This window comes from Trachurus japonicus, chromosome 21, assembly GCF_045865225.1.
Source record: "Trachurus japonicus isolate A0001 chromosome 21, Traja_1.0".
NCBI classification, from domain to species: Eukaryota; Metazoa; Chordata; class Actinopteri; order Carangiformes; family Carangidae; genus Trachurus; species Trachurus japonicus.
This window is the reverse complement of record NC_140927.1, coordinates 19,927,957-20,037,888: the sequence shown is the minus strand read 5'-3', so window position 1 is coordinate 20,037,888 and position 109,932 is coordinate 19,927,957. Positions and strand designations below refer to the sequence as shown.

At 41.2% G+C, this 109,932-nt stretch overlaps 1 protein-coding gene across 1 annotated transcript; it reads left to right on the top strand.

Annotated features, from left to right (window-relative positions):
- The first annotated feature begins 6,563 nt into the window (after positions 1 to 6,563).
- nalf1b (NALCN channel auxiliary factor 1b) lies at positions 6,564 to 88,321 on the top strand. The gene is made up of 3 exons (XM_085764965.1): positions 6,564 to 7,987; positions 79,788 to 79,959; positions 82,847 to 88,321. The coding sequence occupies exons 1-3, from the start codon at positions 7,256 to 7,258 to the stop codon at positions 83,146 to 83,148; spliced, it is 1,206 nt and encodes a 401-aa protein (XP_085621091.1). The 5' UTR covers positions 6,564 to 7,255; the 3' UTR covers positions 83,149 to 88,321.
- The last annotated feature ends 21,611 nt before the right edge of the window (positions 88,322 to 109,932 follow it).

Below are 109,932 nucleotides of genomic sequence, written 5' to 3'. Positions count from 1 at the left end.
TTGAAATACAGTAGTAGGGTCAAAAAAGTCTCCCAAATAATGTTTTGAATTAATGAATACAAATATCTTCTATATTTTAGTAAACCTGCAAATTACATTTATATTGTGAAAATATATTCTTGCAACATTGTAATCGTACTATATAAAATACAACGTTTACTATATTACATACATAATAACATGTGACCTATATGGCATATCATGACTTTGATAATGTATGGGTTGGCTAAATCAGAAATTTGAATGGCAGAGGATCACCAAAGATGGTGGAATTAATTCTCTGAGGATAATAAATATCTGCATGATTTACTGTAATGGCAGAGCAGCAAATAGCTGGTAAGATATTTCACTCAGGACTATAATGGTGGACCACTGAGTCATGCTGCTAGCATGGTGAAATATTTGTTTAATATCTAAGAGAACTTCTAAATATAGATTTGTGCAAGAGAGCATCGCACTGCTTAAAGATGCAAAGTCTTTTGAAACTGTTATGCTCTTAGAACTAAAGTCAGAGGAGTTAAACCCGCTGTGTGATTATCTTTTCTACAGCCTTCTGGTCCTTTCCCAGTGAGAGCCATGATTCCCCATGCAAGAGATTGTGCAGAGACTGTGAGAGCACCAGGCCATCACTGATGCAACATCAGGGTAAGAGAGGATGAAGACAAACACTCACCTTAGCAGACACAAATATATTTATGTTATGCACATATTCAACAGTGTTTTTGATGCATATAACTGTTGTGGTTGTGATAGCAGTGGAATATGTTCTTCACAAGAATATTTTCAATAATTCAGTTTGCACAATGTGCCACTAGAGTAAGGAGGTATAAATAAGCTAATGTAAGGGCCCCGACAGTAGCAGATTTGATCCCAGCACAAACAAATCCCCTCTATCATGTATTTGTATTCTGTATGTTTCCTTGACAGGGTAAAAGCTGCCTTTCCTGGCAGGCATATTTCCTTTGAAGTTGGGTTGAGGCTGGGTGAACACAGAGATCCAGATTACACAATGGGAATATAGGCCAGGAATCCAGGATCATGGATATGGGAATAGGCAGTGTCCTTGGGAAAGTGAGCTGTGTTGATAAGCCGCTGAGGGATTCCTGGAATGGAAATGGGGGTGAGCCAATCGATCAGGAGAGTAAAACCCTGAGGCGGAGTGGGAGGTACAACTGAATGATGGTATCTCCATCACCGCTTTAACCCCCTCCGATTCCACACACCAATTGAACACTCTGGAAAATTAACATTTGTTTCACCAATGACCCCTCGGACACGCGTGAGGCCTAGCAATTCTGCAATTCCAGTCCAGTTAATCACAGATAGCAACTTAGCACCACTGTTGACTATTTTGCAAACCACTGTGGTTTGATTATTTTTTTCCAGGCCGCCATTAGTTTCCATTCCTTTCCGCAAGGTTGAAAATCAATTGGCCGACTCCTGAGACCACGTCTGGCTGCTCCATCCATCACACTGAGCATCAACTATGCATTTATTTTTGTCAAAGTTAAAGATGTCAGCCAGTGCAAGTCTAAACTAAATAAACGAGTCAACAGTGACAATGGAAAATAGTAAAGCAGAATGATGGCTTAATATTTTAAATATTCTGAAATAAGCAATCACCAACCAATCCTGTCATCTGCGATGCGGTCAAAACAACATAAACAAATAACTACGATTTCTGTTTTAATACATATTGTTGCCACAGATTTTACAGCACAAGCAGCAGTGCTGATGGGTTGGGCAAAATTTCTCATCAAAGTCAGCATAGATGTACTTCCAACTCCAGTTACACATTTTTTAAAACATTTCTATGAGGGAAAACCACGTCAGACTAAATATTAATCATAGCAGAATATTTTTACACATAAATATCTCGAGGGGAACTTTAAGTCAAGGATGGTGAGGGAGTCACTGACTTTATATGTGTTTCATTTCATTTGATTTTCAGGCAGTACAGAGATAAATGGAGATTTAGCGGCTGCTGAAAAGTAAAGAGGATGCATTAAAAAGTCTAAAACTAGACACTCAGCAGCGAATAACGATTTAATACTTGCAAAAGCAGCAGTCTCCTTCAATACAGGGACTCACATTAAATATATGATGTGTGTTGATTCGCTGGTGAAGACTCTGCAATGTTGTTGAGAGCTGGTTACTGCAGCTGACAGTCGATTTATACTATTTCATCAAACTACTATTGATTCTTCATGATAAATGGTTCCATTAACTCAAAAATACATATTGAAACAAATGCAAGTGTGTATGCCCACCTGCATGCACACAAGTATGATATCAAAAACATCTCTGCAGGTGCACACACTACACTTGTGCTCGAGTGGAACTCAAGTCACCCCTCTCCTGTCGATTCATTAACATCCACTCAGGACAGTAAACCCAGGCTGAGGGTGTTGTCTTCTCCGACCAATCAGAGAGGCTGAGCCTGTCTCTTTTTCCTCTCTGACGTCAGGCAGATAAAAGCAGGGAAGGAGAGAGAGGGAGAGAGAGAGAGACTGAGCTAAAGAGGAATACAAGCTGATGGTGAGAGAGAGCTTAAGGAAGAGTCATATCAGAGGAGTTGCACAGGGTCAGCTGAGTGGGAAAGGAAGAGAGAGACAGAAAGAGAGAGAGAGATAGGAGGGAGATGTGGAAACAAGGGTGCAGACAGATCACTGAAAAAAGAGGCTAGTGAAGGGGCGGCGAATGAGAATGAGGAGTGTGCATCTTAAAAAGTGAACAGGAGATGAAAGTGAGATAGTGACAGGATCACCCTTTTCCACGCTGACACGGTGCGTAGGAGGTGTGAAGGTTGTGGATTTGACACGAGTTGGCAAATGACCATGCGCACAGTTGGATGATGTCACCTGTCTCCTCTCTCTCTCTCGCTCCATTCGCCTCCACCTCTGGCTGTGAGATGGTTCACGTCCACCTCCCTCCCTCCCTCCTCGTCCCTCGTCTCCGTCCATCAGGGATACTGACAAGTGCGGAGAGAGATTAATGATGAGACAGTGCACATCAGGGGGCAAAGAGGTCTTGACAAAAACTTAAAGCGCTCGTTAGAAATAAACCAACATTGTCAGCACCAGTTTAAGCTTCTTGCGTAACAACGCAGAACGAGTGCTGTTTATAGTGCAAAGTCAGTCAGAATCAGAACGACTTAAAAAGCATCAGTGATGATCATAGTAAGACCCTCAACCTTCCACTTGGTTATTTTTAACTTCTTCATGAAATACTTTTATTAAACATGTTTTAGCTTTGTCTGACACAGAATTGCTCCCGAGTGCCTTTGACAGGCCAACAAAAAGGTTTTGATACTTAAAGGGATACTTCACCCCAAATCAATAATTCACCAATTTTCTACTCACCTTCATGCCAAGGAAGGGTTCGGAGAACTTTCGGAGTTATCAAAACGCTTTTGGAGTTCCAGGGGGGGTCCGGCTGGCAACGGATTTTCATATAATGGTGGTGGATAGTGCTCATTTTTTAATCGTCCAAAACACACACTATGAAATATTCAAATACCTCCATACTGCTCGTCCGTACTGACCCAAGTGTCCTGAAGCCACAACATGAAATGATTGTTTGGAAAAATTAATTTGATCTCTGTTTTTACCCTTGTTGTAGCAGTAGCTCCCTGTGGCTGCACGAGATTTGCTGCGAGATGTTCTTTTGTGTTTACATCATACATCCAATGGTTTACAACGACTAATGAACATCTCGCAGCAAATATCGCGCATGTGCACAAACATCAACAGAGCCACTGGGAGCTACTACTACAACCAGGCTAAAAACAGAGATCAAATTAATTTTTTCCGAACAACTTTTTCATGTGGCGGCTTCAGGACACTTGGGTCAGTACGGAAGAGCAGTATGGAGGTATTTGGATGTTTCAGAGTGTGTGTTTTGGACGATTCAAAAGTGAACTCTATCCGCCGCCATTATATGAAAATCCGTTGCCAGCTGGACCCCCCCTGGAACTCCAGAAGTGTTTTGATAACTCCGAAAGTTCTCTGAACCCTTCCTTGGCATGACGGTGAGTAGAAAATTGGTGAATTATTGATTTTGGGTGAAGTATCCCTTTGATTACTCACTGATTACTTGCTGCTAAATTCCTTGAAACTTGATGAGAAAAAAAACAGACGCCTCAGCTGTGCAAATTACCCTTAATTTAGCCGATGCTATAAAGTACGACGAGATGATACAATCAATTCTACGCATGTATGGGCAATTGTTTTGGAGAGGGCACATACGTTCCCCCAGCGCGGATAGTGGATGAGTCATATCTGCCAGCCCTTACTGTTACTGTGATGGCTCCAGATTTAAGGGCCAGTAATCTGCATTCGTCTCACAGACGTTCTCTCTCTGCCCCCCTCCTGTCTCTGTCTCTCTGTTGCCCTCACGTTACTTCTGTCTCCACACACACACACACACACACAGGTTGGAAAGTGTTGGGAGCGGTGTCAAACTGACAACTCTCTGTTGTGCCAAACACACACTCCGTATGTTGTTGACTGGCCACCGCTCAGGTGCTGAACTAAGTCAGGCGATCACTACCAACCAATCAAATTGCAGGGAATGGTATTATGAATCTCCTGGCCAGATTCCTATATCCTGTACCATATGTCTACTAACAGAGCATAGGGAAGCAGACACACACACACACGCGCCACAGTTACAGGGTCACAGACAGTATGAAACAGAGAAACTACTGTTAAAGTTAAACTAGACAATCTCCAGTGAAGCGGGACATCTATCCCACGGCATGATCGCTACATCCTGCAGTGACATAATATGTGAGAGCGATGAGTGATGAATGATAAGCGCTCAAGCACCCCTAGCAACTGCACAACAGATGTTTGCCATTAGACCATCCGCAGTTTCAATTCCAGTTAATGTTCCTACAGAAAACCCAGGGCTCCGCGCGGTGAACAGTAACCATTATGATCAGAGGTGAATCACAGAACAAGGGGTTCAGAAACATCAAGCAAATTGAATCTCTTTGTCGAGAGCGCCTGCTGACACTTTGGCGATAAATCAGCAAATTCTGTAAGGGACAAGACTTATTCCCTCGCATCAGGAAAACATGACAGTAGTGGCCTACATTACTGGCTCTGTCCTTGAAAAGCAGTTTAATACAGAAAAAGGAAAGATATCTGAATGCAGTTTGGTTTCTTTTTGAATTTTGTTAGTGGTGTCTGTGTTTGGCAGCTGTAAGCTGCAGCTTTCATTCAAGCCTCAGTGATGTGGAGCTGTCCGTGGTGCTGAAAGTTTCCTGACGATATGCAGGCTAACATTTGGTTTAATTTCCCTCAACTATTCAATACATTATTGTGTTGTGTGACTCTTTGGCAGAAGGACAGTGGCTCCACTAAAACTAATTGGATCGGTGTGAGATGAGCACTCTTCCCTCTCAACAACAAATTGTAGAATAAGCTGCCTCCCACCTAGCCCTAAGCACAAATTAATCAGTTAATCATTTCTGGTCTTATCCCCACTATATTAAAATTAAGCAGGACTCTTCTGTGGCGATCCATGCCATGAACGCTGACAATGATTAGTAGCTTTAAGGATGAGGATAAATACTTTAATTTACTTTTAGAACCCTGAGAGCAACTACAACCACTTCCTCACTCTCTGCTTTTTCGCACACACACACACACACACACACACGGGAACGCTGCATGCATATAGGACCATACTGTAAGTCGTGTGTTTGTTTTAGACCCACTGACCAAACACAACACAACTGATAAGATGGGACCCACGTACAGGAAACAGGTTCATGATATTGTTAAACCTACAAGCACAAACCTCGTGCTTGTTCAGCTGCTTTCCACTTGTCCACCGGCTCAACCCCATGGCTATAGATTTCACTGGGGTTTGTGAAAGCCTTTAATTTACATCTCAATTCACTTCATCTTGAAGGATCTCTGGTATGGAGCCTATTCAGATCCTTTACTCACAGTCACGTCAAAATACGCCATTACAGGGAAAAGTGCTTCATGAGAAATACTATTTAAATAAGATGTCGTTAAAGTAGGAGAATAGCTTTGGTCCTCTTAAATGATAAATTATAGAAGAAGCAGAACCAGTGAAGGGACATGTTGAGAGGTGGGGCTAGTTTGCACTACTTTATATACAGTTTTATTTACAGGGACACCAGATAATAAGAGTTATGAGGTGGTGAGATGCATGATGGGAGAGGAAAGGAGTAATAACTCATTTTGTGATGCACAAAGGTGTTTGAAGTAATTGGACATTTATGTGAGGTACAACTACCTCATAAATTGAAAGTGTATTTAGTTACTTTGCATCTCTGCAGCGACATCATGCATAAGAAATGGACCAGCTCAACGGATGTTAGTGAAGCAGTCAATGTGATGACTTAACTGCATTGTTGTTCTTGTGAATGGACTCACATCTATCTCTCCTGCACCAAAAAACAAAACAAAACAAGATGGCCAAAAGTGTGTGTGTGTGTGTCCTGCCAATGACAATATCTGGAGACTATTCTCTCCAGTAGAGCAGAGAGGATAGCCAAAACACCCTTCAGGACCTTCATGTGTGCTCTCTCTCTCTCTCCCTCCTCTCTCTCCCTGTGTATGTGTGTGTGTGCATATAGGCAATAAGCTGCTCCGCCACTGCGCAATGATGGAGCTATCGCAACGATGGAGATGACGCAAACAGACCCAGCTCTCCAAAAAAGTGTTTCAAGACGAACATGGCGGCAACTTAACCGCGGTCCGAGATGACAATGGCCAACGGGAGTAAGGATTCTAGGCTTTCCGCCCAGGTACGGGACAGAGAAACCAGCCTGCGTGCATCGGAAGGGCTCGTTGCTCTCCTTTAAGTGAATCTGCAAAGCGAACGGCGGCAGACGCGCAGCGTCAGTACCGAGAGGCTCGCAACAGCTGGTCTCCCTGCACCCCCCGACGAGAGAACAAACCCGGGGAGGGACGGTAAAGGAGAGGGGGGCATGCGGTCAAAGAGGACGCCGTTTCCCCCCGGAGAGCCATGGAGAACCGGGATGCGGCAGCGCGAAGCTTAGTGTGTGCGGGCGCGCTAATTGGATCGGAATAGCACCAATTGCTGCGGGCGCGATAGAGGAGCGCCCTGGACCGGCGGAGGCACGGCACCCCACCGCTACAGAGGAGAACCAACCGGACTCCATCCCCCCCGCCCCCCCTCCCAAGTCAATGAGTATTGTGGCAGAGCAGCCCCCGCGGTGGAGTCGGCCAGGGCAGCACTTTTCTAAAATATGACCAGGGGTGCTTGGATGCGTCGGCAGCATGATGAAGGCTTAAAATACTGGTTTGCACCCCGAGAGAACGAGAAGCCATTTACCGAGTCGGAGCGGGCCCAGAGATGGCGACTGTCGCTGGCCTCTCTGCTGTTCATCACCGTCCTGCTCTCTGATCACTTGTGGTTCTGCGCCGAGGCGAAACTGACGCGAACCCGAGACAAGCGGTCGGACGAGGGGCTTGCAATCACGGACATGGGCGAGTACCCAAACTCCCTCCACCGACACCATATCCCAACATCACCTGACCCCCACCGTCTCGCCAGAGAGCAAGATGTTATTTTTCTAGGGAATTCTACCAAATCTCTGTGGCGAATGGACGCCTGTCACCCTGACAGCCTGTCCAAAGACTGCTTTACTTTCACGGACGCGGAGACCGTGTGCCTGGGCCTCTCCGGTGGAGGGGAGAAGGGGACACAGTTGGCGTACGTGAATCTGAGCGATTTGTACCTTTCTTTTTGTAATACCTACTCACTTTTGGATTTGTTTTACGGGTTTACGAGTCCGGACGTTTCCAATTGCACCCTGGATATGGCCAAGGGGGTGGATCTGCTGGGATGCAGCGAGTGTGTCCGGGCTTATCAGCGTCTTGACCTGAAGGCGGAAGAGAACTACCGGGAGTTTGAACTGCTGGTTCAGAAATACGAGACGGATGCATACTCGGTTAGGACGTGCATGGAGGAATGCAAGGTAGGACTAACGAGGCCACGTCGCGCACGCGCATACACGCTTGTGCATTTAAGGGGGTGGGTTCACAGTCGTCATGGCAACCGCTGGGCATATCTGTCAGTATATTGGCTTTTTTTTCCTCCTTTCTTTTTTTTATTTGGATGCCAGGGTGCCATTGAGGAGGCTTATACCTGTGCTTGTCCTGCAGCATGTGGCCCGTCAGGTGCACAGCTGCACAGATCCAAGAGGAGAGAGGTCACCACATAATCCTGCAGCCATTCATCATTTCCCCCCCCCCGTCTCTCCAGTTTCCTTGGCTTCACCTTCTCAGGCTTTTTAAGTCTTTTGTGAGCTGCGACTGTGGGAAGTGACATTTGACATTTGGAGGAAGGTCCAGGCTTGCTGTAGTAGGAGATGAAGGGAGAAAGAGTGAGAGAGAGGGGTGCTGTTGAGTGGTGCTCATTTCAATATCGTTAATAGCAGCGATTTCTGCACCTAATCCAGGCTTTGTATTGTCCCCGGTTTGCTTGTTGCTCCAATGACATACCTCAGACTGGTGCACAAGCCTGCATGTTGTGCTCATCTACAGCCTCCATACACACAGACAGACACACCTGGTCTTCAGCTACTTCATGCAACAACAAGGCCCTGTTCGACTGTGCCAGTGAATGAAAAAACCTACCTGTAAACACAGACAGTTGCTGATATATAGGCTTAAATTACACTGCTCTGCTTCATTTGTTGTGTGCTGCTGGATGGCTGCAGAGGGCTCTGTCCCCTCCACCCGATTAGCTACATCAGGTGTGTTCATGAGCTCTTCTTTGGCTGAACACTCCTGAGAGATGAACAGGATTTAGAATCGGTGCTATTGAAAGCATGGGATATTGTTAATGACAGTAGGGAGTTTGCTTTACAAGGGTAGCAGAGATTTATGTTGAGCCTGGCTTATACTGTATCTGTTTTAGATGCAGTGCGTGCACTGTGATGCTGCACTTCGGCTTCCACATCCAAAGCTTTGTTTTGAGGCTGATCAACTTTTCACCTTCTGCTGCACCGTGTTTTCGACTGATGCACTTGTACCTTGACCGATTTTCTCATCTCCTAACATTAAGGCTTTTGGAAATTTCAATGACAGTTGTTTTCGAATAGGTTGCTGTATCATCACCATGACAACATGATGACACAGGGTCAGGGGATGAACTTTCAAAAGCAGAAAATCTTCCCCCAAAAGTTCCCAAAATAAGGATCCTGCAACCCAAAGTAATTTATCTCGTTGTGCAAGGGCAGCTGGTCCTGAAGCTGTTAATCCATGTGTTTGTGAAGAGGGAGTTATTGGGAGGATATACTGTGGGTAAAGCTACACATTGAAATCATACGCCGTTCATAGGATTGTTAACCGTGAGTCATACCTTATTGTTATTCTTGTTTGTCAGAGAGTGTGTACATGCGTATGTGCACAGTATGCGCTGTATGTTTGTATGTGAATCCATTTCTATAACGTCTTAGGGCTGCTTCCCTCTTACGCAATCTAATCAGTAGTGTGCATTTGCACTCCTACTCTTTGCTAATGTAATAAGACTCAGGCAGGGCTACAGCAGCTTTTAGCCCCTTTAGCCCAATCTGAATTGCTAATCTGCTTCAGTGTTCGTGTGACCTTTGTGAAAGCACAGCACCCCAGGCCTGCATCACAAACCACTGCTCTTTGAAGAACCACTCTGTTGGACAGTAAAGATACTAGACAGCTTGAAACAATAATTATTCACTAGTAAGTCTTAGCTCTTTTATTTCTCTAATCTCGGGCCTCTCCACTGCTCAAGGTTTCTTTTCACACTGTCTAAGTGAATTCCAATAGAAACTGCAACATCAGATGGTGTTCATGGAGGATGCGGATAAGGTTTTGTCAGTTCTGTACAAGTGGAGGTGATGGAAGAACAGGTAGGCAATGAGATGAAAAGAAAGGAAGAGAGATAATGGAATAAGTGAGGAAGGATTAAGAGGTGAACTGAAAGGAAGTGATAGAAAAAGTAACTCTGTGTTGAAAGTGGAAATGTCACATCAAGACAACAATATCAACACACACACACACACACGCACATACTGCACGCATCAAAAGACGCTGTGTGAACAGATATAAACTGTGGGATGTTCTTTGAACACCTGGATGGTGTGTGGCACAGACTCTGCCTCCTTTACTGTCTGAGAGTGATGTGTTGTTAGAGTTTGTCAGTCAGCCGAACTAGAAAAATAAAACCAAAATTCATTACAAAACATGTGGAATATCTGGTTGGTGCAATGAAGCATACTTTTAGATATTAAAACAAACCACTTTTTGCAGGATTATTTTAGCTGGGCACCATGACTTACTAATGCGAAGTTTCTGTTTCATTAGAGATCGAGACATTTAGAAAGGCCTTCATGTGATGCAAATTGATGCACAGAGTATTAATTATTTAAAGTATTTATGTTTGTTTTTTCAGGGCAGGATCTTCTTCAGTGAACAGATTTCTTCATGTGTGGTATAAACACAAATAGAGGCTTGGCATTGTTTGTAGGCAAAATGATTGGAAGTGCTTTAGTTATTCAACAAACCTCATGAAAGGAGAAGCACTGCGTTTTCCTGATTTCACTGTACTAGTAAGAGTAGCTCAAGTCTGATATATTTTATGTGCCCTAACCCTTAAATTAAAATGCATGCACAATTATAACATTGTTGCATTAAGTGACATGTTTCTTCAAATCTACGTCCACAGAAGAAACAAGAGAACTTGGGTGTTTCAGAGCCACAGACAGAGGAGGGAAGTTTCAGTATCAGTATGAGATTCAGCTGTGGCTGTGGCTGCCTCTTGTTTTGAGTCCGACTTGTGACCTGTGGGCTCCACTTCCTGATTGTGTGTGTATACAAATCCCACGTCCTTCACTAAATTAACCGTCCCAGACCATAGCCACCACTTCTCCTATTAAATTACTCTACACTCAAACAAGATCATTCGATAGCACTCTTTCACTCTGACGTGTCGCAGCAGGAACAAAAAACAAAAAAACACATTTGAATGATAAAAGGGAAGATTTCCATATAGCTCCTTCAGTTTCAGGGTCTTGGCATTGTGTGCACTGTATCACTGTCTTGTCCTCCCATAACTGTTTACAACTGACAGTCAGTGTTTTAAAAAGCTATTTTTGAGGCAATATTTTTGCTCTTATTCTGACAGACACAGTGAGAGAGAGACAGGGAAGTAAGAGTGAGAGGGGAAGACTGCTGTGGTGTGGTTAGGACTTAACTTTTATGGTTTGTTCTTCACCAGGTGAACCATGGCTAGAGTCACTCTATATTTTAGATAATGTTCATTATTGTATCAGTGATAACAATTGGTCCTTTAACCTCCATGAAATCCATCCATCGACCACCCACCACTGGCTACACTGCTTATCCATGCAGGGTCACAGAGCTGGAGTCAGTCCCAGGCTGACGCAGGGCCTGATAGATTACCAGTCTACGGACATACTGTATAACGACAAACAACATTCACACCTACAGTACAGTATAGGCAAATTAGAGTCACCACCATTAAAGGGATAGTTCACCCAAAATTGAAATTTCACCCTCATGTCGACTAAGGGCTGGGAGAAGTTTCAGAGTTATCCGTGGCTTCTCTGAGTTACAGGGGGTCTCGGCGTAGCAGTGCATGTCCATATAACGGTTGCAAATGGATACCAACCCGAAATGCAAAATTGTCCCGAAAAAAATTAAATAAGTCTATTTTTCAAGCTTGTTTGTAGCGGAAGCTCCTCTTCCCGGTTCGTCAAATATGGACTGCATTTCGGGGCTTCAATACAAGACGGACATTACATACGAGCAGCATGGAGGTATTTGGATGTTTTTTGGTGTGTCTTTTTGTTACAAAGACAGTTGGTATCCATTTGCAACCGTGCACTGCTACGCCGAGACCCCCTGTAACTCAGAAAAGCCACGGATAACTCTGAAACTTCTTCCAGCCCTTAGTCGACATGAGGGTAGGTAGATAATGAGTGAAATTTAAATTTTGGGTGAACTATCCCTTTAACCTGGTATGCAAACCTTGTATCCTCTGGACTGTGGGAGGAACCCACACAGGAAAACATGCAACCTACATGGAAATCAAGTCCAGAATCTTCTTCTTGCTGAGGGGCAGTAGTGCTGACCACTGCACCACAGTGCTGCCTTCAAAAAAGTAATTAGTTGAATCTAAACTATGAGCTTTCCTCAAACCTAAACAAACCATTACTACAAACCATTGTCCTCTCAAAATGAGAGTAGTTAAATTTCCTCTTGCTGCTGGTGTGGGCACAAGGAAAGGAAAAAAACAACCTAGTTGGTTGACCAATAGAACAGAGTCATGTTCAATGTTATTAGTAAGACCTGCGCTTTTCCTACTATGATGAGTCAAAGTGTTTGCTGTAAAAAAGGTCTATTGATGCACATTGTTGGGGGGGAGAGTAGAGCGTGGTGGGGCGGCAGTGGCTCAGGTGGTAGTGGCTCAGGTGGTAGAGCGGGTCGTCCAGAGGGTTGGCGGTTCGAATCCCGCTCTGTCCCGGTTGCTGCCGTAGTGTCCTTGGGCAAGACACCTTACCCACCTTGCTCCTGATGGGTCGTGGTTAGCACCTTGCATGGCAGCTTCCGCCATCAGTGTGTGAATGTGTGTGTGAATGGGTGAATGTGATGTATGATATACTGTAAAGCGCTTTGGGTATCGTTTCCGATGGAAAAGCGCTATATAAAATACAGACCATTTACCATTTACCTACTGTTCCCTGGTAAACTCATTTCTCATCAAGACACCAGGAGGATATAATAATAATTAAAAAAAAACATGTTTATAGAAGCCGTGCAAGGCTCTCAGTATCTGATGTTTCCAGAGTCAGACCTCCGTCATTTGAGAGTGACAACATGCCTGTGTACACAGAGGCATACAGGGCAGGTGGCATTAAAGGAAGTTCACGTTATTATGAACAAACAAGGTTCTTGTGTTGCAGCGATCAGCGGCATCGGCACAGATCGGTCGGTGTTGGTTTCAGTGTTTGACAAATTTGTACTTTCGGTGCAGAGTACCTTGTGTACACAGGATCACCAACAGAAAGTCAAAAATAATACAGGGAGGACGTGGAGAAGCTGTTTTTTTTGTACAAACCTGCTGGTCTCTGTGTGCATGTGCTTGGCAAAAATCTTGCAGACTCATATGTTGTTACACTATTCTTCTCTTCTCTTTGCCTCTTATGTTGTTTACACCTTTTCATCTCTTTGTACCTATATGTACCGCACACACACACACACACACACACACACACACACACACACACACACACACACACACACACACACACACACACACACACACACACACACACACAGAGCCCCATATGCAGTATTTCCTGCAGGTCCAGACCTGACTGTCCCTTCCGGTGTAATTTAATTTGCACTCCCATAATTCCCTGCTTTCTCTGGTGGCTGTGTCTCCAGGGCTCTGTCTCAACATGTTGATGTCGTTTCTCCCTCTATCCGTCACTGTTTCTCGCTTACTTTCACATCCTCCGCCTCTTTGTCTTTCTCCCATCAGTGTCAGAGCTCTGAGGAACCTACATCTCACATTCGCATGTCCAGTATCTGCCTCTACATCCATCCTTCCCTCCCTCCCTCCTCCTCCTCCTCCTCCTCAAAGACTTACTTACCATCGGGGGCCTTGATTTCCCTCTCCCTCTCCCCCAATCTGGAAATATATGAGTGTTGAGCTCTCTTTTCTGGCTGGAGTGATAGATACTGATCTAGGTTAAGGTCCTTTCCTTCCCTTCAATTACAGTCCTGTCCACACAGATCCCACTGTGTGCTCCTTCACCCAGCCTCTCTGGCCCTCTGCTTATTAAATCACCTCTCCTCTATCACTCTCTGTTTCTACAAGACTATTCAGCTGAGCCCTCATTTAATTTAGCCGTTTAGGTTTCTGCATTACAAGAGCGCTAAATGCACAGTGCAGCTGAAGCATTAGTTTTCAGGTACTGGGTCATAATTCAAACACACTGAGCACATTTGATTTGATAATGGTGCAATGTGAAGCATTAGAGCATCATCAAAATTGTTGCATGGCAATTCATCCAATAACCGAGACAGGAAATTCTCCATCTGGTCCATCTGGAGCTGTTCTGGAGCTTTTGATTGTATGACATGATCTTCCTCAATTGGCGATGTCTTGTGTGTTACAGTTAGCTAAAATTTGCCATTTCTCTCAGTTCCTTTGTAGAAGTTGAGACATCAAGTTTACTCCTCATCATTTGAGGAAGATCTTGCAAACAAAAGCTTCACAGCTCATAATGAACCTTCTGGTTCATCACCACCACCACCATCATCATCATCAGAAAAGTTCCTCTGTGAACAGGAAGTGTCAACCTTCTGGTGGCACTAGATGCAAACTAAGTGTAACGAGCAGAATCAATAGGCTGCTGTAAATGTCAATTCAAGATTTAACAGCAGTGTTTCAGAAATCTGTCAAAGTAACTGACCAAACAAACCTGTGAGCTCTGAGTTGCTCTGGTGGGTGTGTGGTCAGAGCTCGTCCCGTTTGAACATACAGAGCCCATAAGCAGGAAATTACTGGGTTGACTCCCGATCAGGTTGATCCTGTACTGAATGTCAGTCTCTCTCTCTCCCCATTTCCTGTCTGTCTTCGCTGCTTCTCTGAATAAAAGTGTGAAATGGCCAAAAAATAAATAATTCATCCAGGTGAGCCCTACTGTTCTGTAAGTGAAAATATAACAAAACAAAATCTGCATTGTTTAGTATGTGCCAAAGTATTACGTACGGTACACTACTATGACTTTATATTTCAGCCCAAAATGACAAAAATAGACTTATATACAATATAAGAGCATATGTTCCTGTGTATTTAGTTTTAATCAAATACATATTGTCCTACCCTGCACATTTGTCCAAACTGTCAGTTTTCAAACAATTAAAAATTGCTTTAACACAGTACATATTGTTCTGCTATCAGCGCAGACAGCATGGCCCCACTACAAGTTCTGCACTTTTCTCTCTCTCTCTCTCAAATTCAATTAGGGCTCTGTTGCTTCTCTGCGCAGCTCAAATAGATCCAGGGAAACTCCCCTTCATATGAGCTGCCAGTGTTTGTTTCTCCCCAGGCAGGAGATAAGGGAATGCGTCTGTTCGAGAAGAGCACAGCAGCACTCCCATGGAAACGCCTCCTCGTCGTCCTCTATTCCCCATCTACGCAGCACAATGAGACCGTACGGCTCCCTCCTCCACTGCCATGGGTCTCAGCTGCTATCAACACATCCACACACACCCATTTCTTTCTCACCGTACCTCCTCCCTCCCCTCCTCTCTCCCTCTCACTCATCATAAGGTCACTATTCTGAAAAACAAAAACAAAAACAAAAAAAACTCCTCATCCGCACACAGTTCATATATGGAGGAGTGATGTCCTGTTTCTCTGCTGCGTGGGTACTGGATGGGTCTGCAAAAGAATCCAAAGACCATACAGCATGCGTTTTGTCCGATGTCTGTGTGAAAGAGCGACCTGCATCGCCCCAATCCAGCTCCGCCCACAAAGAGATAACATTTACCATGAGTTCTTTACAGTAAATTCATCCAATTCAATCAGATCTGTGACAGGAGCAAATGATGACTTTTTTTCTTTACTGCTGGTCTCTCCTCTCCTCATTTCTCACTGTTGTGCTTACATGAATGATTTGTTGAGTGGGTGATGTGTTATGTTTGATTTTTCTGTGACAAAGTGAAGTAAGAGAGTGTGTGTGTGTGAGAGAGAGAAGGGGCTAGAGAGAGAGAGCAAATGTCTGCTATTGATAACTGACTCCATACAAGATGCATTGAAAGCCGGGGGCATAAAATCGGTAAACATCAGGCATTTATGTATTCAGGCTAATGATGATTTCAAATGCTCAATAGGCCATATGCACATGAAGCGTTCAATGTCTTCATAGCTTCAGAACAATACCACAGGATGCTGCACGGAGGAATCGTGCACTTGATGGTGAACAAGAGAAGGATGACAAAAATCAATACTATTAGCAGAGCGATTTTTAAAAACACAAACCATTTGGGATACACCAGTGCTGCCATGACAGCCCTGCTCCTTTGTTTTGAATCGCACACGTGAAGTCAGCTCCCTCTGCGACACTGACATTGATCCGCAGACTGAATTGTTTATTTGCGATGAAGAGAAATGGGCTTTTCAGTGGGATGAGTCATTGATAAAAATGGAATCCATTTAATCAGAACTTCATTGAAGCAGCCCTGTGTAAGCCATTTATAGGGCGTAAAGTGCAAGTGTGTGCTCTTTAGACACTATTTTTAGAGTGATGTCAGTAAGCTGTTTAATGGTGCTGTAAATATTGAATGAGAAATGGAATGGAGCAGTACATCACACCTCATTTACAATCTCTGCTGCAGGTAGAGGCATCTCAATTATGAATGATAGATTAGGCTGATAAATAACTAGTTCTGATCAGTACATGTGATCTACTGCATATACTGCTGATGTTGCTCTATAATGTTCACGCTCTCTGTCACCTCTGTTGGCTACACCCACCAGGAGGGATTTATTGTAAAACAAGCTTATTCTATCAAATCTCCAAGCACTTCCTGCTTTCATAGAGGAATGGTTGGTTTGTTCCCCTGAGCTTGATTTGTGAGCCAGCATTTCCTTTCAGGCTGTTTTCAAATCCCGGGGTTGTCAAAATCTGAACTTTATAAAAAAACATTTGAACCCTAAGTTTGACCATGCTGAGGCTAAAGGGTTGTTTTCAAGACATCATAGATTGAACCACTTTTAACTTGACTCTTTATTCGCTCTTGGTACGAGGTACTTTTTCCACTGCAGATAGTGCTCCCTCAACGCTTTAGTGACCTCACTTTCAATGTGCTACACATATTAACAATGGACGATATCAAAGGAATACCAAAAAGAAATGTCTGCACTTCTTAATTTGACCAAGGCAGTTTTGTGATTATCTGGAACTAGGGGTGCACCGATACCACTTTTTTCCAAAACGAGTAGTGTACAGGTACTTGCATTTGAGTACTCACCGATACCGATACGAAGTACTTATGCCTTAAAGTTACTCATTGTCTGTTATTTGAACGACATTCCTCAGTATGTTTTTCTTGTACATGGGTGACTGTCACAAGTTTCACTGCAGTACAAACACAAATTTAACAAAATTGTCATAAAGCCTAAGCCTACTGACATTCAACATTAGTGCTTTTACTGTAAGATTTGAGTAAAACGTTGTCATATACTGAGTACTGACATTTAAAGGGACAACGAGGAGTTTCTATTTGGTTATAAAAAAGTCTCACGTTAATGTGGATGAATCTCCGCTACCCACACTTGTTAATGGGCCCATTTTCGATAAATATATCGTTTTGTCTCTATCGTTATTTTGTTATTATTAGTGGTGGTGGAAATGCTGGGCGAGCCGACCAGCGTTTCCTTACTTTCAGTTTCGTGACGAGTTATGAGAATAGCGCAGCCGAATCGCCGTTTATGGTCGGGACTATGACGGTATCTGAACCTCTTTGAACCTTTGACTTAAATTGATGAATGAAAACATGAGTCCATCTTGCGCCGGTCAAAGAATCTTACGGTGCGCGCGGAGGCTCATAAATGTAGTGTGAAAAACGCTTCGCTTTTCCAAAACTCCTCGTTGTCCCTTTAACAAAAGTGCTTTGGCAGTGCAAAACATACTATCTGAAATTTAACAAAACAAAAGTGAACTCCTTATATTCTGCATCGTGCTGAGATTTCAAATGTTTAATTAAAGAGGAACTATGCAAGTCCGGTCGCTTTTCTGCTGTTTTGCTATAGCCGTCCGCCTGGCCATGTGCATTTGTTTACAACGAAGCGGTGGATATCGTTGTATAACACATACAATGTTACAACGTGTATATTTGTGTAGTCTTAACTGTCATAAACAAAAGATTATGGGTTATGGATCGTGTTTGTGTCGCGGTGCGCAGAGACGAGAGGGGGACACCGGGGCGGCGGCTGAGTACACTGATGTTGCAAGGTTGATTTTCAGCCGTGAGACGCCAGGTGGAAGGCAGAGAGCCTCCATTCCCACTTGTAACAAGTCACAAGTCATATAGTTAACCATCACATTTACTTCGGAGCTTTTTAATTAAGGTAAAAATGTAGCATAACCATGGGAATATCCTGCTTAGTACCTCTTTAAGTTGCTTGTGTTGAAAGCGGTAGATTTTGTCCCTGATCCTCTCGAGAGTTTTGCTGGACATAATTTGCATTCTGCTTTGTTTTTGTCGCTCTCATTCTCCTGAAAATATTTCCACGCCGCTGACATTACTCCTCGCTGCCCACCTTGCCGTCAAGTGCTGTAAACTGCGCGCTGCCGTAACGTGGTATCAATTTCGTGGTATTATTGTCATTTTATGAGTACGAGTATGAGTGTTTATGTCCGGTATTGGACAGATACCCTCTCTGCATCACCTCTTGTGTGAACCCCGGAAGAGGTGATGCAAGATTTATAGATAATTTTTGCCCATGGAAAGGGCGAAAAAAGGGCAACTAGAGGGTCAAGTTGAACTGTGCAGGGCTAGTAGCCACTGAACGTGCTTAGGACAGATTGGTCACATGGACAACAGCACAAAAGCTCAGTTTAAATGCAGCAATCAAAGATCAGAGATGCATTCCATTCAGAAAGATAAGTGTCAGTCTTTCTAAGATATACTGTATATGTTGCCTTGTGTTGTATCCTTCTGAGTGTAAGTACGTAAACTGGTCCGTGGAAGCATTGACTTGACTGAAATTACTATCCATATTCTGTAGCTGTCACATAAAGAGCAAAAGTAAGACACTCCATCTATCCATCCATTGTCAATACCTCTTATCCATGCATAGAGAGTCACAGGGGGGCTGACAAAAGGTGAGGGTGGGGTGCAACCTGGACTGGAGGAACAACTTGCACTCCAGTTCACCACAGTAGTGTGCATCATGTCCTTGGAGGTTGCTGGAGGACCCAGAGAAAACCCAGGGAGAACATACATACTCCACACAGAAAGGCTCCAGGAAGAAAGTAGGACAGTGATTACAACACAAAAAGCCACATAGAGGACTTAACACACTTGTCTGATCCCTGATCAGTGTAGGGGTGAGAGAGCAGTGATCAGTAATCAGTGAGTGAGACCCTGCAAGGATAAAGTAAAAGTTTGTCCGAGTTAAGATGCTAATGTGAGTGTATGACGACAGCGCTGAAGTTATTCTTCTAACCACTGTTCTCTGGACCGGAGTAGTGCCGGCTCTGATTGTCATGTCTACCAGTAAATGCTGCAATCAGATTTGGGATATGGCTGTAACCGAAAGTGTATTAAATTGCATCCGGAGTTTTATTTTTATCTGCATTTGAGACACTTGAAACAGGGTCTGAGACAAGAGACAAGAGGAAGGGAAGACAGGAAGGAAAAAGAAACAGCAAGCCAGCAACAGTGAAAGTGTGCTGAGAAAGCTCCAGTGTGAGCATCACTGGCTGAGAGACAGAAACCAGTCACAGTTCCCAGACTCTGGTGACATTCTCACATTACTGAGTCATCATCATCATCAGCCGCTCACAGCATGTCCTGATTCAGAAAGAGCAGAGCAGAACGGGAGAGAAGACATGCACTTGAACATGCAGTCCCGTGTCTGTAAACTCAAACTGTGCTGTGCTTACACTGCATGAGCAGGGACACAGTAGCACAACTAAACCAACCAACACACACACACACACACACACACACACACATGGGAGAGAGGCTGACAGCGATCAGGTGATGACAAATGAATGGGTAGATCAGAGGGAATACTCAGGGGTGTGTACAGCACGATGCGTGTCAGATCCCCTGACATACTGTATTTTCCCTGGGTTTCGTACAAACAATTCATTTGAGCACCTGGTCCTACCTAATCCTTTACCATTTTAATCAGGCTAGTGTTTCTGTCAATGGATGAGTGTGTGTGTGTGTGTGTGTGTGTGTCTGCAATTGTCTAGCAAGGGGGCATGTGTGCACGCATGAGCGCACGTTGGCATGGCGGCATTGTGGGATGCTGTGTTCTAATTGTTTCCATTGTCATTTCATAAATTCAGGTGATGGGAGCTTTAAAGGAATAGTTCCACGTATTTTGGAAAATAAAATTTAAAGTTTGAGCTTGAAATATAACATTTTCCATCAGAGGAAAACTTGAGACTAAAGATGTCATTCTTGATTAATCAACCAATTATTTTCATGATTAATTAATCTTTTATTTTGTTCAGAAAATAATGGAAATGACTGTTATAATTTCCAAAATAACATAACAGAATCGATTATCCAAATAGTAACAAATTAACTTCCTGACAGTTGAGTGATCATTAAAAAAACCTAATTGTTTTAGCTTTATAGCTGCAACTGCATGATATTATTATTATTATCATTATTATCATTATTATTATCATTATTTTTATTAATATTATTATTATTATTTTTTTTAACCAGTGGTAACATTTTGACATAAAAAGCACAGGGGCAGTTGAACAGTTGCTTCTGTTATGTAAAAAAAACAACAAAAAAAAACGTGACTACGCTTTGATCAAAAATGTTTTCAGTCGTGTTTTTTTTTTCTTTTTAGGTAAACACAGACTTAAAGACAACAATGTGTTTCATAGCTTTTTTTCCAGAGGTGCATCAGGCTAACAACCACTCATCTGTGTGATACAGATTTGTTCTTTTTTATTTACATTTTTTGTGATTGCCTGTGTTTCTCCTAAAAAGCATTTTTTTTTCCAGGTGGGGTGGAAAAGCCTCCAAAATAGCATTTAGAGCATATTACACTAAACACCTCCATTCAAACCGATGCAAATGAGTTTGTGTCCTCCTCACATCCCTCATTATGAAGCCAAAGAGGCTGATTATTCACATCATTACTCCAGTGGCACCTAGCAACCACCTCATAGCCGAGGAGCCTCGTCCGTGGCTGTGATATACAGTGGACCTGTATGTTAAGTATGTCAGGCCTCTGCGGTCCCTGGTCCAAGTAAGGATTTTTGTGAGTTGGCTGAAGCTAAGAGAGCAGTGTCCCCGCACCCCCTACCCTTCAGTCTGACAGTAATTTGATTGTGGATGGTTCAAGGAGGGGCAGAGAGAGAGAGAGGTTATTGATGGGTAGAGATAGAACGTGGAAAAGGAACAAAGCAAGACAGAAGAGGAATGGAGGGGAGCTTGACCTGATGATGAGGGTCTTATCGGCACCTCTTCGTAATGGTTTCCTTTTTTTTGGCGCGCTGTTTGTGTGTGTATTTGTGTGTGAGTGGACGGATGGTGGAAGGGGGTTTGTGGGGTTTTTCACCTGCTGAAGTTCCTCTCTTTGTCTAAAACCCCTTTTATTTGTCCATTCGTTCTCAGCCTCCATCTGCCATTTGTCAACTGCAGCTTTGCCACTTTTTGTTTTATCTTTTACTCGATCTTTGCTTGTGTTATCTCACAGTCTTCTTTTCTTTTTTCTTTTTTTTATTCTCTTTGTTCCATGTTTTTCCTGCTTGGAAACTACCTGTTTGGCCTGGATGGTGCTGCAGACATATCCTGCCTTGTCTCTTTTGTTGCAGTTTTGCTTTACAGCAGCACCACTGCCCTGTTTTATTCATCCCACATTGACTTTTCAAAAGCACCAAGGTAGAAGTAGAGCCCTTTCATCCCTTGATGGTGGGATCGAGTGGTCATATTTACTGTATACAATGTATACAAGGAAATCACTTGAGATGATATGCAACAGGCATCTTTATCTTTCTGTTTTTTACATCTTCCCCTTCATCTCTGTGCATCATTTTTTCCTATCTGCTGCAAAACCAAAAACACAACAGTGATCAAAAAGTACCCATGACTCATTTCTCTTAGCATGAAAACACAACATCTTAAACTAGATTGATGCCTTTTAACCTGTGTAATTGTTATCTATTGTAGATCTAGATATGTCTCTACACAATTTAGGCTCCTTATAGATTCCGTTTCCTACATGAGATGTTTTCATTTCAGGGGCAATTTCACCACAAAGGCCCACTGATGTATGCTTGAGTCATGATTAATGATCCATGCTAGTGGTCGACTGCTGTGGGTTTTTCAAATAGCCGATGATGCAGATAGTAGAGAACAGGGTGGCCTATATATTACACCAATATTATATTCCTGTGTGTGTTTTGCTGTAGATATCGTCTCTCCACTATAATCCCTAAACTCTGACCTCTGTATTGGCACTTTCTCCACACTGTCTCCTCTCTGTTCAGCCCCTCCACCCATTTCCTTTTTGCATCCCCCCCATACCTCTTCTCATTTTTATCAAGGGAGTCACCCATCACACAATTGCTGCCCCGTTCGTCACCCTCCCTCCTCTCACTAGCTTGCTCCCCGTAGCCCTAATCCTACTGTGCAGGCTCTTAGCTGGATAAAGCTGTCTCCCACCCTTTCTCTTTATGACAGGATTTACAGCAGCCTTCATATCCCCCTTTTAGCGCTCTCATGGTAGCTCCCATCGTTACAGGGCTGTGCTCTTTGGAAAGCATAAAAGTCAGTGGCACAGCAGAAGGAAATCCCCAGAGGTCTATAAAACAAACCAATCATAGTTTCAAAGGGTTAAATACAATGGAAAAGACTGTGATATCTCCATGCAAAACGTACGTACTGCATTGAACAGATATTACAGTAAAAATAGAAAGGTCAGGGAAGGACGTTTTTTAACTGGCCTTTACTGTAAACACGTGTTTTCTCAAGCTGTCAAGTCAAGAAGCCTTTCTTAACAGATTATAATTGTCTAAAGATATTCTCGTTGGACATAATTTGTGGGTTTGGGACTTCCCTTATACCCCCCTTTTGGCACTGTGTCACCCACTGCAGTTTCCATTAAACAGCTTTAGGAAGTCAAATCTTTTCTCATGTAAAACAAACACGACCAGGGGCTCCAAATTAGTTTTCCTCAGCCACTTTTTAAAATGCGATTGTCCTCTTTTTCAATCGGCAAACAAATGTCTCTGGCTCTTCATTTTTTCCACAGTGTCCTCTTGTCCTTGATGTCAGTTAGTTGTGGTATGCATTGCAGCACTTGAGCATAATTCCTACAGTATAATCTGCCGTGTGTGTTGTTTCATTCCCGCAGTGCAGTGTCTTCGAGTGGGACGGGATGAAAAGGAGACGTGAATTTGTCAGACTAGATTTTCCAAATTTCCAGTGTTTGCAGTGAGCAGCGCTGGTGGGCTATGAGGGAAGGCACAGCACTGCATATGTGATTGTGCTTGTGTGTGCGTGTGTGTGACAGTGTGAGTGAGTAAATGAAAAGAGAGAGTGAGAGAACAAGGGCGACTTTCACAAACTGACTTATTGATTTCCCATTTGAAAGCAGGGGTGAGGTTTCGGACGAGAGAGGATTGGGAGGTGGAGTCATTGAGAGAAAAGAGGAGATGAGGTGGAAAGAAAAATACAAAAAAGTGAAGCGGGGGGTGGGTGGGTCGCAGATTGACAACAGATGAAACTGATGATGATTTGAAACGTGGCAAGCTGCACACACATGTAGAAGAGGTGGGGAGCATGGGGGCTTAACCTTAGATTGATGCTCGGGGTCAGGGCACTCAAGATGCTGATAGCAAAACTCTGGCATAGGAAATGATTGTGACTGATCGATAAAGGAAGATGAGGGTCATATGCTTCACGGAGGATGGTTGGGCTGAAACACCTGACTGCCTCTCTCTCTCTCTATTTCATCTCTCCGTCTATCTCTGTCAGTTCTCCATTCACCTCACCATCAGCTCAGCCTCTTCCTCTTCTCAGTCTCTGGTTCTCTCTTCTGGGTCTGATCTGACTTTCTCTCTCTCACTGTGATGCTGTAACCCAACCTCCGGGTATCTGCTGTTTGCTCTGAGAGCCAATCCGACAGCAGCGCTCCTGCTAAACCTCAGCTCCCTTCAGCTTTACAGAGCTTTATTGTGAATTTCAGCTCACTGTGTTTAACTGTTTGACCCACAAATCACACAATCATTCCTATATGTTAGCTCTAAGAAGTCACCATACACAACCTGTTCAGCATCAAACAACACAGACACTTTGAATCTACTGATTTATCTCCCTCAGGGGTTGGTGGGAGACCAAATCCAGAGCTACTAAAATAGTAAATGTTGGCTTGCTATGTGGCCATAAACATGACTCCACATTAACAATAATGTTGGTCCATTCATACTTTCCATACTTTTGGCAGGATCATGAAGTTGTGTCCTTCACTACATCCTCACAACAGTAACATCATTATGTCCTTGTCCAAGATATTTTACATTGACTTGTGCTGTGTCAGACCTCATTAACTTTAATGTAAGTTCATGTCTCTGTCAAACCACCCCCCCTACCTCACCCCACTCCCCACCCCCAATCAAAACTGCTATACTTAACAAGTTGCAAAATTGTTGCTGTTTATACAGTGCAACATAATATCAGCAAAACTGCTTCTTTATCATTTATTTATTGAACATGTAATAAAAAGTATAAAGCCAAGAGAAAGTTTCAAAATGACACTGAGGCCAGAAAGTGCGGAAAATGTCTAAATATAAAAAAAGATGCAGATGCTATAAATCGTTGGTAATAATAGCTGATCGTGAACGTCATTGTCAGCACTTTCACAGATCTATCACTGCATTCTCATTAAAATCTATTTTTAGTGAAGCGCATGCGCTAAGAAGCAGAATATTAACAGTAGTCTTTCAGGTGCGTAGATCTGTGACGTCCTGCTGATACCTACGTAATTTGTTGATTACCAGGGTTGGAAACTGATTGAGAAGTTTGAAATCCACTGTGTCCCTGTGCTTTTCCTCTGCCTGCCTGGATTTCCCTAGCTCAGTTTTTTTTCTCTCTCTCTCATTCTTTGTGTGTGTCTCTGGTTCCTGAAGCTGCATAAACAGTGGCACAGTGCAGCAGCAGCAGAAGCAGCAGCAGCAGCAGTAGGGGAAGGAGATTGCAGGTGGAGCACATGGTGCTTTTATAAGTCTTTGGCGAAACCTCAGATCCATTTATGTATAGGCATGTGTGAATGTGGTTTGGTCACGCATGTGGTGTTCAATGTGTGTGTGTGAGTGTGTAGCATTGTGTGCCTGTTCTTGGGGCTCAGTGTAATCACAGCTCTAATCTGTCCTGCTAGGAGTCTGTGTGTGGGTGACATTAAAGTTCTCATTAGCACTGTAACTCAGCACCAATGTCACTGTGAAGACACCAACGACACATCCACTGCAGCAAAAAATCTACCCACCATATCCGTGTTTGTGTGTCTGAGGGAGAGGGTAAAAAGCTTTTTAACAGCACAAATGATTTCTTGCACCTATTCTCTCCCTTCTTTCCCCAGTCGTAGCTAATGTGCTGTCAATTTCATTACTCATGTAGGCAAAATTAGATAAAACAGTACACGGGTTCTCTGTTTTAACAGCATGCACTATTAAAAGGCTGAATAAGTTATGGCACGCTGCGCCGCATATTCATTAAATAACTTAACAGTCCTGTGTATAGGCACAAGCTATTTGATGTGGCTTTTGCCGAAAGGCGGGAAGAAGGAGAAAGAAGGAATAGTTGGGAAGAAGGAAGAGCGATGTTGCTATGGTGACGGGCTGGAATTGAGTGGAAGATGTGGTGTAGACGGTTTTACTGAGTGGAAACCACAGTGAGTGAGTTACTGTACAGTGCAAGGTCTACCGCTGCTATTGTAACCTGAGACGCTGCCTGTGCTGCTGTTTGCATCCTCCGACCAGAAAGACAAGATGGATATTGGCATCTTGTCTGTGTCATCTCATCTCTGCCCCGGTGCCTCGACCCAACTCTGACTGCAGCCTGAATAAAGTTTTTGCAGATTTCACACATCCCATTGAATCGCCCTCTAATGCTCAGCATCCACTCTTTTACCTATATCCATAAAATGCTTACATAGAAGCTGGCTGTTCTGGGAGTGTGTGATGCTAACATGCTAACCTGTCCTATGGAAGACATCTGGGTGCAGCCAATCCAGCGTCTCCTTGCTACTGTGTGAGAGCCTCACACTGGGATACAGATTCAGAGCTGGATGTAGGATGAAAGTTTACAATGTTGTTAGCTGTGGGAAATAAATTTGGAGCAGACTAGATTTTATGGTTGCCCTTGAATGATTTATTATTATTTTCCTTAGGAAAAAAAAAAGAGACTAGGTTAAGTGAGAAAGGCAGCAAAAAGCGAGAGCAAGAAGAAGAGGAAGAGTGAAGAGAGTGATAGCAGATCCATCAGACTTGTCTCTTGTGTCCTTGGTGACGCAGATCTGCAGTTTTTCTGCAGCAGGAACAACAGAGAGAGAGAGAGAGAGAGAGAGAGAGAGAGAGAGAGAGAGAGAGAGCAAAAAGAATATATTTCGAGGGTCAGGGGCTGAGACAAGCAGTGGAGCTCAGGGAATGAACATTCAGCACCTGCAGAGGAACTTGGCTCCTACAGTAGTTCGTTTTTCACTGGGATGAATGAGGGTCTATGATTTGCATTAAATAGGCTAGCATCCCAAATGCAATGGCAGCCTCAGTGCAAAGCAGCTTTATATTCAGTAGCTGTTCTTGACTTGGTGTCAGTGTTGAAATGAATGGATATCTCATTTGGCCTTTGGGCTGGGACTATGTCGTTTTTGTTGTTGATGGTCTGTGTATGTGTGTGAGAAGGTGGGGTGGTAAAAAGCCCAGGGCTGTGGTTGGTTTTTGGAGTTAAATTTTAAGGCTGAAATTAAAGAATGGACACAGAAAGCTGAAGCAGGCTGATAAAGCTCAGGCTATGTTTTATGGACATAGCTCTGTTATTTTGTGCTGTATATTGCTAAATTGGTCCCTCTATAGGTCACCAGAGCTCTCACTAGCAGCCAGCCTAATGATATGAGGTAATAGTATTCCCCTTTTGTAGAGGTAAATGATGGGGTAAGCAGGTTCACTTAGTCATGCAGAGTTAGCTTGATGACATCCACAGTGTTTTACTACTGTGCTCACCTGTTAAGTGGTGCTTGTGTTACAGCATCATTTTACCACTTCAGCTGTAGCCTACAATTTCACTTAAACATGCAGACACTTCACTTTTACTTACAACGCAGTTTCCCATACTTGTAATTTATGACTAATTGAGCTTAGTTGCCAGAGGAAAACACAAGCTGAAATACTGATGTTACAGGACCTCTGCCGTATTATGTAGGCCTATTCTGAAACTGTATGTGTGCTGGGTGATGAACACAACATTTGGTTTGATCTAATGCAAATTAATAACCACGGCCAATACCGATATTGATGATGTTAATTTTATTAAGCTGCTACTGTCATAAGAGAGCAACATATTTTGATTTATGAGGACAATGCATCATTAACTCTTGGCTTTGAAAGCATTTCCTCATATTCTCATTAATTCACATGCATTTAATGTAACGTAATTCAGTTCTTCTTTTTTGGCATAAATCCCACTTTCACTCATATTTACACTCACAACAATTAACAGTAATTATTGTGTAAGTGTTATCGGAATTGATCGTCCTTCCACTAAATCATATCACTGATACTTAATATAATAATAATCATAATAAAAGATTTGGCAATCTTCAAGATTATTTGCTTTTTTTAAGAAAAAATGTGCTGAAATGATAATCATGTTCTTTGTAACTTTTGTAACCTCACATGTTCACATATTTTCCCTATATACAACAATATACTGTATACAACAATACAGTAATGTTTTTTTTTTGTATATTTTCACTGTAAAACATTACAAATTGTACTCCAGTCTCCCCTTCACTTTTAGAAACAGCCTGTGTATGCAAATTAGCTTGCTGAAATGACATGTAGGTGTGAGTGTTTATAGCTGTTTGTGTGTGTGGGATGATAAGGGATTGGAATGGGGGCCTTTAATGGGGAGCAATCATAGGCCAGAAAGATGTCATAGAGTTCATGCAGAGAGTGAGACTCAGGTCTCAATGAGGCTTCATAGTCTCATCGCCCACCCTGTGGTCCCTATAATAAGACCAGGAGAGCAAAACAGAAAAAAAAAAATTGAGTGGGAAAGGCTGTGAGATTTCAGACAATCTAGACAGAAAGGTGTTAGACACACTCAGCCTATATTAATAAGGCGCAGAAAAGTTTAATAAACTTTTTATGAAGTCAGTCTTCCTCCTTTCTTCAAATGAAAGAAGTATCTTTCATTGTCTTACAGTAAAGTGTGCGTAGAGTTCATTAAACGTATGCTTTCTCTCTGCCTTTTTAAAATTTCAACCGGCCATATTTAAGCTGATGCAGTCAGAGTGGTTCTATAAATGGACCATAGAAAACTTTTTCTAAATTAATAAAGGTTAATGCATTCAAGATGGAACACTTAATCCTGCAATACAAGGGCGTTCGGCCGAACATTCACTTTCAGTATGTTTGATATCAGTTTCGTCAATATTTAATGTGGAAAATGAAGTTAAAATTTAAATGGTTTTTCTGGGCCTTTACCAAATCAATCCTTCTGAGGGGTGAAGGGATTTTTTTTCTTTTTTTTTTCTTGTTCCTCTGCTACTTACAGTACAGTAAAAGTCACATACTGTAGGGAGCATGACGTTTGCTCATAATAAACACAACAGGTCAATGTGGGAAAATTGTTCTCTGATTCAATAAGAATAGTATAGTGTTTTGTGATTTGACCATGTTTCAATAAAATGTCTGACATGGTGACTTGTGAATGAAAATGAATGTTAATTATACCAAAAAGAAAACAATACTTATTAATATGTATTTGGAAATATCCCTTTGAAACATAGTTTGGTAACTGTAACATTCAGATTTTCAGTTTGACATGAGAGCAGCAGCAGACTCACAATGCTTGTGTGAGTGTTTAGTTTAAATCCAGGAAAGAGGGCAGTGGTCACTCTTATGTCCTCATCACAGTGGGTCTCAGCTTCTCTTTAAGAAACTGGCCAAGTCACCGGCTGTTCCCATCAACCAATGATCATGAAACTGAAGGATATTCAAAATACAATAGGCTACTCAATTTAACACAATCTCAGACTGTGGCTCTTTTCAGAGAAAAGCACAGATGGAGCGTTGACATTGGTGACAGCAGGGAACCAAAGTGTCATTCACTGGAGTTATAGTCAAAACACATGAAATGTCTAGAAACAGGCCAACCTCCAAAACCTTCCACTCAGGCGACATTATATAGGCTATTAAACATATTAAAATGTTTTTTTTCTTTTTTTTTAAATTAACATCCTTGGGGTTTCTTTTGACTTGAATCCTTATTTGTAAAAAAAAAAATTACCTGTGTGGGAACTGGAAATAATTCATCATTTTACTTCATTTCAACCAGCTGGACAGAAAATTTGCTATATCTGACCTGAGTGCTCTTCAAGTAATGTATAAATGCTGCACAATGGGGCTGCCTGCTGCTGTCAGTTTAGATCTGATCATTTTCCATCACCACATCTGAACCCACGACAGACAGACATGCTCAACACAGAGTGCACAGGAGCTTATACCCTTGTGCTCTTTGCAGCTGTGGAAATAATAAAACGTTACTGATGTCAAAGATGGATTAATCTCTCCTAGGTCCCCTCCAGGGAAAATCAATAGGTCTGAAATGTTTAGTTTATTGATTAATTGATCAGTTAGTTGCTTGAATTAACAAAAATGCCAAAGGGATATTTCAGTTTTTTTTTTTTTATTTCCAAAAATGTCCACAAGCCTGTTTGTGGATTTGCCATTATAGGGCATTGAGTGTAAATTGATGAGGGGAAAAATAAATTTAAATGATTTAAGCTCAAGGCTGCATCATAAAAAAGGGTTCTGAATTCTTTCTGAATTGCACTGTAGATGTAGGAGATACAGGAAACCTTTTAGGGTTTGTGCACATGTTGATTAAAAATTAAGTTCAGTGAGACAGCTACAGGAACTGATAGATAGTGATATATATAGTACACCAGTGAGTGGGGGTTGCAAAGCTGCACATTTAGTAAATATCCAAGATGTACGGTCCATAATCCATCCCTTTTCTGTATGTAGACCCGTCTGTCTTACTGTAACATATTGGCAATTCAATTTACGATTTCTTTTGTGTAGCTCAAATGAGCCTTTAATGCATGTGAGAATATTTCTGCAACTATACCAGTACTGTGGCCATTATTATTTAAATTAAAGGTCATAGTGGTCCACACTGTGTGCAGAGGTTTCTGTGTAAGATGATACTGTAGCAGCTGGACAGGTCACACCTGCAGCTTGTGTAAGGTTTCCCCCCCTTTAGCTGTCTGAGGTTTACCAATGTGTGTGTGTGTGTGTGTGTGTGTGTGTGCAGTATGTTTTTGTGTTGTTGCTTTGCACACTCAAAAAACAGAGAGTGAGAGAGTGCACACCTGTGTATGTTTTGTTCTGTGTCAATGTGGCCCTCTGAAGCCTGATGTTATCAACCTCTGGTGATGAAAGGTAGATTTTGTCCTCTCCAGGTGTCCCTGGTATAGAGAGGGAGGGAGAAGAGAAGACAAGAGCTTGAACATTCATGACTCGCTTATTATAAACTCTCAATCATAGTTCCAGGTCTAGTCATTGGTCTTAAATCCCTTTGGATTTATAATCAGCCTTTTGTATAATCTCCGACAGGACTAAAAGCCATGGACAGTCACCATGATAATGAAGCACCTTATGGCTGCAGACTGAATAATTTAGTCTTAACTGTCCAAATTTTAGTTTGCGATAAGGTGTAATTAGGGTTTGTAAAGTGGAACATCTGGATGTTATTTTGGTACACGGAGCTACAATTAATACAATTAATTAATCTCATCCAGCAGCTCTGTAATGATCCTTCCTTTGTTAAAGGAGCTATTTGTAAGTTTTGCTTTTGGTAGCTATAGGTAGCAAGAACAGTTCACTTACCAGTATTACGGTCAGTCATTGTTGTATTACCAGGCCAGGGCTAGCTGGTTAGTATGCTAACATCAGAAAGACTAAAATAGTGACACAAATCAACACATTTCTTTTCCACAACAGGAAACAAAAATAATTTTGATGCTGAAGTTGTAACTTTCTTTCTAGACTCCCAACTACTCAGCTGTTAATGCTAATGTTGTGCTATGTACCACTAGCAAAATTTACCAATAGCTCCTCTAAAGGACCAGTCCAGAAGAGTTCAACATAAGTTCAACATCCAAATTAGTTCCTTTAATCATCAAGAACTGTCTCTGGTTATTTAAAGCAATGCTCTTAATTTGCCTCCATTTCTATCACTAGGTAACAATGGACCGGTTGGCATGTCTTGTTATTTCCCGATACCGAGTCACTGTGGCATTCAGTCTCCTCTGAAGAAGTAGCATTGCTCAGAGAGCTTTTGGGAAACCTCTTATCTAAGGACAAGTATGTTAATCTCTCTATGTGGCAACAGCGAAACTTGCAAATAACTAATTTAAATCCACAGTGTTTGCATTTAGAGAGATTCTGAATCAGCACTTTAGACGTAGGCTGCTTCTGTTCCTGTTGAAAACTGTCTTAAATTGAGACATGATTAACATTTTCTATTCTCAATCATAAAGAAAAAAGTGGACTAAATATAAGATACACCTCTCCATATGACACAATACAATCTCACAAGAAATTCATTGAATTTGGCAAGCACTGCTTGGGCTATTTGGAAATAGCCTCAACCTTCTTCTTTCTTTAGTGTAATAAGAACAAACTGACACATGAAACAAACTGTTTTCACTGTGATTCATTCAGAAAGTATTAATGTCAATGGACATGATGAGGAAGAGAATTCAAATACAGTAAAATAGTGAGCAGTACAAAATATAGTAACAGGAAAAACTTCTCACTGTAAGCATAATGTAATAAAATGTTAAGATTTGAATCATAAAACCACAGATAGAATAATGAAATGACTTTGGCTCGTTTTGGAGGTGCCTTTTCAATGCACAATCATTGCCAGTGCTAATCTTAGTGACAAGTACATTGTGTTACAACCACACACTAAAAAAACTACCCTGTGTTTAATGTGGAGTACCAGCAGTAAAAAAAAAACCTCTGTTTGTATGAGCAGTGGCATCTCTCATACAACTGGAGAGAGTGAACAGTAAACGGTGAGACAGTTATCAATGAGTTATCATTTTAAAAAGAAACACCGAATTACATTAGCAATGCTAATGGTTCCTGCTGTCAATCAATCACCACAAGCAGGGCAAAGCACCAGCGTACAGTGTTTCCTGTTCTTGTCCTCATGATTCATCAAAAGCAAAATCTTTTTTTTCATGTCTATCCTCAGAAAACCTGCATGTTTGTGTGTTTCCTCTACACCGTGCTGTGTGACGTTAAAAGCAGCCGGGCAAGCTGGGAGACAACACAATACTCTCCCTGCTACCTTTCAGGACACAGAGTTTATATTAGGTGACAAAGCCCTTGCTGAATATTTCAGTGATACTGCCTTGCTACTGGGAAGAATAATTCTTCAAATGAAAACACTGCAAAGAAGAAAAGGCCCATGTGTCACTATGTAGAGCATGAATATATCATTTGTGAATAAACAGAACAGGTTATTTTGGGGGGTTTGCTATCCTACACTTCTCTTTATCAAAAAAAAAATCTTAAATCTATTTGAATGTGAATTTGCGAGTTATGGACAGAAACATGTTTTGTTCGGCTACAGTGATCATGACCTTTCAACACAGCAAGTTCATCCTTGAGTGGAAGTGGACTTTTGTGTCAGATGTAATAATAATGCCTCCAGGCGTTCCCGATATATCACATTCACAAGAATGGGACGGATGGATGGACAAACAGAAAACCTAATGCCTCCGGCCACGGCTGTCTCCGGCACAGAGGCATAAAAAGTATTAGGAATAAGCCCGTCTCTAATATAAACCTTTTTCAAATCAAGGATTTGTTCTCTCTGTGCTCAAGGAGAGAGAACCATGAGCTTGTCACCCAATATAAACTCAGTGTCCTGGAAGGTAGCGGAGAGCCTGAGTATTAGTTGTTCCCTGGTTGGACTCTGTATCACACATTGATGCAACAGTGGGGTACGCAGACAGCCTTTAAAGCCTTTAAATAATCAAAACCTTGCTCACATGTGTTGAAACCTGCAAAGTCGGTCAATCACTTCAACGTTATCAGGAATGAAACTTTTCACTTCAAGACTGACTTTGATAAAAACCTGTCTTACAAAAAGATAGCTGCAGAAACATAAAGTAGAAATGTTCAGACATGAAACTGTAACAAAACAAACAAATAACTATTCTGTTTCAGCATTATATATCAACCCCTCTCAGTAGATCATTGTATATTTAAGCCTCTAGAAGACAGAGGAGCTTTAGATTGAAACATGGTTTATCCCCCCAAAAAATGACTGCAGTGGAAAAAGTGTCTGGCCTTGGATGCAAATACATAATAATACATTTTCACTGCAATGTGTTGTTTTGCAGCAAATGTATGGTATTTCAAATGACTGGTTTTGCATGTAGTGTTTTTTGTTAAAAGAGACCTGGTTTATATATAAATAGCTATATGAAACCATAAAAAATGTCGCCTATTTGTAAATTCAAGTAGGAAAGTAAATTGATGAACATCAGAAAATAGACGTACAAAATTATGCAAACACACTCAGGAGATGGCATCCATTATAGTATCGGAAATGGAGTTCATATGTACATGTGTGTTTGTGTGGCCTTGCTCTGAAGACAGTGATTTGATTGTAAACACTATAAAACAATGAAAGTGAGTGAGAGAGTCTTGTCACTCTGTCTGACAAAGGTATGGGCTGTTTTCACAAGTTGCTGAATCAGGAGTCGTGAAACATGTGGTGTGGACACGACTGAAGTTAGTACAAATGTTGGTGATTGTGAGATTGATGTTTCTAACCAAAAACAAACCAATAAGACATAAAATTAGTAAAATGTATTTTTTTTTTTACACCTAAAACTTTCTATTCCAAAGTTTCTGTCAGCAGAAATGAATTATTCTCTATATGTGTTAACCTGCTTGCTCTTTTGTGTCTGTGTGGCTGATAAGTGCTTTCCTTTGAGAGAGTCGTTGCAGGAGGCAGCCAACTACTGTTCAGGCCGCCCCATCTCACCTCGCTCTGCACCCCCTGCTGGCTCAGCTGGTCTGGAAACCCACCTCAATATAGATCAGGCACCTGGGAGAACAGCATGGGGTCCTGGCCCCCTGGCCTGTTCCAGAGCTTTATTGATAGGCACTGAGCAGGGCTGCCAATATCACAGCAGCACATGGACCTAGTGGCTGTCCTTTAGTGTGTATTTGTGTATGTGGCTCTTTTGTGTACTGTATGTGTGTGTCTCTGTGGTGGCTCTTAAAGCTTTATTTTTTCTTCAATGTTTTTGTTTTCCTCCATCTTTGCTAACACGTTGTAAGACAATTGCTTTTGGACATCCAGACACTTGCATTCACACACATTCACACTTACCTGAGCAATGTGAGGCTACTGGCTAGCATGCAAATGTATTTTCGATGGAAGAGAGTGTATGTCATTCGATTTGCTTTGCTCGGTCTCCATCTGGTTTGCTTTGTACCGCTGCCTCTAATTTTTAAATGTCATGATTTATTCCATCTAAATAATGATGTTGTGGTGTTAAATCAATAGTGTGGAAAATGAGAGCAGGGAATACACACGGACATCCTGCATCTCTAACCCATTTTATGCAGGTTTGATTCCTTCTATATGGCATATAAGAACAGGAAACACTTATGAAAAATGGGGCTAAAGAGGATGGGTAATAAGAAACACAGAGAAAAGTGTAGAAGGTGGCAGACAGAATAGAAGGAGAATGAAGAGGTGGTTAATATTTCATTAGTTAATTAGAGACTGTGCTACGTTCCGAGCGAGTGTGCTGTAGCTCTAGGCTCATGGGTGTCATTGTGGCCGGCACAGTCATCACTTACTGTACCAGCCTATTTCCGATGGCCTCCACTTCACAACAAATACAGTAGAGCAGTTCTCTTATAGTCCCAGAAACCAGGAGAAAAGCAGGGAGAGAAGAAAGGAGAGCTGTGAAACAAGGTGCAGTTTAAGTTTCTGTTTTGAGAAAACTGTAGTGCAAGGTATACATTGTACCTACGTAAACTTGGATAGAGTGTAATCTATTATTAAACATCGCTAGCGGTTAGCTACAGTCTGGTATTAGTTTTATATCAGCATCATATCGGCTCCTTAAAGCATTTTCCCACCATGACGGAGCAAAAGTTTTATAATTGTAATGAAAGTCCAGCATAACCTTTCTCCCCAGGATGTTCATAATCATAATGTGAATATACAACAATGCAACAATTAATGTATTACACATTTTGAGGGGGGAGTTTGTCCACACAGAAATGATACCAATGAGCTCCGCGCTGGAGAAAGGAGATCACAGCGCTCAGATTGGTGTTTGGCAGAAACCCTGTCTATTAGAGTCAGATACGGTTCGAGGTAACAAAAAAAAATTGATTGATGCATCCCCGTAAAATTCCGATTTTATGTTTATTGTGCTTAATGATGTGCAATTTTATTTGGCGACGCAGTGATTCATAGAGCAGTACGGAGCTACAAATAATTCTAATAATAATTAGTAGTACACTAAATTAAAGTCTCCAGCTGGTGGTGCCCAAAAAGACAGCGTGGGGCCCAGCAAGGCGCGTCCCACATAAGCTTTTATAGATTTACATTAACTGACAGTTTCCTTTGTGCACGACTCGTCAGTAGGAATGGCAGATTTCTAAAAGGAAATGCTTCTTTCACATCTAAATCAAAGCAAATGTCTCCATGATTTTTCTCTAGCGCATCACGCATCACAGCCAAGGTTCCTCTCAAACAGGACCTCTAGTGATACATTTCCAGAGAGAAAGCAACCGCAGGAAAACAATAACAAACAGAAAAACACCACTTGAAAAAACTCTGACCCTTAGAGGCACAGAAAGAAACTTTTTCAAGATGCAAAAGCAGGGCTAAGCATCTTCTCTGGTTCATGTGCCTTTAGCCTGAATTGACCAACCACCTTGACAACTCAGGAGTTTTACCATCACAAAAACAAATGTTAAGTAAAGCTACTGTATATGGTTATAGTGGCTGTAGTTGTTTGCATACTTATATTGCCTTGTAAGGTTTCATTTGTGTGTGATTACTCTATAAACAGTCTGATGATGGAAACACAAGACTGAATCACCCACCTTTCATTTGTCTTACGTTTACACTGCTGGCTGAATTGAAATTACTTTGTACTCTGCTGTACATCAAGACTTACAGTCAAACTACAGTCTATGCAGGAACTGGGTGAACTATTATAGTTTTAAATATTGGCATTTCTGCTTTTTGATGTTACCAAACATTTTTGTGCTCTGCTGAGTGCACTGTTTGTCTGGTTTGAGCAGGAAGGTGTGCACAATGCAAAGCACAGTCATGCACTACACTTGAAATGCAAAGCCCCAGTGGACCACTAATGATACACCCCCACTGTTATCCCACTTTGGAGCACAGCAAAGCCTTCAAAAATAAAAAGAAAAGGTAATGGAATAAACAACGTTGCCTGCCAGAACTCCACTTTTTTTTTTTTTACTTTTTTGTGAGCAAAAAAAGGGCCTAGAGACCCAAGGAGGGAGACAGCAAAGACATGAGGTAAGAATAATAGGACAGAAGGGCAGGATTGAGGAAAGCAGTGGGAGGTGTTGGCTTCCTCAGAGAGACATCATAGAAATGCCAGTTACCCCAGGCTTCTGGGGAAGAGCAGGGAAAGAGAGAGGACGGCGCACATGCGTGTTGTTTGTGTGTAAAAGAAAGAGAGAGAGACTGAGAGGACATTTGAAGATTGAAAAAAAAGAGTTTTTGACATGCTGATGCTAAAAATGACAATTAAAACATCTCTATTCTGCTGAGCATTCACAAGTTCGTAAATCGGCCTGATTTCAGGAATAGATGTTGTGACGGAGGCGAGAATGTGCCTTTCTTTTTTTTAACAAGCATGTTGTGATGTGAGAATATCACACTGGGTCCAAAAAAGATACAGATGTCTCAATGATGAGTCATAGATGTGACAATATAAATAGTATGTGTGTGTGTGTGTCTATTATTGGAATAAATAGTTCTTTAGTGTATGCGAGCAAGTAGACAGATCGGGACGCTCTACAGTTTATGTCTTGGTGTCTAGATTTGGTAGCCAAAAAAATAAAAAATACACACATTCTGCAACGCACATGAAAAGTTTTATGTTGTTTTGCGAGTCCCCTGTGCAGTAACGTCTTGCCAATCCGTGAATACAGTTTTCCATAGAGAGCAGAGTGGAGAGAGACTGATGCACATGAGCTGTGATTGATGCGTTATTGAGCTCATCAACCCAGAGGGGAACAGAAAACCTAATTCTCCAACTGCAAGAGGAAAAAACAAAGAGAGCTGGGACCATGGTCTGCATGTTAATTACAAATGTATAAGATAAACTTATGTGCATTCTGTGTGTGTACTCAGTAATTAGCACCAATACTACATGAATTAGACGTTTGAAGTCAAAGGAAACCATTCACAATGACAGGTATCATCATTAAGGGAGCTTGCATGTCAGATTTTTCATTTTACTGGTGAAAACATTTTTCAAAGTTAATTTCTTTCTTTCTTTCTTTCTTTCTTTCTTTCTTTCTTTCTTTCTTTCTTTCTTTCTTTCTTTCTTTCTTTCTCTCTCACACTAATAGTAAATGAACGCTGGTCTTTGTAGAGCAATCTTTGCACCAAACATCATAAATAGCTTGTAAAATGTGTTGTGACAGACTTCTTAGTTCATTTGTTTTCTGAGCTCTGACTGTCACATCACTGCTGCTCATTTCTTCATTTTTCTTCCCTTTTCACTTTGCATTGCAACGTGGGGCAACGTTCTCCATTGACAACATGCTGGAACAAAAGGGAATTATATAACATTTTCCTCTGCTACAAAGAAGTCAGTCACTATCACAGCATAAAAATCCTAGTACAAAAAAAAAAAAATGTTTTCATCTCGAATGTGTGACAATGACTGGCAGAGATTTCACATTTTTCTTCTGAAGTGCAGAGAAAACGTGTAAGCTAGAATAAGTTGATGAGATAACCATGTTGATCAACATATTAATCATAGTAGTGTTTTTCTTTTTTTTGTCATGTGTCAAGGGGAACTTGATTTAAATTCATTTTGGGTTTAATATTTAATGGGGCTATTGTGTCTTCTACATTTAAAGCCATTCACCATGTTTCTGTGATGCTCTCATGGGAAGTTTCAAGTTTCAAGTTTCAATACTTTATTGCCATGTCAACAACTTGTTGATTGGAATTTGTTTCAGTGGGCTTCACACACTGACATAAAAACACAACATACACCCAATACAGTACATGATAAAAACAGAGTAAAGTGCACAAGTAATAAATCGATAATCAGTAAACCAATAGATAAATATAAGTATATAAGTAGTTACAGTATAAGACGTCAGAGGATTGTAACATATGGTGGAAAGGGTCTCGAAAACAGCCACTGAAGAGAAGGGTAAAGCACATTTTGTTCTTTAGATTTTAAACTAAATCTAAATTTGGAAATTGTGGTATGATTTATTTATTTATTTTTAAATCATTTTGCAGATGAACATAAATCGCAAATATTCAAATTTCTGTTGAAAGAAGAACCTCATATGACCTTGTGTGGCTTTTATTTATGAGAGACTGATCAGCCTTGAGCCAGTTTGTTATAGGACTTTACTTTACATGCGTTCAATGTGAAAGCGTGAAAGCCAAAGCATGGCGACGGTCCAAGAAAATGCATGGAACCTTTCCTGTGAGGAGTTTGAGCACATTACGCAACCAGGCCACCATACTGTTACAGTATCTGAGGCAGCACTTTTCATATGCAACACACCCTCAACCTCTTAAACTGCTGCACCTGTACTAGCTTGAGCCCCTTTTTGCACTTCAAATGAATTACCACTCAGATCCAGGCTGGCAAGTTTGCGCTCCCTATACCTGAAATGTTTCACTGAACAGGATTTGTTTCACGTCGGAAAATTAGCATTCAACAGTAGCTTTCACCCTCACATCAGGGTGTTGTTGCTGCTGTTTTTAGCAGCTTTCACTCCTACACTTCTGGTTCTAGCCAGCTATGATGCAGGACTACTAATTGTCTTCATGGCATGAAGGAACCCTCTTGGGAATCAGAAAATAACGCTGAGTGATAACTCACGTTCATACTTTTTTTTTTTTTTTTTAGATCAGTCCTTTGCTTCCAGGTCTACAGTATGTGTATCATGTAGGAGTCTATGCATATTTTTTGGATGTGCACTTCTCTACAGAACATACAGTACAGTGTGTCTGCTTGTCAGATATGGTTGTGGTAAATGTTGCTTCATAGGGCTGAGCCTACCTGTGTGTTGGTGTAACTGTGACAACCTGGCAGTCGTGTTATTTGGCTGAGAAAAGACTCTGGTCCTCTCCAGCCCTCTGCTGTAGTGATTACTGACTCCTGACTTCTGGCACACATACCCCAGCTATAGGCCAGGGCAGCTCCACCCCATAATCACTATTGATTACTGATAATCCAGTTAGGAGAAGGAAAACTGCCTGGGTTTTGGCAATGAGGAGTCGATGGCATCAGTTAGACGAGCCAACCTCTTACAGTGGCGCTGAAGTAGGAAGGAGGAAGCATTTTATAATTTAATGCCACTTTTCAGTCTCACGCTGCTTCCTAAAATTTGTTGGCAATTTTACGTCAGTTTGCCGCGAGAGCTGAAAGGCAACTTTACTGGATCAGACCAACACTCAAATATGATACAGTCAAGGTTTAACGTAATATAAGTCTTGTCCCTCTTTTTTAATAACGTAATGTAGATATCATATATTATGCACAAAGAGGTCATAACAAATTTAGTAGACTGCTGAGTCTATAAAACTTAGTTTTCAGTCAATTTCCTGTTCAGACTCCAGTAATTATGAGTCTGTATGTACACATTTTGAACTACATCTTCTTCTTCTTAGTCTTTTTAGCTCTGCTTGGATGCTGTCATATCAGAAGACTGCACTGGTTGTCTGATGTGACTCATAGGAGTGTAGCCTGAAGTAGTGTACTGGACTCTGACTGTCCTGCTTGCAATAATCTCAGCTTTGGGTTTTTTAGGTTTAGGCAAAAAGAAAAAAAAAAGAGTTGGGTTTAATAAGAGATTGTGGTTTAGATTAAAACTAGATGGTCTTTGATGTCATGGTTACAATAATAACAATGTGGTTAGAGATTGTGAACAGTCACGGATAAAAGAGGCAGTTGGTTTTTTTTTTACCCATCCATCCACCTCAACCCCAGCCTCCTCCCAACACAGATTTTATCATACTTTGTCACTTGACTTTTTCCTTTACTACGGCTGCTAAACATCACATAAACATAAACAAAAGGTAATAACCTGCTGTACAGACGACCTATGGGCTGAGTCTTTTTTTTAACAGGAGGACAGTGTGGAGTCCAGTGTGGAGTCCAGTGAGACGAACGGATGAGCATCACTTACACAGCTGGCATTAGTCTGAGCCCCCTGTGGAGTTTTCTTGTAAATAAAGGCATTCACTGGCCATTGTGTGTGTGTGTGTGTGTGTGTCCACAAGGGCTGAGAACCTCCTTCTGAGAAATTTCTGCCTTGGTAAACATTTAAAAACAAATTCTCAAAACTGATCTGAGAGTGGGATAGCATGCAGCACAATGTGACCTGCGAGTGCACGAGATAAATAAAGACATAGCTCCATAGCGATCAAAAACTCTGCAGGGTACCTTTAAGCCAGTGGTAAACAATCATTCAGCAGCTGAGTAAGTTTGAAAAACTGTGAAATGTTCTTCTCCTTGATAGCCAATACTTTCTGACTCACTGCTCACTCCTGCGGCAACTCCACTATACTCACTCACCATATGCCAAACTATTGCACAGGCATTTCCAGCTCCAATGGTTCTGGCACATTTCAATAGTAAAATGCAACAGCTATTCAGAGATACATTAAAACTGATTTCACGTCTGATAAGGATAATGTTCTCTGTGAGAGTTACTGAAGGCCAGCTATTTTTGGCTGAACAGCCATTGATAACGAAAACATACAGTATGATGTATCAACATTTTGATGCTCCGTCATTTCTGAGTGAATTTCTGAAAGGAAACAGAAAGGAGGAGCAAAGGAGAGGGGATGGACGGGTTTGGAAAAACAGCTTCAGTTAATCTATAGTGTGGGAGATAAAGAGAAACAGAGAAATCTGCTGTAGGTGTTTGGGGCTAAACCAAATAAGGTATTAACACACATACTGTATGTTTCTGGCACTAAACTGAGTTATAATCACACTGCAGATTGGGAAGTATGAAAACGAAAACTCTTTGAATTAAATATTGAATTCATGGACTGACTACAACTTATTATGGTATAATGTTTAATTTCCTAACCCTAACCCACCATAGCCTAATGCAGCTAATGCGAAATACAAATAAAAATTGCAGCATACTGTACAAAAACAATAAATTTACAGGGCTAAATGCGAAATTGAAAAAAAAAGGAAGATAAAATAAAAGCACATTTAGCTTCGTACGGATTCTTTGCGATGGATTCTTGATAATGGTTAAATGTGATAAAGCAGGCATCCACTGCGCTGTGTGGCACAATCCTGGCCATCAACTCCCACGCTCTCTGCATCTCCACAGCATGGAGCATCCACTGTCTGTCAACACTCTAATGGGAGGCAAACCAAACAACACAGAAGGAAAGGGACTAGAATATGCACAAACGAGTACTGGGCCAGTGTTTTGCAAGACCCCGAGCGTCGTGAGCTTTACGCTGATGATTTACACTGGTTCAGACGCTCTGCCGCGGAGCCTTCCTTCCTTGTGTCACATTTCGGCATTTTCGCTTCAGCGAGAAAGACACTGTGTCAGTTGTAAAGCGATTATAAATGCTGCAGCTGGGTCACAGGAGGAGGGCAGGGTTTAGAGGGTCATTAAAAACGGAGAATAAACAAAATGTCCTCAAGAACAAAACCAATTAGCACGATGATTTAAAGACTGCATGGCGACACAGTGACAAAAAAGCTACTTTACTTCTTTTTATCCTTGTCACAGCACAGTAGATTTAACAGCGCTTTCATAAAACTGAAGCGTGATTAAGGGACTGAATACAAGATAATTGTATTTACTGCAATGCACACATGGGGTAAATAATAAGAATGAATAATGCTGTTGCTTTGGTCGGTTAGTAGCGTGCAGTGCTGCAGGGCTGGCTCGTGTCCTTGCTGTTCTCTGAATATGGGGTCCCGTTGGAGTCTGAAGGCAGTGATGGCAGCTAAGTGGGCTCTGGATTGATGTTCTCCTACAGCAGAGCACTGCAGAGGCATGGCGGTCGCTCACGTCTACCCCCCTGCTGAACCTCTTCTTCACTTACCTGCATTGCACCAGTTATTTCTCACCTCCAACTTAACATCTCCTCCCGTCCTATAGATTCGGTGCTCCGGAGTCCTCCCGCCTCCCTCCCTCCCTCCCTCCCTCTGTCCTTCTATCTCTCCCCTGTTGAACACTGCAGGGTTTAATTCGCATGTGCTCAGGTGTTGGCTGACTTCAGGGCAAATAAAGGCTGATAATCCTGTTAGCAACGATTTTGCAATACAGTTCTGTAACATCAGGGAAATAACTGTAGCATGGAACTTCCCGAAAACTGAACTTGCAAGGTTTTGGTAGAAGGTAAACCATTGAAATAAGAGGGGAAACGATTTCAGCTGTGGTTGATATGATAACACCTGGTTATTTCTTTAGAAAACGCAGCTGTCTGACCAGAAATACTACAGCAGAGCAGCTTGTTGTGCCTGTTTCCAGTGCAGCCAAACAATCTCATGTTGTTTCATAAAGATGTCAGTCAGAGTTGAAGGTGTGCAGCCTGTCACCTGGAGCTCCCTGTCTAATACACTGCCTACATTGCATGAGTGTCACTGAACCGCTGTGGAGAAGAAACTGTGTTTTTTCTTAACAGTTTGCAGGTTATTGGAACTTTAGCTTCCTTTTGACTATAATTTAAAATATCGGATTAATGTTTTGACAGGAAACCTCAGTAAACTGCCACTGTCTCCACATGCTAATAAAAAGTTTAATCAAATTGAGATATTTCTTTTTCACATTCAGCAGATTCAGCCTAGATAGAGATAACTAAGTGGAAAGTGTTTTTGCCAGGTTGAATAGGTGAGACTATGAAACCCTAGACCATGAAACCATGAGGATGTATCTCCACTACAACATGAGTACCGATATGAAAACTAAGACGTCCTGCAGCCGCCACGCACCTCGAGTGTATTCCTGGTCTGTTTTCAATGTGGCCGCTTTTCCCTCTTGTTCCATCCCTTTCTTTCTTCAACTAATCAGCCATTAAATGACTTATTTTATAGACATCTTAATGAAGGGTCACAGTCTGCACTGATTGCAGAGACAAATGCGCAGTGTTTTCTGCAAACGCTCCACAATAAAAGCTCCTCTGCTTGTATTGGCAGTAACTTAATACAGCACTTCTATGGCTGTTGGAGAGTGAACAGAAACAGTGAGGCTTTTATCAGTGAGATGAAATTACAAACAGCAGTACTGGATTATACGAATCCCTGGTGAATTGGGGCAATTTGAATCCAGCACCAGGAATGGCCGACTCCTGTTCTGACAGTGAAATCAGCAGAGAGGTAATTATAGATTGTAAATAAATTGAAGTTAAGACTTTTAAAAGTAAATATTATCAAATTAGGCCTTATTGATATGCAAAAAAACATATTTTTATTATTTTGTTTATTGGATATTGAAAATGTGACATCGGATAAGGAATATAAAATGATGATGATAATAATCCGGCCACTTGTACAAGAGTCAAAAAGTCAAACAGAACTGGGCTTTGCACCATCAGCAAGAAGAATAAATGTCTCAGGACAGGAGAAGAGGGAAGACCCAGATGTGTGTCTTTCTGTATGTGTGTGTGATTGATTGTGTTACCGGGATGTGTTTACAGCATATGGCGGGGCCACTGTAAATCAGGCCCCCTTCTTTTTTCCCGTCGCTATGGCAATGACTTCCTGATCCACTCTGGGCTGATTTAATGGTCCTGGGGGACCTCTAAACACACGCCATGGGTGATCTCTAGGCGACCGCTCACCAGGCTTAGGCTGCCGTAAATTCAATCAGTTACACGTTAGAGCACCTGTGTGCACTTGGGTGAATATGAATTTGTCTGTGTGTAGTTTATCGATGTGTGTGTTTCATTAAACAGAGTAATCAGTTTCTGAGGTAATTCAATAAAGCGGTCGGTGTTATGGTTTTAAAATTGTATAAATCTGAATATTGCAGGTGAGGATGCATTCTCATTTCTAGTGTCATTGTGATCTGCTTTGTTTTCAGTCGCTCAATGGAAAGTGTTTCATATCGTAACTTTTATTATTTTTCGCTCAAGTAAGCCTTCATTTTATATTCACTTAAATAACGTATGTTAATCTGCTCATACTGTCACACTGAGAGTTTGTACCTCAGTCACTGTTCACTGTGCAAGTAAATGAGTGGTGAAACTGTCACACACACACACACACACACACACACACACACACACACACACACACCTGGAAACGGCCCAACACAGCCAAGTGAGTGAGTGAGAGGGCAGTGGACATACTTTGGCCTTAATAAATTTACCATGTTTGCTAGAATGTTAGCCAAAAGACTAGCTGTGAACACAACACTGACATTAAGCTGACATGGCACACATCACCAGCAGACACAGACCCACACTAGCATTCATTTGCAGTTACATTTGGAGCTTCACCACAGACATTCAAGCAAGGCATTCAGGTTCAACCCTTAACAATTTCTCAGACATCTCACTGCTCATATATTTCTTATTGGCTGACTTCATGGAAGAGCAAAGCATTGTGAGCTCTAAGTGGTTTTTACCTCCTCGTCTAGAAGTTCAAGAGTAATCTCCTCACCCACTGAGATGCATGGCGGTACGGCAACGTTCAGACTGCAGGTCTTACTGTAATTCTCAATTAGGATCTTTTGCTCAGATCCGATTTTTTGTTCGGCTGTTCACATTTCCATCTAAACTGTGGCCTATATCAGATTCCAGCGTGAACGGTTTGCAGTTCCGAACTGACCTGCATGCGCAAAAGAACAATAACAACGACGCCAGGTGCAGCATTTTGTTGTACAGGAAACATACAGTAGAGGGAATGAGTATTTTCACTTTTATTTCGAAGTGTCTGTGTAATGGAAACTGGAACATGTCTGAGCAGCTGCTGAGGAGGAAAAGAATGAAGAAAAATAGTGCCAAACTCTGTATTTTAGTTTCAGTTAGGCTACCATTACTTTAGTTTGTACCCCCTGGAATAAGCCTCTGAAAGTGGGCAGCATTCAGTTTACGTATTAAGAAACAATGTCAACAAGGTTATTACAACCCAAAGTTTAACACCACGTGTCCTTTTTACTTATAATCTCCTCTCCTTCAGTGCTCACTACTCACTACAGCTGTTGTCAGTAAACACACACCGTTGCACGTCAAATTATCCGGCGTTTTATCGAGCCGTTTTTTGTATTGGTCTGTGTGTGGTGTGTGTGTGACGTGTGTATGTGGTCCTGCCGACGCTTCTTAAAACAAAACCTAGAGTAAACATTGTAAAGGGGCGTAAAAGTCGCATCAAATCCGCCTTAGCTGTTCACACTGGGGTCGCATTGGAAAAAATCTGATCTGAATCTCAGGGTGTATTCACACCTGTTTAGTGCGCACCCTGGTGCGCACCAAATGTTAAAATGATACAATGTTTCATTTTTCAGTTAGTGCGGTTGCGTTCACACCTGCTTTTTGTCACTCGGGACCAAACTTGGAGAACGTCATGTCTCCATGACTACCGGTTGGAATCTGGAAGCGCTGATTGATAAAACTTTCATGATGGAGACTCAAGTAGAGCCGGTTGTTAGTAGCTCTGGTCATTTATTTCTATATTGTTTGCATGTATAACTCTGTTTGGTACTTCCGGCTGGTTTCCGGTTGCGTTCACCCAGCTCGGTCCCGTTAGTTCCCGGTTAAACGTTAAACACGGCGGACCTCTGCTGCTGCAGCTCGGTAATCAGCTGCTCCGCGGACCCGAGGGACGGACGCCGACCTGTCGGTGTCTGAGCGGACACGCACCGACCGGCTGCCCCGCTGCTGCTGCTTCGTTTGTGGGGACAGAGCTCCGCAGCACCGGAGCACCGGGCGGTCTCCCCGCTGCGTTAACCCGTTGTCAGCGACTACGGGAGCCCTTTTAGCTCAAACGTGTTGAGTTCGCCTGGCAGTTGGCTCGCACCAGAGTGCGGTTGCTTTCACACCTAAACTAGTGCGCACCAGAGTTCGGCTGGAGCCGAACCGAGACCACCTCCTCAGGCCGCACTAGTTTTGGTGCGCATTAGAGTGCGATGTGCTTTCACACCAACCCAAACTGGACCAAATTTAGTGCGCACCAGATTTAGTGCGCACTAACACTGCAGGTGTGAATACACCCTTATTCAGGACCACATATGGAGATGGCCTGATTCTGATTAGAAAATGTCAGATTCAGTGCGACTTGTGAACGCAGTGTGAACATAGCCTAAAAGTCAGGATTATCGCCTACATTGCTGCTGACGAAGGAAGAGGAGGGTTGCGGTCTGCTGTGTCTTCCAGTGGTCAGTGAGGTTCCTACACGTGAGGGTCTCCCCTGGGTGTGAAAAATATGAAATTGTAGGGAATAGAGTTATTTTGTCTATAGAACAAAGGAACATGTGTTTTTCCACCATTTTGAATGTTGTGAGTCCCAACAACTACGTTTAACAGCTAGTTGCTAAGTATGTCTGTCTACTGTTGGGTTATGTGTTGGTAGCATAAAGTGGGCTTTTAGAATATTATTGCAAAACACTGCCAGCTGCAGCCAAAAAATCGTTGAGTGGTGAGAGTGAACATTTTTAAAGCAAACAATGGGGTAAAACAGTCCATAAATTTTGGAGCTGAGGGGTCCCACAGAGCCAAGTTATAATTCTCTGGTTTGTCACCATGAGCCCCCTCCTTCAGCCATTTGTTGATGTAAATATATTACTCTCTTAGTAATGACTCAGTGTTTGCTGCTTTCACTACTTGCCCCTGAGCAGGTGTCTCACATCAAGTACGACATACTGTATGTAAATGAAATATGGTCACCATTTCGAATCAATGGCCATGGGTGTTGTGTGTGTGCCAAGTAGGTGTTATATAAATTACATTCTTACACAATCAAGCAGTTGTAAAATATTATGTAGAGGTGGCAGCGTAATCATTGGCTGGATTATGTTCAGAGGCAAGACTGAATGAAGCGCTCCATTTATTAATGGGCACAGACACACCAGGTAGTGGTACGGTGCTGCCCGAGGTTAGGTTTAAGCAACAATTAAAGCTCTTTGTCCTGTCTCTTCCTCTTTTCTATTCTTGTTTACTTTCTCTCAACAAGGCCTTCACTCCAACACAGCAAAAGAAAAGTCTGATATAAAGTATTTACATCAATTATTAACTCTTGCATGAATTTTACAACATCGTCTCTGCATTAATTTTGGATAGAGTCATGAGTGCACATCCGTCAACTGGCCGTATTAGTGATGTTTTCATCATGCTACTTTTGAAAAAAAGAAAAGAAAAACGTGGGTATGTGGATCTTCATATCTAGAGTGAAAAGATTTTAAAGATGTAAACACAAACTTAAGTTTCTCACACACACATGCCGGGGGAATGAGATAATAGTATGGTACATTTGTTTCGGTTCAGTCTGTTAACTGCTATTAAATGGGAGTGGAGTACAAGCATCAAGACTGATCTCAGAGGAGATTGCTGGTAACAACATGACCGGCATTATGTGTCTGTGTCTGCGTCTACTTGTGTTTCAGAGGAACCATGTTATCAGATAAGCTTAATAAGCTGATTGATCACATGTTCATAAATATCTTTCTGCTCGTTTATCAGCAGCTTGGCCATACTCCCATTGGAGATGTAATGTTTATACAGTACATACAGCAATTGGTCCCATTAAAAGCCCTCTACTGACTGTATGCATATTTAAGGCCTTACACATGAGTGAACTGTATTTAATTCATCTTAAAACATCTTTTAATATTCTGAAAGCTGCATTGTGAACATCCACATTTACATGAACCAGCAGTGTTCACCCTCCCTGCTGTTTGCTGCTGCATTGCCTTAAGAGAAAGTGAGCAACAACAGGTAGCTCCACTTGTCGTGGCCGGTATTTTTACTGTAGTACCTATTCACAGTATATTGCTAAAACAGTGGCTTTGCTATAGATATCTGCAAATCTCATCACTGATGTTATATGCAAGCCTTTAAGACATTGTGTCATGCTGATAAAAAAGTTGAATCAGACTTGTGTTTCCGCATCCACAAGGTCTGTTAAGGTCTGACTGACATACATTACATCATCAGAGAGTGTGCGCAAGGTTGGTGTGGATGTGTGTACCCGCCAATTTGTTGCAGCCACCACACGTCCACAGGGAAGTAGAACTGAGGCTTTGGTAAAGTCAGAGTTTTCTTATTGAGAGTTTATTTCTATTATATTACAAAATTTCATTTATGCATATTGTAACTTTCTGAGAGAGTTTGATTGTATACATTGTCGTTTTCTCAGCAAGCGGACAACAATTTAAAGCGGGGGAGGACTGTGATTTTTCATGCTGACCAAAAACAGATTGCATTGTGGGTTAAGGGAAGAAGAGCCCTGTCGGTATCTGTTGAGTGAGGTGGAATAAAAACCCTGCAAGCTGTGGGCTCTCGATGGCACACTGCAGGCATCGCATTTTACAGCGAAATGAAATAAAATAGAGAATCATCTCTGTATTCTGTGAATCAGTTGGAGACTCAGCATTTGTAATGTAGTTGTTTATTTTTAGGATTGAGCCAAGCTTCCTTTACCCTAATCCTCTCCGTCGAGTGTTTGCACACACGTTTACTTTCTGGATATTCAAGGGTTCCGTATTTAACTTGGCACACGTAAACGCCATACTCTGTTTACAATATGTGGGAGAATGTATGAAAAACCTGAACACACTAGCCGGGATATGTTGATATAACAAACGCGAGTCTGATGAACGCTGCAGTTTCTGAGTCAGAAAGATCAAGATAAAACAGGAACGTTTTCAAACTTTAAATTTTAAATCACGCATTTTACATCAAAAGTTATTCCCTGCACCAGGCCAATTTGGAAATTAACTATCGTATGACTGAGTGAATGACTGTGTGGGAATGAATGACTAAATGAATGGCATTCATTAAATGTGTCTTCATCATTGCCTCTGCTGTATTCTCCAATAGATTATAACTTAAACTTTTTACAAAAAAGTGTAAAATATTGGAAAACACCCTTGCCACTTTTTACAACTCATACTTCCTGACAAGTGCCACTGGTGGAAGTAGGTCTGCAGTTGTCATGGAAATGGCTCTATTAAAGCCAGGTGATGTATGACTGGTTCCTGTTTGCTTTTCAATTGGACATTTCAGGCCAAATATACAGCAGCGTGGAGTCGACCAAACTGTAAAAAACACCAACAAACTGAATGTGTGAACGCCCGTTTTACTCTTTATTCCTCCTGTGACTGTGGAGGGGCGTTACACATGTGAATTTGGATGAGTTGTAGTTGTGCAGCTCTGACTCGCGTTTTGTTGAAATGATTTGTCTGAGCTTCAGCTGACTCACTTTTCCTTTATGGGGGAAGATTGATGTCTTCCTCAGAGCCCACAGCATCTGACCAGCAAACTGTCAGCTCGCAGTTCTGAGGGTGAAGATCCGTCTCTCCCTGCAGACACACTTGACACATATACACATATACAAACACACGTCCACGCACACAAACACACACACGTTTCCACACATGCTCCTGGTGCATAAAACCTGCTCTCCTTTCACAGGAAATGGAAAAGAGCTCTGAGCAGTTGCCTCGGGGCATTACAAGGTGGCTAGAAAGACCTTTCAGCCTTCAGCTCCTCTGTAGCAAACATGTTAGTATGACTCCAGCAGCCAACATACAGTATGAGAACATCAATGATTTCAAAGGGCTGAAGCACCTTCAGTATTGTAACTTACACCATCCTGTCTAGAAGATCTGGCATATTGTCTTTACTTACCCCTGACCTCTGATTGTTTGGATAGCCTATATGAGTCCAGTCTTTACCACACAGTGGCACAGTGAGCTGGGTAATGGTCCTTTAAATTACACTTATTTGGAAAAAAAATTAATGCAAAGTGTTGCATACAATAAGCATTTAAACTCATGAGGAGAAATTGGCAGACGTCATCAAAATTGAAAAGTGAAACCCTCCAGTTTTCTCCTCCATTTACAGTGGAGTCTGATTGAAAAAAATACTTATGATTCTGATTGCAATTATAAACTATTATGATTATAACGGTGGTTAAACAATGAGTTTATCAATCTCTAAATTATTTGTCAGCTGCAGTATAGTACATATGATTTAATTACTGTATCAGTCATCTTTTGTACAAATGGTGCATATGCTGCTTTTCTTTATTTTGCATCATTGGAAATAAAATAGTCAAGCAGTCAAATATGTTTGACTACTTGAAGCTGTTGAAAATGACAATGTTCATTAATTACAGCCCCATCTTGCTATAAAGATAATTCTGCATCAAGGCAAAAAAAGGGACAAACCCCGTGATAAAAGAGGAAGTGATACTAATGTCAGCTGCCTCAGAGGACGCGTCAACAAGACTGTGTTTTGAATAAGAGCGGCGACCTTCACTTGGTCTGAACTAGCAACCCAATTCACCAGCCACTCACGCAAACTGGATGAAATAATGAACACAACAGACACAAATAAAAACAGACATATTGTTTTAGATGTAAAGGGTGTATAGAAAATATATGATGAGACAAAAATATAGATTTAGAACAGAATCACCGGAGGCAAGCACAGAAAAATGGAATAGACAATAACTAAATGAAGAAATTAGACCACTTAATTTGAAAATAACCTCGTCTGTTACTCGTAATCTTCCTTGGTGACGTATCACTTCTGGTCACCCTCTCCTGCTCTGACATCTGACCTTCTCCCATGAGGCTGCACTCCAATCACAGAAAAACAGGAAGAACATTGCCTCTGACAGCAGGCGTTACGAGTGGCCTCATGGGAAATGTAGTGCTGGCAATCTAAAGTGGGGTATGAGTCACCATCTGTCTTCCTCACTCAGTCATTACACAAGCGCTGCACAAGGCTGCTGTGGTGTGTTTATCAGTATACACTGTGATTGTTTGTCCTGCTGCCGTCTTACACTTTGAATCTATTATGTTTCTGATGACAGGGAAATTGTGAGTTGACCTTGTGAGGTACTAGGAGACTCTTAGATGTCATTCTGTCACACACACACACACACACACACACACACACACACACACCACCTGAAGGCTGAGACTGTCCTACTGTGTCTGTACTCGGCAGCACGTTTACGTATTTCAGGCTTCGCTCATAGGGTATATTGACATTCCTGTCTCATTGCTTGCTCCATTGTGCATTCTCTGAGAGCTAAACCCCCTATCGCTCTCTCTCTCTCTCTCTCTCTCTCTCTTCGCCCCTCGCTCACTTTACAGAGCATCAGACTTATCCTCACTCGCTCTCAGCCTTACATACATCAAAACAAGCAGAGGAACACATACAAAACAAACGCCTACCCGTACCGAGATTAGGGTGCAGGGACAATATTTAAAAGATTGATTTAGTGGCTCTGTTTTTGTGACCCCCCCCCTTTTTTTTTTACTGATTTGTCAGCACACCAGTTCATCATGACATCAGCCTCCCTTTCAAAGCTAAAGGCAGGGCTTGGTGTCAATATTTTTGTACAAGACTATGGATCTACAGCTACGCTACCAGCACTGTGAGCTAACATGACCATGTCAACACTCAGATATTGACAATGCTAAGATGCTCTGTAGCAAGTATTAGTATATTTTATTTAGATCTGATAATTAGTCCTAAATAAAACAATAGTTTTGCTGATATTTGATATTCAGAATTAATACATTAGACGAATACAAACACAGACAGGAAATTTACCGTAACTCTTCAAAGCTTTAGTTTTGGTTTGAAGTGGTTGTGAGACATCTGAAGAGAGACAACTGCCATTTGTCTTGGAGGATAAACTGTGTGTAAATGTTTAACGAGCAAATAACATCATTTACAATATTTGTATACTGGCTGCAGAATGAGTATAACAACTTGTGCTTGTTGATGCAAATGTGCTGTTTACAAGTGATAATGTGGAAGAGTTGTACAATACATCATTGTTAGCAGCGAGAAAGCCCAACTCAATCAGACCTCAGGAGCTGAACACATGTTCTACCAGTCACTGCAAATATACAGTAAAGTGATGCAGACGTAGCCTTTGCAGCTGTGTTGAACAACGACACATGGGTCAACCAAAGCTCAAAACAATACAAAGACATGCTTCATTTAAAAACTGTCCACAACTAAGATCTCTTTCTGTTTGCTTGTCTTCATCTCAGTTGAGCAGTAGCTAATCTGCTGCCTGTTTATCTCAGTGCTGCGTGTTCTGTAGGAAAGACAGGTAAACCTCTGTACAATACAAGAAGTGGTGATTTAGATTTAGATCAATTCCTGAAATATGTATTTTTCACCCACAGAATAATATGCTTTAAAAAGGAAAAACAAAACATAGTTCACACACACATTTGCACATGAGGAGCTGGAAGGGATCGGTCTTACTTGTATCACGCTGGCCTGTGATGTTGGTTTGTTTACTTGTGCTGAGGGAGTGATAACCTGCTACTGTAGCTAACAACAGCAGCCACAGCTCTTGTGGCAGCTCGCGCTGAGAAAATGAATGGGCAGACAGACTTGAGTTAGTGTGTGACGCAGCTGTTCGTCTCTTTGTCAGCTTATTCATCCTGACCATGCTGCATCCTTTCCCTCCTCTCACCCACATCATACCTCTCACCAGTTGTCAAAAGTTGTTATCTCAACTTGTGGTTTGGAGACATATACTCTTTTCTTGTCAGTTGTTTTAACATCACCTCAGGATACCCTTCCACTGCTATAGCTACACGCTCGCTTGGCTGGTGCTGTGAGGTGTAAATCTAGACGTGAAGTGAGAGTTCAGCAGCTACTATTTTAACAGTGCTGCCAGTAATCGAATTGTTTCTTTCCAGATTGGCCAACTTTTTTAAAAACACCTTATGGTATTGCACTCCCAGCAGTGATTGAAGCAACTTTTTACATACTTCAAGCCAGGCCAAAAGAGAGGACCGGGACTAAAAGTGGGTAAAAGAAAGGAAACAAGAGCTTTTATGACATACAGTGACTAAAAAAAGATATGGAAAAAGAATACTGTATGTTGAAAGTCTTAGAAGAAGGGGGTTGAACTATAATAAACCACACAAATAACATTTACAGTACTGGGACTTTTGTGCTTATACTGCAGAGGTCCTCCCTGAGAAATCATCTACATCTATTCGGTGTCAAATTAAGTTTAGTCTGTTAAAAGGGGTTTAAACCTAATTATTATTCTCCCCTACTGCAGCTCACTTGCTTATCTTTTAAAAACAAGTTTAACACATGGCAGCCAAAGGGCAATTCTTAAAACAAGTGAGAAAGGCCAGAGAATTTATCAGAACAGTTTCCCCCCCACCACTTTAATTACAATGTCACTTTATATGGTCCTTTGTTTGACACTATGGCAGCTTATAAAGAGAGGAAACACAGTGATAGATATAATCACATGTGACAAAGGTCCCTGGTTGGAATCAAAGGAGGAATATTGTGGTCAAAGCCAAAACCAGAGCTTTAGAAATACTGAGGTCATATGTTAATTCAATTTCCCAACCACAGAAACATTCGATCAGACAGCGGATAATGAATTTAAAGAATAACTTATCAATAGACTGCTTCACTGCCCACAATGTACTGGCACATCCTGTGGTACACGTCTACATTATTGCTGCGAGGTGAGAAGTTAAATTTTAAGAAAGTGTTAAGAAGAGTCATGATTTACTTTTTCATTAGTAGTTATTTACTTATTCAGCAGTCTCCATTTATTCATTTGAAATATTGTTTCAATGACTGCTCTACTCTGCCAGGTTATTTTCTTGATGGGGTAATATTAAACAGTTTACATATGTCTTCACTACATTTAAAAGTAGTGAAAATCTACAGTCTACAAGTCTGCAATACTAGAATCTGCCTATTAAATATATATCACTAAAAATGAAGACTGGAAGTACCACTAGGTTGATGAAATTTCCAAATTCCCTGAAAAATACAAAGTACTTCATGAACGGATCAGATTGTCTGGTATATTCTGTGTTTTAGGGCTCTTTTCCAAATGAAGAGATATATCATATACTGTAGGTTAATTCCAATGTACAGTGTGTAAATATTTATGCACCACCTCATTTTGTATGTGACCGTCTTAATCACAGGTCAAGCAATCTGGTGAAGTAAACATACAGTATGTGAAGCACATAAAACAGGCGCTTATATTTGCACGTTAGCAAGAACACACACACACACGCACACACACACATGGGCCTACTAAACTGCATTAAGTGATTCAGCATTGATCAGAACCCCAGAGTGTGGACCTCTTAGCTGTTTTATTAATAAGTGATACAGGCCAGGAGAGCACTGGGGCGCTCATCTTTATAGCATATTAAGGCAGGAACCTTTTCCTTCAAGGCTTAGAGGCAGAAGGTTTGTGGCTAGTACCGCGTTCGCATGCTGATGACATTTAGCTGAGCAGGAGTCAGGGGACCTTATTTAAATGATGGAGACATTAAGACACGGTTGTAAGCCGGTAGACCGAAGTCCGACTATCAAACCGAATAATGCAGAGAAGTAAAGTGAATCCCCCATGAGACATGCTTGTTTGCTCTGTTATCATACACATTCACCATCACTGCATCTGTTACAGAGGTACTCTAAGAAATAACCCTCAGGAAAGTGGAAAATAACTCCACACCAGGCTTCACAGTGTTGATAGAGGTTGTTTTTTCTCTCTGTTTGTATTACGTATATGGGATACCTCTAGTGTGCTCTATCCAGGTACAGCTGAACACAAATGGAGAGAGTTAATCATTGGTTTTGCTCTTTACATTTCGTTACATTTTCATTGCACAGATGTAGAGGATGAGGTGTGGAATTAAATGATCAGGAAAGTAAAAACCCAGCGTGCTGTCCAGCAGGGGGACAGTCACATACAGATAACACAGTCTGCTGTGATGCCACAAAGCTGGACCAGCGGGTACACAGGCAAATACACACATCCTGGCATTTGTGTGTTATGTAACTGCCTGTACACCCTGGAACATTTAAGGCCGCGCTGCACCTGAGGCAGGCAGTAGATGCACGTGTTTTCAAACACCCTAAATGTTTTTGGTTTTTGTGTCTCTGTCTGTGAGCAATGAAAGTAACATGTCATGTGTCAGATGGAAGCAGGCGCTATGCGGTTGCTCCTAACCTGATCCACAACCATATAGCGGCTGTACCATGGTCCTTTGTGGCTATATATCCATCTAACCTGTCTACCTTTCTTTAGAGGGGGAAGTTAGTATCATCGCCTCTCACTTCCTGATGTGTTGGGCTTGTCTGGGAGGGTAATGACAAGGTCCTGCTGGAGACTTTCTCTTGTCTTTCACCGGCAACAGTGTGAATAAATCAGATGTTTGTCTGTCCTTTATTTTCAGTTTATAGACTCCAATACGCAGCCACCGAATTCCTGCAAATTCGCAGGAGTTCTGACCTCCCGATCCCACCACGGGTGTTGTATGTCTGCCTTGACATCACCTATATCCACTGTGGATCCCGGTGGAGAATTTACGTCGACACATCTGGTTGTCAACTCGTCATCCCTCAGAAATAAGTCAACTAACGTCGGCTAACATCAGCATCAAACGCAACCTCAACAACGTAATCATCAGACTATTGAATATCAAGTCGAACAAGTTTCCTCCAGGACATAGGACAGACCGTAAATTTGATCTTCTGCTGAATTAATCTATGCTTCCTGGGGCTTTTTCCCCCGTTTTTACACCTTTGATAATTTGATAAGATCACTGCATTCATTTTGAATAGATAAATAGATCCACGATAAAACTCTACATCTTTGCTTCACCTGCCATGAGAAAGCAATGTGTCTTTGTTGACTTCTTCTTCAAGTTGCTGGTTGTAAACTGTGCTGGTCTGATTATGACCCAAAGCTGCTCTTCAGAAACATATGAGTTACATAATTGAGGTTATGTCCATCTTTATTGACAGTCTGTTATTTAGCACATGGGCATGTAGACATTAAAGGTGCAACAGGTGCTGGTGCTAGCATTGCTAATATTACCCATACTAAAGAAATCCATGTAGTCTACAAGCGTTTCCTCACTTGCAGAATAGTCAGCTACTCTAGATATAGATTTCCTTTTAGCCAATAGGGAAATTAGTCATTAGGAATATCCCCAGTTGAAATGTAGGTAACAGCACTGCTGACACTTCAAAGCTCCTGCCTGCAGTGCATCGTATTCAAAAACAGCATAGCATTGGTCCTCTGGGCCAGTTTCTTCCATTCATATCAATTCTCTCTTATGTAACAATTGCATGGATTTACAATCTGTTAATAGGTGTCATGCCTTAACATCTGGACAAGCTGTTTGTGCTGTTGTGCAGTGTGCTTTGGCAGGGATTGTGCATTTTAGTATTTTAGCAGATTGTCAAAAGAAGTAGCCAGGGGATGTCAGCTCTGCACAGTGATTGAATCCATTCAAAAATATGTCAGTGTGGCAGAAAGGGGCTCCTCACATTTAGTGTCAGTTAATTGTGTCTTCCAAAGCATCATTTCCCTGGTTGATGGCATGCAGCAGACAAAGTGTGTCCTCAGACCACAGGACCACAAAATAGAATCATCACTAAGGAAGCAGGGAGCTCACAGCGGTGCAGGAGTCATTGTGTTCCCCCTAATGACAATACAACTCCTCACATGTCCTCCTCTGGCACTGACATGGCTCTCTGTGTGCGTGTGTTTCATTGTGCTCAGTCTGTTTGTGTTCATGTATATGTATGTGCACCCTTTTGTGCATAGTATGTGGGGGAGGAAGAGGAGGTGTCAAGCACACAGTGGTATCCAGGAAAAGATTGTTCTGTTCTTGTAGATGTGTGTGGGAGGACGCTGTGGAGTGGGGTCATCTGGGACTGTGGATACTCGGGGAATTAAGGAATTACTTACTGTGTTTTCGATTTAAATGCAAATGTTGGGAATGCGAGCTCCTACAAGTGTGCATAGACACAATGAGAGGAGAGTAAAGTGGGCTACAGTATGTGTATATACAGTGCAGGGATGTTTTGAGGTGTATATTATCAATGATTGGCTGTTGTCAGTAAGATCGCCAAGGGCAAGACCTGGTGGGATCATTATATCCCCCCAGAGAATGACTTGGAAAAGGTCAGCATACTCTTTGTGCCAGGAACAGCATGTTTGGCTTTGTCACGTTTCCAAGAGCTGTTGGTTACTGTCCATTCATAATAATGTCCCATAGTAACTCTGCCAGCTACAGGTCCAGCCACTGCAGTAAGGATGCAGCATATGTAGGGTCATTATAAATGTCTGCCCTGCTTTTGGAAATCCTCGGGAGTAACTCGTACAGATTCATTTACATAATGGAATAGAACAGACTCACAGGGGATTGTGACTATGCAGAAATATGTTCCAAATTTTCAATTTCATACAACACATTGCCGTGGCTCGGCAAACCCCGTCTCCATACACAGACACTTCTTCTCCGCCACGCAGAATCTGCCGTACGTAGGCCTGCCTTTATGTGTAGAACTGAATGGGGTGGCAGATTATGGGATTCAATGAGCAAGTGAAACACGGAGGAGACAACAAATGGTGAGAGAAATCACACTGAAATAAGGAAGAGAGGGCGAGAGTAATAGTGAAGGTCATACAAACAATAAAGATATAAATGTGCATGAAAGCATCACTAGGAAATCAGATGGGGAAGAGAGCTTATATATCTTATATAATCATATGAAAGAGGAAATGAATGAATGAATGTGATCATCTGACTGGACTTGTGATCCTACTACAGCGTCAGCTTGGCACCAACCCCTCTTCCTAGAAGATTTAAATGAAAGGGCCCTGAGCTCTAATGTCCAACTGAGCAGACCCTGAACTGCAGGGAGATATAGGCTATCAATTATTGAGGCGAGATATGGGTTATCTGTTATTGCTGTGCACGGAAGAGATTGCACTTTCGCCGTGGTAGACAGTTGGTGAGAATGTCCCTCATTAAGCAGGCCCTCCATGAGTGGGTGACAGTGATTAGTGCTGAAGAGGACACATATACATGATGAGGCTGAAGTGTAGTATTAGCCTTTGTTACATGGAGCGCGTGTTTGGAAGTGGAGCAGAGTGCACCAGGAGTTCCTGTGTTCTCTCCTCCTCACAATGGAGGCAACAGAGTGGAAAATCGCTGGATTATGAAGAGCCTGACCCAGGGACATGCACACATGCTCCACCCACCCTATTTATGTAAAACTCTGCTACGCCTGTGCACCTGGGCTAAATGCAGAACACAGTGATCATGGATTTTGCAGGTATTGCAGTGTTGCTATTATGGGAAACTGCTGCTGCTGCTGCCCCTAAACTGCTCTCCTCTCATCCTCTCATATATCAACTCCCCTAAGCAGTGGTGAGCCGGGCCCTGAGGCTAGCTCTCCTCCACCCAGTGATGCTATTAGATGGTCCATTTTGTCATCATAGCCCAATGGAATTACAGCCATGTTCCTGTTAGGATAAATATTGGATGCGAGGTAGGAAGCCTTGATGGAGCACATGTTTCTCTGAACCCCTCACTTTGTATCTCTGTTTTTGTTTTTGTGAGCCCTTAATGTGAATGCACGATATATATTCTGTTATATGTTATACCATGGTGTAGATCGATGATACAAGAGGACAGGCGCGGCGGTTTGAGTGGGCCCTTGACTTGTAATAAGCCGGCAGAGAAAGAAACGCAACTGTGTTCCTACACAGCCTGTTGTAATGGGATGTATAGCTACGATTAATGGGCCTGTCAGTGCTTGGTCTGGACATATGTTCCACATGGGTTAAAATCATTTATTGAATTTTACTGCATGTGCACTTCAAATCCATTTCCCAGCAGATCAGCAGAAGCATCTGGAAAGATTTAGTAGTCATTTGTTTATTGATGAAACTAATGTGCAGAAGCAGTTAACCAGCACATAGTTTCCTTTTTTATTCTGACTAATCTTTGAAGTTGTGTTTGGAAAATAACATCTTGTCCTGCTAAAAACTTGTTACCTCTTTGCCCGCTGAGTCTCTCACCCTGTAGTAACTGTTGCTAAGCTTTCCAGTCTAGCACTGGATGCGTGCAGTTTACAGTGATAGCGGAGGCAACACCAAGAGAAGTTTTAATAGTTTTTTTTAATGGCCACATGCATATGGTGCTAACTCAGTGTGGTGTAACACTACATATCAAGGCAATCAACTGCTGGAAGGTTACATCTTGGATCCATGTGGAAGATATGGATGCAGTATTGTCACTGTGTTGCAAGCGTAGTAGTGTGTGTTTTCCCTATAGCGGCACTGATGCGGAAGCAGATATTACAGATATGTAAATCAATTGGGCATGCAACACAAAGGTTCAGGTAATTCACATTTTAATAACACAGTGCTGCTGAACAATCTCACAGAAACTTCCTGAAATCTAATAGAGCAGGGTTACACTGGCAGCTAAACTTTAATGTTAGCAAATGATAGGTCTCAACTGTTTTCCTTAGACGTAACACATTTAGTTACTTTTGTAGGTATCTGACCTAGTTAGCCACATAAGGGGGGGGGGGATTAGAGCTTTAGAGGAAACAAGCACACCTCCTTGCTGCTGTATTTTTGTTGTTGGAAAGACACAACCCTCCAAACTCTTTAAATGCCAAGTATCTCTCTCACTAGAGCCCCCCCTTTACACACACACATACACACCATCTTTGGCATGATTATAAGCTGCTGCTGTTGCTCAGCAATGATTGGGCAATTGCAGTCTGGGGGGGAGGGCTTTTAGCAAATAATTAGGTAATTTGTATAATCCTAAAATGTTAGCTTTTAACACATGGCTGTTGCAGCAGAACTGTTCATCCATCATCAGACACATTCACTGCATGCAGTGTGCGTTTAGGTGCACATATTCCAGGACCTTGAATGCTTAGCTCAGTCATGATAATATTCTCTGAGCTATCATTATAATTCAGTGCAAACTTGATGCTTTTCCCTGCAGTAGGCCTACCAGCAGTGTGGGGGCTGCTCTGTGCTGCTCTCCTCTGCTTGCACAAACTCTCATTCTCTCCATGATACAGAGCTGTAGCTTATTCTGGCAGCGGCAATCAGATTAATAAGTAAACAAGCTAGTAATTGGCCTCAATGAAATATTCAAATGATACGGCTGTTTACTAAAAGGATACTCATCCTGGAATTTCAAGCATTAACCACCCATGATGATATGACATGTCATTACAAGTACAATCTCTCTCTCTCTCTCTCTTTGACTCCCTCTCTGTTGCCTCAGCTGCCAGGCAGACCATATAACATGCATTTACTTTCCCTTCAGTCATGGTGTATTTTAGAATAATATACTGCAACATATAAACCGATTCATGACTTAATTCTAATCAAATGTACTCAAAATGCGCTTTGCAAAAAAAAAAAAAAACGTAGTGTAATCTATGTGCTTTCACTGAAACACATATCTATGTATGTGTCACTGCATACATTAGATCTCTGTGTTAAGCCCTTGATCTTGCAGTGTATGTGTGTATGAGCGCCCATGTATGCTTGCGTGCCTCTGTGATCTTGCTTTCTGTCTAAGCGCAGCATTGCAGAGCACAAGCTGCATACTAACCCAATCATTAAGACATAAATGAGAACATCAGAATCTATCTGCAGTCTCGCACAGCAGTCCTGAGAGAGAGGCAGAGGGAGGGAGAGAGGTGGGGGGGTGGGGGGTGGGTGGGAGGGGGGCTGACCAATTTATCTTCTGTCTCTCCTTCCTCCTCTTCTAATGTTTGCATCTCCCCATTTCTCTCTTGCTCTCCCACTTCCTTTTCGTTCTCTGACAGATAGAAGCACAGGGGCGGAATGTGGCCTGGTTGAATATATCACACTCAGACTTTCTTGCTGTAGTTTTTAGTCTAATTGGGAGCAGCAAAGCGGCTATGTCTCAGGTTTGGCCCAGACGACGTGACCCCATCAGATTCTGCCATTCCTTTCTAATTTGGTCCCTGCATTTCAAACACTGGCCCGTCTTGGCCCACTTTCCCCGTCCATATGTGTGATAAAGAGATAACATCAGAGACAACACGCCAAAGACCGAAAGCTATCTTCACTTATTCTTTCTAGACCATCTAAAACAAGCTCTCTTAGCACACTCAGAATATTTGTTTGCACAAAATATTTTCAGAATATCGTGAAATCTTGGTTGGAGGAGCTGATCCACATGAGCTATGTCATCCAGCAGCTCCACACTTTACCTTTGATCAAGAAATACAGTATTTCCCCTATACTGTCATACACATTTTCTCAGTCTCTTTCTAGAAAGCAGCATCAACCGACTAAACCAGGAAAGCATTGTCTTAATGAAGGACTGGTGAATCAAATGCATTTGTACAAGGATATACACTGTTGCTCATAAAGTTGGAATAAACCTCTTCTCATGAAATGATTGTGACAATGTGATTTATTCTTGCTAGATAAAGTGTATATCTTCTCAAAACTGGTAGCTGGGACTCAGTATGTATCATTGCACCTGGTCAAAGGTGATTAGTGATGTGTATAAATAGGAATAAAAAAGAGGAATGTGTCTGAAAACAAAATTATTCGAACTTTATGGGCAACAGTGCATATATTTCCTTTAATGAGCCAAATTGCAAAATGAATGCACACAGTTTACAAAACCCTTCTCACCCTACATTTGTACCAAGGCTGTCTTGGCTTTACCTTTTGACATAGTACTATTGTATCACACTATAACACACACTCCAGTACTTTTTTAGGCTCAGCCATTCATGCTATACTCCACAATGTCATATAGCTGCTGGAATTGATAGCTATCAAATGATATGGTTCATTCATGGTTAATTTGATTTTTTTTTTTTCAATCAGCACCACCTTTAATTATAGGCTGCTTTCAAGGTCACATTATTAACCCTGTCTGTATAGCAAATGAATACATTTTATCTGATAAAACATGTTTTGATGTGTTAATGCTAAATGCTTATCCACAACACAGCCCATATAGTGCATGTATTCAATATATTACACTTGTAATGTAGCTAGCAGCGGGGTCAAAGGTTGAGCCTGTTCATAGACTCAGTTAGGGACCATCACCATCTATATCCTGTCCATGTCGACAACGAGAATCTAAATGTGCACCATCCCACTGTCATAACATTTTCAATTAAAAGAATATCTTCATTATCAAATGCATGGGTACATCACACTGATGGGCAATAAGATGTCACTTGATTGACACACTGATATTGAATTGAGTGAGATGCTGCTGAAAGCTGCATGCATCAAAATAAGTGCAGCAGTTGGTTTAAAGAATCAGTGGTTGACTTGCCCTAAATCAACTGCTGTAAAATCCTTGATGATAAATAAATGTCAGGCTGATCAAATATAATCACAAAAATGATTTGGGGACGATTTCATTTTAATACTGTGAAATCTTGCCATTAGGGTAATTGGCTCTAACACTTCACTATTTCATTTAATTGCATTTATTCTGAATCAACATTTATTCAATTTACCAGTTAATTTGCTAATTTTCAACTGAGTCTGTGTTTAATTTACCATTTTCCGTTAAAGGGACAACGAGGAGTTTTGGAAAAGCGAAGCGTTTTCACACTACATTTATGAGCCTCCGCGCGCACCGTAAAATTCTTTTGACCGGCGCAAGACGGACTCATGTTTTCATTCATCAATAATTAAAGTCAGAGGTTCAAAGAGGTTCACATACCGTCGTAGTTCTGACCATAAACGGCCATTCAGCTACGTTATTCTCATGACTCGTTGCGAAACTGAAAGTAAAGAAACGCTGGTCGGCTCGACCAGCATCTCCGCCACCACTAATAGTAACAAAATAACGATAGAGACAGAATGATATATTTATCGAAAATGGGCCCATTAACAAGTGTGGGTAGCGGAGATTCATCCACATTAACGTGAGACTTTTTTTATAACCGATTAGAAACTGCTCGTTGTCCCTTTAACTCCAGCCAAGTTTGAGGGGGACACAAGCAGCTGAATTTGTCTCCAAATTTGTAAACGTGTGCAGTTTTACCTCTCCTGCTTTGTATTTTGATTACATGTATATCACTCGAACATATTTAGAAGAAAGAATAAGTTAATAAACTCAAGTTGTGTGAGCTTTGCAGAATTGTTGTAGGATTGCTAAGGAATTGGTGATTAGGTGTCAGCAGGTTGGATTGGAGTTAAACCTCTTGTCAGTGGAGTTGGCCTCAACCTAGTGTGTGTGTGTGTGTGTGTGTGTGTGTGTGTGTGTGTGTGAGAACATGTGTAATGTGATTTAACAGCTGGTGTTGGGTTCACGCTGGACCAGCCCAGACAAGATGTCCATTATCAATACCTCCTCAACTCTGGTGGCTCCTCATCTGATAATTAAACAGTGGGTAGTGCTGATTTTCTACTGTGTGTCGAGAGACTGCTTCATGTTTCTGCATGTATGTGTGTTTGTATGCACTTGCATGTGCAGTCACATGCAAGACATCATAATTATGTGTCTTTGCATTTCACATGCTCCATGTTGACAGCACGATGTGAGTTACTGTAGAAAAGAAAAGAAAAAAGCTGCAACTAAGAGCTACAACAAGAGGCTTGGATGCTGCTACTTCAGACATTTACTGTCTATCATTATCTGTGTCATCCCATTAGATAATGGGATGACATAGATAATGGGATGGAAATTCACTTTCAACTTTGCAGTTTTTTTCTTTTTTGCTAAAAGCAGTGCATGTGTTTTCTTAGTTGGCCGGTGTTCTGTTTGCATGTGGCTTATTAAATTGGAGTGCACTGAGCACTGAGGGTCACTGTAGTTTTCAGACACACAGGCAGGTAGGCACAGCTGACAATTAACTGGTGAACATAGTGAAGCATGTAGCTGCTAAAGAGCCAGATATTTCCCTCAGCGGTTTGTAGAGAGCAGAAATTAAAGTAAAAGGGCAGTGAATGTAGGAGTTACATCCATGAGATAACCAGATACATGATTCCAAGTGAATGATAAAGTTACTCTGTAACTGCTGGATATGTAAATAAGCTATTCTTTGGGAACAATCTCACCATATCATGATACTGTAGGTCAGTGCTGTATTCACTGCCTCTTTCCACTTGCCTTAGTTAGTCCAAGTCATGGACAGCACCTGTCAAAGGCTGCATTGTATTACAGCAGAACAACTGTTCGATGCCCAGACTATCCCAAGATTCATTGCATGGTAATGGCTCTATGGCAACAAACAATGCTGAAGAGCCAAAGGAATGTACAGTTTTTATATACAGTACAAGTACAACCTTAAACTCAGTGGCGTGCACAGACTTTTTGAAGGGCAGGGGCGAAAAGAAAAAAAAAGGGCACATAATAGCGCGTCCTCGCCACTGAAGAGGGCACTTTAGCGCGCGTTTTGGCTCCCAAGAGGCCACTTTAGCACATGTTTTGGCTCCTAGATGTGGCTCCTAGAGGGCACTCCAGGGCTGCCAAGTTTCAGAAAATGACAAGAGTGAGACTGTAGTGACATGGTGTGTTTGGCGAAAAAAAATTTGCCTTTTTTAACGTTGATTCGGCCTGTTTTATAATATCAATACCTTAAGACTAAAAAAAGTCGATTTGGCCTGTTTTAACACGTGTTTTGGCTCCCAAGAGGGCACTTTAGCACACGTTTTGGCTCCTAGAGGGCACTTTAGCAAACGTTTTGGCTCACAAGAGGGCACTTTAGCACACATTTGGCTCACAAGAGGGCACTTTAGCACACGTTTTGGCTCCTAGAGAGCACTTTAGCACGCGTTTCGGCTCCTAGAGGGCACTTAAGCACACGTTTTGGCTCCTAGAGGGCACTTTAGCACACGTTTTGGCTCCTAGAGGGCACTTTAGCACACGTTTTGGCTTCCAAGAGGGCACTTTAGTACACGTTTTGGCTCCTAGAGGGCACTTAACTCATTGAGTGCCGCGCTCCTTTCCAAAGTTTTAGTCAAGTGTACCGGCAAATTAGACCATATTTGACTTTTTATTTTAGAGCCATAGTGTATTCTATATTATTGCCACCAACACATACTGTGGCTCATTTGAAAGGTTTAACTTTATCCTTCAAATGGCCACAAACCGTTTGTTTCTACGTGCCTCCGTTCCTGAGAAAAGTCAAGCTAAACATGGCTGGGTTTCACCAAAATCCCTCCTTTTTTTCTAGAAAAGGAGATAGAGCGTCTTTTATGAAAGGTGCGCTGTTTGTGCCTGTCGCTCTTCTCACACTCGCATTTCTGGATCAAAGGGCTCGTATAAGATAAATATACACAACAATTGTTGTTCTATTCACAAAACCACCATCGGGGGCGGGGGGGGCGCCACTAAACAACAATAACACAGACGCACCGTGCCGTGTCACAGCCTCTCGCCGCGGAACGTGAGGCTCTGCCGGCCACAGCGGCTCGCGAACACCGGTCCCGCCGGTGGTCGTGGTCCTTCTGTGGTACGGGTCGGTGGTGCCGGTCTGCTTTGACCCAGAGACCATCAGATTTTACCGCGGGAGGACTTTGGGGAGGACACGGTGTTGCTCCAGATGAAGACCGGGCGGGACAGTGGGCTGAGAGCTTCCTGGTTCAGCTCCCAGCTGCTGCAGCCTCGCGGGTGAGAGCGGAGCAGCTGCTGCATCCACATGCAGAACTCCGTTTGCAGAAGCTGAGTTATGATAAAAACTTCCAGATCATGAGCTGTCATGTGACTTTGATCGTCATCTATTTCAGTTCTCCTCGTCGTAGAGTCCCCAAATTTACATATAATGTGTATTAAAGTGTCTATTTTCATAATTTAAAAAAAAAGCAAAAAACGAAAAATTTCGTTTTTGGCACTCAACGCATGGGAACGAAAAACGAGAAATTACGTGGTTGGCACTCAATGAGTTAAGCACACGTTTTGGCTTCCAAGAGGGCACTTTAGCACACGTTTGGCTCACAAGAGGGCACTTTAGTACACGTTTTGGCTCCTAGAGGGCACTTTAGCACACGTTTTGGCTCCTAGAGGGCACTTTAGCACACGTTTTGGCTTCCAAGAGGGCACTTTAACGTGCGCTTTGGCTCCCAGGGGGCACTTTAGCACGCGTTTTTCAACAATTGGGCCACGACCCCCCCCCTGTGCACGCCACTGCTTAAACTTGAAGCTTTTGTCAATGTTGCTAGGTGACAAGAGTGGGCAAACCTCTTAAACATCTAACAGTATTTTGGTTCCTTCACAGTGGCCTTCGTAGTTCCCAACTGAATTGCTTAGCTCATTCACATCTGGATCATGTTGAGAGCCAAGGGGTTTTTAAAGGGGAACTATGCAAGTCTGACCGCTTTTTCACTGTTTTGTTTGCTTCTTTCTCTACGGAGTTTCGCTGTCGTAAAAACTCACAGCTAACCCTCCTTCCTCCCCTCTTGGCCATGTGCGTTTGTTTTCAATGAAGCTGGCAAGAAGGCAATCCGTCTACCGAGGTGGGATAAGAGATTATGGATTAACGGCGTGTTTGTGTCATACTGTCGTAAAGCAGTCCATGTTTCTCGTGAGACGAGATCTGGGTCAAAGGCGCTGATCTTGCGAGGTTGGTTTTCGGCCAAGAGACGCTAGGTGGAAGGCAGAGAGCCTCCATTCCCCCCGTAACAAGTCATTTAACCATCACAATTACTCTAAGGCTGTTTAATTTATTTATTTTTATCACATTACTCCTGTCCTTCACTCCCTCCACTGGCTCCCTGTCAAAGATCGCATCACCTTTAAAATCCTCCTCCTCACCTACAAAGCCCTCAACTCCCTGGCCCCCCCATATCTAGCTGACCTCCTCACCTGCCACCGCCCCACCCGAACTCTCCGCTCCTCCACTACCTCTTCCCTCACCGTACCACAATCCAAGCTAAAAACATACGGCGATCGTGCCTTCTCCCGGACTGCACCCCGCCTCTGGAACTCCCTTCCCCAGCCCATCAGAGACTCTCCATCACTTCCCCTCTTCAAATCCCGACTGAAGACTTTCCTTTTTTTTTTTTTTTTTTTAGCCTTATGTACTATGTATTTCACTGCATCTGTAAAGCGTCTTTGGGTCACTGTAAAAGCGCTATACAAAATTAATGAATTATTATTATTATTAATGAAGTTGCAAATCTCGCACTGTTCCTCTTTAAGTGAAGAACCACATTTATTAACGACACAACTGAAATTTTTACTGGATTACACCAGACCATTATTTTTGTCAACTAACTGCCAGTGTTTAAACATAACCATATGTTCAGCGATGCTTGTCACAACAGCAGAACTTGAACAAGATCAAATATTTTGGTGGGAGAAACATTTTGTGTATCAGCGTCTCACTGATATATTCAGAATCAACATGTCAACAACCTGTCAAATATAAATATTAACCACATTAACAGACAAGTTGAGATTAACTTCCCAGTGATCATCTTTGCTGTCGTACATAACTTAATATCTGGTTGACAGGGTTGGCAGAGCAGGTGGCATGTTTGTCTTTCTCTCAGCCTCCTCTTTGCTCAGCCTGTGTGACTCTATAGGTCCGATGGGAGCTGTGCGCTATAATGGGCATATTTAACAGCAGGAGCAGGGTATGTTCATTTTTAGATAAGGTTTTTTTTATTTTCTCTAGCTCTCTACTTAGTCCTGCTGCACATATCATTCACAGAGCTGCAGAGGAATAGCCAGAATTGCCTCTGAGCCTTGTGGACATTCGATTATCTTGTTTCCTTCCTCTTTTCTCTGTCTTCTTCTTCTTTGCTTTCCATGATTCTTACCTCTGCATTAGCCTATAATTAAACAATATATTTTCCTCCTCTGTTGTTTTGGAAAAAAAGCTGTGGTTCCCCTCCCCCAGCCGAAGGAAAGATACATTTCAGTGGCACCCTTTGAAGATTCCTTCCTCCTTTCTCTTTGACTTTGTCTTGCACGTCTGTGCCAGATTAACATGGATGAAATGATTTCCTTTTTGTGAAGATGTGAAAAGCAAAAAAAAAAAAAAAAACATCAGAGAGAAGTTATTAAAATAATTCTTTTGTGTGTCTGCTTCCACATGTGTACACGGCTGAATATTTGCCAAATGGACTATTAGATGAATATCTATCAATTAAATCTGGTATTGATTTCACATCTCTAAACAGAAACACTTTATGCCCATTTGATTTATGTGCCTTTTAAACAAAAAGGTATTCTACTTAAGAACTAAAAGGCCAATGTAGGACATGTTCTCGATTTCTAGGGTTCCCTCTTTAAGAGGCTCCACAAGGTCTGACATGGTTGGCCTGGCTGGGTCAGTGGCGCCCAGGGGAGGAAAACCCTCTGATAACAAGCTACTGTCAACTCTAAGTTATTAATACTGTAAAGCCCCGCCGACACCAACCGTCCCTCCTCGTCTGTCTCTTACTCTTTCTCTCATTCACTCTGGTTCCACATGCCTGTGTGCGCACTCTGTCTGTGTGTGTGTGTGTGTGTGTGTGTGTGTGTGTGTGTGTGTGTGCTCGCCTCAGCCGTGACAGAGACAGAAAGAGAGCAAGCTGGAGAAATAGCACAGGAAAGCCAGTGAGAGAGTAAGTACAGTAAGCACAGTGTGTGTCTGAAGGTGAGTGTGTATATATGTTATGTCTCTGCTGACAACCTTGCGCCAGCCCCCACTTCCAGGCCATTTTTCATCCAGCTGCTGCAGTATACACTGCAGAGGGAGACGATGAGTGGGGGGGTGAGGTGGGATGGGGGGCATGGACAGCAGCAGGAGAGACAGTGTTGCAAAGAGAAAGGGATTTTTTGCTGTGCTACAGTGCGGCTGTGGTGAACTGTGGTCTGTTTCTGGTGTAGCCCAGTGGAAATTTATGAAGATTGAAAGGGCATAAGTTTAAATAAGTTTGCATGTGCATGGTTAATAAATGTCATTTAAGGTTAAAAATTAAGTTAAAATGATTCAGTAAAAAAAAGTGAATACTAGGTAATGTTATTTGTGTATTGTAAAGATGCATAATATGTTAATTATTTGTTGTTTATGAATGTTTGTAACTATGTTTAACTATGCCTGAAAGTACAGGAAGAAATAGAGAGCCTAAGCGGAAGCAGGAAGTAGGCTAACGTTCACCATGGGACCACAATTAGGAAAAAAAGTACAGTAAGTGAACGGGACTCAAAATGTTTTTTCTTGATCCAATTGAATTGTGACATGAGAAAAATATATGACCTCTACGTACCTATTTAAAACATTGTGTTTCATGCCAAAAAATCAGCAGTTTGTTCTAAAACTATGATAAAATAAAATTCCGAAAATCCGTAACCAGAAGGTCGCGTAGGTGACGTCACACACACACCACATGCCGCCCTTTCCCCTGTCAGCTACTCTGCCTGTTACTGTAGTAGTCCGTAGAGTGGTCTTTACACTAACCGCCGTTTTCAACTTCCGTTGCCGTTTTACAACAAAATAATGATTTTTTGGAATGGAACGCCATGCTTTAAATAAGGTCAAATATTTTTCTCATGACACAATTCAATCGGATCACAAAATAAAATTTTGACTCCCATTCACTGTCTTAAATGGAGATTTTTTCCAAATTGAGGTCACATGTCGAGCTTCTCTTCCACTTCCGCTTAGGCTCTCTATAGACACACAAATGGTTTGTGAATGTATTTTATTTTTGAAAGGTGTGTGAGTGAGCCTATCACCTGTGCCAAGGAAGGGTTCAGAGAACTTTCTGAGTCATCAAAATGCTTTTGGAGTTCCAGGGGGAAAAAAAACAAAAATTAATTTGATCTCTGTTTTTAGCCGTGGCTCTGTTGATGTTTGTGCACATGCACGAGATTTGCTATGAGATGTTCATTAGTCATTGTAAACCATTGGATGTATGATGTAAACACGGAAGAAAATCGTTTTGGACGGTTCAAAAGTGAACTCTATCCGCCGCCATTATATGAAAATCCGTTGCCAGCCGGACCCCCCAAAAAAAGCGTTTTGATAACTCAGAATTTTTTCCGAACCCTTCCTTGGCATGACGGTGAGTAGAAAATTGGTGAATTATTGAATTTGGGTGAAGTATCCCTTTAAGGTACCTTTTCTTTTATTTTGCCGTTGTGGTGAAGCAGCCATTTGTTTTTGAACATTTGATTTTTCATTTAATTGCCGCTATTTCATTTTCATGGGGCCCATTAAAGTGTCATGGTGATATATTTTATCTTCTGAGAAGGTTTGAAAAAAAAGTGTGTACCTGCTGAATTTAATTTGTGGACTAAATAATTATTTTTTTTAAAATTTATTTACACAAAACAGTTGTGGTCACTGATTTTAATACTTTGAGCTCATTAAGGTGAATAAGAATCATTTTAAGTTTAAAAAAGTGATTAAAAAGTACTATAATTTAAAAGGTAGTTCAGTTCATAAGATAGTAAAATTGATGTTTAAAAACTTTAAAATTAGTGTAATAACTCATCTATCAGACGATGTAGGCCAAACTCTGTGCAAAATTATTTTCGAGTAAATCCGGGATGAAAGTGTGGTATTTTCTTTCGCATTGGATAATGCAGGCGCATGAATTATATGTCACGTTGCTCACGATTCATCAGCCACTGATATTGGATCCGTCATCTGTCAATCAAACGTCTGAAACACACACACACACCGAGCTCAGTCTCGCCCCAAACATTGAATAGCCCGCCCGCTCGATAACGACCAATCAAATTTGTTTTCCTTACTCAGGTAAACTCGTAGAAGGAGGCGCGACAAACAGGACAAATGGCCATTTCTGAACACCTTTAAGTTTATTACAGAAACCCCATCTTATTGTTTTGATAGTAAAAAAGAGCTCAGGTTAGCCACCTCTCACAATAGTTCAATATGAGGCGCTACACTTGTATTACTCAGGTTATGTAACAGGTTTGCAGAATGTGGAATATAGAAACAAGCTGAGTTGGTGACTGAGCTCCAGGTGCATGCGCATGCAAAGACGCATGGCCTGGTACAGCCAACCACCAGCGTGTGATTGTGGTGGGGGTTGATTCATCACTCTCACTCGCAGTAGGCTCATCGTGCTGATAATTATCTTTGCCAAATTAATTATCAGTGCAAGTGTCAGCATGACAGTGTCGATGAATTACGTCCATATAAACTTGATTAATCAACAAAATGAGTTTTAGGCCAAAACGTTTTGTGTGTATGGATGTGCTCCCTGTAGAAAATGTCCTCCCCCCTTTCATCTCCATCCTCGTGTCCATAATTCCTCATTGTCTCCCTCCACCTCTGTCTCTGTCGGTCTGCTCTCTGTATTCCCATAGAGGAGTTTCTAATGTCATCTGCTCAGTCTGAACGCAAATCTGTCTGTACAGTAGTAGCAGAATCTGCATGTAGTACAGCTGGGAGCTGTGGGTGACACAGTTGTGCAGCTTCCGTGTGTTTCTATTCAGGTATAGCAGCATGACTGTACAGATGGTACAGTGTTGAAAAGCTGGATGGCTCATCATTTGTCCAGACTTTCACTTTTGCCTCCTCAACTAAGATGGTTAATATAGTAAACTAACTTCATACCTGCTAATATGAGTGTGGGATAGCACACTAACAGTGGGTTTTTAGCTCAAAGCACAAAATGCTGTGTAATACAGCGTGCCAGTGGCTCTGGACTCTTACTCTTCTTCACACTTTTTTTCACACTTCTCTCCCAGCCCGGACTGTCTATTGTTCACTCCTCATAGGACGTGAACTCTGTGATGAGATCTCCTTTAGCATCTGCTGTCCTGTCCCTGCTTCCCCCCTTGGACGTCACATTGGGATGATGTCAACACTTTAAACTCACTCTTCTAGGCTCGAGGGAAAGTGTTACAATCCTCTCCATGGTTTAAAAAAAGCTGTTTATGAACAGGATTTAAACTGTTTATGAATGTGCAAGCGATGGCGGGGTTTGGTGATTTTTATCAGGTGTCCCTGGGCAGAATGAAATCCTGACAGAAGGGAGTGAAACGCACTGTCTGGCTGGCTGGCTCATATAGGGCACCGCAGAGCACCACCTGACACACTCATGCAGGCAGCGAACACCTCCAGCACGGAGGAAATTCATTCTTACATTATTAATTCACACACTGCCATGACCGTATCTTTCATTCATACATTTTTCATGTAACCCTGTACTGCTGCTATTTTGCGATTCAGTGCTCATAATACTTGTATTTTTTTTTCTTTCTCACCATTCACTGAAATTCACACCACACTCAAACATGGCCTGTCAAACATGTCGGTATAGTATAACAGACGGGCGAACTTTGTGCTGCCGGTGGCTTGAGGTTGTTCTATTTTACACCTCCCCACCCCCTCTCTCTCTTTATTTGTTTGGATGTTTTTATTTTCCCTTTAATAACCTCACTCAATATAATACTGTATGTCCTTAGTAATTACATTAGTGTGGCTTTTGTTTGTCAAATGAGCAGCCCTTATTAAAGGATATGATGTTTGTTGGTTGTCTGTGATTGAATGTGTGTATCTTGTGCGTGTGTGTGTGTCGATGCATGTTTGCTGTACGTGCAACTGTTTTTGTCGTGCATCCGCCGCAAACAGCTGGTGGGTCATTATTGAGGAACTAGCCCTTTTGTGTCCACGCAGTCATTCAAATGTAACATGGATGTAATTGAATAGGTGCCTCTCAGGGAGTTGCATGAGTTCTTTCTGCTTCACTTCAGTTTCAATCAATGCGTTGTGTCGCGGCCTCGGTCTACAGGCAGCTTCGCTCGTCCTTTTTTGTTTTTACTATTATGCTCCCATCGGCTCCACTAACCATCTTGGCTTAAACCTCCCTGTTTATTTCATGTCTGTCTTGTTGTTGAGATCATTAGTTACGTTACATTTTCCCTGTATAACTGATGCTGACACGGTTTGCATGCTTGCCAGGTGCTGCCCCCGGGCTAGCGAAAATACACACAGACACATTTGCATTCACTCTCTGTACTATACACACAAGGGAAAGCACATACATACATCATAGCCAATTAAATCTTGTCTGCTTAAGTCATCATGATAGTTCTGTGATGATATTGAATCGATTATAGGTTGGCTTCCCTCGCACAGACCACAGGTTTGTTTTGCCTTTGTGTTTGAGTTCACGCTTGATCACATTCATTGACTTACCAGCATGTTTAGCCGAGTGCACTTGTTTGTTTGCGTATGTGAATGTGTACGTTTTTTTTATTTTTTTTTTTAGATTATATTTAGTGTAACCTTTGCTTTGCTTTGCTTTGACCTCTTGTTGTGGAACTCCCATGGGGCATTGCTTCTGCTGCTGCAGGGATTATGGGGAAGTTTACATGCTGGCCCTAACTCCAGAACACCCTCTATTTGACCCCTTATACATCTCGGACTCCTTTGTCGGGCTGCTCGTTTCACCAACACTGGAGAGCAGAACAATAGTCTGTGCTTCTGTGGACAGTGTGCAGGAAGTTGTGTTTTTCTTCACTGGACACATACAGCTCATCCAATTAAGTCATTTCAGTATAAAAATTGTATTGAAATGTAAAACAGTGGTTCAGTTCTTATGCACTTCTCACAGCAGGGCACACACAGCAAATATGTTGCTGATAGTCAGTTTTAATCAGTGTAAAAGTCAGAGACCTACAACAAAATCTGTTTTCCCTCAGCAAATCTGTGAAAACCTTAAAGTCTTAAATAGAAGTCCCTCATTTGTCATTGTTGCCTTCTGTTGTTTTAATCCCGTGCCTCAGTCTGACACAACTTGAAAGTACGCTAATAGCAGCCTATTGTGTGGCCCGCTTCCTGTCCTGGTTCACTATTTAAGCCACAAGGATCATTTAAATAAACAGAGCAGAAAAGAGGATGAAAGAAAAGAGGATAGCCTTAATGCGGTGGAGCGGTAGTTAATTGACGAGGCGGCTCATGAGACTCATGCATGTGCGTCTGTGCCCGTGTCTCCCCCCGCAGCGCCGCCTTACTGTACTACATGTTGAGGAGCGACTTGCAGTTATCTGCTGTGTCTCTGTCAGCAGTTTAGCTACCACCACATTTCAGATAAAGCATTAAAGACGAGGCACTGACAAGGCAGTGCCATCCGGGGCCACTTAAAACCAATACTACGGGGCAGACTAGGGCCTTCCATCAATTACAACCTTAATAGCCTAATTGTAATGAAATAATCCAACCCAGGAGAAAGCTGAGTTTCAACTCTGCAGATCACCAGCAGGCAAGCGGACCAGTGGAGAGTGTGAGTGGGGTTTAACAGAATATTGTGGCATAATATTGTCTCATCTTAAAAAATGAGATTCATTTTAGAGCCGAAGGATGGATTGTAGTATCAGCTGAATCTCTGACATTGATTTTTAGATTTTAAAAGCAAATTTTCATCTCTTCATTCTCTCTTTGCCCAGTGGAGTACTTTTACTGTCTTACGGCCACAAACAATCAAGTTCCCATGCAGCACTGTGTGCGACAACTGCTAGAGCAGACAGACTGATATTACTTATACAGCGATAAACTCTTACTCCAGTTTCTGTCAGTTCAACTTCAGCCGACACCAAGATTCCCACTCCCTCTGTCACATCTGCATTGATGAACCTCTGTGCTCTTCTACCCGTCCTCTTTGTTTACATTTTATCTCCCTATAGGCACCTTGTCGCAGCTGAGCTGAGGTGTTTACTTTGGAAAATGTTCAGCCTAGTCTAACCAAGTCCTTACATTTGTTCTTTGTGTTAATGAAGACAGTCTCTTACATCACATCTATTCATTTACATGTATCACATTTACATACATTCATTCTGTCACATAAAAAGTAAAATCATTTTCCCTGAAGCAATTTGAAAATCCTTGTCTTGCTCAAGGACACTTCAACATGTGGGCAGAAGACGTCAGTCAGTTCTATGATTAACAGCCGTTTTTCATGAAAACCCAACAGAAAATTAACGGTGAAACAAAATATGGTTTATGCATGAAGGATTTTTTTACATGTTTGTAAAGCAAAATTACTTTCTTGTTTTCTTCACATTCCCATTTTGCTGCTACTATAAACTCAAAACCTCCTTTATGTTTACCTGTGAAATTAACACATTCCTCAAAACCCATCACACCATCTGACATTGATTTGAGCTTTTAATGACAGATCTTTTCTCACTCATTAATACATTCCAGGAGGTTGAACATACATGTACTTTTTTTTCTTTTTCTTCATCAATGTTTTGAATGAAAACCTTTCATTTCTGTCCTGCTAGCTTTTAATCGGAAACATCTAAACTGTAGCGTAAAATGAAATGGCCAATGAGTATTTAGCAAGATATGGTATTATAAGGTATACGAATCCTTAACCATCAGTCACAACCCTATCGAACCCTAATGCTAACGCTCACCCCATTATTCAGGATAATCATTTGTCAAAGGGACAGTCAATTTAACATGAGCCACCACAGTAAGGTCACAGCAAACATGATAAGAGAAGGGAAGGAAACATGAGAAAAAGGAAACAGCAGGAGCTTCATCACCACACACATTGTAGATATTCAATATCGAATGGTTGTTTTCATCTTCCTCAAAGAGGTGGGATGTAGTGTGTATGATAGCTTATGTGCAAAAGCTGTCACTGAGATATTAAACTTGTATTATTTCATCATTAATTCATTTCTGATAAAAGTTCATTCTGGTAAAAAGAATGAATGAATCATTTGAATGAGAGGCATCTAGCCAGCAGTTAGCAATGTATTTTATACCAATACATCTCAATAACTGTTGTACATACAGTATATATTATGCTTTCAGAAAGAGTATTTTCCTAAATCTTTAGAACCCTTATACAGCTAGACAGACATTTTTCTTGGCTATCACTGTGCAGAAATATGCTGTATGTACTCAGGTCTCCAGAGGACTTCTGGTGCTGGCAGACATATAGAAACCACCCAGCAGGGAGGCTTTTTGTGAACACACACACACACACAAAATCACATGTCCAAAAAAATCCTAGGGGAAACTCTGGGGAGAGCACAATGACAGGAGTTACAGTAAAACAGCAGAAGCAAATAAGAGATGTGAAAGTAAGAGGAAAGAGACAGCAAAAGGAGAACAAAAATTCAGAGGCAGCCAGCTGACCTCTAACTCACTGAGTCTGTGATTGACGAGACGGCAGTATTTCACTCTCTCCCTAAGGAGTTGCAAGAACACACCAGATAGGAAGAAAGTTAAATAAATGAGAGGAAGCTCATCCAACCACTATCTATATCACGACACTCCTCTCCTTATCTCTCTCACTCGCTGCATGCCTTGTTCTCCCTTTCTGAGATTTGACAGCTGTATGATAAATTACGAGTCATGGGTCTACAGTCGACTGATGGCTGAGGGAGTGGATACTCATATACAGCAGAAGCAGCAGTGGGCTTCACTAACTGCCGCTGGGTCCAAAAGGACACAACTGTGTGGCAAATGGCCAAGAGGAGCTGGGGTTTTTACACCACATCTGTTGCACCTATAAGACAGATGTTAATCCTGACTGCCAGGCTCGTAGGGTGCACTTGCCCTTTTTCGTTCAGTTCACATGGTCTGGGTGTCACCTAGATCCGACTTACTGTACTTCTTTGTCCTTGTAAGGAAACGTAACAGATGTGAGGGTGTTAGGGAACATGAAACGCATGGGGGAGAACTTTCTGAGACTCAAGTCAAAGCTAGGTTGTTGCCGTAGATGCTGTTTACAGATAATCTCTCCACTTGTGAAGTTATTGATTATTCAGCTTTTGTTTATGTATTTTTTGTCTTCAATAACGTCTATCGGTCGTTTTCTGTGATTCAGCTGAGTCTGATAAATGCTGAGATACACACTACTTGTCACCGTTGACAATGTTACCGTGGTGTGAAATGTTGCAGAATGAGAGAAAAAGCCTCTGTTTCGTCCAGTTTATCTCCCCATGCTGACAGCTACAGGATGAGCAGTTGTCTAAACACAGGGAACAGCAGGACATACAACGGAAAATGTGTTGCACAAGCAAAAACAGAGAAGACAACAGTGTCCTCTCACACATGCTCGACAATCAATTTTACACACGCACACACTGACACACACACACACACACACACACACATAAATGTCTACGGTTTGTTAGTAATTTTGAAATATCAGTTCTAATATGTACAAGATGTGACAGAGGGTCATGTGACCACATTTTCATCTGTGACATTTACATAGTGATAGTGGATTAGAGAGAAGGGCAGCGTGCGTGTGTGTGTGTGTGTGTGTGTGTGTGTGTGTGTGTAGGTGTGTGTGTGTGTGTGTGTGGGAGGGTTGTCCTCAGGAACCATCCTTATCTTCAGTTCGAAATCTAATTATTAGCACACAGCAATTTACTGTGCAGCATCTATGGATGGGTGCACAGCCTCTGTATATGTGCACATGTTCAGTCATGTGTACAGTCTGCACAATCTGAGCCTTCAATATCCATGGCAGGTGATGCAACCCAGAAGATAGTACTATGTTATTTTGAAGCAATATTTATACTGTAACATATGATACAATACATTCGGATGCTGTTGTTATGTCATGTAAATACTAAGGATGTAATACATAGATGCTTTTCACAGTAAAAACTATTATTGAATATTTTAACTTTGGGAAACTTGGCACCATTCCAATTCTGAACAATTTGCAAACATGAAACATACTTGTCCTATATTTAATTTTGTCCTCATTTGAATCGGATATCACATTCTCCTTTGATTATTTACAGTATATAAGTGCAGAGTGTTAAGAGAAATACATAGGTCATATTACAGAGCAGCATCAAGGAAAAAAAAATGGCAAATGACTTCTCAGGGATAAATAAAAGAAGATGTGAAAGAGGGCAGAGGGAAAACTTTCAGCAGCTCAACTGTGCAGAAGTGTTTCAGGATGTGCTGATGTTTGATGATTTCAACACAATCATTATCGGTAGCGTCTTAATCATTCCCTAAAATGTCTACTGTGCCTTTAAGATCGTATTCATTTATTTTCATTTTCTCACTGTGTGACATTACCTGCATTAACATCTACTGATCTACTGTATAGTTCAGCCAATGTAATGTGGAATGCAAACTGTACTTATACTGCCCATTCATTTTCGTGTTTGTTCTCTGTTCTCTAAAATTTTTTAATACACACACACTTGCATCATAACCTTAATACCACAATGTGAGCGTCTACTTGGAGAGGTGATACAATCTCTGGTTGGCTGCACTGTTTTAAAGGAGTGATGATTAAGCTCCCAGCAGGTGCTAACTTGCCATGCAGTCACTGGAGGGGTTCACAGGAAATAGCAGCTAATTGCCACAGGTGATAATGCCACACAATGAGGCACCCACCTTATCACATGAGAAAAGAAACATAAGGTGCTAACTAAATGGTTTGTCCCCCATCCGTGCACTTGCAGAGTTGAGGAAAAGGGTGAGAAAAAACAGATCAAATGACTGCACACAAACATAAACATCACGTAATACGGGCCCCGTTTTGACCAGTGTCAGTGAGAAGATGAAAATTTTAAAATATAACAGATGCAGACAAAGCTCACAGCAATAATGATGTGTCGTCTGCTGTTGATTTTCTTTTAAAAGAGCCGTCATTCAATTAATATAGCCTTTGACTGTAATCTCATCTTTTTATTGTGATTTTCCTTGTTAATGGCAGAGTCCGACTTTCCCATATAGCTTTTAAACTAACAACCTGTGTATGAAGAATTGGTTTACTGCACTTGATATGGGACAGATGGGACTTTGTTATTGCATTTCAGGCAACAAAAAAAAAACAACAACAATTTTCTATTGTTTTCTTGATCAAGTCACTCAAAAAAGCTGAAAATGTGCATGTGGAAAGTCTACATTGAGTATTCAGAAAACATACTGTAAGTGTTATGACTTGACTGTAATTATTTTGTAATGGTGTTCCCTGTGCTGTTGTGACAATGCCAGGTTTCTAATGATCTGGCTGGACTTTTTTACAGTGGTTGAACTGACTTGTTTATATTATGGTAACTGCTATATACTGTGATATTTAAGGCTTGTTAAATAAGTCGTATCTCCTCTGGTGCTTTAAATGTTACTCACACTGCATGTGGTGGTGATAATGAATGACGTGTCCTGCTCTGCACCGCTGCATGTGAAAACAATCTGTCCAAAAACACACACACACACACACACACACACACACACACACACACAAAAACAATAGAGATACAGGCACAGTAAACAGTAAATGCTTAGCTGCTCTGAAGAGGAGGTTGACTGACAAAGCAACGACTGCCCAGCAACAGCCATGTTCATTAAACAGTAGATATCAGGATCAGCAGGATATCTGCTCAGTGCTGTGTGAATCAATAGCTGTAGAGGTCATAGATGATGCACGTACATGTGGGAGCGTGCATGCGTGTGTGCGTAACATCCCAGATCCTCCTTAACTCATCAATATCCTCACTTTGTCACCCCTACCCCCCTACCCCCCTCACCTCTCTGTCTCCCACCTAGATGGTTTACAAGCCCTGGCTGTGTTCTCAGTACTTCCAGACCACCCAGATGCACTGCAGCGAGCGAATCCCCTGTCATCAGCACTGCCTGGAGGTGCAGCAGCGGTGCCCCTTCATCCTGCCCGACAATGATGATCTCATTCACGGAGGCAGCCCCAGTTTTATATGCACAGGTACAAAAATATTGTCTTACAATTTGTGTTTGGTTAGCAGCAGTAAAGCAAATGCAGATGCTTATTGTTACTGGAATACTCAACCAGTATAGGCACTGAGGAGTGGTGCTTTGACTGTGTGAGGGATAAAACAGCCTTGCTTGCCCAAATCCTGGAGTTCAAAACTATGAGTAATAAGTAGGGGTGTGATGAGATCTCATGCCACGAGATTTTTTTTTTAATGTTAAAACCATGGATCTAATACATCCATAGTTAAAACAATGTAAAGCAGGGTTTCCACTACCAGTTACCATTACTTTGCACCCCTTTCCACGGTGCTTTTCAATCACAGCTGAATTCATCATAGTTCCTCCTCAGCAAAAACGAAACTTATCAACCAGCGCATCCAGCGTTTACCATTAATTAACGACTCTGTGGCGGCCGCTACTAAAAAAATCCTAGATGAAACACTGCACATATTGTTTGCACTTGAAAAAAAAGGAAAATATTTAATTTTATTTTAACTTTTATAAATTTTAGTTTTAGTTTAAAATATGTGGAAGAAGAAGTTTATTAAAAGCTCATGCTATTATGCATGTAAAGAGTTATAACAAAACATTTCAAAATGCATGTGCAACTCGGTTAATTGAAAGTCTGTTGGTCCAGTCATATATTTTGTCATTGTAGTATTCTTAAAATCTCGTCTCGTCTCGTTCTCGTGAACCCAATATCGCGTCTCGTCTCGTCTCGTCTCGTGAGCTGAGTGTATCGTCACACCCCTAGTAATAAGCTCATCTAACTTTTACTGCCTTTGCCCACACTGTGTACTTAAGAACATACTCATCATGATGGGATTTATTTACTATACAAAAAGCAAACACTGAACTGTCGTGCCTTGAACAGTGGGATTCACAACTGTTGATGGACACACAGTGAACACTTTGCACTTTACTGTTGCAGGATGTTCAGTCTAATCAGCAGCCCGACAGGGTGATACGCCATCACAACTTTCTGTTGACAATTACTCACAGCACAAACAATCAGCTGCACAGTGGAGCACCATGACAGAGTAAAGTCTGTAGCCTATGCTCTGTCTGCGCTCAACAGTATATAACACTGTGTGGGCTAATGCCAGTGAATTATCTACACAGTGTTAGTGCTCACTGCTGCCCCAGGACACACACTGAATACTTAAATAAAAGGTTAACCTCGTTAGGAACCAAATATCTTGTTTGTATATCATGGGAGTTGAGTCCCCCACATTATGAATGGGTGTGCACTGATTTCACACATGTCGATGCTGCTCTCTGGTGGCCATGTTGAGAACTAGGTTACAGTCCTGTACTAGCATGACACGAAATTTTGAGCAGTGTTTAGGTTTCTCACTCCACTGAAATTGAAGGATATCTCTGGTTGATATGTGACAGGTAATATGAAGAGGGCACAATCAACAACATGCTCATCAGTCTCCCAGTGGATTCTCATTTCCTCAGCCTGCCTGTGGTTTTCAGCCCCAAGCTCTTTGGTTTAAAAGGAATCTTTAAAAAATGGGTCATGGATATGAACTTTCATTTTTAAAGACATAATTAAAAAATAATTTCCTAAAACAGGTGGGCGCTGTAGTTTCAGTAACACTTTGAATATGTTTCTCAAAAAAAGTAAATACTTTGATATTAAACTTCTTCAGCCTTCTGATGAAGGGGCATGTCACACAGTGCAGTGGTGCAGTTCAGTGTTGTGTTTTTGATTTCAGGATAATTATGGATGTCTGCTCAGAGAAAGCTTAAATTATAGAAACACAGAGTATCTTTTTATTCAAGGTCTTGGCAAAGGTATCAAATCCAGCCATAATAACTTCAACCTGTGTTTAAGACAGTGTTGTTTAACCAGTCGTGCTTTTGCTTTCCCTCTACATTGCATTTAGCTCTTTTGACCACATTTTTATACTTAAAGAGGAACTATGCAGTATTTGTAGCTAAACTACATTTTTACCTTCGTTTAACAGCTTTGGAGTAATTGTGATGGTTTAATGAATGGCTTAACTTGTTACTAGGGAGAATGGAGGCTCTCTGCTTTCCATGTGCATGTCACTTATTGCGTCTCTTGGCTGAAAACCAACTTTGCAAGATCTGGGCCATCGCCCCGGTGTCCCAGCTCTCGTATCTGTGCACCGCAACACAAACGTAACCCGTAATCTCTTGATTATGACAGATGAGACTACACAAATATACACATCGTAACATCATATATAACGTTATACATGGCTCTGTTGATTGATTTCTTGCTGACTTAATTGTAAACAAATGCACGTGGCCAGGAGGAGGGTTAGCCTAACAACGGAAAAGCGACGGGACTAGTTCCTCTTTAAATTAGAGAACTGGTTCTTTCTAAAAAAGTTCCCTTTCATTCATGTGAGTCGCTGACTTCAAAGATTTGGTGTATTCTACTGTTTTTCTGATGCATTGCGTTGCTTGCTGTATTTATTGGTTGATTTTTGCCTGCATCCTTTGCCAGTGACGTTTAAACTCATTCAATCTGACACTCCTAATGGCTGCGGTAGGTGCCGTCACACCCACTCAGATTGTTTGATACAAAGGCTTGGCCTATCTTGGCGATATACCCAAACTAAACTGGATCAATGCTGTTTTATTCTGAGCTCAAAGTTGGGAGAAGTTGGTCTGAGTTTTTTATAGTAAAGTTATCGTTCTGAATGTATGTAGCGCTTAATGAAACGTTTAATACATGTGTTGCAAGTCCCTGTAGGGGATGGTGGGATACAGGAATAATTCTTTTTTTTTGGGATGGGAAGCAATTACATTAAGTATATACAATGCAACATGCCAGATCTTTAAGGCAATGTGTGAGCTTTGAGCTAACTGTCTATATTCCTCCCAAACCTAACCCTCAGGGCTGCTGGAGGACTATCCATCAGGTGTGGATCCAGATGCAGAGTGCTGTGACGTGCGGTGGGACTTGAAAGTGGACAACCGATCCCGGGGGACCCTGAAAAGAACTCACCCGCCATGCCAGCATCGTACCTCCCTCAGCTCCTCAGCAGCCTGCAGACTGTGTAACAGCCGGCTCAAACTCTGCCTGCTGGTCCTTGTACTCCTACACACTGTTGCCAGCCTCACTGCATCCCACAATGCAACAGGACTGGGCCTCCCCACCATCACGCCTCTGGAGGAGAGCCCTGCCAATGAGGAGTGATATAGCTGCCAGGAGGAGGTGAGGTTGTTGAGGTGGGGGATTCCCTCACCATGGCAACCGATGTGGAAAAATACAGGCACTGGAGCTGTGGTGCCTGTGGACATTTTGCAACGCTTTCTGACAAATGGAAAATGTGGGACGCTTTGAGACGAAAGACACACAAATCAATCAAAATAAATAAATAAGTAAACAAACAGACATACTAAGGGACTCAACCGGTCCCTTAGCTTGGAAAAGGGGACAATGCCACAGCCTTTGTTGAGTGGGAAGGTCGGCTTCCTCATGGCTGAGTTTCTCTCACTACGCTTTTTTACACTGTGTTCCAATTATTGGTTTCTGTTGCACTGGCTGACTATGGAATAACACAATCATATTCTCTTTCTAATGTTCATCCTTTGTGTTTGTTTCTGGGTCTCTCATACAGGAAGAAAATGATGTGTTCTCTAAATAAGACAGATAACGTGTAAAAAACAAAAGAAAAAAAAAAGATTAGCTGCAAGTTTGTGTGTGTGTGACGGTTTGTGTGAGCATGTGTGGGCGTGTGTATGCATGTCTCTACACATGTACTGTATGTATGTGTGTATGAAAGTTTGAGTGAGTGTGTTGCTGACAAGTACCCTAAAAATCTACCTAACTGAGTGGTGCAGTGATGATATTTATACAGAGCCCCCACCCACCCACCCCTGCACCCTGTCACTTAGCTCTGCCATGCTGGTTTGCTGGCCACAATCCCCTTTAAACGGGTTTTGAATGTGGTTCTGGTATCCACAATAAGCTCTGTCTGTTTTGTGAGATAATAATCACCTATTACTACTGTTTTTTTTAAAGGCTGAAACCATTTCTGTAACTAGCATCAGTGAAAAAAGGCTAAACTGTATAAAAAAAGGAAGAAAAAAAGCATCAACCAGGATACATTCCTACAGTGTCACCAGAACTCAAAGTCTCAAAGGTTATCTGCATTTAATTACAGCTCTGGCCCACTTTAGGTTTTTACCAATACTTTCTAGAATCACATTTTGTTTATTGACAATGATTCAATGAAGACTGATGTGGGAAGAAACACAAGCAGACAATTTAAACAAACCCCATGTGAATCAAACATACTGGGAGGATAAAATGAAGGCTGAGTATGTGCACACAGTTTTCCTGAAGGACAGTTCAGGACATCCTGGGTGTGCATATGATTTTTACACTGTATAAAATAAATCAAATAAATGTATAGTAATACTTATTTTAAATAATATATTAACAATATAAAAGAAAATAGCTAAGACGATGATCATTTAAGACTATGTAAGACAACGAAAGGGCTGAGCCATATGATCACCAATTGAAAATAAAATTTGTCTTACGTAAAATAGTTAAATGTTGTGCTGAAATGAAGCATCACATAGGACTCATTGTGTTGCACGCTGCTGTGTTTTGAATGAAAATGGAGGAAAGACAGAAGCACATGACTAGAGCCTTTTACTAAGCCCATTGCCCATTACATGAGGTGACATTGGTATAAATGTATGATTCATCATCCGTGAATAATACTCATATGGTTGATAGAGTGTTCAATCACATATTAAACTCAGTATAATAATATGAGAAACCTTCAGTTTTTGAAGAGTAAGCCACTTGTCGCTAGTTTTCTCATTCACATGAAAGTAGACACAATGAAACAAAAAACAGAGATGCGAGGATTTTATCTCACAGAACCAAACATGACTATCTTAAGCTTGTCTTAACCAAAGATGTTATTTCAGGCATTTAACCAAAATCCCATTCAGATTCTGGTCACTTCTCAGCAACATGGGTCAGCAAAGTGAACTCACATTAAAATGTTTTGCACTGGATCAATATGTTTGCTCCAGACGTAGATACTTTTTGTTATATCAGATTTTAAAGGTACCATCTAGTCCCTCTGCTCCCTCAAGAGCTTTGGTTCTTCTCCTGCTGTGGGTTAGTGATCGAATGTGAGAGCAGTATGTGTAATAAATGATAATATCCCATCACCACAACTGGAAAGCAACAACTCAATTAAGTATTTCCCCCCTGAACCAAAAGCAGTGATGTGATTTTTAACCTCAGGCCTTTTTTTATACCCAGGAAACATGCAGACTGGATGTTACCTTTAAGGACTTTTCATAACTGGTAAACTGCACTTCCCCATGCAATGTCACTAATAATGGTACTCTGCTACCTGCTGTAGCGTTGGAGGAAATCCCCTGACCCACATATAGGTATATGACATTTTTACCCCCCCTTTGGCCCCATGAAACAAATGGAATGACATTCAACATTTCACCCACACTGAGCGGATTCGTTGAAAATGTTCACTTTGTTTTTCGTCTAATCAAAATGTGTAATCTATTCTCATGACCTGCATGTGGAGGCTCTCTGCAAGGTTAAGACAGCCTCTTTTTTTTTGTTTTTTTGTTTGAGTGCCCCACCCCCTGTATAAGCACCACACCCAATCCCGAATCAGCTGCTGTAGCATGCTCACTGTCTTGTACTTTTTCTCCTCAAAACATCTACATCAAACAACTAATGTCTCATTAAGTAAAGGGCTTATTAAGATATACAGTACATTGCCATCACACACAGTCAGACACACTCAAACACTCCAAATTGTTTTGCAGACAACGGGGTAAAAAATCACAGCTCATTCTCCTGCAGCAGAGAGGTGGGAGAGCACCAACAGAAACAAACCCAGAGAGAGGAGCACGTTGTTTGTTTGTGTAAGCACTAAAATCGCAAAACCTTGATAATCATCTTAAGTCAGCTGATACTTATGTTTAGCTTTTAAATGTTGACCAGCGTGTGAACAGAAAGGAATGGTGTGACCTTAAGGGCTGACTTCTTCTTCAGTTTCTAGTTTTTATTTTGTGTCTTTGATGAACAAGGCTGTGAGATCAGGTATTTGACGATGAACAGATGTTGCTGAATGCATTGTTTTTCCACTCTGAGTATGTCTATCACTTAAATGAGATGTCCAATCCAATATCTGATGTCAAGAATTTTATTATACAGCTTATATGAGGATTTAAAATTCATCATTCATTTCTGTATAACACGTATATTGGCTTATTTTGACACTTATGCTGTTTAGACCCCCACCTTACACTTTACCACTCCTGCTTGCATGAAATACACAGCTACTCATTGTCATTCAGCACAGCACACCCATGCCCATCTAGGATGACCGCATGAGTGACAGAAAAATGCTGCTATACTATTGGCCACCAGTAGACGGAGATATTTTTACTCTTTTTTATTGCTTCTGCTGCTGAGGACCTACCACACAAGGACTGTCAGATACACAGGAAATCAGGAAGGCTGAGTGAGCTTGGGCAGAAAAAGTAACGGATCTGTGGGTAAAAAGTGCGCTGTTGTGTGCTGTATGTGTGCGCTTGTGCACACGCAGTGATGTCGTGTTGTGTCTGTCGCGAATTGCCGTGTTCTCCGGAGAGCTCATTAGAATTGACCTTGGTGCCTGCAGGACAGGTGTGGCTAAACCTCCACTGTCTTTACACCCACAGGGATCTGCTACACTAGTTGTTCCATTATTCACCGCAGCCACCTAAAGCTGCACAGACTGTAGTAGGAAACCATTGTCCTGTACAATGTGTTATCACTGTGTCACCGGCCGAGAACCCAAAACACACTGCAGTAAATCTATATTTTCCCCTTAAATGTCTAATGATATATTGCTCCGACCTTTGTCTGAAATGAGGAGAAAAAGGTGTGAGAGGCAGTGCAGGGAGGCCAGGGTGAGTGAGGTAGACGCTGATGTGAAAACGGTGCCAAAGCATACCTTGTGTTGAGTCAAATGAACCGAACTCATCTCTGATATGACATGCTGCTTTTCAATGGGCAAACGGGAGGAAAACAGGGTCTGTCAGTGTCGCAGAAACGTAACACGCAACCCTCACCACAAGCACATCTTTTTACAAAGATCTTTTCAACCTGCCGATCATGTCAGTGGCGGCGCTGTGATGATGTCACAACCATCACAAGCCGACTGCTGGACATGTATCTATACAGTAAACCTGCATTCAAAAGTCACACAGAGGCCATGTCTGCTACATACTGTTCATACAGTAAATGCATCCTTTACTGTGTGTTACATGGGTGCGAATGCTGTGCATATGTGTTGTCCCTCATTCCCCTTCACACATGTTTTTGCACCACATTTGTTGTGTGCAAGATTCTTTCCAAACAAATAATAGAATTAGATTTGACTTAATGTAAATCTCTGATTTGACTTTTGTTGGTAATGCAGGCATGCACGCAACAGTTACTCTGCTGTGATAACTTTTTTCTGTGTGTGTGTGTTTGGGTTTATCAATTTTTTTTACTGCATTATACTGAGAAGAAGTTGTGTAGGGTCGTATACAGTAGATTCCATCTAGATCCCCAACAATGGTCTGTAGCAGTCATAGGGTTTGGCCTGTCACATTGCATAACACACCAACCTTCAAAAACTTTTCTTTTTTTTGTGTGTTTCCCTCTATGACTATGTATGCCTCTTGCCCCTAACCCTCTGTGCACCCACCACCAAATGGTATGTACACAAATATTTCCCTCCATCACCCCTCTCTCAGCCTCTCTCTGTTTTCACAATAGTTCCGTTCTCTATCCTGTGGATCTATGCAGAAGCCCATTCTTTTTTTTTTGGTTGTAAATACGTTCCCTAGTATGCTGAACAATGTATGTCTTTTCGTCCAGGTTTTTCTTGTGTATTCTGAGTTGATGTCATGCTGTTACTTTCTTCTTCTTCTCTAATTCTTTTTTTGTATTCTGAGCGTCTGAAATCATTGATGTTAAAAGAGAATGTGGTGAGAATTAACCAATAGACTTGTCCTCAGCTTCACAACCTTATTGTGAAAGGTTGTGGCTCTGTGTGTGAAAGCGAAAGATTTATTATTATAGAAATGAAAAAGGTTCAAAGGCATATAGAAGTATCATTGCAATTATGATTATTATGATTACTATTATACTACCAGTATATTGTAATATTATAGATGCTTTAGTTCAAGTAACTTCTTTAATTTTTTTACAAACAACTTTGATGAAATGATTTATAAAACAGTCTCACGAGTCATGATCTTTTCGAAAATTAAGAAAACTACTGCTACAATGATTAAAATTGTGTTCTGATGAAAATAAATACAGACATATAATCTGTTCCTCTGTTGTGTTCTTATATGAAGTGACATTATTCGATGCAAGGGTGATAAAGAAATACTTTTTTTTATACGGGCAAGATTCATCTTCAAAATAGGCTCTTATAAGATGATAATGAAAGACCAAACAGTTGTCTTTTGTCTTTGTGGTTCAAATAGTGTGCAAGAGACCAGGATGGACCATGAGACGGTGGTTTGACGCTGGTGCTGACAGCAGCTCAAAAGATCCCTAATGAAGCACTCTGCTGCTGGAAACAATTGATTCAGCAGAGGTAATGTGTGCTGACAGCTGCCCAAGCACAGGAAGGAAACTTAAAACAAGCAAACTTTTAAAAGAGATCATTCAAGTTTTCAGATTAATGGAACTTGTTGGAAAGTTGGGTTAACTTATATTAGCATTTCCATTTAAGGCTACTATCACTATTTCCTCTCTCTCCCACAGTGTAACTAAAGAGCTGACACAGATGATCTTCATGTGTCTCAATGAGTCCGTTTATATACCCCACTGGTCATTTGCAATAATACCAACATAAAATTTTACATTTTTGTACATGACACCATGCCATCACTATGTATTTTCCACTGTCTATTAGTTAATGGTGTTTCAAAGTGACAACATGATGTTCCACTTATAACCACAAGATGGCAGTATTAGCGTATTACATACAGTGTGCTCATGTAACCTTAAGTAGTAAAAATTAACCGTATGGAGTGGACATCATAAGGATTAAAGATTAATACTATATGACTTTAAAGACTAATCATCAAATTCTATTTTATCTGTCACTGAATATAGTACATCACCACATCTAAATGTCTAATTTTTAACAGTTTTCTGGAGTTTTATTTTATGTTTTGACATCTACTGTAGCTATAACAAGATTTATATCTCAGTAATTGTGTCCTCTCTTCTGGTGGCCTGACTGTTTTCTGTTGACTATACTGTTCTATTATAAAACCAAACAAACACTTAAGCCACCAATTTCTAATATTACTATCCTATGACTGCTTGGTTGTGGTGACTGTTTCACTGTATTTATATAAAATCTAGACCTTTATAATCAGAAGAGATTTGGAAGTTTAGACTGGTCTTAACGTACCTCAGACCACAGGTGCATGCATCAGCCGACCCATTGCAATTTGCGCTGTCAGCCCCATAGGTGTGGATGACGCAAATGTATTCTGCAGAGGGTGTACTCTTCCCTGACATCTATCTATCTATCTATCTATCTATCTATCTATCTATCTATCTATCTATCTATCTATCTATCTATCTATCTATCTATCTATCTATCTATCTATCTATCTATCTATCTATACTATACTTTTAAATAAATACTGAGACCTGAGAGTTATGAAATAACAAAAGTGCTTGCCAAGACCTTTTGAGGCCAACTGGGTCAACTACACACACACACACACACACACACGCTAATATTTACTAATGTTTAATGTATCAGCATACTCCTATTCAGCTATTTTATTCACACATCATTGACATTATGGAGTGAGTCAGTGGGTCTTCTGAGTTTGCATAATCATATGTCAAACTGTGAAAAGTGAAGCTGCAGCAGTTTCCATTCAAAGCTTTTGTGGACCACTAGTGGATTAAACAACTCTGGTTCAGTGAGATGGGTTCTTTTAGGCTCTATTTTTCACTAGTAGTGCTCTGTGGCAGACTCATAACCAAGCACTACTGTAATGGTGGATTATAAAACTGAAGAACAATGCCAAATTGCATATTCTCATTCGTCTTCCGCTCTGTGCTGGTGGCCCCTCCACCTCGGATTAAGTCCTCATTTCTATTTCAGCTTGTTGGAGGGATGAAGTGCTCATCTGACTAATCCTCAGATAGCCTGCCAATAGTCAGCATTCAATATTCCACCTGTCATTCAGACCACATTGTGTGTGTGTGTGTGTATGGTGAGGGGTGGGGGAGGCTTTTGATTTCTTTACATAAATAATTGATATATATTCAATATAATAACAATGATGTAAAAAATTACTTTATACATGTGCATATGTGTTTATGTCAGGAGATCTTTACTGCAATGGAGTTGTTCAACTCTGTGCTGCCTTTTACTCACCAACAGAGGTCAGTAGTAAACAGGAATAAAAGAAAACATAAAACTTAAATTTAGATTTGATCTCTGTTCATTAAAGCCAATATCTGCATCCTTTCCCCATTACAGTGTCCAAAAATGACTGATCTTATATTATTTTGTTTTAGTTGTGTACTTACATTATCCCAAATGTCGCAATCAATTCTCAAACCTGAATAATTGTGTGTTTTGAGCATGGTAACACTAGGGGATATGATGTGTCCTCTATATTATATCAGCATCTAAATCTAAATGGACTTTTATGGGCATACATGCATATTGCACTAAAGTTAGTTTTTTTTCCACCTACGAACATGAAGGATTTTATGATTGGATGTCCGGATCTTAAGATTTCAAGGAAACAGTAGAGGAGAGACATTCTGCCCCATCCCTGCCAAATTGTGTTGTGTTTTATTTTCAACTGTGTTATTTGTTTACCAGTTTTATTACTGTGGTTTGTCTGCTCTGGAGAAGAGGACACCTCTGTGGATAAAACGGCTGCCGGTAAAAACCTCCTGAGCTTCTGTTTCATAAGTTACAGAGAAACAACCAAAACAAAGATTAGCACCATGCCTGTCCTCCCCTGCCATCTCATTCAGTGTTGGTGAAACACTCACTCTTGATGTGATGCTGCTTTAACTTAGTCCACACACAACTTTAACCCATGGTCCAACGCGCCGTGACGCCACCCTCGAGAGATGAAGTGTGCTGACCTCTAGCTTCTCTAGTTGTAGCAACTTTATTTCTCCACCCGCAAACCGCGATCAAAAAGCCACTCATAGCCACAAATAACGCTCAGAACAGCACCAAACGTCATCAACAGTACAAACAGGGTCCCAGCACATGATACAAGGCATCAATTATGTTAGCTTTGCCTGGTTTCTATTGAAAAGAGACGAAAACAACTCACCCACTCTCCTCCAGTTATTGCTACGTTATGCAGCAACTTTACGCGTCCGGGCACTGACAAAACACGTCCGAGGCCGACTGGCAGCACAATCATCTGGTTTCAGCGGCCATGGGCAGGCAGTGACCACACATTGACCACTCAACCCCCCCCAGCCCAGGTCCAGCACATAGACTCCACCAGCATTTCTCCCTCTTTCACTTTTCTCCTCCATTTCCTTCAGCTCGTCTTCAGTGAACTCGGTCTCAAACTGATAGTGGCGCCCATAGAAATGAAACCAGTAGTTGTTGTTCTCAAACTGCATAAACTCAGCCGTGTTGTCCCGTGGCTCTGGCTACTTCATGTTACAGAACGTCGTCTCGCGTGTGACGTCACGTGTAATCTCGCGCTTGTTCTACGTGAAATATCAAAAGTTAGAAATGCCCAATTCCGTTCGTGTCCCTGTGAACACTCAATAATAACTTTTATAAACTGATAGGCAAGATACATAGGAACTTTGGCTGCATTGCATGGAGTAATAATCATACATTTTTTGTGAAGATGTGCTGCTACAGGACAGTGACACCTGTGACTCCGCCCACTCACTACTGCAGCCACTGATGATCAAAGGACAGGAGGTGGAGCAGGAGGAGGCATTCAGGTATCCGGGCATTGAGGTGGACAGAACACTGTCCTTCTCTGTCCACTCTGAACAAGCCTACAAAAAGGCACAACAACGGCTCTTTTTGCTGTGGAAATTGAGGAGTTGTAATGTGAGCAAAGACATTTTAACAGTTGTTTACAGATCACTTATTGAGTCAGTTCTAACTTAGCCTACAATAGCCTTTATCATCCTTGTACATTTTTCTTTCTGTCAAAATCAAACTGTCACGCATCATCAAACACGCAAGTAAAATAGCAGGCACCACACAGTCCTCCCTCTCAGACCTCTATGAAATCTTTTTAATGTCCTTTTAATGTCTTATTCTGTATTTATCTGTGTTGCTTGTTTATGTTAAACTGTGTTTTTAACTAGGATACACAGGTCAAAGAAGAATTTGCTTTTTTACAGGGGACAATAAAGGTTTTCTGAATCTGAATCCTTTTAACAGTTAAAATTAGCTACATATCCTAAATGATTGGGGAAAAGCCAAACAGGGAGAAGCTACGGTAATGGTGGTGAAGACAACTATTTCATAATGTCATCCAGTGTTGTCTTTTGTTATTGTTTTGAATGAGCAGCAGAAGTAACATAGGTTACTGTGCATTTAGGAGGTGGGGAAAGAGACCGTGTGTCACTTGGAAACAAAAAAAAGTTGCATGATGGGCTTCTTATATCTAACAGAAACCCTGTGCATGTTTGTTTTTGCTTCAGATCCCAAACAATCCTTGAACCAAGAGGCAAAAACCAGGCTGTGTGGCAAACCAAACCACCGAACCGCTGGGCTGAGATGACTTTGGCTGAGCTGAGCCATGTTTTCATTTTGTTGTCTTTCCACCAGGCTGCATGCTGCTGATCACTTCTAGGCTAATCCCCAGAGAACAGACATTTGTCGGTTCTGCTGGGAGCTTTGCAGGTGTTGCAAAAACTGTTGGAAAAAAAGCAACAAAAATTAATAAGCATCTGACACAGGAAATCACTCTTTCACCACCAGCAGTCATAATTTAGCACCAATTATTATACTGAATGTGTCCCACGGAGGTGCAGCTTCTGATATATTTCCTGTTTTGTCGTGTGTGTTCTCGTGAGAAATGTCAAACTGTTTAAATATTCACAAAGTTAAAGCTTCTGAAATCCTTATGTAACAGCCCCTCGTAACAGTTTATAAGCCAAGTCACTGGCACATCCTCCTATTTTTTTTTCTGCTTGTTTTTGGAGCAGAGTGTGTTTACTGTGTATGCACAGGTTTTATAACAAGGGGGAGGGGAGGAAAATAACATTAGGGACTACAGGGATTTAAGGAGATGATCTGCCTCAGTGGAAGTTCGGACACATCAGACGGACCAGTGTCGTTCACATCATTGCTGATATAGTAAAAAAAAAGAAAAAAAAAAGAGAGAGAGACAGAGAGAGAGAAGTAGCTATTTATTGTGCTGATGATGATCTGTTCCCAATCTGTGAGTAACAGTTTGGTCACTGTTAAAGGCTTAATGGATGAGGTAAAATTAAACAGATGCTTGAGCATAGTTGATTAGATGAGCAGGCTTGGGCACTGGGTTGTGAATGTTGCTTACAACAGTGTTAGCGGATTTGTGGCAAGAGTAGGTCAGACAGAGAAGCCTAATTACACTCTAATTGTTTCTTATTGTCACTCAGTTATTGACGAGGTGCATCCAATCTGTAGGTCTCCCTGGATTTCACCAAGGAAGCAGAAGGAACCCACAACTGGCAGTTAAATGTTATGACCTTAAGAAGTTACGTCTAAGAAAATACCTCGGGAATTAATGTCTCTAACTTACGAAGTTGAATGTTTCTGTGATGAGAATATAGACTACATCATTATGTGAAAAAATATGCACTCTTACACCGCAGTATACACAGTTTGCTTTGGTCCAAGTCTGTCAAGAGGTGTTATACTGTAATGCTGGAGACATTTACATGCCTTGCATTTCTCTTCCATAAGGCTACATTAACATTATCCATAATTAAGCAGGGTAAGCTGCTGGGAACCCTGCAAATAATGGAAATGGTTTAGGCAGCCTTGCGGTCAGGTCTCAGGACAGAGAATGAGAGAGAGTGGAGATAGATGTTTTCAACAGGACAGCATTTATGGCAAGCTTCCTGGACATCAAAGAGGATACGTGTGGGGATGTTGCTGTATGAGCTTGTGTGTTGTGCCCTCTACTCACTGAGCTGACGGTCAAGCCAAATTAAACAACTGTTTTATTTGAACGGCTCCAAACTGATTAGGATCATCACCATGTGAGCTCACATTGCTGAGAGATGACTTGGTAGAGTGAACTCTACTTTTCTTTTTCTTTTTTTGCCAAAGCAAAGGTAAAATTGTTGCAATAAAGACTTTCTAGACTTGCAAAATCCTGTCTTGTGGTATTTGTAAACAGCTTCATGAGGAGATTTCAGTGTGCAGGAGTCAAACTGGTCACCCATGGATTGTACAGTATTTCATCATCTCAGCACTGCCTGACGCAATTCCCCACATCAAAACAGCCCCGTATGTTTTAAATGCAGTGCAATCATGCAGTAAACAGGAAAGAAAATGATCTTGTAACTCAAAGTACAATAAAACACGCTACAGTTACTATATACTATAACTCTTTAGCCATTTATTGGGCTTAGACTGTAAAGTAGTACAAACTATGTGAGAAACACACACAGTTTAAGCTGCAGTTTGTTTCTTCATTGGGGTATAGCTTATTTGTATGCAGTCAAGGTATACTGATATGTACTGGCAATCAAGAGAAGGGAGCAATTTTTCCATTCACAGTTCTTGTTTCCCATGGCTACCAATGCTGTGACTTACACATAATGAAACATTAAATCAAATGAGAAATATGCTTATGTTCTGTCTTACCTGGTCTTATGAACGTCTGTGCATTACAGAGATCCAGAATGTGCAAACAAAGCTTAGCAAAAGATTAGAAGCAGGAGGAAGTAATATCCTAGCAGTGTTAAAGGTACTTATTAGGTCCCTGTATGCATATATTCTCTATCCCTGCATATGTGAATATGAATAGATAAATTAGATAGAGTGATACTGTAGTTATAGGAGCAGTTATAGGCTGCACACTTAATATGAAATTTGCACATTCACGCAGGAGCATCCCATCACAAAGGTAAGAGCTTACCTTCCGTCCCATTTGTTGTTACACGTTATTATTATTATTCATCAGCTGATCTGCAGGCTAGAAATCTGTTTCATAACTGGATACTTAAGTTGATCTGATGGGATTATCAAACAGTGACATATAGTATAGTGAGAGTCAGTGGCATTAGTAATAAATAATCCAATATGTTATTTGTGGAATCCATTGATGAATAGATAGGAGATGCATCATACAAATATGGAGAAGTCCAAAGGCAAGAAAACCATGGAGAGAAGCAAATATTCAGAAACTGAGATTTATTTATTTTACATCCTTTTGGCAGGAGTATTTTTTCCCCCATATATTTTTTTCTACAGGTATCTGAAAAAGGATTATGTGTTATCCTCCACACCACACTGGACATTCCTGAGCCCCCATCATCTCATCACCATGGTAGCACTTCAAAGAGCAGGTCTCATACAGTAATGTGCAATAAGATTTTCATATAAACTTCTCTTCAAGATGGGTCATACAAACACAAGACATAGGGAATACATAGAAAATATTTAGATTGTCATTTCCAATGTGAAATCTTCTGGATCTGGATTCATGGATGAATGGAAATTGCATGGGTGAATGAGGAAAACGATTCTGCCTGTTTTTTTTAATGCATAGATCCATTCAACCATCACCTTAGACACTGCACACTCTCCCATATGTTTAATGTATAAGCAGTATTAAGCTTCACTGTCAGACTTAAAGTTTAGTAATGCAAAGCTGAGTTCTGGTGTTTTTTCCAAACTGTTTTCATGTCAGTGTGACATAATAGCCACATACCATCAAATTCTCCTCACCAGGCTGTTTCCCTCTGAGAGTTACAATCTTGAAAGCTCAGAAAAAAAGCTTTGTCCAATTACTGTGATGTTGTTGACTTGTCACTTACGGGGTGACAAAGGAATACATAAACATGTGAAAGATCACAGAGTGAGACCCAGTGAATCAAATTCCCCTCTGCTCTTTTCAGTGACGTAAATGTTGTTTTTGCTGTTAGCTAAGCTAGTACACAAGTGAATGTGCATGCGCTGTATCATGCTCATCGCAGAGGTCACCGGCCACACAGATGGGATGATGATTTAAGACTTACTGGGTAATGGGGTAAAAATATTGTCATCTGTCTAGCTCTGTCTGCTTTGGGATGGCTACTTTTAGGACTCACTAATCCTGACACACACACACACACACACACACACACACACACACACACACACACACACACACACACACACACACACACACACACACACACACACACACACACACACACACACACACACACACATGTATAAGGAAACACACAAACACACATCTCCATGCAGATAAGTAACAAGCAGTTTTTAGTTGTCTTAACAGGGGTAGGAGGATTAAACTCATACACACTCATACCCATCTCCATCTCTCTCCCCATCACACACTCTCATAGACATGCATAGCCACATACACATGTAGCTACACAGGTCACGTAGTGCATCAATGATTAGACCCAAATGGAGTTGAACCCGACTGATAGCATCTGTTTCTAATGCCATCTGCCACAGACATCAGCCACTGGCTGACAGTGTCCACAACAACTAAGCCAGGGGAACTCACGTTGACATCACAATGTCAGTGTTATGCAGATGCAGCGACATCTGCATCTGCATAACACTCCATTTTGACTCAGTGAAAATGGGTGTTTGTGCAGAAAATATCTCTTGTGTTTTTCATATTAATTTGTTTTGGTAACTCTTTGGTTAAATATGCCAATTTAATTTGAGGAGGGACAACTTTACAGTAATGAATGCATCAAGATGGAATTTAAGAACCAATAAAGAAAAGTTCATATTTACCAGCATTAACTCATTCAGCATTAGTCAATTTAACAGAACAAACCTCTTGCACAATGTCTGAACTTGATACATGGTGGGTCTAATAAATAAGCGTCTATTCTGAGTCACACAACAGCCAACTGCTTTCCTTCTCCTCTGATAGCAACACTGTGACTCACTCCATATTCCGAGAATCTGTAATCTTATGTTTCACAACGTAAACGCTGACATGTTTTCCTCTCGGGGCTTCGTGTACCGATTCAGATAATGACCTGAAGAAACCTGAAAAGTGATTTTTTTTTAAATGCACTGGTCAGTACATGTGATTCACTGATAGCTGGGAGCTTGATTGCATGCCTGGTGTTCATTAGACGAAGCACAGCTCTCGTTCTGTGTGCAGGCTATACAGTGTCTGCCCTGAACACACCTAAGGGATGGCTGCCTCAGAAGTAATCAGCGTCTGTGGCCTCAGGGGAAGTGTTCCTAACAATGAATCACATACTGTAAATAACATACCACACAAGGGTATGAGTAGCCATTATAATAGGAAATGAAACTATCAGTCATGAATCTAATGGTTGCTCTGTCATGAACGTTTATGATGAGGGTGTTTTTCTCACATCTGTCGCAGGACTTCTTCTCAGTGTAACCCTCCCAATACAAAAACCTTACACTTCTACCTTCACTTTTTCAGACTTAAAGACTTCACATACTTGATGACAGGATATTACCTTAATCACAGGGTGGCATGACTGACCCTGTTTAACTCATTATCAAAGGATGAACCTTCACCTTATGCAGGAATGAGTGAGCATGACAAGGAATATGTCACATTGTGTTAGAAATTCATGTAATCTGTGGATGTGTCAGTGTATTTGCAATGTATCCTATACAGCAGGATACAGAATATTTTTTAACATTAAATAATGCTACATTTTCTCTACTAAACTTGAGATGTTTAATAAACATGATAAAAATCATACTTCCACTGAAACTTAACAATTTGATGAAATGTAAAGCTTGTTTTTTACCATTACTCATTAGATTTTTCCATTCACAACTACTCAGCTAATCAATAGGCCTTGCTCTCAGTGGACAGTGGAGACATGATTTCTGATGCATCATCACTTTTTCCCCACTGAAGCAACAAATCGGAAAGGCTGTTAATATGATGCATGTCAATAATTACTGATGCAGATCACTCATATGCATAAGATAGATATTTTTTAAGCTGTAATATGACTACAAAAGTAACTCTCCATGAAGCTGCACCTAAAAGTCACAGTGATGCCTTGAATTCGAAATCCAACATCAGCATGAAAACCTGCTCAAACTGACCACAATAGCACATGTTACAGTAAAGTATTTCTTAAGGTCCCATCTTAGTTCAGCATGTTAGCATGTGTTATTAGCTCCTCAACAACCCCCCTGTACCAACTTCAATAATGGAAAGCCCAACAGTGAAGTGAGTTAAAATGTTGTCTGAGCTCAAGCGACAAATATCTTGAGTGTTTAGATGCTTGATAAAAGATGCTGGCTAATATTTGTTTCTCATAGATGTGACAAGATTGAGGCTGTAACAATGATTGCATATACAGTAGTGGTTGTGACTAGCACAAAAGACTCAAGTAAAATCAGCAAGCATTGGCAAAATAACGTGAAGACAAACAAATCAAATGAGATTACACGTAGTGATAGCTACAGAAATCTATTTTGGTTCACTCGTATGTCCCTGAAGTCCAGACACATGGTAGTGATACATTAGTGTTTTCTTAGTAATGCAAAGAAAATCTAATATAGTGGATCTCCATGCCTAAACTAAGCTCTTATGTTAGAATCAATCAAGTTGATTGGGTTTTTGCTTTTCTTGTCATACATCACATTGGCAGTCAACAATTTTTGTTTCTTTTTTCCCCACTCGGTGATGTTTTTTTGATATTATTATTTTACTGTTATTACCTAATGGCAGTTGCAGTGGCAATCCGTAGAATGATATTATCTGATTCTACAAGCTAGGTCGTGTGTTTTCAAGGTCAGTCTGCAGCTACCCTTTATGCATTTGGGAACTGTCAGTAAATCCAAATTTGTCTTAGAGGCTCTTAGTAGAAGTGGTTTCTAAAAACTGCCACACAATGTGCCCATGTATATCTGAGATGGACATTTTCAATCGATTACATGCACCTCTTTTGTTACATACTCCATACACAAGTACTAAGGTTGTATATGCTGGGCCGCATCAGTCATAAGTATTACAGTATGTCTAGCAACTCATGGACAAGTTTAGCAAAAAAGCAAGCTAATGCATTCTCTGAAGACATCACAGAGTGCATTAGCTTTCAGTGGAACATATAAAACATATAAGTGCATGTTCAGTATACAACCTTTGGCATAGCACAGAAATCTGGGATCCACACATGTGCAGCCAAACTCCCCCTTTTCCCTTTTATATCCATTGTCTCGGCTCTACAACATTAACTGAATCAGAGTAAGCACATGCACCTGTAGTGCTGATTAGAATAATCAGTCATGAAGTCATGCATTTTTAAAAACAAAGTCTGCACAGTCTTTTCAGTACATACTGTGTGAAGCTTTCACCGTGATGTTTTCACATAATTTATGTTCACACCTTTATCATTCTTACTAGTTTATTGAATTTGATGCTCTTACATACTTCCCATCATAGCTCAGCCTAAGATCAATATGAGCTGAGGTCTAATCCATCATTGTCACCTGCTTTGCTGTTGACTTTTTCACATTTGATATTTTTGAAATGTCAGGATGTTAACCAGCCATGTGCAGGACTGAACATAAACCACTTACAGTAAACCCATGTTTTCACATTTTGTTTTCATTTGAGTATGACGCATCAACAACTGTTGTTTGATCTGACTCAGACTGAACTGTGCAGCATCAAGTCAGTGTGCAAATTAATGACATATTATAATAACACAGCCAGTAACTCTGTCTCTCTAAGCAGCAGCTAAGTGTGGCGGCGCCGTGACAGCAAGAAGGGAAAAGCAACAAGTGAAGATGAGTTCAAAGTTGATCCCATGTGAAGTTGATGTCAGGGCGAGTATTATCACCACAGCAAAGTCATGTGTGAAATTCGTAAATCCTCATCTCTCATATGTCACTATGAAGAAATTGTATCCTGCTCAATGGAAGTATTAATATAGGAGAGGGGAATCTCTGAGAAGTTGTGTTGAAGTCAATGGATTAGACATATAATCCACTGCAATTCTAGGGAGCCACAGCCCAGTAGGGCCCACAAAGCCCTTCCTTTTTTCTTTTTTTTTTTAGAAAATGGTTTAGTCCATGTTGGAGCAACAGTAGCCTCCACAAACTATTGAGGCAGTTATTAGCTCATGTGGTAGATACAGGTCACTAATGTTAGCTGAAAGAACAAAGAATGCCAAAACACAAAGCATGTTACAAGAAACGACTGGAGAGAGAGGCCAGTAGCAGAGCCTCTAGACAAGGAGCGCAGAATATAAGTGATTTTTATCCTTAGCCATGGATAATTTTGAGAGTGCCATTAGGGACATTGCCCATATGATCTCTGGCAACATGGAAAGTGAACCCATGACCCTTAAATCAGCAGTCACATGTTGTTCAGACAAAGTTAAACAGAGACATGATCAGCTCTCTCTCTGACCACTGACTTGAAGGAGCTGTCAACCTGTCTGTCAGTATTTGTGTAAGTGAGTGTCGATAGTCAGAGGAGTCCCTGATCAACACATTCAGCTCGGTAGGTCTTTCGGTAATGCCATTGACTTTGGACTTGGAGGGTGGAGTTCAAATCCTGATGGCTGGTGGGAACAAAGAAAGAAAAATAATAATAAGAAGAAGGCGTGGCTTTTCTTTATTGCAGTGAATAAACTTGCAGTGAATAAACTAGTAATAATCCCATATAATATGAGATCATTCTGTATTGAAAAATAAAATGCATTGTTCCTTAGTGAATCAATACCGGATGCTATGATTCACATGCCTGTTATAACATCAGAAACAAGAAAACCAAAACGTTTTAAATCAGAATGACAGGCAAGTTGTCTGTTACTGTCAATCACCATCATCGTTGCCCTGGTTGAAATAAATAGAAAATGCTAATCCATAGTCTATTAAAAAAAAGTGGCGATAAAAAGTCAGGGGGGCAGGGGCCCACTTCAGTATTTTTTCAGGGGGCCCAGAATTACTAGCAATGGCCCTGCACTGCATACCTTGCGGTCAAGAAACATCTGTTAAAATGGTTGTTTGGAACTGGACCAAGATGATAACTAAATCAAATATCTGTGTCAAACCCTCTATCTGAAGTTTCATACTGGATACTTTACCTTTGTTGCTTAACCTGCGGCCTTCTCTGCTGGATGGGCTGATGTGATTGTAAAAGCGGATTTTGGAGGCTTCCAGGGCTCAAAGACCAGAATGGCAAGCGCGGATTAATTTGGTGTTTTCATCAGCACAGCAGTGCAGAGGGCCTCTCAGTATAGACTCAGCGTGCCTGAGATCTTCTTAGCTGTTTTATTTAGCCACATAAGCTTTAGGTCTGTTATTTTAGCCCCTCTAGGTGGTGAGATTATTGGCAAAAAGCAATGGACACTAAAACCAATGTGATTGAAACTCAGATTGAATGTGTTGTATAACCCCGGATGATGTTTGAACTGAACTAAAATGTTTATTTCTACTATGCAGGTACACATATGCAACACAAATGTATAAGATGAAAAAATATATAATAATTATTATATTGTATAAACTAAACTGAAATTAGCTGTGTGGTTTTAATATCAAGGGCATGTAGTGTGTTTTCTGCTGGAGAGTCAGAGAAGGAATTACATATCTAGAATGACTAAAATAAATATGATTTGTTGACTTAAACATTGCTCTATGATGTTAAATTTCATAAATTATAGATTAAAGCAGAAGTAAGTGATATATTTGTGTTAATATAAGTCTTAAATAGTTATATCTTCCGACAGCAATCACTTACATAGAGTGTTTGGACCAAAACACAGGTCTGTCAGTCCCTCTGCTCTGCTCTGAGCCGAGGAGAAAACATTTCTTGTATCCTACAGTTTTTATCCAATGAGGAGAGAGAACGGCATGCAGGGCTGTGTGTGCAGCCAAGGGACGCCGTGAATGTGGTGACGTAGGGACGAGGACTGTTATGGTGCGTTCAAGGCAACTCGTAACTCGTGTTTTTCCGACCTGTGAAGTTGTACCAGTTCGATCTGGTACGAGTTCACGGGTCGGAAGTTACGAGTGGCCGTTATAGTGACTTTCACAGGTAAAACAGGTCGGAAAAACACGAGTGGGTTGCCTGGAACGCTACAAAGTCGTAAGTTGTGACTTGAAGCTGTAATTTACGGTTTCAAAAGCCGGCCTGGAACGCAGCATTAGCCAAAACGACCAGATCGCTTACTTCTGCTTTAAATTTGTCAAAATTAAGTATTGATAATCCTATTTAATCATCACAAAAGATCAGGTAGCTAGTAAGGACAGTTCAATATCAAACATGTTAAGAATCCCAATCTACCCAAATACTTTTTGAGGAGTTTGCCTTCAATGGGTAGAGAAAGATGAATCCCCACAATGCTCTGTCTTTGCTAAATGAGTAAACAGTTAACCTCATACGGCAATATTTTAAACTTACCAAAACACATTTATGATCCTATACTACCAATGTAATTTGTGTGGGACCTTTGGTTCAGAATTTTTTATTATTCTTATACAAACTCAGACAGCTACGACTAAATCCAAACAGGGCAAAAGTGAGAGAAATATTTTGGCAGACAAACATTTGGCCCTCCACCCTAGACTGTTCATCCTCAGAACCAACTGAATTAAAACAGATGTTTGCTCAGTGGTGTAAAAATATGAACTTATGTTATGAAATACTTCTAAGCGGCTTGGTGAGTAAAAATAGCAGTGAGTGTATTTGCTTTGACCCCTACTGTGCTCAAAGTGCAGTGCTCGCAGTCCGGGGCCTTCTAAATATCAGTGCTGGAAACACAGCTTGGCTCTCTCCTCACTGTTTTCACTCTTTATACTGTACACAGCCTTAAAACATTTAGATCATTACACCAATGCTACCTTTTAGGCTTTTGTAAATCATATTCATAACTTGCACAATAGGTTCTGTGATGCTGAAAATACGTCAAGCACCAAACAGTAAACTGCTACTAACCTTATTTCTGTAGTTCCTTTACCTGCTATTCCTACTGTTAAATATTACTTATTCTATCACCAACCCCGTGAATCAAACCCAGATCTGTCTTCCTAAGAGATGACGTCATAACCACTATATCACCATAACGCCACTGCTATCGACCAACTATTATTTCTACCACTACTATGAACTACCACTGCCAACCTATAACTTCTACTGCCACCTACCACAGGAATCATACCCAGATATACAGTATCCCCTGTGCCTTCCAAGTAGTGCTAAGCCAACCATTACTTCAACTACAAACCACCACTGCTATACTGCTACTAGCCTTTTCTTTCTTTCTTTCTTTTTTTTTTTTTTTACACTACTTGCTACTTCTTCTATTACAGTAACTATATATTAACTATCCTAATCTAGCCTAATAAATTATTGTAGGCAAATAATGACTGGCCAGTCAGTTGAACCTTATCAAAACACATCAGAAATCCAAGTGACGGGGTGCAGTCAGCCTGACTTCAACCATGGAGCATATTTGAATATTATTTACATTTTAAGAACTTGCTTTCTTTTCGCTCTCCTGCTTCTCTGTCAGTCTTTCTCTTTCTTTTGTTTTTCACAAGAACATCTTTTTTTCATTCTTGGTTTTTCTGTGTGAGTCACTGTAAACGTTTGCGAGCAACATCCTTAAATGTATGTGGGCAGAGTCACATATGCACACAGTTTAATGTTTGGGATTGTGAGCAGATAGTAAAGGGCACAGTGGGCAAAGCCTCCTCCTGGACATGTTCCCCTTCCTTCTCCTGGCTGTATTGAGGCACCAGTTAAGCCCTGGCAGATCAGTGCGTCAACAGGGGATTCCAGTCAGTTAAGCTGCTGTGGGTGGACGCCTACCCATCAAGGCTGAGCATCGTCTGTGTCACGCACTTTTCCACCCAGGAGTGGAAACTTTGGCACTTTTCCAGGCCTTATCAAAGCATGCAGTGTTAGCATCAGTGTTTTTCATCGGGGGCCAATCAGAGTCTCCAAGGCCAGGCTATTGTTATATGTTGGGCACAGACAGAAATCAGGGGCTTGTGTTACTTTATATCTCCATGGCAGGTGTCTGGATCACCTGGGACATCACCAGTAGCTGTGTCCTCATGAATTTAAACGGATAACACACCCCTCTATTTATGTCAATGGATACAAAAATATTGAATTATTTTGGTGCATTTAAAAAATCTCTTCTCTATCTCTTTTAATTGGTATTTTTGCTCTGAGACACATCAAATCACAAGACATAAAAACACATTCACTTTTACTGTACAGTAACATGGAGAGCAGCTATGTTTGTCTTTATAGACACACAAACTATTTTAGATTTACAGTTTTTTGTTTTTTTAAGAGTCTCAAATGAACAAATAGCACTGCATGTTTCTCTTTTACATACTGTTTTTTTTTTCCTTCATAGAGAGAAGAAGCAAGGAGCCTTAGTAATTATTTTTACTTTTTCCCCCCTCTCTGGCTTTCAGGCTCAAAGACCAGAATGCAGGAGCAGGGATTAATTTGGTGTTTTCATCAGCACGACAGTGAAGGCCTCTCAGCACAAACTCAGACTAAGTAGTTGTTTATTTAGGCACCTAGGCTTTAACTCTCTTTCTTACACCCCACCAGGTACGACTGATATTTAAGTCAAAAAACAATGGACACACTAATAGTGGATATAACTTGAGGACATAATAATATTAATTACTGTTTTTTTTCTGTTGTTTTGAGAAGATGTTGTGTTTGTGAAGAATTTGTCAGGGACCAAGCAGCAAGGCTCAAAAATGCAGTGTGTAAACAGCAAAATAAATTGTAATTCATTTACTTATTTAAAAAACAACAACAAGAAAACCGCAAGAAAACTCAACAAAATCCACCAAATGGCACTTTTATAAAGACATTTATGCCTGAGCCTGATCTGACCTCTGATCTCTGAATAATCATATGACACTGGCCAAGACAACAACTGTTTGAATCCACTCATCATCCATTATGAAAGCTGACCAGCTGTCTGGATGTCTCAGGTGATAAAGATGAATGCTTTAATTACAGAAACCACTATGATATGGATGATAAGGGTCAAACAGTTGAATGCATTTACTAGCCTATACTACGTTACTACTAGCTACTTTTAGTAGCTTTGCTAGCTTGTCAATTGTGCATAGGGTTATGCTTCGGTCTGGGGATCTGTAGGTGTGGTTTAGAGTGACTGACAGGGACTTACTGACGCGAACATGAGGGGAAGGGTTTGGTGTTGGGGGCCCTTGAAATTGGCAGCAGCTGGTCTGGAAAGGTAGGTTGCGAGATTTAGCTGGGAGAAGGAAGAAGGCAGAGTACCCAAGCACAGATATGCCACATGAAGAGGCACACAAAGAGACACCTACTGTACCACACCCTCGCTGAAACCAATTAGCCGGACTTTGTGAGTTCCCCAGAATACAAAAATCCCTCTCCAGTTAGGAAGGCTGCTCACACAAGAGGCTTCACCAACACGTTTATGCAGCAGGTAGAAACAACTGGTAGATTTTATTAGGAACATGGCTACCTTTAGAGAGCAGGATTAACAGGTTAATCAGTGCCAAGGCTAGCTCGTAGCCAAGGGGTGAAAAAGAAAAGAATGATAAAAGAAAAGCCCCTGAAGACCACGAATGTGGTTAAAGAGTTCTTCATGAATTTTAAAACAAAGAATCTCACGCGTGTTTAAAATTATTGTTGCACAAGCCTTATACATTTTCAACTCATTTTCAGCTCTGTGACATCACACAAGCCATCAGGGATAGAAACAGGGGAGTAAGAAAGTGTAAACCTGCAGCACTCAAATCAAATCAGAGGCAGGAAGTGAGGTCTAATGGGTCAGAAATGGAAAATGCTGACTCCAGAGGTACAATGGGGAGGCAGAGGCATGAAAAACACAGATGCCGCCCTTCACTTTAACTGGTGGGATCATTCTCGTTGCTTTTTCGTTCCGTTTTATTCAAGCACTGATTTTACCTGCAGTGTGAGGCACTGAGGGGAAGACAGTAATTAGTGCTGATAGATTTGATTATCTGAGCTGTCAACCCACAGTGTGACTATAAAAACAACTTTCGGTCATCCACATCCTCTAAGCGCAAGAGGAAGGGGCAGAGGATATGAAGAGCTGGAAGGTTAATTGAAGGTTGATGAGATCTTTCATGCCTGAGGCAGAAAGCACATATTAATGTTTAATAAAACATGACACCTTGGCTCAGTCATCATGCCAGCAGCAGTCATGGTCAGGCTATACTGTGAGTTAATTTATCTTCATCATTGGTATTCCTCATAGCTTGATAAACCACAGGTTTAAGCATCAAAACACAACCTGTTGGGCTGATATACTGAATGAAATTAGGAGATGTGGGGGCTTCGTGGTGAAGCAGAGTTTGGATCAGCTTTCTGTCACCAGGTGATGGAATAAATCCCAGTGTGCTAACTTCACAGTGTCTGCTTTGCTTGCCCTGAGTTTATGGTGCCTGTGCATGTTTTGCTTGGTGTTAAATTAACAACTCATTTCCCTTTAGTAGAAACAGTCTCACTCTTTGATTAGCGCGTTAGGATTCAGCACTGTTGTTGCAATTTACTAACATCCCACAGGCTGGCAGAGAAGGTGTTACAGCAGACAGCAGTATTGCAATGCACTCTGGTCTTTCATCCCCTCCCTTCTCTCTGTCAGTCAGCATTGGGAAATGGGGTTACAGGTGACATCACTAATTACCTTTAACTATTTTAGATTAGATGAATTTCTCACCAAAATTAAAAATCCAGTGTGTGTGTCTGTTTCTGTATGCGTGTGTGTGTTGTGTGTGTGTGTGTGTGTGTGTGTGTGTGTGTGTGTGTGTGTGGCTACATATGAGCAGACACAAACATCCATGCCTCTCAGGACACTAATTAATCCAACGTCCGTTTAGCTGGCTGGTATTCACTTCACATAATTAAATCATTTAGATGAAGAGTTCTAAATTCCACTTGTCATCTTTCATCTTTTAACCTTAAAGTTTCACTTATTTAATAAGGAACTTGACCCATGACTTAACTGGTTTCACACAGACAGAGGAAATTAAATAGATAATTCAGCTGTTGTCAGCTTGGTGTCATGTGTCTAAAACTGGATTCTCTGTTCACATGGACATTTTTAACCTTCCACAGGACTTTGCTTTGTTCTTTCACTGCTACCAAGTGAAGACAGCAGCTGCAGTATGACTAATTAAATTATTGATTTATCCAATGAAATGTAATTATAGATCTAATAGAAACAATTACTCAATTTGTTGTTTATTTCAGTGACGTGAATGCATGGACACCTTGGAAACACATTATTAAGGTTTGAGCTCCCACCCTGTGCTCCATGAACCTTGTGACCTCAAAATGGCCAAAAACTATTGATCGGCTTGTAAGTAATCAGCCTTTCTGTCAAATCACATCTCTAATGATGGCAGCCATGACTTTAATGAACTTTATCCTTCCCGTCATGGTGATATCCTGTTGCCCTGGCCAAATGACCAAAAGGTCACCTCTCTGTATATTTTGCAGATCTAATCCTGTCCCTGAACCTTCTTGCAATGCATTCTCCTATAGGAGGATGCATTGCAAGAAGGTTCAATATCGTTAAAATCAGGGGTGGAAAGTAACTAGTTACATTTACTCAAGTTACTGTAATTAAGTAGCTTTTTTGTGTACTTGTACTTTTTTGAGTAATTTTTAAAATCAGTACTTTTACTTTTACTTGAGTACATATTGTTGGAAGAAATTTACTTAGTTACATTTTAAATAGCTTAAGTTACAAAGTAAAAAATATATAACTCTGTGTGGGTTGTCAAAAGTAGCTACGCTGCTGCCGCCTCGATTTCTCCCCCTTCACAGACGCACACAGCAGCAGGCAGGTCATCTATGCAGGCAGGTACACACACCTCTTTCCCCCTCACCGCTACGTGAGTTTGTGCATAACAGGGCTCGTCGCTATGTTGTCGTCTTATATTAGCCATTAGCCACAGCTAGCGGTTAAAAGCTGATGTTAATGATTAAAGACAACGTTATCAGGCATGTCCATCTATTCGGCTACGTTTATGGTGACCGTGCCAGACACACCGGGGCTGAAGGCCGGACCGGCGGTCCGTTGAGTTAAATGTAGGAGCCCAGTCAGATCCATGGCCATGCTCAGAGGAACAGACAAGCAGCCCACTGCTTCAGAGCAGTTACAGTAAAGAGGCAAGAGAGAGAGAACCTAACCCCCCCCCTCCTCCTCCTCCTCCTCCTCCTCCTTGAGAGCAGACAGGAAAGACAGTAAAAAAAAACAGGTGTGTGTGAGTGAAAGAGGGAGAGAGAGATTTTTCTTTTCTTTTTTTATCCGTATTGAAAATGGTATTGAGTATCGAATATTTTCCTTAATATCGATATTGAGTTGAAAATTTTAGTATCATGATCATGATCGTGACAACCTTAGTGCCAGTAACTGTAACTGTCCATCTGATTGGCTCTGGACAACTGCAGTGTCAGAAGGTCAGAATCAAGTTGGTGCCACAGGAGCTAAAAGATGATGGAGACCAGTGTATCGATGGAGAAGGGACAAATTTGAAACATAGAGACATGCACGGAGAATGTGAGGCCAATCTCTGGCCATTATACCCCCCCCCCCCCAAAAAAAAAATAAAAAAGTAACTAAGTAACTTTTACTCTGAGTAAATTTTAAATGAACTACTTTTTACTTTTACTTGAGTAGATTTTTACACCAGTACTTTTACTTTTACTTGAGTAAAATTTCATCAAGGTAACTGTACTTTTACTTGAGTAGATTTTTTTGGTACTCTTTCCACCCCTGGTTAAAATATTTCTTTTATCAAGAATCAATTGAATATGATTCTAAGAAACAACCCTGTCAAATCTAATGAATCCAAAGAGCCCTTTGTTTATCCAAAGGCCTCATCTCTGATTGAGTCGTTGGCCTACAGAAGCCTACAGGAGTGAGATGGACCGTCTGGTGTTATGCTGCAGCATGAACAACCTGGAGCTCAACGTTCTCAAGACAGTGGAGATGATAGTAGACATCAGGAGGGACCCTCCTGTCATCCTCTGTGACTCTCCGGTGACCCTGGTTGAGTCCCTCCACTTCCTGGGCTCAAATAGGACCAGAACATCAGCTCCCTCAGAAGGCTCAGCAGAGGATATACTTCCTGTGGCAGCTGAAGAAGTTTCACCTCCCTCCCTGTGAAGATGCTGGTGAACTTCTACACTGCCACCATTGAATCGTGCAGCCAGAATTGTTGCTGACACCCCGGACACAAACTCTTTCAGTCCCTCCCCTCTGGCAAAAGGCTCCGGTCCATCTGGACCAGGACCTCACGCCACAAGAACAGTTTCTTCCCCACTGCAGCCAGCCTAATGAACAATGCCCCAGTCCCCCCTAGATAACCCCCAATCTATGAATTTCTCTACTCTGTACTGTATATAACAGTGTATAACCCTAACCCTATCTACCTTTATCTTTATTCTATTCTATTTTAGTTTGCACTTAGTTTGCACTTAAGTTTTCATTTATTCTTTTTTTTTTTTTTTTTTAATCTAATTTAGTTACATTTTTATTTTATCCCTACCTTTAACTTTTTTTGGTACCTTAAAGCAGAAGTAAGTAAGTAATATTTGTGTTAATATAAGTCTTAAATAGTTATATCTTCCGACAGCAATCACTTACATAGAGTGTTTGGTCTGAAACACGGGTCTCTCAGTCCCTCTGCTCTGCTCTGAGCCGAGGAGAAAACATTTATCGTATCCTACAGTTTTTATC

Coding starts and splice junctions, on each gene's coding strand:
- nalf1b (XM_085764965.1), top strand. CDS start 7,256: ATGACCAGGGGTGCTTGGATGCGTCGGCAGCATGATGAAGGCTTAAAA. Junction 7,988..79,787: donor CGTGCATGGAGGAATGCAAG/GTAGGACTAACG, acceptor TCTCCCACCTAG/ATGGTTTACAAGCCCTGGCT. Junction 79,960..82,846: donor CCCCAGTTTTATATGCACAG/GTACAAAAATAT, acceptor CCTAACCCTCAG/GGCTGCTGGAGGACTATCCA.